The sequence below is a fragment of the Gossypium raimondii genome, chromosome 8, assembly GCF_025698545.1.
Source record: "Gossypium raimondii isolate GPD5lz chromosome 8, ASM2569854v1, whole genome shotgun sequence".
NCBI classification, from domain to species: domain Eukaryota; kingdom Viridiplantae; phylum Streptophyta; class Magnoliopsida; order Malvales; family Malvaceae; genus Gossypium; species Gossypium raimondii.
This window is the reverse complement of record NC_068572.1, coordinates 56,678,322-56,813,582: the sequence shown is the minus strand read 5'-3', so window position 1 is coordinate 56,813,582 and position 135,261 is coordinate 56,678,322. Positions and strand designations below refer to the sequence as shown.

General features: G+C 32.6%; 7 protein-coding genes, 1 non-coding gene and 1 pseudogene across 9 annotated transcripts; 5 read left to right on the top strand and 4 right to left on the bottom strand.

Annotated features, from left to right (window-relative positions):
• Nucleotides 1-8,545: 8,545 nt before the first annotated feature.
• LOC128032292 (small nucleolar RNA R71) lies at nucleotides 8,546-8,652 on the bottom strand. Its single transcript, XR_008188420.1, has one exon. It is a non-coding gene; the product is annotated as a small nucleolar RNA R71 (small nucleolar RNA).
• A 32,369-nt stretch (nucleotides 8,653-41,021) lies between these two features.
• On the top strand, nucleotides 41,022-44,239 carry LOC105792396 (CASP-like protein 5A2). Its single transcript, XM_012620953.2, has 3 exons — nucleotides 41,022-41,694; nucleotides 42,840-42,972; nucleotides 43,873-44,239. The coding sequence occupies exons 1-3, from the start codon at nucleotides 41,453-41,455 to the stop codon at nucleotides 44,062-44,064; spliced, it is 567 nt and encodes a 188-aa protein (XP_012476407.1). The 5' UTR covers nucleotides 41,022-41,452; the 3' UTR covers nucleotides 44,065-44,239.
• A 2,334-nt stretch (nucleotides 44,240-46,573) lies between these two features.
• On the bottom strand, nucleotides 46,574-52,536 carry LOC105792395 (homeobox-leucine zipper protein REVOLUTA). The gene is made up of 18 exons (XM_012620952.2): nucleotides 51,619-52,536; nucleotides 51,366-51,531; nucleotides 50,877-50,956; nucleotides 50,696-50,786; nucleotides 50,515-50,610; nucleotides 50,300-50,413; nucleotides 50,121-50,204; nucleotides 49,840-49,995; nucleotides 49,675-49,749; nucleotides 49,304-49,410; nucleotides 49,022-49,205; nucleotides 48,692-48,880; nucleotides 48,486-48,566; nucleotides 47,986-48,120; nucleotides 47,491-47,825; nucleotides 47,244-47,349; nucleotides 47,020-47,169; nucleotides 46,574-46,905 (listed from the first exon to the last, which is right to left on the bottom strand). The coding sequence occupies exons 1-18, from the start codon at nucleotides 51,849-51,851 to the stop codon at nucleotides 46,756-46,758; spliced, it is 2,532 nt and encodes an 843-aa protein (XP_012476406.1). The 5' UTR covers nucleotides 51,852-52,536; the 3' UTR covers nucleotides 46,574-46,755.
• Nucleotides 52,537-67,267: 14,731 nt separating this feature from the next.
• On the bottom strand, nucleotides 67,268-70,617 carry LOC105792394 (double-stranded RNA-binding protein 2). The gene is made up of 3 exons (XM_012620951.2): nucleotides 70,077-70,617; nucleotides 68,430-68,649; nucleotides 67,268-68,308 (listed from the first exon to the last, which is right to left on the bottom strand). The coding sequence occupies exons 1-3, from the start codon at nucleotides 70,320-70,322 to the stop codon at nucleotides 67,509-67,511; spliced, it is 1,266 nt and encodes a 421-aa protein (XP_012476405.1). The 5' UTR covers nucleotides 70,323-70,617; the 3' UTR covers nucleotides 67,268-67,508.
• Nucleotides 70,618-71,920: 1,303 nt separating this feature from the next.
• LOC105792392 (vacuolar fusion protein MON1 homolog) lies at nucleotides 71,921-78,464 on the bottom strand. Of its 2 annotated transcripts, XM_052635410.1 has the most exons (15): nucleotides 77,873-78,464; nucleotides 77,526-77,605; nucleotides 77,340-77,411; nucleotides 77,163-77,202; nucleotides 76,399-76,500; nucleotides 76,074-76,195; nucleotides 75,165-75,297; nucleotides 74,931-75,022; nucleotides 74,256-74,337; nucleotides 74,106-74,170; nucleotides 73,588-73,887; nucleotides 73,385-73,476; nucleotides 72,877-72,941; nucleotides 72,656-72,772; nucleotides 71,921-72,195 (listed from the first exon to the last, which is right to left on the bottom strand). In XM_052635410.1, exons 1-14 carry the CDS (start codon nucleotides 78,308-78,310, stop codon nucleotides 72,659-72,661), a joined length of 1,797 nt encoding a protein of 598 aa, XP_052491370.1. In that variant the 5' UTR covers nucleotides 78,311-78,464; the 3' UTR covers nucleotides 71,921-72,195; nucleotides 72,656-72,658. The 2 variants fall into 2 exon arrangements, with proteins under 2 accessions (XP_052491370.1, XP_012476404.2); XM_012620950.2 differs by lacking the exon at nucleotides 71,921-72,195 and having other exon boundaries at nucleotides 72,367-72,772.
• A 5,253-nt stretch (nucleotides 78,465-83,717) lies between these two features.
• LOC105792391 (60S ribosomal protein L12-3) lies at nucleotides 83,718-84,661 on the top strand. Its single transcript, XM_012620945.2, has one exon. It carries the CDS (start codon nucleotides 83,926-83,928, stop codon nucleotides 84,424-84,426), a length of 501 nt encoding a protein of 166 aa, XP_012476399.1. The 5' UTR covers nucleotides 83,718-83,925; the 3' UTR covers nucleotides 84,427-84,661.
• A 6,907-nt stretch (nucleotides 84,662-91,568) lies between these two features.
• On the top strand, nucleotides 91,569-93,051 carry LOC105792390 (probable aquaporin PIP2-2). The gene is made up of 4 exons (XM_012620944.2): nucleotides 91,569-92,059; nucleotides 92,136-92,431; nucleotides 92,525-92,665; nucleotides 92,755-93,051. The coding sequence occupies exons 1-4, from the start codon at nucleotides 91,762-91,764 to the stop codon at nucleotides 92,866-92,868; spliced, it is 849 nt and encodes a 282-aa protein (XP_012476398.1). The 5' UTR covers nucleotides 91,569-91,761; the 3' UTR covers nucleotides 92,869-93,051.
• Nucleotides 93,052-95,618: 2,567 nt separating this feature from the next.
• LOC105792388 (uncharacterized) lies at nucleotides 95,619-96,038 on the top strand. Its single transcript, XM_012620942.2, has one exon. The coding sequence runs from the start codon at nucleotides 95,619-95,621 to the stop codon at nucleotides 96,036-96,038; it is 420 nt and encodes a 139-aa protein (XP_012476396.2).
• Nucleotides 96,039-110,989: 14,951 nt separating this feature from the next.
• LOC128043137 (uncharacterized) lies at nucleotides 110,990-113,812 on the top strand (annotated as a pseudogene).
• The last annotated feature ends 21,449 nt before the right edge of the window (nucleotides 113,813-135,261 follow it).

Here is a 135,261-nt window from a genome sequence, read left to right as displayed (position 1 = left end):
CATTTTGCAAGTCAAATAATCAGTCAATAAAGCTGATTGGGTTAGCATGTGGGACGGTTTTGGGCTACCCAGTGCTCGGTTGGTTCGGTTTTCTCGGTTCAGCTCAACTGGGCCCCTTTTATAATTAATTAATAATAATTTATTTAACCCAAATTAAATTGGATTAAAATTAAAATTAGTTATATTATGAATTAATACACATAATTTGGACCGTCTTATGCTAAAAAATTAATTCGCCTTGATGCTTTAAAATTGCTTCCCAGTTTTGCGCTTCTAGTAGTGTCTACCGAGCCGTTTTTCTCCCTTTGTGCGAATCTATCGAAAATGATAAAAATTAATCAAAATTTATTATAAAATTAAGTAAAATTCAACATGTTAATAATTTGTACAATTTAATCATTTTATAATTATTATATATTTTTCGACACGAATTTTACTGAAACTGCATGAATTTGTGTTAAAATGGGCATGAAAAAGTGTGTATATTTTCGTGTTTCCACTTAGCCGCAAATATAGTGGAAGCTTATAATAAACAATTCGACCAACATATACCATGTCAACATGGATATGTAGATCAACCGAATGCTTCCATCTTGTTAATTGAACTATTCCAAGTTGACGAATGTTAGCGTTAGGGATTGTATGCAATTGGCTATCTGATCTTCTTCGTGGTGCAACATTAGCAGAAGATAAATTATTGCAACATCTCTTTTCAACCAACGGTTAGCTCACCCTTTACACAATTTGGCTATTCAGATAGCAAAAAAAGTTGTCATACTTAGTCTAGGTGGCGTACTTATCATCTCTCTATTAGTTTTGTCATAACATTAAAATATTTACCAAATTTATAAGAAAAAAATATATAGCACATTATTACAATTTTTAGTTAACAATTTACACACTTAAATACTAAATACTCTAACATGGTAATTATATAGTGATACATGCCATTTATGTATTATAATGTTATTTTTTACCTTTCTTAATTTTCCAAAATAACTATTTTTTTCAAAATTAAGTTTTTTTTTTGTTTTATATACTTTATTACCATTAATAACTAAAATTGACATGGTGTACATACATGTATGGTATGTTTGAACATTTGCCTTTTATATATCTATGTATGTGTTATTTTTATCCGGCATTACCATTTATAGATTAATATACAAAATATCTATGATTTTTTTTAAATATGGATAAAATATGCTATTAGTCCCTGTACTTCTATAATTTAAGATTTAGCCTCATACTTTAAAAGCTAAAAATTCAATCATTTTACCTTTTCAATTTAAAAATCTTAGTCCCATCATTATCATGGTTGGTAGTTCGATTGAAATTTATTAACTTAGCATGACTATTTTTCGTCAATCATATAACATTTCATATGATGACGACTTAATCAACTTGTCAAATTGATAAATTTTGATGGAAAATAGTTATGATTTTAATTATTGAACTGATATTTTAAATAAAAGTTGGAGGACTTAATTTTTACTATAAGTACAGACTAAGTCTCATATTTTGTTCATACAAGGACTAGCACTATTATAAGTCTCATATTTAATGTTATTTGTATAAATACATGATGAAAGTAATTTTTTTTGTTTTATAACTAACCGATTTATTTGATATTATAAGATTCGTATAAATACGTAATAATTTTTGTTGTAATACTTATGACGTCACTTTATGACTAAGTAAAATATACATCTACATGAAACATTAATCATGGAAAAATAAAAAAATTAAAACCTAACCCATCCAATTGAATTCTTTGTAATGCATTGCAATGATATCTTTTATATACTAAAATTATTGGTTATTATTTTCATTTAATTTGAGAACATTTTCACTCCCTTCCCCTCTATATAAAGCATCCAATTTCTGTTTGGGAAAAAAATACATAAGAAAAAGAAAAAGAAAAAGCCATTCCAATATCCCCTTTTGCTTTGAGAGCCATGACGAGGAAGAAGGTTAAGCTTGCTTATATCACCGATGATTCAGCAAGGAAAGCCACCTACAAGAAAAGAACAAAGGGTTTGATAAAAAACTGAGTGAGTTGAGTACCCTTTGTGATATCGACGCTTGTTCTATCATGTACAGTCCTTATGAGTCCCAACTTGAGGTTTGGCCTTCCCCCATGGGAGTCCAACAGGTGCTTTCCAAGCTTGAGACGATCCCGGAGATGGAGAGAAGCAAGAATATGTTGAACCAAGAGAGTTTCCTCTCCCAAAAAAAACCATTAAAGCAGCTGAGCAACTAAAGAAGCATTGCAAGGAAAACTGGGAAAATGAGATGACCTAGGTCATGTTTAATACGATTAGCAGCAAAGGGATGGTCCATGGTTTGAACTTTAAGGCCTTGAGTGAAATCAACTTGTTGCTCGGTAAAAAAATGAGTGATATTGACAAGAGGATTGATACACTTTCTAAGACACCCTTTAATCCTCAAGGAGTGTCATCATCATCGTCCTCATCCCTGGTTGCACTGCCACTGATGAAGATGGTAATGCCGAAGCGATACTGAGGACAGGTACAAAGGATATTGTGCAAGCATATGTGAACAAAATGGATCCAATGCAGAGGCATCAATGGATCATGGAATTGATGAGCAACAACAACAACAACCCACAAACTCATGTGGGAGGCAATGGGATGATGTTCCAATCTGGTGAAAACATCAACCCCAACAATGACCTTTAGTCAAATGTTGTTTTCCCTTGGGGAAATGAGAGTTCATTTGATTTATCTATTTGCTTCTATTATGGCCTTTGATCGAAAGGTATTTTATCATTTTACGTTAGGATGGTGTTGGGTTTGTTCAACTTTGCTCACAGGTCACAATTTTTTCCCTTTAAGTAAAGCATCATTTTACTTTTTACGATTAAAAAATTATGTTAATTATTTGAATTTAGAGTTGTTATGTTATTCTCATAATTTGGATTTTTTATCTTATCTTTTAAATTTTTCTATGCTTCAATCTTAATTACTTTAATGAAGAAATATTTAAGATCATAAGTTAGATTAGATATTATTTGATAATTTTGAAAATGAAAGTTCCTATAAAAATATATAGAAGCTATCTTGAATGCATCCTATAAAGTTATTTTGGGTGTCCTTGAAGGCTGTAAATCTACTTTTCAAAAATTAAAATATTTCATTCCTTTTCCTCATTGAGTACTTGCATACTAAGATTTCAAAACCCTTTCCTATATCTTTTGAAATGACTTTGAGGCTTCAACAAATAATAAATATATTTCTTTCTTTACTTTATATCAGTGGTGCACACCTAAAGGTATTCCCCTGTCACTTTTTATGATCCTAAGATACAGATTCCATTCTAGGATTTACTTCTACAAATAATAAATACGTATCCTTCAACGCATACGTTCCAAGCTTACCTTTGCATAAAGAAGAAAATCCATCTCGGACAATGTTTTTCTTAACAAGTTTGTACTTTTGAATTTACTTCTATGAATAATAAATACATATCCTTCACCACATATGTTTCAAGCTTACCGATGCACATAGGACAAACACCATCTCACACGAAGTTTCTCTTAACAAGTTCAACCTTTCTAAGGAGGCAATCATTGCAAATTTTCCAAAAAAATAGGATGAGTTTAAAAGATAATGTAGGCTTCTAGTGAACAATGATCCATTAATGTATGTTTGCATATCTCCCTTATTATGTTGATATTTCCAAAGAAAGAAAATGAGCTTCTTTAACCGAGAGTTTGCCCCCAAGGTCATCAGTCCGAACAATCCGGTCTTCCCCCTAAAAATAGAAATAGGTTTACCCAGAAGATCCTTAATACCTACTATGTTCAATTGGTTCCCAACTTTGTTTAGGTCCTCTCCACTTCCATTAACCTTGCACCATTTTTGGATCCAGTAAAAAAAGTTTGGTGTTCTCTTTGTGTCAAGACAGATGCTTTCTTGAAGAGACATTAACCAACAATTATTTTTCCCCATAATTTGGATATCTTTCACTTTATTACAAATATACCTCCTTGTCAATAACCCTTTCCAAATCCATGTGTCATAAGGTTATGCTTCAAGCTTGTTTGCAAATTTCAATTAATTATCAAGCAAGCTTAAATTAAATTTTAAATTTTATTTAAAAAATAATAAATAAATTTCCTTATTTGCCTTGGATAAGTGTTACACCCGCAAAGGTATATTACTTTTTGGGATCCAAAAAAAGAGACTCCACTTTTGCATTTATATATAAAAATAATAAATACATTTCGTTCATTGCATACGTTTCAATCTTGCCTTTGCACATAAGACAAAAAGCCATCTAGGACAATGTTTCTCTTAATAAGTTCAACTTTTGAAAGGAGGCAATCATTACAAATTTTCCACGACAACAAGATATGGTTAAAAGGTAATTTGAGTTTTTAGGGAACCTTTCATGATGTACTAGCGTCCAGTTGCACATTTCTCCTATTATGTTTGTAACGACTAAATTTTCGATAGTGTTAAAAAATACGGTGTCAGGACTTTATTACTATAGGTTTTTAATTAGGTAAATGTTTGGGATATAGATAGCAATTATCCAAAGGAATAAAATAGCTAATAAATCAATTTTAAATAGACGATAGTGGGATGCAATGTTAAATGTAATTGGATTAAGTTAATTATAGCTTAATGCTTAATTAATCATGATTAAGTAAATTAATTAAGTTTAATAATAAATTAATCATGCTATATAAAGTGAAATTAAGTAGAGAAAGCCATCATCTTCTCCATTTCATGACCGTACACCATAGCCAAGAAAAAAAAAAGAAAGCTTTGAAACCTAATTGATATTCGCCCACTTATTTCAATTAACATCGACGTGGAACCATTAAGAGGGAAAGGAAAACCAAAGCTGTCAATGAGTGATGCGAGACCTTGATTTGTACTCTTATAATTTGAGGTTGATTTATTGGTTTGCATATACTCATTAATTGAAAATTTGAATATTAAAGTGAGCATATAATGATCGTAAGAATTGAATTGGTTTGATTTATATTGAATATCGAATAGTGAATTGAATTGAATTGCATTGGATTGAGTTGTGTGACGGTATTGAATTTCAAACTGTAAATTGATCTGAGTATAGTAAAAATGAGTACAAAATGAATTTCCAAATGATATGTGATGTATGAAATGAATTAATGATGAGATTGAAATGTGATATGTAGTTATAATGGATATTGATTTAGTGTTACCCTAATAACGGTATCGAGTATTGTCGAATTAGTTTGCATGCCCTAGGTTGAAAATCATCATTGCTAGGCCATCCAGGACTGTAGAATGTTTAGATAATGAATGCCATCCTTTTTGGGCTATCCAGGATGGTAGAATAAGCAAATTATGAGAACCATCGTTGCCAAGTCACCCAGGATGGTAAAATGTAAGAATAATGAAAGTCATCATTTTCGAGCCATCCAGGATGGTAGAATATTGAAATAGTGCAAAACACCATTTCCAGGCCATCCAGGATAATAAAATATTGAATAGTGTAAACCATCATTGTCGAGCCATCCGAGATGGTAAAATGTGTATATGGTAAAAGTCATCATTGTCGGGCAACCCAGGATGACAAGAGTAGAATAAGAGTTATGGAACGATGACATGTGTGGTTCATGATAGATAAGGCATACAAACTATCATGTGAATCAGTTGAAAACGAGTCCTGAGGACTGAAACATATACGAATGAGTCAATAGACTCCAGAAAGAGATTTGAATGATAAGTTAAATGGTTTATTGATGTTGATTGAATATGGAATAGAATGACATAATTTCAAGGATATAAATGTCTGATTCATAAATGGCATTAAATGATTGGATGGCTTTAAGATAGATATTTGGCAAAGGACTTAAATTGGTTTTACCATTTTTTACTTGTATGCTCACATGTGCATATGTTAATAGAATTGTTTGACATTATAGGGTATGATGGGATAGTCATTGATACTATATGCTTTGTGAAAAATTTCTAATGTTTATGTTATATTATCTTGAATCATGAAAGTATCACGGAACTTTATTGCTTAGCATATTGTATGTTTATTTCGTGCACAGATATAAGTAATTCTAAAAGCCCAATAGGTAAATCTAACATCAATACCGTAGCCTCCGACTCAGGAAATTTTGTAAAGTTCCCTTTCATTTTGTCAAATGGCATGTACCTAGGATTATCTAGCTTAATTATTAACCCTAAGCTTAATTATTGAGTCAAGCTCAAGCTTGAGTAAAAAAATTTGTAAACATTTTAATCGAGCTTGAGCTGCTCGATTATATCTCCAACCAAGCTGAAGCTTAAAAATAGATGTTCGATCGAACTCGAGCCAAGTATTGAGCTCCAAATTCTGAGTCACGCTTAAGCTCGAGTTTAACAGTATTCGAGCTCAGCTTGGCTCGATTACACCTCTAGCTTGGTTTGTTTAGATTGATTGCAACTTATCCTCCAGATGGAATGATTTCACTATGCCTTAAATTTCTGATAACACTCTAGAATAACATATTTTTATGTATTAATTATGTATTTATTCTGAGTATGATCCTGCTAATTTGAGCTATTTATGATTGTTTATCTCATAGGGACTAAATTTGAGGCAAAAGCAAAATTAAGGGCCAAAAGCGTGAATTTAGAGATAAAATGGGCCAAAAGCGTGAATTTAGAGATAAAATGTGCGACACAAGGAAAAGTTGGTGCCAAAAGTGCAAGCATGGAGGAACAAGGGTTGAAATACAAAAAGAATAGATTTTATTCTATCAGACTCTATTTTAATTATATTAGGATAATTAATATTAAGATAATTATTAAGGATTATTTAATTTTAGAATTTTATTTTATTTATCTTTATTTATCTTCAATTAAATGTATTTATCTTTTGGGAGTTTAAGTAGGATTAGACTATTTCCCCTAGCACTATAAATAGGGGGTGAAGTGACTCAAAAGGCATCCATCTTTTTCTGTAAACACTCTTTCCCTAAAAGTATAGGCTTTTGTTCTTCTCATATTTCCTTTCAATAAAATCTCTATTTTTATTTTATTTATTTTCTTTTCCACCACAACCATGAGCCACTGAACCCATCTAGCCGAAGGTTGTCGATATTCCTCAAAAACGGTTCTTGAGGCTTAGAGTCTGTACTTAGCCTCCTCGCTGAGTATTCATCATTTCTCCGCACTACGGGGCTGACGCTTCCGTCTATGTCTCTTAATAAGTAAGCTTTTCAATGTATGCAAAGGCGGCCGCTTTGTATATTTTAGGAAGGTTGCACAGTCGGTTCGTTAGCTTATTGCGTCAGAGGTTGGCGGGCCCAAGAGACAAAATGGAGCGGGATTCGCTATTAAGAAGTGTTGATCTAGCATAAGGCGATCCCACAGAAGTGATTGTTGGCTAAAGTCAGGTTCCACTAAATCGTAAGTCTAAAACCTTAGAGCTAGTGGTCGTAGGCGTCCAATTCCACTATAACTGGCTTATTCCGTCAAGGAAGGATCATCTAAAGCCGAGAATTGAACCCAAGGCAGAACGAGACAACTGGAGGCTGGAACCTCCCATAAGAATTTCCTTTCTCTCAACTCTATTTTTAATTTCTCAAATTTTTGATTTAATATTCTTAATTCTGTTTTTATTTTATTTTTTGTTTCTAGATCCAAACCTTTAATTCTGTTATTTTCTTATTTTTTTCCCAGGAACGCAGGTTTTCTTGGGCAAGATTCTGCTTGGGATTTCACGGAACAAGATATTGTGCAAATCCAGTCCATGAGGGTTTGACCTTACTTCCCTTTTACAATTCTTTTTCATTATTTATTAGGGATAGGATATTTTTGGTGCTTTCAACTACCGCATCAAATTTTTGCGCCGTTACCGGGGACTGGCAACGTACTAATCTTGTTTTTTGTTTCTTATGACCAGATCTACTCTAGGTACTCTTGCATTCGATTCTGAAATTAAGAAGTCTGCTAGAGCTAATCGCAAGGAGACAAAGTTACAGAAAAAGCAGTCGGCAGTGGTTGGAACTCAAAGTAACCCACCGCCAGAAATCGAAGTCGACGACGATGCTGAGTCCAGGGTTAACGAAAACCCTACTCAAACACTTGAAAACAAAAAAGTAAAAGTTGACTCACCAGAAGAAGTGCTTAACGCTAGGTTTAACGAAAACCCGAATCTAGCACACCAACTAAAGGCTCAAATGATTCGGCAACTGGCCGAAGCTCCAACAGAACAACTGCCATTGTGCATCGCGTATCCTACTGTGGATATCGATTTTAAGTTGAAGTCAGGTCTAATCCAGTTACTACCAACTTTTCGTGGGTTGCAAAATGAAAATCCCCATAAGCATCTGAAAGAGTTTCATATGGTTTGTCTTAGCATGAAACCTCAAGGGGTAACTAAGGATCAGATTAAATTGTGTGCTTTCCCTTTCTCCCTAATAGATTCCGTTAAGGAATGGTTATTTTATTTATCCCCTGGATCTATTACAACTTGGGCTGATCTATCTCATTCATTTTTTAACAGGTTTTTTCCAGCGTCTCGAACAGCTGAGCTAAGAAGAGAGATATTTGGAATAAGGCAAAAAGAAGCTGAGTCCCTTTACGATTATTGGGAGCGGTTTAAAAAGTTGTGTGCAAGCTGCCCACAACATGGTATAATGGAGCAATCTCTCCTCTAATACTTTTATGAAGGTTTAAAGCCCATGGAGATGAATATGGTAGACGCCGCTAGTGGAGGAGCATTGGTCAACATGACTCCCCAACAAGCGAGAGACTTGTTCTCCACTATGGCTACAAATTCTCAGCAGTTCCGAGCAATTTTGAACCCTCTAGAAGGGTTCACCAGCTAAGTAATTCAACCTTAGAGGATAAAGTTGATAGACTTACTAATATGATAAACTCTCTTATTACAGAAAAAACGAAGATAGCCTGGTTATGCGAAATATGTGCTACATCTGATCATGCAACTGATGCATGTCCCAGTTTGTATGATGATACCATGACCCATCTAGATGCTGTGGGAAATTTTCCTGGGTGGTCACAAAAGCGATATGACCCCTACGCTAATACCTACAACCCAGGGTGGAGGGACCATTCTAACTTAAGTTATAGAGCCAATCCATGAAATAATCAGCCATACCAAAATCGGTTTTTGCAACAGCCGCAAGGTTCAGGTAATTCTCTAGAAACCATGGTCAATAAGTTAGCAACTAATGTTCTTGATTTTCAACAGTGAATCCAACAACAAACTCTTAATTTCCAAAAATAGACGAAAGATTTCCGATAGAAAACCAAGACGTCCATCAGAGAGTTGACCACATTGATCGAGAAATTGACCTCTCAAGAGAAGCTTCCGTCAAAAATAGAACCAAACCCTAGACAAAATGCGAATGCAGTGACATTGCAAAGCGGAAAGGTACTAAAACCGATTCTTGACAGGAATTTTGCCCAAGAAATCGCCCAGGAAAAACCCAAGAAAGACGAACAAGTCCGATCGAAGCCTCTATTGCCTAAAATTTAACCTCCATTTCCAGAACGATTCAACCAGTGTCAAAGAGGTAAAGAGGATAAGAAAATCCTCGAAACATTTAAGAATGTCGAAATCAATATTCTGTTGTTGGACGCTATCAAGCAAATACGGCGGTATGCTAAATTTCTTAAAGAGCTTTGCACCAAAAAGCGATATTAACTGGTAATGAAAGGGTGAATGTTGGTGAGAATGTATCCTCAGTGTTACAGCGAAAAATGCCAGCAAAATGCAAAGATAGGGGCATGTTTGTAATACCATGCAAAATAGGTCATCTGGGAATTAAGAAGGATATGTGTGATCTAGGGGCTTTTATAAATGTAATGCATATTCTATTTATGACTCACTTAACGCGGGTTTTTTGACAAAAATAAGTGTTATCATTCAATTTGCGGAAAGGACTGTTGTGCATCCAGAAAGAGTCCTTGAGGATGTTCTGGTAAAAGTCAACGAGCTTATTTTCCCTGTAGATTTTTATGTGATCAAAATGGAGGAGGATAGCACTCTTGGATCTTCAGATCTCCTGCTAGGTCGACCATTCCTTAGTTTAGCTAGTACCAAAATCGATGTTCGAAGTGGAACTCCCACGATAGAGTTTGGTGGGGAGATCATAAAGTTTAATGTCTATGACGCCATTAGCCATCCAAGAGAAATCTTGAGCGTAAATTGTATCGACATAATTGACTCTTCAGTGGAAGAGAATTTTGAGTCAATTTATAGAGATAATTATGAACTTGATAAATTTGAATTTTTTAATGAGTTATTATCTCCAAATACTAAATTGTTACCTTCTGTTATACAGACACCAGAGTTGGAGTTGAAACCACTTCCTAAGCATCTGAAATATGTATTTTTGGGGAAGGGTAATACCCTACCAGTCATAGTCTCCAATAGACTCTCCACACATGAAGAAGAAAGTTTGGTTCATGTACTAAAAAGTCATAAGGAGGCGATTGGATGGACCATTGCAAACTTAAAAGGGATAAACCCTTTGACGTACACACACAAGATCTACTTGGAGAAAGACACGAAATCGAGGCGAGAGGAGCAAAGATAGCTAAATCTAAATATGATAGAGGTAGTAAAAAAAGAAATAATCAATCTTCTAGATACTGACGTAATTTACCCTATTTCTGACAGTAGGTGGGTAAGTTCGGTACAAATCGTGCCCAAAAAAAGGGGGTGACAGTAAAGAAAAATGCTGAAGGTGACTTCGTACCTACCCGAGTACAAAATGGGTGGCGCTTCTGCATTGATTACAGGAATCTGAACTCATACACTTGAAAAGACCATTTCCCTCTTCCTTTTATAGATCAGATGCTCGAAAGATTAGCCGAAAAAACTCACTTTTGTTGACTTGATGGATACTCAAGTTTCTTTCAAATTCTAGACGTACCGGAGGACTAGGAAAAAACCACTTTTACATGCCTATTCGGTACATTTGCGTACAAAAGGATGCCATTCGGTCTTTGCAATGCGCCGACCACCTTCCAGAGATGCATGATGAGTATATTTTCTGAGTATGTGGAAAAAATTATCAAAATTTTTATGGATGATTTTACTGTATATGGAAATTGTTTTGATGAATGCCTTAAAAACCTAACGATAATTTTGAGTAGGTGCATAAAATTTAATCTTGTCTTGAATTATGAAAAGTGTCTTTTATGGTAGACAAGGGTTTAATTCTGGGTCATGTTTCATTTAAAGAAATTGAGGTCTATAAGGCCAAAATTTATATTATAAATTCTTTGCCTTATCCCTCCACTGTGAGGGAAATTCGTTCTTTCCTTGGCCATGCAGGGTTCTACAGGCGTTTCATAGAGAACTTCTCGAAGGTAACTGAACTACTATGTGAGTTGTTGCAAAAGGATAAGAAATTTGAGTTTGAAAAATGTAAGGAGGCATTTTGATACACTCAAGTAAAAGTTAGTCTCCGCTCCAATAGTACAACCGCCAGATTGGAAATACCCATTTGAAATTATGTGAGATGCCAGCGAGCGCGGTGTAGGAGCCGTGTTGGGGCAAAGGATAGACAGAGAACCACATATCATATGTTATGCCTCGAAAACCCTAGATGCTACGCAGAGCAACTACACCACTACGGAAAAAGAACTCTTAGCCGTTGCATTTACTTTAGATAAATTTCAACCTTATTTATTGAGATCTAAAGTAATTATTTTTTCTGATCATGCAGCCTTCAGGTACTTGATCGCGAAGAAGGAAGCAAAATTGAGGCTTATTAGGTGGATTTTGCTGCTCCAAGAATTTGACATCGAGATTTGAGATAAAAAGGGATGCGAGAATTTTGTGGCTGACCACTTAAGCAGAATAAAAGTACCTTTTGATGACATCCCTATTAAGGAAGAATTTCCCGATAAGAGCCTATTCTTGACCAAGGCACGTCTCCCATGGTATACAGATATAGTAAACTTTCTAGCCATAGGATCGTTACCCACTGAGTTAGCGCGTTCTGTGAGGGACAAGCTTAGACGCAACGCTCGATATTACATTTAGGATGACCCATACTTGTGGAAACACTATTCAGACCAGATAATATGAAGATGTGTTCCAGAAACCGAGGTAACTTCTATCCTTAATTTTTGTCTTGCTGAAGCTTGTGGAGGTCACTTTGGCCCTAAGCGGACCGTTTATAAGGTGTTAGAATGTGGGATATATTGGCCCACAATTTTTTGAGATGTATATAACTTCTGAAAGTCTTGCGATAGGTGCCAACATACAAGTAACATCACTAAACGAAATCAAATGCCCCTTTCCCCGATTTATGTATGCAAAATCTTTGATGTATGGGGCATCGATTTCATGTGCCCATTTATTTCTTCATTTAGCAATGTATATATAATTCTTGCAATAGACTATGTTTCTAAGTGGATCGAAGCAAAGCATACTCACAATGATAATGTCAAAACTGCTGTGGAGTTTCTAAAACGAAATGTTTTTTCTAGGTTTGGCACACCTCGAGCCCTAATCAGTGATCATGGCACCCACTTTTGCAATAAGGTCATGGAGGCACTGTTGGCAAAATACAAAGTCCACCACCATATAGCTACGACTTACCATCCCCAAACGAATGATCAAGCTGAGGTCTCAAACAGGGAAATCAAGACTATTTTAGAGAAAACAGTTTGTCCCAACCGAAAGGATTGGAGCTTTCGGCTAAATGACGCACTTTGGGCCTATCGAACTGCGTATAAGGGACCGATTAGCATGACCCCGTATCGACTTGTTTTTGGCAAAGCTTGCCACCTTTCGGTCAAATTGGAACATAAAGCCTATTTGATCATTCGCCAATATAACATGGAGTTAGAACCCAAAGGAAAGGCAAGGAAATTAGAAATCCAAGAGTTAGAAGAAATTCGCAATGATGCCTATGAGAATGCTCACATTTATAAAGACAAGACAAAGTTGTTTCACGATAAGAGAATAGCTCAGAAGCATTTTTCGATAAAACAAAGCGAAAATGCAAAGAAAAAGGAAAAAGCTAGAAAAATAGAACCACACAGCCCTATCCATGGTACCAAACAGCCTCTATTCTAGATACTATTCCAGCCCAGAATACCTGCAGCCAAACTACCCTATTCCTGCAGCCAACCACCCTTATCCTTGCACCCAAGCACCACCCCTCAGCATAAATTAACCCCCCAGCCCTAAAATTTTAAAACGTTTTTTTTTCTTTTTCCTACAAAACCACCATAGCCGTCCCTCTTCCCTCCACCATTCTCTCTCACCATTGATCGCCACCACCATGGTTTGGACCCGTAGCCACGCCACCGCTGAGCCTTCCTTCACTATGAACCCATGACGGTGTCGTTTCTTCGCACCCCAGCCATCATATGCTATCGACAGTAACAACATGAGAAGTTTTTCTAAACTTTTCTACCTATTTATTTCTTTATGTCCATATTGAGGACAATGTGCTTTCAGTAGAGGGAGGTACTCTTCGTTATTACTGTCATTTTCTGCTGTGATTTTGGTTGTTGTTGCTGTGATTATTTTTGGCTGGGGTTGCTGCTTGAGGCTTCATTTTGTCCTTATTAATTTATTTATTTTTAGAATCTCTTGCCTCTTTTCATGCCCAAGATTTTTACCAAGAATTGCCTACTGTTTGACCTACAAGCATGATTCTTGTTTTCTAAGGAAATTATGGATTTTCCATAATTGATGTCATCTCTACTGTTTTATTCTTATTAGGCTAAAAATAATTGTGATTCATAGAGTTAACTTTATCTTGCTTTTTGTAAAATTAATCAAGTTTAATACAAAGTGGACACTTAATATGTTTGCATGCTAAAATATGTTCATGACTATTAAGGTAATTACTGAAACTTATTTTTGACACTTGATTATTTTTTTCTCTAAAGTTCTCATAAAAAAGAGTTATTATTAAAATGTCGTTTAATGTTTCCGTGGTTATGAGTGCAGCTTAAAAACGTGACTGACTAAGTAACCGGGGTAGGGTGCTTGAGTTGTCATCCTATTTCGCTTCAAAACGTTGTGTGACGTGTTAGGTAAAACTCCGCTAACCGAAATTAATTTTTAAGAACATGTTGGGCTGAGTAACCGGGGTGAGGTGCTTGGCTACCATCTCTCTTCGCGTCAAAAGGTTTGATGTGTTCTTAAGAAAAAATTATAATAAATTAGGAGTCTGCTGGGCTGAGTAACCGGGGTGGGGTGCTTGGTTGTCATCTCTCTTCGCGTCAAAAGGTTCAGTATATTCCTAAAGCATAAAAAATATAAATAATAAATAAATCAAAATCAAAATAAAAAAATATATAATTTGGAGACTAAAGGAGGAAACAAATAGGGTGCCTTGGTAGGTTTGGTAATTTACCTAATTTTCATTAAATAATTCGAGTCGATTCTAATTTTTGTGTGTATTAATTGGAAAGCTTTTTCTGTTTTACTTAAAGCAAGCTTAGGGTTCTCTTTATTTTTCATATGCATTTTTTATTGGCTTTTATAAAACTTTGGAGTGGTATTTCTTTTATGGCATAATCAAACTTTCACAGTAGATAGGAACCATACTTGAGGGCAAGCATGGGCTAAGTAGGGGGAATTTGATAACACTCTAGAATAACGTATTTTTATGTATTAATTATGTATTTATTCTGAGTATGATCCTACTAATTTGAGCTATTTATGATCTTTTATCTCATAGGGACTAAATTTGAGGTGAAAGCAAAATTAACGGCCAAACGCGTGAATTTAGAGATAAAATGGGCCAATGTGTGACACAAGGAAAAGTTGGTGCCAAAAGTGCAAGCATGGAGGAAACAAGGGTTGAAATGCAAAAAGAAGAGATTTTATTCTATCAGACTCTATTTTAATTATATTAGGATAATTAATATTAAGATAATTATTACGGATTATTTAATTTTAGGATTTTATTTTATTTATCTTTATTTATATTCAATTAAATGTATTTATCTTTTGGGAGTTTAAGTAGGATTAGAAAATCTCCCCTAGCACTATAAATAGGGGGTAAAGTAACTCAAAAGGCATCCATCTTTTTCTGTAAACACTCTCTCCCCAAAAGTCTAGGCTTTTGTTCTTCTCATATTTCCTTTTAATAAAATCTCCATTTTTATTTTATTTATTTTCTTTTCCACCATAACCATGAGCCACTAAACTTATCTTGCCGAAGGTTGTCGATATTCCCCAAAAAGGGTTCTTGAGGCGTAGAGTCCGTACTTAGCCTCCTCACCGAGTATTTATCATTTCTTTGTACTACGAGGTTGACGCTTCCGTTTATGTCCCTTAAGAAGTAAGCTTTTCAACGTATGTAAAGGCGGCCGCTTTGTATACTTTAGGAAGGTTGCACAGTCGGTTCGTTAGCTTACTGCGTCAGACGTTGGTGAGTCCAATAGACAAAATGGCGCGGGATTCGTCATTGAGAAGCGTTGATCTAGCATAAGACGATCCCACAGAAGGATTGTTGGCTAGAGTCAGGTTCCACTAAATCGTAAGTCTAAATCCTTGGAGCTGGTGGTCGTAGGCGTCTTCTTCCACTATAACTGGCTTATTTGGTTTGGGAAGGATCATCTAAAGCCGAGGATTGAACTGAAGGCAGAACGAGACAACTGGAAGCTGGAACCTCCCATAAGAATTTATTTTCTCTCAACTCTATTTTTAATTTCTTGAATTTTTAATTCAATATTCTTAATTCTGTTTTTATTTTATTTTTCGTTTCCAGATCCAAACCTTTAATCCTGTTATTTTCTTACTTTTTTCCAAGAGTGCAGGTTTTCTTGGGTAAGATTCTGCCTGGGATTTCACAAAACAAGATATTGTGCAAATCCAGTCTGTGAGTATTTGACCTTACTTCCCTTTTACTATTCTTTTTCATTATTTATTAGGGATAGGATATTTTTGGTGCTTTCAACGACCGCATCAATTTCTAACTAGATCCAATAACAAATTAAGGTACAAGAATTATAAAGTATAGAGAGACAATTATGGAAACATTGAAATAATAGTTTTTAAGGGTGAAGAGACTAATCCCATATAGGTCGTTCATCATGAGCATCATTTAGCTATAAATATAGTGCAAGCTTATAATAAACAATTCAACCAACATACGTCAACATGGATATGTGGATCAACATATGCTTTCATCTCAATAATTGCAAGTATGTCAAGTAGATGAATGTTAGGATTAGGTATTGAATTTAATCGGAGATTTGAGCTTCTCGATGGTATGACATTAGCGAAATATAAACGATTGTGGCATCTCATTTTAGCTAATGGTTGGCTCACCCTTTACGCAATCTGGCTATTCAAATAATAATGGAAGTCGTTTATAATTAGTCTAGTGGCATTCTTATCATATGTTTTTTTTTTCATACCATTAAACTATTTATCAAATTTAAAAGAAAAAATTACAGCACATTATTTCATTTCTTAGTTAACAATTTACACTAATTAAACAACAAACATTCTTATATGGTAATTATATAACTATCAGATACTATTTATGTATTACAATGTTATTATTTTCCTTTTTAATTTTCCAAAATAATTTTATTCAACCTTTTGTTTTGAACAAATAAATATTTGTTGTTTTTATATATTTTATTATCATTAATAAATTTTTGAAGAGCAATTACCATTAATAACAAAACATTGTCATGGTGTAGATACATGTATTGTATGTGTGAACACTTCAAATTTATTTCTTTATATATACACATTATTTTTATTTGGCATTACCATTTATAAATTAATATATAAAAATTTTATGGCTTTTTTGAAATATGGATAAAATATGCTATTAGTCCCTGTACTTCTTTCGAACTTAAGATGTAACAGCCAATTTTCAGTTGAATTGAAACAGTGGTTTCGAGACCACAAATTCGAGTCCAAAAGAAAATTTATTTTAATATTATTTCATGGCCTACATTATGATAGAAATATTGTATGAAAATTACGTAAAGAAATTTTACCTGTTACATGTCTAATTTGATGTAAATGACCAAAAATGCATAAAGTGCAAAAGTTGAATTCTAGTAGCTAAAGGGATCAAATAGCTATAAAATTCAAAATTCGAGGTCCTTATATGGCAAATAGATCATTTAGAGGAGTTAGTAGATAAAGATGATTAGTCATCAATGGAATTTAGCAAATTGTTAAAGTTAATTTTGGAAATTAGGTATCAAAGTAATATTAAATAAAAGAAAAAATCTAATATCATCATTTTCACTATCTTTCCTAAATTAAAGACATGGAAACCCTAGTTATGGGTGTTGAGTTCAAGCAAGTTATTTTGGCTTAATTAGGTATGAATTCTTGTTTGATAACATGTTAATTTGCATGACATTTTGTGTTTAATTTGGTTTATTTCTAAATTGATCCCTACTAAATTAGTACTATTTATGTTTTGATCTTGTCGGGGATGCAATTGGGACGCTAAGAGACAAAAATGAGCTTTAATGTTCTTATTTTATTATTTATTTATTTATTTATTTTTATGTTGAAGTGCTTAAAGTCAAAATTAATAAACAACATGTGTATAAATAGGGCTTTAATGTTCTTAGGAAAGACAGATTCTAATTTTATATTTTAATTTCAATTTGGAATTAAAGAGAAATTACTCTTTTTCTTCCAATTTGGGCGTGAGCATTCTATTGCTTCAATTTCCATTTCTTTGCTCTTTCAAAATTCATTTAATTGTCTTTCAAGTCCTTTCCTTTCCTAATTTCCTCTATTATCATCAAATCACCTTTCATAAAGCTACAAAGCATGACTAAATCCATGTTTCACTAAATTCTATCTTAACTTTAGGCCGGTGTTCTTTCCGGTCGGGAATCGTGAGATAGGTATTTGTGCTAAAAAATCTTCCAATCGGTTTTCACATTTTTCCTAAGTATCGGGATTGACAACTCATCCCTTAAAGTTAACTCGATTTTAAGTCAAAAAGTGCACTTTGGGTTGGAGTCGTGTTTGCTGATAGTTGGAGAAACGAGTCAGTCATGCTGTATCGGATCTCTGAGAACAAATTAAGGAAGAAGTGATTGGGTTTAATCGACCCACGCGGTTGAGGCCGTTAACTCGAGTTGGGTTCTTCAGTGCACAAGACTGCCCGAATCTTGAATCGGGAACATGTGTATCTCGATTAGATAATCTGTAAGGGTTGGTTTGCAGGTCGTACCAGGACCAACTAGGAGAGGAAGAATTAGTGGTTAGGACGTTCTTAAATGCTATAACCAGCTTATCATTTGGAGGAGAAGATTAATTTTCGAGGATCGATTCTTAATCTGCAATCTACCAAGTCTAGGGCTAAGGCTTATTATCTCTGTTTACAAAAATCTAAATTTATTCCCCAATTTAAATTTATTTCTAATATTAATTAATTCTTTATTTATGTTGATTCGATTATTTACTTTCTAAACATTTTCAGAACCCCCTGATTTATTTTTTATTATTTTTGCAGGTCCGTTTGGAGTCGTGGGCACGACTTTTGCCACGAATTTCAGCACGACAAACATTTTGTTCACAAGTTAAATGCAAAAGTTGATTATAACATCTAATCCCTGTGGACTCAACCCTACTACCACTATTTACTACGATTTAGTAAAAACCACCAAAAATAATTCCTACAAAAATAACTCTAAATATTAGTAAAGTCTGGTAGTAGGGTCGAGTCCACAAGGATTGGATGGTATAATCAAATTTTGCGTTTAACTTGTGAACATAACGTTTGTTGTGTCGAAAGTCATGGCAAAAGTCGTGCCCACAACTCCAAACGGACCTACAAAAAAATAAACAAATAAATCAGGGGGTTTTGAAAATGTTTAGAAAGTAAATAATCGAATCAACGTAAGTAAACAATTAATTAATATTAGAAATAAATTTAAATTGGGAAATAAATTTAAATTTTTGTAAACAGAGATAATAAGCCTTAGCCCTAGACTCGGTAGATTCCAGATTAAGAATCGATCCTCGAAAATTAATCTTCTCCTCTAAACGATAAGTTGGTTATAGCAGTTAAGAACGTCCTAACCATCAATTCTTTCTCTCATAGCTGGACCTGGTACGACTTTTAAACCAACACTTACCAATTATCTAACCGAGATACACGTGTTCCTGATTCAAGATTTCGGCATCCTTACGCTCTGAAAAACCCAACTCAAATTAACGGCCTCAACCGCATGGGTCGTTTAAACCCGATCACTTCTTCCTTGATTTTTTCTCAGAGATCCGAATACAGCACGGCTGACTCATTTCTCCAACTGTCACCAAACACGACTCCAACCCAACGTGCACATTTTGACTTGAAATCGAGTTAACTTTAAGGGATGAGTTGTCAATCCCGATACTTAGGAAAAATGTGAATACCGATTGGAAGGATTTTTAGGACAAATACGTATCTCACGATTCCCGACCAGAAAAAACATCAGCCTAAAGCTAAGATGGAATTTAGTGAAACACGGATTTAGTCATGCTTTGTAGGTTTATGAAAGGTGATTTGATGATAATGGAGGAAATTGGGAAAGGAAAAGACTTGAAAGGCAATTAAACGAATTTTGAAAGAACAAAGAAATGGAAATGGAAGCAACAAAATGCTCACGCCCAAATTGGAAGAAAAAGAGTAATTTCTCTTTAATTCCAAATTGAAATTAAAATGTAAAATTAGAATTTGTCTTTCCTAAGAACATTAAAGCCCTATTTATACACATGGTGTTCACTAATTCTGGCTTTACCCATTTCAACATAAAATTAAATAAATAAATAAATAATAAAATAAGACTTCTTTCTATTTTTGGCTTTTACAAATTCAAAAAATCTGATGAGTCCATGGCTTTCTCTACATTTTTTATTCGGCCTCATTTCATTGATTGTGTTTCAATTTGGTCATTTTCTGCTCGTTTTTGTCTCTTAGCGTCCCAATTGCATCCCTGACAAGATTAAAACAAAACAGCACTAATTTAGCAGTGATCAACTTAGAAATAAATCGAATTAAATACAAAATGTCATGCATGTTATCAAATCCCCCTACTTAGTTCATGCTTGTCCTCAAGCATATTGTTCCTTCAAACATTAGAAATTATTAAACAATTCATTAAAAATCAAACCCCTTTTTCTCATCCATAATCAATGCAAACAACATAGGCAAAAATAAATAAATGCTCAGAATATATAGTTTGACCGACAAGCGTCATAAAAATGAAATATGTGAACTAAATCATTTCACTAAATTGAGTTTGAATCCAATAATTTGTAAGGTATTGTTAATTAATCACGCATTAATAAAAAACATTTAGACACAGTCAAACCTTTTTACAAGAACTAGGATGACAACCCAAGCACCCTATCCCGGTTACTCAGTTCAAACAGTCTTTTTTTAAGCTCGGTCAACAAAGTGTTTGTAAGTTCTCGATCTATCACTCGAACCTTTTTAGGTGAGATGAAATGACAACCCAAGCACCTCACCTCGGATACTAAATTCAGTCACGTTTTCAAAACTTTCACTGATAACTTAAGCCTTTATTTATTTATTTTTCATTTTATTTATTTATTTTTGTACAAGTAAATATTTTTCTTCCAAACAATCAATTTATATGAAAAATCTAGTTACATATATTAACTTTAAGACACACATGTCAATTAATCTAGATATTTGAACACTTTAATTCAAAAATTACCCAATTGTCCAGATTGACTAAGTAATGAGATTAGAGGCACAATGTCAAATAAGTTATCAAATAAATCTAGCATAAGATTGAACATATGCAAAAGAGATACATGCAGTAAAAATCATGCATATTTACCATCTTACCAACTCAAACCCCTCCCCACTTAATCTATACTTGTCCTCAAGCATGCTTTAAGTGAAATAAAAGACAGAGTCCAAATAACAAGCAAAAAGAAAAGTTAAGAATACTCCTCATGTGTCTTTTAACGATGTTGTCAGTGTTCGGGGTAACGACTTTGCAGGATGTCGAGGATTGTGGAGGCTTGGGTTTCTATTGTTCCAAGTCGAGCTTCGATCTGTCTTAAACGTACCTCTAGAGATAGAGGCAGCTCCTCTTGTTCCCTAGTAGTGAAGTGTGGACGTTGGCAAAAGACCATATTGCTGCGAGTTGTTCATGTACCTGGAGGCACAAAATAACAAACAGGAAGGGTACCGATAAGTAAACCCATAGAATCCAAACAATATTTATCTAGGCTATCCATACTATATGCACATGTTAAGGACGAAAAATCAACTTCAGAGGAAAAAAGTCGAGAGGTTAAATTCATAATATATGACCCAAGTATTAGTGGACGATTACATCGCAAAACAGCATGAAAGTTTCGTACAAACAAATATCCAAAATTAACTTCAAATCCAGAATGGATACACCACAAAAAAAATTAGTTTTAGTTAGAACAGATGACGAATCATTTCATCTTGAAAAACTAAAGGCTAAAAATCGATGAATATATCTCAAAGCGGGTTCATGCACCAATAAGTCTTTTGTGGCCTTCGGATTATAAAGTTGATTAGAATGAGTTAAAGCACAATAAATATCTTGAGCATCAAAGTTACTTGGAATATCTAACAAAACAGTCGGATTGAATATTGTTAGGGTCGACGAAACCCATGGCAATGTTAACCTCAGAAATCGACATCCTAAAGTCCTTACCAAGTAACTGAAAATAGATAACGCTTTGTGTTTCAACAGTTCGTAATGCATTAATATTGAAGCTCAATGTGGTTTAAAATTCATAAATCAACTCATAATATGCACTACATGAAATATTTACAAGGGAATTCCAACCAATATCATCAAAATAGCAAATCACAGCATCGCGAATATTTAACATATCAAGAGTGGAAAGTTTGATTTGCTTACAGATCAAGAGTGAACGTTGTCGGATGTCGTCATATCTTACGTAATGCTCTGAAGTTGAAAAGTTTAGAAACCCTCGTAATCATCCTTCGATAGGAATAGTGTTTTAACGACCTTGTATATTATGTTAACCGTCTCGTGATGGTCAAACATATTTATTAGGCGAGTCAGATGGTGAACTTGTATTTCCACCAGCTTCAGTTATACTGTGTAGGGGTATCGCTGACTCATGTATCGATTGTCAACGGGCTCGAGTGGTGGACGATCGTGTTCGGCGTTTAGAGACACGCTCGTTTGTATTTGAGGGACCTTCGACATGGTCATTGGAAGTCCCAACCTCCTCTGAGTAACCTGCATAATACGTTAGTAAAGGTAAGACAGCTTGAGGATTAGGAATCAACCTTTTGGGAGTACTGGGTTGTTGTTTGAGTGTTCTATTTCGACTGGAGTTGGACTCCGTCGGCGACGAGTCCTCATTAATGCAGTCGTCTGTCTTGTAAGAGGTGGAGAAGGTTCTGAGTTATCGTCATCTAAATCAACGACTGGAGGTGTTAAAAATCGATGTCGACTTCGATTAAGTGAAGCTGGAATATTGTCAGTCATTTGGTTCCGAGTTCGAACCATGGTTTTCGTACAAGCTTTACGAATAAACAGATTTGTTTGATACAGCGGTGGCAGACGGTGGCGAATGGCGGTGATAGTGGCAGACGGTGGACGACGTGGATTTGGTTAATTTTGTTAAGGGTGACGGTGAGATGTTTCAGGGAGGACGGAGCACCGACGCGTGGGCTAAGGGTTTCGATCGACAATGGCACGGTGTTGATATGGTGAAGAAGGCCACCAAACGGTGTTTTCGAGTGGAGGGGGAAAAGGAAAAGAAAACGGAGGGTTGGTGATGCTTTTGACTTGTCGACGGCGCTGAAGGAAGGGGTCACGGTGATTGGTCGGGGCGACGATGGGTGCGGCAACGTAGCGATGACGAGTCGGTGATAAGGGAAATGATGGCTGCGTGGGTTTAGTGTGGGGTTAGGGTTTTTTTATTTTGAAGAACATGGAGAAGATGAAGAGAAAAAGGGTTTCAGGATTTAGAGATTTGGGTGTTTTATTTTTTTCTTTTTTTTCTTTTTTCTCTATTTTTCCCTTGTGGCCAGTTGGGCCTTCTTGTCCAATTCTATTTTTTTCTTTTAGGCCAGCTAGGCCATTCGGCCCAATTTTCTTTTCATCATTTTTTTCTTTTTTCTCCTCTTAGGCTTCTTTGGGTATTGGGCTTATTTTGGGTTTATTGTGTGGTTAGGTTGGTATTTGGGTATGGGGTAGTTGGGTTAAATGGGTTGGTGTATGGGTATTTAATTTGGGTTTTGGGGTTTTTTATCAAGTTTAGGGATATTGGTTTTTTTTTGTAGGTAAATAGTAGTCATCATTTTGCATACCGTGCCCACACCACTATCATTATCTATTTTTGGAACAATTCATAACCTCCATTACATTCCTCGAAACATCAAATTAACTGGATTAAAATGAAAATTTACTTATTTAAAACCTAAATCTTACTAAAACTCAAAATTAAACAAATGAAAATAAATTTGGGTTGCCTTCCAAAAAGCACTTTTGTTTAACGCCGTTAGCTCGACGATCTGGAAATTTATTTAACCGGTTCTTCGTGGACTAATTCCTCAACCATGTAGATTTGAAATTTTCATAGAAAGGCTTTAATAGCTATCCATTGACCTTGAAAACTTTTTCGGATTCTTCGCTTTTAACCTCGACTGCACTATGTGGAAACACATGAGTAATAACAAAAGGCCCTAACCACTTAGTTCGAAGCTTACCTACAAAAATTCTTAATGTAGGGTCATAAAGTAATACTTTCTGTCCTACCATAAATTATTTACGTGTTATCTTTTGGTCATGGTATGCTTTGACCTTTTCCTTAAAAATTTGGGCACTTCCATACGCTTCTCGTCAAATTTTCTCATGTTCCTAAATATGTAACTTACGATGCTTACCTATAGCTTCCAACTCCATGTTGCATTGCTTGACTGCCCAAAATGCTTTATGTTCTAAGTCAACAGAAAAATGACACGATATACCAAAAATTAGTCGATAATAAGACATACCTATGGGTCCTTTATAAGTTGTATTGTACGCCCACAGTGTATCATTTAGTCACAAACTCCAACCTTTTCTATCTGGCTTAACAGTCTTCTCCAAAATCAACTTGATTTCTCGATTCGACACTTTCACTTGACTGTTTGATTGAGGGTGATAAGTCGTAGCGACTCGTTGCACTACCTCGTATTTTTTCAAAAGTGTGTCAATTACCTTATTACAAAAATGAGTTCTTGATCGCTGATCAATGCACGCGGTGCGCCAAATTTGGAAAAAATATAACTCTTTAGAAAATCGACTACCGTTTTTGCATCAACATGACGAGTGGCTTTTGCTTCCACCCACTTTGCCACATAGTCAACAGCAAGCAAAATATAAACGTTACCGTATGATGAGAAAAAAGGTCTCATAAAATCAATGCCCCATATATCAAATATTTCACAAACATGTACAAGGGTTAGAGGCATTTCATTTTTCTGACTCTAGTTTCCTACCCTTTGGAACTTTTCGCACGTTTTACAGAACAAATATGCATCTCGAAAAATATGTGGTCTATATAGTCCACATTCAAGTACTTTATGCGCAGTTCATTTAGGCCAAAATGTCCACCACATGCATAAGAATGACACAAAGATAGAATCAATTTTACCTTAGTTTCTGCAACGCATCGTGGAATTACCTGATCGGAACAATACTTCCAAAGGTAGGGGCCGTCCCAAATATAGTACCCTGATTCACGTTTGATCTTATCTTTTTCAAATTGCGATAAGTTATAAGAGACTATACTTGTAGCAAGGTAATTCACCATGTTTGCGTACCAAGGGAAAACTATCTGAGTAGCAAGCAGGCTTTCATCTGGAAAATCATCTTTAAGTGGTGTGACATCCTAGGACGGAGGTATTTGGCTCAGATGGTCACCTACCAAATTTTTGCGCCTTTTTTTATTCTTTATTTCGAGATTGAACTCTTGTAAAAGTAATATCCACCTTATAAGCCTCGGTTTTGCTTCATTTTTCCCAATCAGATATTTAAGAGTTGCATGATCAGAGAAAACAACAATCTTAGTCCCTAATAAATACTAACAATTTTTTTCCAAAGCAAATACTATAGCTAGAAACTTTTTTTTAGTAGTCGAGTAATTGCTTTGGGCAACATCCAAAGTCTTAGACATATAGGAGATAACATGTGGTTCTTTCTCGATTATTTGCCCAATGACTGCTCCTACACTATGGTCACTTGCGTCACACATTATTTCGAAAGGATAATTCCAATTTGGTGGTTGAACAATGGGTGCCGAAATGACCTTATGTTTGAGCATGTCAAACACATCTCTGCATGATTGGTCAAACTCGAACTCTTTGTCCTTCTGTAAGAGATTACAAAGTGGTTACGCAATTTTTGAAAAGTCTTTAATGAACCGCCTATAGAAACCTGCATGACCAAGGAAAGAACAAATCTCTCTCACAGTTGTGGGGTATAGTAGTAAGTTAATTATGTCAATTTTTACTTTATCGACAGAAATTCCCTCAACAGAAATGATATGACCTAGAACTAATCCTTTGTCTACCATAAAATGGAATTTCTCATAATTTAGAACAAGATTAAATACTAAGCATCTTTCCAAAATTTTTGCAAGATTTGACAACCACACCTCAAAAGACTCACCATACATAGTAAAGTCGTTCCTGAACACCTTAATTATTTTCTCGACGTAGTCAAAAAATATATTTACCATACATCTCTGAAACGTGGCTGGTACGCTGCAAAGTCCGAACGGCATCCATCTGTAAGCAAACGTGCCAAACGGACATGTAAATGTCGTCTTCCCTCGATCCTATGGTGCTACTGGAATATGGAAAAATCCTGAGTAACCATCAAGACAACAATAATGAGACTTCCCAACTAAACGTTCTAACAGCTAGTCAATAAAAGGAATGAAAAATTATCTTTCTAAGTTAAGGAATTTAACTTTCTATAATCGATGCAGACTTTCCACCCATTTTGGACTCGGGTGGGAACCATCTCACCTACCAAATTCTCAATTACGGTCACGTCAATTTTTTTCGGTACTACATGGACTGGGCTGACCCAATTACTGTCAGAAATGGGATAGATCATCCCAGCATCAAGTAACTTTTGAACCTCTTTCCTTACCACTTCCATCATGGGCGAATTTAGACGCCTTTGAGCCTCTCTTTTGGGAATAGCATTATTTACAACTTGAATTTTGTGCATATAAGTCGAAGGGCTCAACCCCTTAATCTTGGCTATCATCCATCCAATTACCTCTTTATAGTCTCTAAGAACTCGTACCAAGTTTTCCTCTTCTACCTTCGAGAGTTTACTCGAGATTATTATCGGTAAGGTATTTCTTTTACCGAGAAAAGTGTACTTCAAATGGTCCGAAAATGGTTTTCGTTCCAACTCCGGAGCCTGCAACACAAATGGTATGTAACATCCTGAAAATCGAGGGTTAGTAGAATTAGGTTTAGGAATCGAGAGAGAGTGGCCATGCCTTAATTTTTAAGATTATCTATGCATTTTTAGGAAATAAATGAGGTATTGGTTTGTTGGTTAAATATTAGTGAAACGTTCCTTGAAACCCAAGTTCAAATCCATTCTCTCTCACCATTTTTATTATTTTGCAAATTTTACCTTAAACCCTAGCATATGACATGCCTTATTTTTAAAATAAATATTGAAAAATTATTTCAAAAATGAGGAAAAATCCTAATGGTTAAAAGAAATATGAGAAAGCATGGAAATTAAATGAGGTCCCAAGTTCAAATCCATTCCCTTGCGAAATAATTAAATTTTACAAAATCCCTTGTTTTTTTAATGTGTGTGCCATCCATACCCTTGAACCCTAAGTATAAATATAAATTTTTATTGTATTTTTCAGCCTTTAATTGAACTTTTACCTACCCAAGCCGTTCACCCTCTTCCTCTCCTCTTTTCTCTTCAATTTTCTTTCTTTCTCCCATTGTTGTCGTAGCCTACACCTAGTTTTACCATATTACTGTTATTTTTTTCTCATTAAAATCAACCCCAAATATGAAATCTTGAACTCCAAGATCGATCCTGAACATTGCAAAGAAAGTGTCATTATCATTTCTCTCGACTAGCTTGGGTAAGATCTCTTCTCTCTTCAATTTCATAATTAATCCTGTCCATTAAAAACCTAAATTTCCAGATCTGGAATTTGGTGGATTGTAAATGATTTCAAAGTAATTTTTCCAGATTCTAATGAAATCTTAAACTGTTTTAAAATTAAGCCCCAATTTTGGCCACCGCGAGTGGTGGTGCGTGCACCTATGGGAAAGAAATGGGGTTGTTTTGTTTCTTGGTTATTGCCTATATTTTTCCAGAATTAATTTGAGTTATTGAACCCTCCTAATCAGCTTTTAAACCCATTTCAATTAGGGAAAAACGTTCTTGATCGATTGGTCATTCGGATCCCACAAATCGTGAAGCGTAAGTGCAATTAAGTGTAACTAGTTTGTTATTTCGACATAGTTGTTAGGTAAAGGTTATGATTTGATTAAATGAATAAATTTAATCATTAATTAGCTACTGATTTTCTAGTATATTATTTAATTAGGTGCTGACCCAAACGCCCCAAACCATCCGTAAAGGCGAAGAATGATTGTACGTACGGTTCGCATCTATATAGTGTAATGAATCTAACTAGTTTGGATTCATAAAATAGTTATATTTTCAACGATTGGTTTGAAATCATAAGTGGGTGTTTGGGGGATGGTTTAATGGTAAATTGATTGAATTCATACTGAATTTTTGTTTAGGTTTGTTTAAGGAATTATTAAGGAAAATTGGAAGATTCGCTAGTGTGATGCGATGAAGCAAAAAATAAGGTATGGGTTCTAAACTCATAAAATTGTTTGAAAATGTTAAATATAATGTTATATATGATAAATTAGCTTGTTGATTGGATTGTCTTAATAGCAAAATTATTTATTTTGTGAGTGGCCGAACCAGGTATGTTTCGAGCGTTAAAAGATTGACATGTTGGCAAAATTGCTAGTTTGATAGTATGGATGTTTGATTGAGTTTCTAATTGCATATTTGAGTTATGAGATATGAGAATGTTTGACTAAATGATATTTATGATTTAAACGCATGAAATATTTGTTATATTGTGTATTGAAAATGGTGTTATTTATGCACAATGAAAATCTGTAAAGTATGTGAAATTTAACGATATTGATTGATACGAACTCAATGGTAATTTGAAAGATTGGAACACTGTTTCCATTTACTGAAAGTATGTGATTATTGAGGACATGTTGAGCATGTCAAATGAATGTGAAAAGTATTGAGATATGATTAGGTATGAGATTGTGTGACATATTGCATATGCTTTGGATTGGGATTTTGCGGTAGATAGAGGATTTAGTGGTTTTACCACATCGAGCTATGCTCATAATGTTTTGGATTTTGGAAGAGGGGTTCTAGGGAACTCGTGGTGTGTAGCGGATGGTATGGGTAGGAACCTTTTTGCATTGCATCATGTGCACGACATATTCGAATGTTATTGATTTATGCTACACATTGTATTTTGTTGTATTGAATGGTATCGAAATTAATGATTATTACTCGAATGGATGATGACCTATGCTCATACACCGTTTGATATCAATTTGATAATGGCTATGTAATGATATGAAATTCCTATGATGCTTTTATTTTCCTCTATTAAAGCTAATATGTTTCACTGTATTCGATATTTATGTTTTTTTAAATAATTATTTGACTCACACTGAGCTTTTCATAAGCTCACCCCCCAATAGTGTTTAACTTTTTAGGTAAACCTCAAAATTAGGATCAAACTCAGCATTCAGAGAGTCAACTTGGTCCTCGGATTGTTATTTTTTTAATTAAGTATTATTAAGTCTTTATTAGTTTTGGCTTGTAATTTTTAATTATTTCTGGTCTGTGGCCTGGTAACTTTTCCTCTGGGAATTTTTGCATTCATTAATTACTCAAGCATAATAATCGGATAATGCATTATATCGGGCTTAAGTAAAATTTGATATTGTTCCCTAGTTTCACTATATTGCAAATGAACTGTTTTTGAAAAACAAATCGATAAGGCAACTAATTTTCCAAAATGACTTGAAAATGGTTTTTCCGCTGCAATAGTTTAACATCGAGTCTTTTTTAAAAGAAGAGCGACAAGCAAACGATTTTTCTAAAACAACTCTATCAACAATAAAATGAATCCTAAGCATACACGACCTAATGAATGAATGATTTTAAGCTAACTCAAGGTACAACTACAGTTTTCCCTAAAATGAGTTTATTTAAAGTCTTCAAAAGTAACGTAAGTTAGCTTAGCCATTTCGGTTGCTAATGTAGCCTTTTCAATCTAGCCTTTTCAATCTAGGCATAACGTCTAGATTGGGTTTGGGAGGTTACATGGTACAAGCTTAATTTGTGAAAAAGATAATTCAAGAATTTTACCTGTATATTTCTGTAATTGTGGTGCATCCATATGAGCCACTGTTTCACGAACAGCCTCTTCAAAGGTTATCCACTCCTCTAGTTCCTCTATGGCATCAAAGTCTAGACTTGTGCAAAGAATAGTTCGTAATTCATCCTCATCATGACATTCTAAATGTAATTCAGATAAAGGATCAATTATATCAACATTAGAAACATTAGAAATCATGTTAGGGCGGTTCATGGCCTCATAGACATTGAATTTCACCACTTCCCTATCGAACTCCATAATGAGTATCCCACTTCGTACGTCAATCTTTGTTTATGCGGTACTCAAGAATGGCATCTCAAGAAGTATGTTAGACGAATTAGCCGAATTGTCATCCTTCTTGTCGATAATGTAGAAGTCTGCAGGAAATATTAGCTCACTTACCTTGACAAGAACGTTTTCCAACACTCCCTCCGGATGCACCACAGATCTATCTGTAAGCTGAATACTTAAGCCTATTTCCTTCAAAGGCCCTGCTTTAAGTAGTTTATAAATTAACAAAGGCATAACATTAATTGATGCGCCTAAGTTACACATGGGTTTTTTAATACCGACACTGCCTATTTTGCAAGATATGGAAAACATACCTTGGTCCTTACATTTAGGTGGTATTTTTCTTTGTAAAACGGCGAAGACATTTTCACCGACGCTCACCTTTTCATTGCCCATGAGCTTCCTCTTACTTGTGCATAACTCTTTTAAGAAATTTGCATACCGTGGAATTTGCTTAATTGCATCGAGAAAAGGTATGTTGATTTCTACCTTTTGAAAGGTGTCGAGGATCTTATTCTTTTCTCACTCCTTCTTACACTTGACAAGTCTTCCAGGAAATGGAGGAGGTATTGCAAATAATTTTTGTGGTGCTAACTCTACTAGAGCCTTTGTGTCAAGTTTCTTATTATCTCGACTAGTGTTGTGGGCACAAATCATGCCACGTACAGGCTCCAAAACCTTCCCACTCCTCAATGCCATAGCACTTGCATTGTGTCAAGGGTTTAGCTCAGTTTAGAATGGCAGCTTACCTTGGGACTCAAATTGGCTAACCGTGAACGCAAGCTTACTTACTTGCTTATCCAACTCCTGCAAATGCATGTCAGTTTTTTGTCAAAAATTCTCAGTATATTGGTTAGCCTTTCCACTATGGCTTCCAAAGATCACTTTGGGGCTCGTAACTGTTGATTCGGAGGTGGCCTTTATTGGTACAGTTGATTGAACCGAGTATTTGACCCATACCTTAGATTCAGGTGATCTTTCCACCCCATATTATACGAGTTTGAGTTGGGGTCATATCATATTTGGGGTGATCCTGGAAAGCTTCCGACGACAACATTTACTTGTTCTATCGAATCCTCATGTAAAATCAGACATGAGTCAGTCAGATGATCTGGTTTAGCACAAATTCTTCACAATCGTGCTAGGCCCGTTTTATCTGTAAGCAAAGTTTGAACAATGTTAGTCAGCTTATCAATTTTATCTTCTAGAGATAGAGAATTTAACCCATGAACCCGTCTTTTGGGTTCTATGGCTAGTCTAAATTGTTGAGAGTTGGCAGCCATTGTTGAAATCAACTCTCATGCTCTCTGAGGAGTCATATTAACTAGTGCCCCTCCACTTGCCACTTCTATCATTTTCATTTCCATCAAGAGCAATCCCTCATAGAAATACTACTAGAGTGATTGTTCAGTCAATCCATGTTGTGGGCAACTTGCACACAACTTTTTGTATCGCTCCCAATAATCATAGAGCAATTCAGTTTATTTCTGATAGACTCTCATGATGTCTCTCCTTAGTTCGACTACTCGAGCTGCAGGGAAGAACCTGTCAAGAAGCAAATGAGACATGTCAGACCATGTGTTGACAAATCCTAGAGGTAAACAAAATATCCACTCTCTAGCAGAGTTGGCTAATGAGAAAGGAAAAGCACAAAGTTTGATTTGGTCTTCAGTTACTCCTTGAGGCTTCATGCTTCTGCATACCATATGGAACTCATTACGGTGGGTGTACGGATTTTCCTTCTGTAATCCACGAAAAGTGGGTAGTAAATGAATCAAACCTGACTTTAACTCGAACAGCATTCCTCCTGCCGAATAGGTTATACATAAGGGTTGTTGTTCATCCGGTGCCGCTGCGAGCTGGCGTTTAATCTATTTGGCCATCTCGTTTGGTTCATCAAACGAGAAAATTTCCTCGGTGTAAGATATGGTTTTGAATCCTGGATTTGGTCGTTTACCATGTCAAATGTCTTCTCTTCGTAATTGTCGGGCCAATTTCTTAATTTTTGGTTTAAACTCTAATGTTCCCAGTTCTAATCTGGTCATATGGTAAATAAACAAAAATTAGAAAAATATCTCCAATCCCCGGCAACGCGCCAAAATTTGATGGGTGTCGAAACCACCAAAAATAATTCGTACAAAAATAACTCTAAATAGTAGTAAAGAGTGGTAGTAGGGTCGAGTCCACAGGGATTGGATGTTATAATCAACTTCTTTGTTTAACTTGTGAACAGAACGTTTGTCGTATCGAAAGTCATGGCTCATGCCCACGACTCCAAACGGACCTGCAAAAAAATAAACAAATAAATCAGGGTGTTCTGGAAATGTTTAGAAAGTAAATAATCGAATCAACGTAAAAAAACAATTAATTAACATTAGAAATAAATTTAAATCGGGACATAAATTTAGATTTTTGTAAACAAAGATAATAAGCCTTGGCCCTAGACTCGGTAGATTCTGGATTAAAAATCGATCCTCGAAAATTAATCTTCTCCTTCAAACGATAAGTTGGTTGTAGCAGTTAAGAACGTCCTAACCACCAATTATTCCTCTCATAGCTGGTCCCGGTACGACCTGTAAACCAACCCTTACCGATTATCTAACCAAGATACACGAGTTCCCGATTCAAGATTTCGGCAACCTTGCACTTTAAAGAACCCAACTCGAATTAACGGCCTCAACCGCGTGGGTCGTTTAAACCCGATCACTTCTTCCTTGATTTGTTCTCGGAGATCCGAATACAGCACGACTGACTTATTTCTCCAACTGTCAACAAACACGACTCCAACCCAACTTGCACTTTTTGACTTGAAATCGAGTTAACTTTAAGGGATGAAACATGGATTTAGTGATGCTTTGTACATTTATGAAAGGTGATTTGATGATAATGGAGGAAATTGGGAAAGGAAAATACTTGAAAGGCAATTAAGCGAATTTTGAAAGAATAAGGAAATGGAAATGGAAGCAACAGAATGCTCACGCCTAAACTGGAAGAAAATGAGTAATTTCTCTTTAATTCCAAATTGAAATTAAAATGTAAAATTAGAATGCATCTTTCCTAAGAACATTAGAGCCTTATTTATACACATGGTGTTTATTAATTTTGGCTTTAACCACTTCAACATAAAATTAAATAAATAAATAAATAAATAATAAAATAAGATTTTTTTCTATTTTTGGCTTAATTAGGTATGAACTCTTGTCTCGTTTTTAATAATTTTTATGTTTCCGAGATCGTAATAGCTTAATCTAGCTATCTCAGGGATTAAATTGCAAAGTTATTAAAGTATCAAAGTTTTTCCATGGATGAATGTAGTTGAATTATGAAGTTTTATGGTAGAAAGTGAAAGGTTGTTGATAGATAAACAACTTTTGTAAAGTAAATTTTGATGAAATTGTGATTTAGGGAATAAATTGTAAAGATGGAAAATTCATGAAAAAATTCTGAATTTTATGAAATACGTGGGCTGCTATTGTGATATATGAAAATTGGATTAAATTGTATGAATTTCATTTTCCGAGCCTAGGGACAAAATCGTAATTAATTAAAAGTATAGAGACAAAATAGTAATTTTGCCAAAGATGTGTATTGGATTGAATTGAGTATGAATTGTATTAAATTGAGTTAAATTCATTCATATAGATCTGGATAGACCAAATACGGAGTTAGATCGAGGAAAAAAGAAAGCATCGAATTAGTAGCTTTTGTGTACACGAATACTTGTCGAGGTAAGGTCATGTAACTAATTTGTATATTTACATGTTTAAATTGGATGATATGTATGTGAAATGTATAATTTACATGTATAAGTATTGATCACATATCTGACAAGTAATAAGTCTTGTTTGAACCTAAGAAATTCGTTGCATACAAATGACATTGTCATTAAGGGTTCCCAATTGGTTGTAGTCATGCATGTGTTGCAGACACACCACAGCTCGCAAGAGCGTCCTGTTATTTAGCTCTTATGAGCATCCTATTATATGGCTCTCACGAGCATCCCGATTAATGGCTCTCTTGAGCTTCCCGTTTATTGCTCATATGAGCTTCCTCATAATTGGCTCTCCGGAGCTTCCTAATAATTGGCTCTCATGAGCTTCTTGATTAATGGCTCTCTGGAGCTTCCCGATATTGGCTCGCATGAGCTTTCTGGTTACGGCTCTTATAAGCTTTCTGTCACATGAGCTTCCCGTTATTTCGAAAAAGCTTCTCGATTACATGCTCTTGTGGGTATAAATAAATATGAATTGATGAAATTACAGTTTTGTACACTTCGTGTGTACTACTTGTGTATCCAACGATATTTAAATGGTTCAATGGGAAAAGTTCTGATATGAGATAATCTGTATTCGATACGAATTATTATGGAATTATACTTGAAATACATGGATATGATTGTACTTGTTACAAGGACACATGATGAGGAAAGTGTATGAATATAGAGATTTGATTATTGTGAGCTCATACATGTTTCTTGATATTCATGTGAAATACATGAAACATGATTGTTGAGGATATGTGTTTAGGCTTTTGGCCAAGTTGTTTGGAATATGTTTTGTATGCTTACCTTATATTGGAAATAATGGTAAATTAAATTCCATGTTATACGAACTTACTAAGCTTTAAAGCTTACTCTATTTTATTTCCCTGTTTTATAGTAATTCGAAAGCTCTTTGGGTTGGAAGCTTGGCGGAGATATCTCACACTATCCATCAACTCATTTTGGTATAAATAGTAAATTAATTTTTAATGGCATGTATAGATTAATTAGCCAATGTTGGCATGTAAATGTTTTGGTTGTAACTAGCCATTGGAATGGCTTGTGATGGACATGTTTTGATGTGTATATAAGATGCTACATCATGTTTGATGTGAGTGTTTGATATGGTTAATTGATAGAAATCTTATAGGTATGTTAAAATTTAATATAAGTATGCCTATATGTATTTTTGGTCAAAAAGGTAAGTTGGTTATTTGGATTTATAAAGTGATATTACATGTATAAAACTTGATTTTGACTTGGTTGAATTTCATATTATTTTTTATTGATGTCCAAAAATGTTTGGTTAGGTTGATTCCAAATTTGGGTAAGAAATGTGGCTTGGAAATGACCTATTTTCGTCCACACAGGCAGAGACACGGGTGTGTCTTACACACGGCCTACCACACGGGCATGTGGTTTGGCCGTGTGTCCCCTGCATCTTATAAATTATAAAACAGAATGTGCAAATTGTTCACACGGCCTAGCACACGGGCGTGTGGCTTGGCCGTGTAACCCCTGTACCTATTTATTGCAAGTTAGTATGCTCACACGGCCTAGAACACGGGCGTGTGGCTTGGCCGTGTGACCTAAGTCAAAGAGCTCCCAAGTTTGGACACAGGATGGGACACGGCTGTGTGTCCCTATTTCGAATGCCCACATGACCTCAGACACGGGCGTGTCTCTAGACCTTGTGAGACACACGACCTGGCCACACGGCCGTGTGTCCCTTGTAACTTTGAAAAAAAATTTGATTTTTTTTGAAAAATTTTCTGAGTTCCCGATTTACTCCCGACTTGTTTCTAATGTGTATTTTGGGCCTCGAGGGCCCATATAAAGGACTTTATCAATGGTTTTTGATATGAATGTTAAATAAATTCAAATGTCTGTGTTTGATCTGTACATTCTGGTAATGCTCCGTAACCCTGTTTCGGTGACAGATATGGGTTAGAGGTGTTACATAAGATTTAGTTAAGGTACTTTAAAAGCAAAAAAATTAATTCTCTTACTTTTTCAATTTAAAAACCCTAGTCCCATAATCATCATCGTTGGTAGTTTCCATTAAAATTTATCAACTTAACAATATAATTTTTCATCAATCTTATGCCATGTCACATTAGGACAACTTAATCAACTTGTCAAATTGAAAATTTTGGATGAAAAATACTTATGATTTTAATTATTGACTGAGATTTTAAATAAAAACTTGAGGTTGACATTAAGATCTTCCTTCGCTAGACTTATATATACATTATATATTTTCCGCTACTTTATATACATGTATATATAATACTTATTTTCAATATAAATATATAATGAAAGTCATTTTTATCGTTTATAACTAACCAAATTATTTGACATTATTATATTTGTATAAATATGTAATAAAAATTTTGTAATACAAATGACGTCACTTTATGACTAAACAAAATATATATCTACGTGAAACTTTAATCATGATAAAAAATAAAAAAATAAAACCTAACCCATCCAATTGAATTTGTTGTATTGTTTTACAAGTGATATCTTCTATATACTAAAATTATTGGCTATTATTGTTAATTAATTGGAGAATATTTTCACTCCCTTCACCTCTATATAAAGCATCCATTTGTTGCTTGGGTAAGTAATACATTAGAAAAAAGAAAAAAAACCATTACAATATTCCCATTTGATTTGCAAGCCATGACGAGGAAGAAGATTAATTTGCTTATATCACCAATGATTCAACGAGGAAAGCCGCCTACAAGAAAAGAAAAGAAGATTAATTTGCTTATATCACCAATGATTCAACGAGGAAAGCCGCCTACAAGAAAAGAAAGAAGGTTTTGATGAAAAAAGTGAGCGAGTTGAGTACCCTTTGTGAGATTGACGCTTGTGCTATCATGTACAATCCGTATGAGACCCAACTCGAGGTTTGGCCATCCCCCATGGGAGTCCAACAAGTGCTCTCCAAGTTCAACAATATCCCCAAGATGGAACAAAGTAAGAAGATGGAGAACCAAGAGAGTTTCCTCTCCAAAAGGATCACTAAAGTAGCTAAACAACTCAAGAAGCATTGCAAGGAAATTTGGGAAAAGGAGATGACACAATGTTCAACAACATTTGTTGCAAAGGGGTCATCTGTGGTTTGAACTTGGGGGACTTAAACGATCTCAATGGGTTGCTTGATGAAAAATGAGGGATATCACATGAGGATCAATGAACTTTCTAAGACACCTCTTAATCCTCAAAGTGCGTCATCATCATTGTCCTCATCCGTGGTTACACTGGCACCAATGATGATGGTAATGCCTGAAGCAATGTTAAGGACAAGTACAGAGGAGATCAGGCAAACGGAGGTGGACAACATGGAGATGATGAACAACAACAACCCTCAAACTCACGTGGAAGGCAATGAAATGATGCTCTAGTTTGGTGACATCTGCACCCCCAACAACGACCTATGGTCTAATGCTTTTTTTCCTTGGAAAAAATAAGAGTTCATTTGGATGATCTGTTTTCGTTTATTATGGCCTTTGATCCAGAGGTATTTATCAGATTATGTTATGATAATGTTGTGCTTGTTCAACTTTGCTCATGGATCACAATTTTTTCTTGAAACTAAAGCACCTAAATCATGTTCCTTTTGTAACACCCTAAACCCGACCTAAATGTCCAGTCCAAGTTTAGAGAGTTACCTCATCGATACTCAAATACCACACCAATAACACAATAATGTTAAACCATGCTTCGCATAATATTCATCACAAAGATTTTTTAAGTATATAATCCTCCATATTCATACTATCATAGTTTACTGAAACTCCTAACGTAATACTTAAAAGAAAGATAAACGCTTGACCGAGCTCCCACAGTGCCCCCCCGATCAAGACTGAGAACCACTTGAAATCCAATCAATAACAAAATGAGTTGTGAACTCAGTACGTAAAAGAAGTTTGTTAAACTAATGCTCACTTATAAAATCATTCCAAATTCAAAGATTGGGTTCGGTACAGAAGTAATTTTAGTTCAGATTTAGAGCAGATTAGTTACATATATATATATGCAATTTCAGTTTCTTATAAGATACAGATCAGATTCAGATGCAATATTCCTACCCCCATCCGCTACACACCGTCTTCCGCCATCCCAACACACCGTTAAGGACATTCAATGTGCAACCAACCTTGCACACCTTAGAGTGTTTGTTTGACACTTTTAAAGAGACGTAGCTTAGCTGCTAGATCGAAATGCGACAAAGCGCCAGAATCAGATTTATACTCATGATGGCTTAGCCGCTAATTCAGAACAGATTACTTATTCCTTCACAATATCCCAACCCATGTAAATGTAGAGCACAAATACCCATATCATGTATTCAGTCATTCTAATTTATTTCACAAATAGATAAGACAGTTCAACATCAGAATAAGTATCATGGTATACATACAACTATTTTATGCACACATCAGTCTCAGAGTATCTGACAGTTCTCATATAATCAAATTTAATCATTCCTACATTGAGGAGGCTAGTATCAGTGTTAAGCAACATTTACAGCCTTAAAAACAAGTTTCAGGCCCCAATAACATGCCACACAGCCTGAACACATGTCCATGTCCTCTACCCGTGTGGTTCTGAAGTATAAACAGTGAGTTACACGGCCAGGACACACGCTCGTGTCCCTGCACGTGTGACTCTCACAGCCTAGGCACATGCTCGTGTCCCTGGATGTATGGTCTTTTACCACAAATAGTGAGTTACACGGCTAGGAAACGCCCATGTCTGCTGCTCATGTGAACCCTACACTAATATGGCCATACACGGCCTAAACACACGCCCGTGTGCCTTACCCGTGTGACCTCAAATTAATAAATAGTGAGTTACATGACCAACCACACAGCCTACCACACGGCCATGTTGCTCACACGGCCTGGACACATGCTTATGTGTCTGGCCATGTGGTGTCGACAGCCACCATTTTCGGCGACTGAACTTGCAAAAATTAAGATTTCCGGTACGCACATGGTTCCGTTTTGACGGAAAAACAATGCAAGGACTACCCGAAACCTAATTAACCATCCAATAATCAATTACACCAAACCTAATTAACCATCCAATAATCAATTACACCATCGTTTTCAATATTTTACTAAAATCAACCTGTCGTCAAGATCATGTCGAAAGTTTCGACGCAACCCCAACTCAATTCGCATACTTACCTCGCACGAAACAAAGAAAACCCGGCTAACGCGAAAGAGGAAGTCTCTTGTAAAATCCTTGTCTAAAAAGTAACCAATCGAGTGTTTAAACAGAACATTCAAGTAAACGAGCAAAATCCCATTTCGACAAAATAATGTTAACAAGACGGAACTCGCAGAACGAAAGAAGATAACAACGAAACTTCACAATAATCACACAACTGGCCTCACAGACAACGAAGAATTCCCAATTAACGCAGAATCAAATACAGTAAAAAGCAAAAAGAAAAGAAAAGAAGAAAATGAAAGGAGAACTAAGAACTTAGCAAAATGAAAAGAAGAAACGATAGAATTTCTTCAGAATATCTTAAGTTAACCACCATCCCACCTTCCGGCATTTGCAAAAAGAAAATATTTCCTAACGCATATGATGGGTTTTGAACTCGGAACTAGACAGAATACAAACAGATACTTAACTAATGAACCAATAGGCTCACTCTTAACACTGATTTACCCAGAATTGCACTTAACTACATAACACATGGACAAAGGTTGTTTTAAAAATAATAAAACTCTTAACGATGCAACTCAAACCCCAAACCTTAAACGCAAAAGCAGAGTGCAGGACCACAGATACAGAAATTTAATTACTGCAGATTCTCACAATTAAATTCTTAAAATTTTGGGGCGTTACACCTTTTAAGATTGAAACATTATGTTTGTTATTTGAATTCGGAGTTGTTATGTTATTCTCCTAATTTGGGGTTTTTTATTTATATTTTAATTTTTTTTGTTGCTGAATCTTAATTACTTAAATGAAAAAAACTATTAAGTTCTTAAGTTAGATCAAATCTAATTTGATAATTTTGAGAATGAGAATTCCTATAACAATTCATAAAAGCTATCTCTAATGCATGCTATAACTCAATCTAGGAAGATACTTTATTATTTTTAGACAAATTGGTGGAGGGATTAAAAGTGATGAGGGATAACTAGAGAATGATAAAACTAGATTTGATGTGGTTTTTATAATTCTATAGGGATCAAAACTATATGTTTGATGTGTGTTTGGTTGGTATCCTTATTTTCTTAATTCAACATAATATAAATTTATATCAATTGTTATTAGTACATTTTAGTCTTTATGATATACATGTGTTTTTCAACATATATTTCTATTGTGTTATTTTTCTTTATGTTCGAAAGTTTATAAATATGCATTGACAACTTGTATAAATATTAAAAATATTATATTAAATTAGACGGTATTGAACAAGTCGAATTTGTTTTGATTGGGTTAATTTTGATTGATTAATTCAAGTTACAAAACCTTTTTTTTCATTTGGTTTTAAGAGTTAAGGTTGGATTATTATGTGTTTGGATTATTTCGAATTTAGATAATTAAAGTTACTTTTCGATCAATTTAGGTTAGGATTGGACAAGTTTGGATTGTTGACCTTTTAAGACCAAATCAAGTTAGGTTCTATTTCTGTTCAGATTGATTGGGTTGGTTTTCGAGTTCAGATTAGAATTTATAAGCCTATATAAAATGATATGAATATATAAATAATTTAAAACTTATATAATAAAAATTATTAAAATTCTAAAAATAATTTAGGATAAATTATAAAATTATACATTAACATTCATTCAATGTACATTGATATGTGAATTTTATGCAATTGTATAAATGAATTTTTCCTTTTAATTTATTGTACAAACCATTAGCATTATGATTAGGGGTAAGCAAAACCCTATTAGATTCAAAAAAATAAAAAAAATTGAATTTTGAGTTAATTGAGTTAACTCGAATAAGTAATTCGAGTCTTGAGTTCGAATCGAGTTTAATTTTACAATTCGAATAATTCGAATAGCAGATTTGTGTAAGTACGGTTCCTATCAATTTTAAAAATGAACAAATTTAGTTGTCTCTCAACAAAAATCACAAAAAAAAAATTCAAAATAATTTTCAAATTTTAAAATAATTTTAAAATTCAAAATATTTATAAAAATAATAAAATTTATGTTTTTAAAAATTTATATATTTTAAAAAATCTAAAGAATAATAAGGAAAGTTAAAATTTTTCTAAAATAATAATTATGGAAAAGTTAATTTTATATTTTGAAGATTAAAATGAGAACCCCTTAGAATAAATTTACCGTGTAATCGGGTGGACCTTGAAAATGTTGACCATTCTGTGACAAAAACAAAGCAGAAGAGTTAAAAGTTGACGTTTTATTACTCTATAATCTGTAATCTCTCTTTTATTTTTTCTGTTTAATTTAATCCACACAACTATTTTTCAACTTTTACTTTCTTAAACCTGAAGGCAATTAAAAAGGCATCACCAACATTCACTTTCTTAATCCCAGATTTTATTTTTTTTAATTATTTTAGTTTGACGAATCTCTGTTTTTATTTGGTAACTGTGAAAGTTTGTTGTTATTTCCTTTTACTCGATCTGTTAGTAGCAAACAAGATTCGATTATAATTTTTTTTTTACCTTTTAAGGAATGGTTACTTGATTAGAGAAGAGTTGTTTGATTATCTCATTTGTTGATAAGTTACATGAGCTGATTTTCAATGGCGATGTTTTAGCGGTTTTGAAATCTCTCTTTTTTTTCCTTTTTTTTTTAAATTTCCGTTTGATTACAGTGTAAATCAGTGAAAAAGAAAAAACGCGTTTGGTTATATGATAAGTTTCTGGAGCTGTGAGTATGAACTGAAGGAGATTTAGTGGCAGAGATGAATGTAAGCCATGCTTCGGTTCACCCAGCGGAGTATCCACCGACCACGGACGCAGGCGAAGGCGGAGGCGGTGGCGGTGGCGGAAACATCGAGGTGCCGAGAGTAAGGATGAAGGATTTTCAGGGGATGCCCGGTACCCAAGGGGGGCTTGCGTTGCGGATATGTCAGTTTGTTTTTGCCGCTGTGGGACTTTGTATTATGGCAACAACTAGTGATTTTCCATCCGTTACCGCCTTTTGGTAATTCTTTTGATTACATTATAAGGGTTTGTTCTCTGCTTAATATTTGTTTGGATTTGCTAGTGATGATGAGGATCTCCAAAATTTGTATGGTGATGCTGATGCTATAAATGAAATGTCAGAACCTTGCTTGTGCTTATATAGATAGGATTTTAGAATTTAAGAATTTGAATATATGAAGCTGTGTGGGTATATATAATGAGGAGGGAATAGGGAAATTGGGTCATCCAGATTTGAAGCTCAAATCCTGAACCAAATGTCAACCAAGACTTTAAATCAATGGAACTCTTTTGCCGCTTATTGAGTGGCTTGGTTGACATGAAGCTGGTAATTGGTTACTATAGTCATTGCCATCATTCAATCCAAGCATTCTGGTTTTTCTTTTGGTTACATCTCTAGTTATGAGTCAATTTACATATAGTTCAGTCATAGTATGTCTTGTAAAAGCACCAATATCTTAGTTTAAATATACTTAAATTGTAATTAGTATCTTTAGTTAACGGGAATTTAAATTTTTATTGAATTAATTGTTGAAAGTTAAAACTACACTTTGATATCGTGTAATTTAGTTCTTACTATGTCAGTGAGCTTTTTGGATAACGAACGGAAAGAAACCAATTTCGCATATGTTGTTCATGTGAAGATTAGCATCTTTCCCTTAATTCATCTTTGATTGCTTTCTGTTTATGGGTTTGTTTCAAGCCTAATTCCAGTGGGTGCTAAAATTTTAGTGTAATTTGCTAACTTGACATGTTTTACATGCCTAGTATCATTCTAATGCGATGCCAAAGAACTAGAGTGGGAGTTCTTAGAAAATGGCAAATACTGATAATAGGATGTCTCATGTTGCACTCTCTAGGTGCGCTACTATCTGGGCTTGTTAACAATCTTAAAATGCGGTGTGCAAGGAGGAGAACCTAAATTGATTTCTCTTAATGGATTCTTTACAGGAATGTTTATTGTTCAGCATGGTTCTTTCATGCATTGCTATTTGAACCTTTTTCCATATTCTGGATCTTTTGTTTGCAAGCTTTTAGCTTTTTTGGAATTCATATATGATTAAAAAAGTGAAGCTGCTAGTGTTCTTGTATAGTCTCAACTGTATATTGATCTAACATGGAATTTTTTATTATTTTCTACATCAGCTACCTTGTTGCTGCTACTGGCTTGCAGAGTTTATGGAGCTTATCACTAGCTATTATTGACATTTATGCTCTTCTAGTGATGCGTTCACTGCAGAATTATCGAGTTGTTACTTTCTTTACCATTGGTGATGGGGTAAGACATTTACCTTTTGCAGTTACGAATGAAGCTAGAAGGCTGAAGAACATGTGATGTCCTATCAATTTCTGTTGAAGCACATATATGTCTCTAGCTTGCATGTCTGCCTTTCTCATAATCGTGTAGTATATCTACCTTTGTTATTGTACATTTGGCACATACTTATATGGCCTCAACTATGACTAGTTTCTAGGATGTCTACCTTGTGCCTCCTTTTGGAGAAAAGCTTCGGTCTTCTTTTTGAAATATGCAGTAAATCATTACTCATTCCAGTATTCTTCAACTTTCTTTCCTCATTAACAAATTTGGCTTTGAAGCAACAAAATTGTATTGACAGTCTTCATTTCAATGTGAATATTCCAATCAAACTCATTGACTTGCCATGGGATCTGATCTTAGCTGCTATAAGACATTGGTATTTGCAATGGCTAACAACTAGTAGAAGACTAGTAGTCCCTAATAACTCTTTAAGTTATGCTGGTTTGATTTTCAGCTGGCACTTTGGTATGTTTTTTACTCAACTGAAAATTATTGTCCATACTTTATACCTGCCTCTGTTTGAAGAAGCCTCAGGGTTGCCATGATTTTCTCTTATTACTTATATAGCTATTCCTTAGACTCCTCCAGAATCAATTGCTAATTACCCATTAGAACAAAGAACTTCACAATAGTTCCTGCATATGCATTACAAGCTTAATCATGTAGAGTACTTTGATCAGAGTGACATTTGTGAATTATGTGGAACCTTCTGCCATGTCTTCTCGACTTGCATTAGTTGAGAGCTCAAACTGTTCCGAGTATTTTCCACCTCCTGTTTTACATTAAACACCTCTCCATTATCTTAATACTAGTTTTCTGTAATTTATTTGTCCTGATGATATGTTTTCTGCACTGCAGATCGCATCCACTTTGACATTTGCCGCAGCTTGTTCTTCTGCTGGCATAACCGTTCTTATTGACAATGATCTTGATATCTGTTCGCAGAACCATTGTGTGCAGTTTGAAACTGCTACTGCAATGGCCTTCATTAGCTGGTTTACTACATTACCTTCATTTCTCTTCAACCTTTGGTCACTGGCATCCCGATAGAAGGTTACACAGAAAAAATGGGTGTAAATGATGCATTTTATTATGCCAAGTACCATTTTCTTGTAACATTCTCGGGTGCTTGAAAACAAAAACTTGTTTGTATGATTTTAAAAGTTGTATAGTTTGGTCTATAACTATTATCAAATTGAATCAACAGCATCCCCTATTAAAAACATACTGTATTGTAATTATCACAATTCGATGAGCCCCAATATTGCAGGCCATTAATGATGTTTAATCGGTTAATTTACCTAAATAATATAAAAAAAATTAAATACTAAAATAGGTTGTCAGCTAGATTATATACGAAAATAGTGCCTATCTAACAGGCGCAACTATTTTTTTATATTAAAATATTTTTTTTACTTTAAATAAAATATTATTAATTTATTTTTATTAAAAATGTTAAATATATATACAGGTTAAAATGCAGTTAACGGGTCAAAATACAGGTTAAAAGTATTTGAAACCAGTCGCGCTTGTCAGATAGGCGCCATTGGTCGCGCTTGACAGGTAGGTGCCAGTGCCTCCTTTGCGCTTGACACAAAAAAAAAATTTTGTTATTAATTATTATTTATAAATTATTTATGTTTATGGTTTATGGTTTTGGGTTAATATTTTGTATGAATGTAATTTTTTTGTTTTTTATAATTATTTTAAAAGTAATTTGTTAGTAATTTAGGATTATGTTGTAAATTGTTGTGTTTGTAATTATTTTAAAATTAATTTATTAGTAATTTAGGATTATGTTATAAATTATTGTGTTTAGTTTAGTATTTGGTGAGTTTTTAGTAATGTAAAATTATTTTGTTAAATATTTTGTTAGTAATTTATTATAAATTGTTGTGTTTTGTGAGTTTTTAGTAATGTAAATTTTTTTTAAAAAATAATTTTATAGTTATTTTGTTCGACTAGTCGTTCCTGTCAAATAGGCTCCACCAGTCGCGCCTACCAGATAGGCGTTACCTTTTCCATACCATTTTCGTATCTCTACACAGGTCGTATACTGATCCAGGAAATAAAATACAAGCAGTGACGCCTATGAGAAAGGCGCCAACAACAAAACAATATTTAAAAAAATAAAAAATATATATTTTAATATAAAAGAAGTGATTGACCTGTCAGATAGGCGCGACCCAAAAAAAATACCATTTTTATATATAATTCAGTTGACAACCTATTTTAGTATTTAATTATTGTTTTTAATTATTTAGGTAAATTAAACCTGTTTAATCCTTTTCTGATTCTTCGTTAATTAGCCAATGTCAGGTTTGTAGCCAAGAGCCCAAGACTCTGATGGAGATTGAATTGCCAGGAAACGTATACATGGTTTAAACTAAAGTTCGGTTCACCACACCAGGAAGGAAATTTTGAATTAAATTAACAAAAAATTGCAAACCAGAGCTGGATTGGGTGTTTGAATATTACAGAAGGCTCAACTGGGCATTGAAGGATACTTATTTTTTTATTTTAATATTTTATCTTATATTCAATCATAAAGCACCATGTGGTGTCTTTATGTAAAAAAACAAATATATTCTGCATTAAATGTATATACATATTTAAAAATATAAATATATAAAATTTTTAAAAAATTATAAAAATTGAGAAAAGTAAAATCTTCAAGAAAATACAATAATTGAAAATAAATTAGTAATATTATAGTTTAAAAGAAAATTGTACTTTTTAAATAGTTTAAAAATATTTTTTAAAATTCTAAAGTATATAGTTATAAGTTTTAAAAAATCAAAATAATACATAAAAATTAAAAATATTATAAAAATTAAAAAATAAAAAAACGCATGTATTGTAATAGATGTGGTAGGTCAACATCGATCAACGCACGGTCAATATTGGCCAACTCCAAGCAACTAAAATATTTTTTACTTTAACCGATTGTTGACCCAAAGTTAGACCAAAGCGTGAACCGGCCACGTGGCATTTAGAATTCAACACGTCTTTTTTTAGTTTTTTTTTATACTATATATACTATATTGATTAAAATGTTATATAAAAATTAAAAATATGTTAAATATAATTTTTATAAAATTTCAAAATATATAATTATAAATTTTAAAATTTTAAGATAATATATAAAAATTGAAAATGTTATAAAAATTAAAAAGATAATCAAATTTCAAGTAATTGCAAAAAACCCTCGAAATTTAAATTCTTTTAGAATTTTATAATTATATATTTTATAATTTTATAAAAAAAGGTAATATCTTTTTTAATTACAATTTTATTATTTTTACAATTATTTTAATTTTTAATAATATTATTAATTTCAACTAATTTACTTTCAATTATCATATTTTTGTAAGTTTTATTTTTAATTTTATAATTTATATTTTTCTAAATTTTATATTTTTATGAATTTTATGTATTTATTTCTATTTTTAATATTTGTATATTTAATAAAAACAAAGACGCTTTGTTATTGACTATAAGATCTTTTTTAACATCCATCATAAAAAAGACCAAAAAATATAATGAAAGCATACACACATTGAGAAGTGATTGATACTTGAGATACCAAATTGAGACAAAAAAAGAAATTAGGTACAAAGAAAGAAAATAGGTATACTTCAGGGCCAAATCGTGAATTAAGCCATTACAAAACTTCTTTTTTTTTCTTCTCCACTGGGGAAAGCCTGAGGTGTAGAACATATAAATTACAGTCAAATGTTCTCACACAAAAGACCAGTTTACAAAAGAGAAAGCCAAGCAATGGACAGTGCTTTCATCAGCTTCAAGGACTTTCCAAGCAACTGCTTGTTCATATGAGACATGGCGTCCCATTGTTGACATGCAGATTCCGGCTGGTAAGTATGCCAATCCCTGTTAAGAGAAGGTTCGAAATTTTAGCCAATATTTACGAATCGAAAACTTGGTTGAAACAAAACAATGCCATTTTAACAGTAGGGAGTATGGTGGTGTTGTTTAGTTTCAAACCTCCTGCATCAACTTGGCAAAATCGGAGCATAACGTCTTGCGTCCAGTCTCATCAAATATTTTATCCAATGTGATGTCTTGTAGAGCCATTAGAGTTGTCTCGAGCATGTCAAGTCCGGCTTGATTTGCGAAGATCATAACTGGTAGCGACTGCAAAGTCCGAACAGAAACATTAATAAAAAAAATGCAGTGTTCTAGATTTTTTGATAACATTGTAGCCGTACCTTCAATGAACAACACAATATGGCATCCTGATGTTGCCAGAGATTCTTCAATAACGAGTCACCCACAGCTGGTTCAGGTCGCAACAGTTCTGCCCCTAAATGGTAACTGAGGAAATGAGAAATGAAAAATATATATTAGCACTACAAGGATCATAGAGGATGGAAAGAGCTGATTCTGCATAAAATCGAAACTTCCAGGATAGCATGTTAGCAAAATCTAGTGATTTTTGAAACGTTGAAGACTCACCTATAACTCCGGCAGATCCAGTGAGCCAGTGTAAGTGCTTCCGGAGAGCTAGGAGATTGCTTTGGTCCAACAGCTGGGATCAATCCCGATGGAGATATGGCAATGGCAATCCTCTGGACAGAAGATATGACGCTACGGACATACTGGTGTGCCATGTTTGCTACATTATCCTCAAGATTGCTATCAAAAGGGAACTGGAAGGCAATGGTTAACACTGATCGGATGTTTGGACATGATGGGGCATCTACTGCAATATGGTTTGTTGCAGGCCCCGGTTCAAGACTAGAAGTAAGATCCAAAGTTCGATTTGTTGCCAATGAATCCTGTGTATCGGACTGTAAAACAATACATTAGCACTAACAAAAAAATATTTGAGTCCGATTATGGCACTTATTATGTCGTATTTCAATGGCATTAGCATTTTTATAGGACTTTCATCTCATTGTCTCAAAACACCAAGGAAAAAAGATCGAGTGAAGAGCGGTGAAACCTAACTGATTTTGTATCCAATGGTATAACACGGAATCCCGAAGGTAACAAAGGAGCATCATCCGGGAACATCTCATTAATTGGAGCAAACAAAAGCTCAGAACAGCCCCCCACAGCATTCTCATCAATTCCGCTGCATAGCTGCGAAGATGATAATGCAGATATATTGAATTTATATATACATATGCAAAGTCAAATTCAATCAACACATTTGGGCATTCCATACAACTTTAAAATATGAAGGCAATTTAAAAGAACTGAGATCATATTAAAACAGCAGTGAGTATAGATTAACGCAATTAATCAGAATACAATTTATCATAAACATCAAAGGCGGTTAAATGAAAGACCTCTGCAAATGCAATCACGGATGGTTTCAAGTAATATGAAAATATTGATTTCATGTTAAAAATATTATAAAACCGGTAAGATGACAAAAAGTGTGAAGTTCAATATTCTGATTTAACATGTAATTATGTAAATAAACATCAAAATTCAATATGTACCTGCAATAGATGAATGTCCCTTGACAAGAAGGCATTGTCTTCTGCAAAAGAATGGCCTTCGAGTCTTACAACTTCAAGTAACTGATGCACAATAATTACAGAATTAGCAAACCTTATTGGAAAAAGCTACAAAGTGCTTAATACTCACATATCTTAAATTTTTAAAATCGCCTGGGAGGAATAGAATGATCAAATAAGAGATGTACCTCTTCGTGCTCAATGGTGTGGCCAAGTGGCATTATGATCTGACTCCCAGTAAACCTTGTAGGCCTCATTCCAGGATAAGCATATGATCCGGCCTTCAATGATACAGCAGAATAAGCATCAACGTTGAAATCAGCCCACTCTGAACGATGCTCCCTAAGGAAGCGAACAAGCACAGCAGGAGAAACATTCTGACAAGAAAAAGAAGCTTTAGAGCCAAAGGCATGGTCCGGAAGCCTTAATTACTAAACATGCAATTTCATTAATTTAATATAGTTGTTTCTATAGATAACGGGATTGGGTTCAGTTTTCAGCGCCTTTTTAGAACTCACTTGGATCAGCATTGATGCCTTTGCACAAAGAACACCCCCAAGTAGCGGAAGAGCATTGACAGCATTCGGAGTGCTGTTCAAGCTCTTGTTTGAATTAATTGCAATTATCACATCCTCGGCACCATCACAATTCATTATTGACCATCCATCATCATTGAACCCATTTATTGCATCGTTGAAGCCTCTAAAAAGTATATGATAGACAACACAACATTTCAATGAAACAACAAACGTATAGAAACAGGGATTTTATATTCAATATTTAACATAATATTCAGCTACCGGCTTAATCTTTGGCTAAAAGTTCTCAGGACAGCTGGCTGCCTGCCTGGACCATAAACCACCTCGCCACTTGTCTCCTGAGCAATCTGCCTAATGTAATGTAGTGCCTATGCATTGATCAATTAATCAGTACTTCCAGAAAATGCCTTTCAAGGCAATAAAAGATAAAACCAAATAACTTTTCTTTATATGTTGGAGTTGTTTTTGTGTTTAGACTACCAAACTCGATACAATACATGCCAAAAAAGAGAATTAGCACCAACTGTAAAACATGAATCTGCATTTAGGTCCTGCGGTTTAAATGTTAAATGATCCATGTTTTACAGTTGCACTAAATTATTATTTCACCTTTAACTAAGGATTTTACTCACCGCAATTGTCATTTTCTGAGCAACCACTTTTGATGATTCGTAAAGTGGGCGTAGCACCTCTGGCACACTCCATGCCTGGAATAAGGAGTTTAGTAATTTAGCCTTACCACAAAAGAGGCATCTGATGAATACCGAAAAGAAGCACCTACTTATTAGAAGTCCTACCTCGAGATTTAGATGGTCAACAATATGGACTATTGATCCTCCACCCTCACAGCTTCTGATCAAGTAGCCACTAGGAAGCATTTCAGCTCTCACAAACTGAGCTGCAGCAGCTGCATTTGGGCCGGCACCAGAACCAGAAAGAGACCTCTCACAGACCTTGGAAAAGAGAGCATAAAGAGAAAATCCCGTCAGCACCTCTAATCATGTTACTCTCACAATGAATGCATATCAAATTACATGGACCTTCAAGGAGGAAAATAAGAAGTGCAAGATATGCATACCACGAGACTGCCATTCTCTAAAGTCGTAGTGTATCTTAAAGTCCAAAAGTCCCTTGCAGGAGCCAGTGTAGTTGGTGCAAACATCTAAACAAATCTCATTTTAGTCACCCCTCATGTCAAGAGGATTAACATTGATAAATATAAAAAAGAAATAAATCAAAGAATGGTTCTTCTTTGACCTGTGTGTATATAAGCTCAATTGTTCCACCATTGCCAGCTCGAAACATGGTGAAAACTTCAACGTTCCGGCAGTCCCGGAACCAAGATGGCCGATCTTTAAGAATTTCCGCAATCTATTAACAATGACTTAAGGGTTTTGCTCAACTCAAATAGTTCATGTGCAATAACGAAAATAAAATGCTTCAGGTATTTATAGTGACACTGTAACTCATACCTTAGTAGGTTCTAAACTTACAAGACCACAGGCTCGGGCTGCCACTCCACTACAACTTTGGGAAATCGCAAATATCCCAACCGAATCCGGACCAGGCTGAGAACAGATTTAAATAAATGAGCATAGAAACATTTCCAATGTGTGACACGAGAAAAATAGCATACTAGATGCATACACAAACCTTCATCCCAGGCATTTGGACCCAATCTACAGCAGTTCCTGTAGCCTTAGAAAGGAACTCTTTTAAGGTCCCCTCTGCAATGGACAAGAGTCTACCAAGAGCATAATGAAATCAAAACATGTATTATGTCTACATATAGAGAGGGGGGAGGGGGTTCATTGTAGCTAATAATGGAACTTACCCAGCAGGGTTATTGGCATCTTTCAGTGAATGCGGCGGAGTGGTAACCACAGAGTCACAGCTTGCATCATTTGTTGATGCCTGCAAAGCAATCCCAAAATAAGCAGCGATTAAGTTAAAACACCTAAAAATGGAACAGGCAGAAAATGCATAATCTTTGTTCATAGCAAAAGGCCCAAGTAACCCTCTAAGACAAAGAAAGCAGCAAAAAGAACAAAGCCACAAAAATGCACAATCTGAGGCAAACATCACAGGGAAGCATAGGACACAATATTCGCATATAACCATGAAGACAAATTAAAGACAAAATTCTCAAAAAAAGCCAACACCAAAAGAAGTATAAAACAAACTAAGTTACTATATACAGTACCATGATTCAACTGAAAATGCAAATAGAGGACATAAATTATCACATGATACATTTTGAAACAGTACATTAGACTACAGTGCAATGGAGAAGATGAAAGAGCAAGAGACTAAAAGAATATACATTTACAGTATGCAGTTGTTGCTTCATATACCCATTCTCGTTCACCAGCTGAGACACCTGTTTTTGCAACCGATCATTCTCCTCCATCAACAGCTTGTTCATGGCATTTAATTTCCTATTCACCGTCTGCAGCCTTGAAGCCTCTGTTTTTTGCTTATCTCTACATCTGCACGCCCCCAATGACAACAACCCCATTACTGAAATGTTCTAAAAAAATAACTTTTTTCAATAGAAGACGAAAACCAAGTCCTACCGGCGATTCTGAAACCAAACTTTGATCTGTTTAGGTTCAATGTTGGAGAGAATGGGGCACTCCCTTATCAACTGTTGCCGACGCAAAGAACTTGGCTTGGGGCACTCAGCATACACTCGTTCTAAAGCTTCAACTTGCTCAGCTGTGTACCTAACATACTTGCCATTATCAAGATGCTTGTTGATGTTACTGCCACTACTGCTCTCCCTGTGTTGGGCCACCGCCATAGCCATTTCTTGCTAAAACTCAATCTTTCTTATATACGAACAACTAACATATATATATATATAGAGAGAGAGAGAGAGAGAGCTGAAGCTGTGAGCTGAGTGATAAAAGAGCTGCTTGTTTTGAAGGAATTTTGCTTTAGAACTAAGGTTCTTTTTTTCTTAGTAAAGTCCGCCCCTTTTATATATGATGTACGCAACAAAAGGGCATATAAAGAAGGGGGGGAAGCTAAAATGAGGAGTTTCAATTTGAGACAACCTCCTCGAGTGAAAGCCAAATGGGGGAGGGGGGGGTTGTTTGCCTTTTTTATGTTTCTAGCTGATGATGATCATCAGTCAAGCTGCTAGTGAAATGAAATGAAATGAAAACAAAATGGGTCCCAAAATCTGAACTAAAAGATCCAACTTTGATGACAAAATTTTTTAATCTTTGATCCCAATATCTAGCAAGCTCGATTTCACTGAAAAACAGAAGGTCTTTGAGAAAGGCTATATCTCAAGAATATGAGAGCCTGTAAATAGTATTAGTAGCATTCAAAAAGAGGCTGGTCTTTTGCAAAAACCAACCACGCAAATGTGAAGAGAAACTGAATTGCAAACCATTTTGAAGAAGAAGATGAGTCTCGAAAACACACAAAATATTTGAACTCTCACTAAAAGGAGTTTTTTTTTTTTCAGAAAAATAAAAACACACAGACAAAATATAATGTTAGAGAGAGAGAATGGGAAGAAAAAAAGTGGGAGGGGTTGAAACAGTAGTAAGAAAAAAGAGAGCTTGATTTGCAGGCAAACCGACAAAGTTAACAGAGATTATTATTATTTTGCTTTTTGCTTTGCTTTTTTTATATTTCAGTTCACCAGCTCACCTCATTTACTTTACTGCCTCTCTTGTCTATATGAAATGACATGTTATGTTATCCCTAAATCTTCTGACAGTAAATAAAATCTCACCATTAATTAACAATTAAATGAAATTAGTAAAAGAAATAAAAGTTAGGGCCGAAACCGAGAGACTAATGATGCCCCCAATTTTTATTTTTTATAAATTTTAGGTAAATTACATCAATCACTCATTTTTATGCAGTTGATAAAATAATCACTTTAATTTTAATTTAGTTAAATAATTTTAAAAATAGACTAATGATGCCCCAATTTTTATTTTTTATAAATTTTTATAATTTTTAGGTAAATTACATCAATCACTCATTTTTTATGCAGTTGATAAAATAATCACTTTAATTTTAATTTAGTTAAATAATTTTTAAAAAATAATAAATCAGTTATATTAACCATTTTTTGTTACAGACGTAACGTAAAAGTGACATGGCATCCTATTATGTAAACGAACCTAATTTAAAACCCTAGTTGGGTTGGGCAATAAAAGAAAAAAAAAGCAAGGAAGAAGAATAAAAATAAGAAGAGGAGGAGGAAAATAAGAATATGAGAAAAATTCTAGAGTGGTTCAACAGTAGCATGAGGTTATGGATCGCGGCGACAACAGTGGGGCAAGCTTTACAAATAACAGTTTCAGTAACAAGTAACGAGAAACGTCAAGAGCTTTTCTTCACCGTATCCGGCCCAATGCACCATTTCATCTCATCTTAGGTCATGTCTTCTTCTTCTGTTAACTAGCCACGTCAATAGCTCGGATCGTAGAGTATTTGTACCAGATGCTTTGGACGTAGAATTTATCATGGTCTAGGGATAAAATGGTAAGATTGTTACTGTCACAGTCGAGTTCAAACAGATGGTTGTCGTATTTGGGATGTTGGGTTGGTAATCGAAAATGGTAGCTTATTGTGACATTTCCACAAATACGTGGGTTGCAATATTTGTTTCTGGTTTTAGTGACATAAGATTAGAAGCTATGGTTTGGCAACATAACAATGGCAACCACAAGGGCATAGATTGGAAGTTGTAGTTTGGGCTTTGGCATGACAGAATTTGGATGAGGAAAGATTGGAAGGTAGAAAACGAGACATTGATGGTAGAGTGAAGCAAAGTACTATATTTGAAAATAGAGATTGTTGGGATGGAGAAAAATAAGTATAAACATATTGGGCCATTTACGTAAAAAGTAAAAATATTGGGTCATTTATTAAAAATAAAAAAGGACGAAAAAAAGTCACTCAACTTGTCTCGTCCAACGTGGCAAGTTAACTGGCCACATCAACTAGTTAACTGGCCACGTCAATGGTTCCGTTAAGCCTCTAACTGAAAATGTTAATAGGTGACTGATTTGTCACTTTTCGATAACGTTAGTGATTGATTTATTATTTTTTGAAAGTTGAGTGACTGAATTGAAATCAGAGTGATTGTTTTGTCAGTTGCATCAAAGTTAAGTGGTTGTTGTAGTTTACCCTAATTTTTATGTCAAATGAATTTTTTAGAAATTTTATATTTTTAAAAGCTTTTTTGGAATTTTTAGAATCATCATCAATTTGATATAATGTGTAAAGTTGATGGTCAAATTTTTAAATTTTGGACTAACGTTACACAAGTTGGCCACACGCTTGTGTAACTTATTATTGGTATGTTCATTGGTTTCACACGGCACCAGTTAGTTACACAGCTAGCAACATGACCGTGTGATTATTGTTGATAAATTGCATTTTTGACCCACACGACTACAATAAGTTACACAGTCTATTTGCACGGCCATGTGACTCCAGCTCCACATAGGCTTAGTTTATTACAGCATTCATCCACACGACCATGTGACTCTAGCCACACACAACTTCAGCTTTTCACATAGCCAGGGGACACAACCGTGTGATCCCTGTTTTTCAAATTTGCCTACTTTTTTGCAATAGTTTCAAAATGATTCTTCATTAATACTAGGTTAATTTTAAAGCCTTCATAAGTTTGATTTAAATCAGATTTTGATTGTATTACATGATTTACATGTTTATACGTGATTATTTAATATAGATTTGAAATTTGACTTATGAATTGTGCGTAACTATTCTGTAATCGACTGTAGCATATCATCACTCGACTCCAGCAACTAAATCGGGTGAGGGGAGTTACAATTTCACCCTCAACGGCCATAAATGTCCACAAACACATTTCTTGGTATAAATACAAGTCAAAGCCACATCAAGAGACAATAGATGAACATTTAAGCTTAAATCTCAAGAGAAAAACCTTCAATTCATTATTCTCTTTATTTTCTCTTGTACATATCTCTATGAGCTTATTTTTATATCTTTTATCATTATCATTTTCCTTTGTTTAGAGTTCAAACTTGTAAATATCCACCTTTTTAGACGTTGTTATTATTTATTTTTCAGTTCACCAATTGTAAATTGGGTTTGAATTGAGTCATAAAATTAGGAAGGATTTTAATTTAGCTATAAAAATTAGAGGGAAGAGTTCTATCTAAGCCTTAAAGAAAAAAATAGTGCTATAAAGGTTATACCTTCTCGTTGGAAGGTATAATTAAAAGTAGTAAATTGAGAAATCTTTAGCATGGAAAACTAATGTATGGAGGTGACAATTATAAATTAAAGTGTCCAAGATTTTCTTCCATTTCCTTATATAGAATCAAATCTAGTCGTGTCTGATGAAGTTGATAGTAATGTTCTTGCTTCCGATTAGGGAGATGCCCAAAGTTTGCCTGCTCTGCAAGGGCCTAGGAATGAGGTAAGAGATGTTTTTTTTTTTCCAGATGATGAACCAATGGTTCACTCGGTTTATGAGAGCTACCCCTTTAGCTCCACAACTTCAAATCCACCATCCACCCTTGACTATGCCTCCTATGGCACCTTCTCATCCTCAAAACCTAAAATAGTAACTGTTAATCGACCCCCGATCAATAAAATCCGTAAATATGGAGGATTATATCAAATGATGATTTAGAGGTACCCAAGGATGAATATGAGTAGAAGTTGACAAAAAGAAGGCTCAACTCAATGTCAAGGTCATACACACTCTCTTTTGTGTATTAAGGCCAAATGAGTAAATAGAGTGTTCTAATGTCAAAATGGCAATGAGATTTGGGACAAGCTTACCACTACTCAATAAAGAACAAGCCAAATTAAAGATTGGTCTATTCACTATTGACTATGAGCTTTTCAAGATGAAGTTAGAAAAGAGCATCAAAGTTATGTCAAATTAACTCATCCACATCATTAATGGATTGAAGACGCTTGGAATATTTATTTTAACAAGGAATTGGTGAAAAAATATTCGATAGTCTACCAAGTGATTGAGAAGCTAAAGTAACAATTGAGCTATCCAAGGATTTGAATAACCTTTCACAAACAAGATTAATATTTAATATTTTAAAATATTATTAAAATTTCAAATTTTATTATTAATCCATTAAGATTTAGCTTTATTCAAGTTAAATTTTATATAAAAATCAAGTTACTTCTAAGTAAAATTGATCATGAGGCTGACCTACCCACCCACCCAAGTCCGATGGTCCGCTCGAAAAGTGGAACGGTTTAGACAAAAATATAAGCCTGAAAAATGGGCTTGGATAGAAAATAAAGCCCATTTTCTAAAAGGGTCAATCCTCGGGTAGGATCTTTTTACCTAGTCCCAACTTGCATAAGTTGTTTTGTTGTCATTTCGTTATTATATTGCTACTATTTTGTTTCTTTTTGCTTTTATATTGTTACTATTTTGTTGTTAATGTTTGGATATTGTATAACTCTTGTTTTATTGTTAATTTTGGTACTATTTTAGAGGCACTTGCTTGCTAAGTTGCTACTATTTTAATGTTTTTAGTGTATTTGATGTATTATATTTTTTTTAAATATGTTTTTCTATAAAAAATAATCTAAAAAATTAAAAAGGTTGGGTCAAGTTTGGGTAGAATTTTAGGATAATTTTTCGAGCCGAGTCCAAGCATAAAAAATGAGTCTAAAATTTTACATCGATCCGACTCGTGATTAGGTCTACTTATAAGAAACTATTTTCTATAAGATAACTTGTGGTTTTCAAAATAAGAAGCCATTTTTCAAAAAATATTTTTTTTATTTGACCACTAAATTATTTTACTTCGAAACAAATATAAAAAAAATACATAAATATTTTCACAAGTCATTTTGGCTAAATTTTATAAAAAAAGTTTATTTTTTTAAAAAAATTAAGGTTTAGGCCATTTTTTTGGGGATATTTAAGGAAATAGGCTGATTTTGAAGAGAAAAAGTGAAAATGCGTCCTACTGGATGTGCTTTCGTCTGATATGGCGGGAAAGGGCACATTTTCGCAATAGTAAAATTTCAACAATCACAAAAATCCAACTGTAACACCCCTAACCCGAATTTGTCACCGGAACAGGGTTATAGAGCATTACCAGAGTTTACAGAACAAATAGACAAAAATTTCACATCAAATAATATTCACATCAAAAACAAAGCAAAATCAAATATATTGTCCCTTATGTGAGCCATTAAGGCCCAAAATACACTTTAGAAATAGTCAGGACTAAACCGGGTACTCAAAGAATTTTTCGAAAAACATTAAAATTTTTCAAAGGTGTAGGGGACACACGCCCGTGTGGCCAGACCGTGTGTCTCACACAGTCAAAAGACACGTTCGTGTCTCAGGCCGTGTGGACATTCGAACTAGGGACACACGGCTGTGTCCCAGCCCGTATCCAAACTTATGAACTCTCTGACTTGGGTCACACGGCCAAGCTACACGCCCGTGTGCTAGGTACTGTGAGCATTCTGTTTTGCAATTTAATTAGATATAGGGGACACATGGCCGTGTCATTTGGCCGTGTGTGACACACGGCTGAGACACACGCCATTGTCTCTGCTCGTGTGGACAAAAATAGGTCATTTTGAAGCCACATTTCTCACCCAACTTGTCATCAACCTATCTCAACATTTTTGGACATCAACAAACCATAACAAGGCATTCAAATCAAGTCAAAAAATCAAGTTTTATACATGACATATCACTACTACATATATCCAAGTATCCAAACTTACCAAATTGACTTAATACACACATATGCATATTTGTATCAAACATATTATCTCAAACCAATCTTCAATATGCCTATAAATTATTCATCATTCAACCATACAGAGCACATATCAATCATGATAAGGCCATATATATACATATCAAAATATACCAATCACAAGCCATTCAAATAGCTAGTTCCAACAAAACATTTATATGTCATCAATGACCAAATTAACCTATACATGCCATTATAACTAAAATTAATTTACTAATTATACCGAAAAGAGTCAGTAGATAGTGTGATATATCTCCGTCAAGCTTCCAATCCCACTCGAGCTTCCGAATTACTATAAGACACGAAAAACAACACAAAGTAAGCATTTAAGCTTAGTAAGTTCGTATAACATGGAATTTAATTTACCATTTAATAACATTTAAGGTAAGCATAACATACATGACATGTCCAAATCAATTTGGCCAAAAGCCTAAACACATATCCTCATCATGTTAGGTACGTAAACACATATAATAGCCCATAAATATGGATGAACATAGTCATCAAGTAAGTTCCATTCATGTATCAATCGAATCATGTTTCAATATATCAAGTAATATCATTTCCATGTATATATAGGTAATAGTTTGTACCAAACTCATTTTGTCTCATAACAGAACATTGCCCGTTGAACTGTTTAAAATATCATTGGATACACGGGTAGTACGCACGAAATGTACAAAACTGTAATCCGCCAATTCATGTACATGTATGCTTATATGAGCATGTAAACGGGAAGCTTTTCTGAGCTATATAACATGAAGCTCATGTGAGTTGTATATCGAGAAGCTTTTGCGAGCCAAATATCGTGAAGCTTATGAGAGCCAAATATCTAAAAGCTCATGAGAGCCAAGTATTGGGAAGCTCAAGAGAGCTCTGGTGTGTCCGCAACACATCCAGGATCACAACCATATCGAGAACCCTAATGACATGTCATTTATATCCTTTGAATTTTTAAGGTTCAAACGGGACTCTGTACTTGTCAGATATGTGATCAATAATTATGCATGGTAATTATACAATTCACACATAACAACATTCAAGTTTAAAACATATAAATATACAATTTAGTTACACGAACTTACCTCGACAAATGTATGTAAATTCGTAGGCTACTAATCCGATACTTTCTCTTTTCCTCAATCTAACTTCGGATTAGGTCTATTCGAATCTATACAAATGAATTTAACTCAATTTAACTCAATTTAATATAATTCATATTCAATTCAGTCCAATACACATATTTGGCAAAATTACTATTTTACCCTTATACTTTTAATTAATTATGATTTTGTCCCTAAGCTCGGAAAATGAAATTCATACAATTTAATCCTTATTTCAAGCCTAAACAATTTTATACATATCCATAACAGCCCATGTATTTCACAAAATTTAGAATTTTTCCATAAAATTTTCATCTTTTCAATTTAGTCCTTAAATCATAATTTCATCAAAATTCTCTTTACAAAAGTTGTCTATCTATCAACAACCTTTCATTTTCTACCATAAAACTTTATAATTTAACTATACTCATCCATGGAAAACCCTAACACTTTAATATTTTTACAAATTAATCCCGAGATAGCTAGATTAAACTATTACGATCTCGAAAACATAAAAATCATTAAAAAGCGAGACAAGAATACTCACCTAATTAAGAAAAATAAGCTTGTCTATCTTCAAGCTTCCATGGCTAGGGTTTCCATATTTTTATTTTAAGAAAGATGATGAAAATGATAATAATTTAATTATTTAATTCATTTATCATCATTTTATCATTTACTTTCCAAAATTAACCTTACTAATTTACTAAAATTCAATGATGAATAATCATTCTTATCTACTAACTACACTAAATGGTTTATTTTCCATATAAGGACCTCCAATTTTAAATTCCATAACTATTTGGTACCTTTAGCTACTAGAATTCAACTTCTACACTTTATGCAACTTGGTTCTTTTCATCAAATTAGACATGTAAACAATAAAATTTCTTAACGAAAATTTCATACGATATTTCTATCGAACTATAAACCATAAAATAATATTAAAATAAATTTTCTTCTGACCTCAGATTTGTGGTCCCGAAATCACTGTTCCAATTTAACTGGAAACGGGCTGTTACACCAACGGCTAAAAAACAACTAGTTTATTTGCTATACAAACCCTAACCATTTTCTTCATTTTTCATTCAAATCTAATTCTCTCAATTCATCCATTCTCTCAAGTTTTTAGTTCTCATTTTTTTCCATTAAATTTCTTTAAAATTCTTATTGTTTTAATTTTCTATTTCTTATTTTATTCATTTTAATTGATTTTTATAATGACAAATACTCTTATTCGTTTCAATGATAACCACATTTTCGGTGTCCAATTGCAAATGGTAAGAAAATATTTTAATATTTTTAATTTTAATTAAGTTTATTATTAAGTTGTTAGCATTATTAAATTTATTAATTTTTTTTATATTCAGGCTGAATTATTAAATTTATATTTTTTTTTATATTCAGGCCGAATATCGGATTTTGGAAACGTACATACACAATCTATCATCAAGGGCATTGCGTGTAATTGAACAATACTTGCAAGAGGCGGGATTTTTACACGTGTCCCGTATGTTAGGGGTGTAGATTGGATCGCACACTTATTCGCGCGTTGGTGAAAAAATGGAGATCCGGGACACATACATTCCATCTTTTATGCAGTGAGAGTACAATCATACTCGAGGACGTAGCTTTACAATTTGATTTACTGGTGGATGGGTCTATTGTTATGGGATCAATAGTCGTTGGCAGTTGGAGCGGCATTTGCGAGCAACTATTAGGCAAAGTGTCGAACAAGTTTTTTGGTAGCTAGATAGAGATAAAATGATTGCAAGATAATTTTGGTTACCTCAACGACACCTCGAGTGCCCTTGAAAGAGAACAACATGCCCGATAAATCTTAAAATCTAGTACATTTAAGGTGGCTACTACAACTCGTCAACTTAAAAGAAGCGGGCTAAATTAGTTGGAGATTAGACGTGTTGGTCACGTTGTACCGAGAGATATATTGGGCGACACAACCACAAAAAATTAAAATCGATAATCGATGGTTGCATACTCCTTCTACGGTCATGGGCATGGTACCGACTACCATTTTTACGTCCCCGAGTCAACGCCCCTTATACTTTCCCACTCGTAACAAGGTAAAATTCATTTGATAATATAGTTATCATATTATTATTATTATTATTATTATTATTATTATTATTATTATTATTATTATTATTATTATTATATTTTGAAATAACATATTATTTGAATAGTTGAAACAATGCACAAGTCATGTGTAAAGGTGATCATAGGTTGGGCTACCCGGCCCAGCCCGATGGCTCGCCCAAAAAATAGGAGGGTTTGGGTAAAAATATAGGTCCGAAATATGGGTTTGAGCAAAAAAATAAGGCCCGTTTAGAAAACGGGTCGAGCCTCGAGTAAGACTTTTTGGCCCGACCCAGCCCAAATTATATATTAAATATATATTATTTTAATCAAATATACTTTTTATTAAATATATATATTTTGGACTTTTAATCTGAATTATATATTAAATATATATTTTTTATTTTTAATCAAATATGGGCCAGGCCGGGCCGGGCCGGGCTTAGCAATTTTCTTTCGGGTTAGGCTTGGACAAATTTTTAGGCCTATATTACGGGCCGGGCTTGGGCCTAGAAAACGGGCCTAAAATTTTATCTAGGCTCGACCAATGATCACCTCTAGTCATGTGAGATTAATGGGGGATCTCAAAGATAACCAACTATTGTTAGATCAATGACCAAAAGCCGATGTTAGTTTTTAAAATTTTCAATTATATAATATTTATCTAAGGATTTGAAATTTAATATTATGTAGATAATAAAATTTATTATTTTGTACTATAGTTTGATTGAATGTCATACGCCGATTCGAGAATTCAAGCATGCATCTTCGCCATATTTTTGGTCAATCCAAATATCTGGCACGTGAAGGTGTCATTGATAGTTTATGTGACGGTGGAGATGCACGAATCCAATCGAATGATACGGTAGTTCAGGTTTAGGCAAACTATTCTACCATCACCCCAAGACATCGAAGCACTGCACAAGGTCGACTTGTGGGGGAGAACCGATGAATATTGGTCTAAATTCCACAAGCAATATATCAACATTTGGGAGCATAGGTACGATTTCATACCTAGTCGCGAACCATTTCTCACTCTGAAATTGACAACCTCTTCTGACTATAGGCCATGGTTTAGACATCATGACAAGTCATATATTCTTGATGAGGTAAGGACTAAGAAACGTCATACTAGGAGGCCAAGACAACCCCACATCAATCCTAGGTCAGGAGTGCATGCCTTATGGAGTCATTATCAGCTTTAACTCAACACGAGGCACCAAGGGTTAGGGGTGTGCAAAATTCGGGTAAAACAGAAAAAATTCGGTTAACCGACCGAATTCGGTTAATCGGTCGGTTAACCGAATTTTTTCGGTCGGGGTCGGTTAATTATTTTTTGATTTTTCGATTAACGGTTAATACGGTTCGAAACCGGTCTTCGGTTAATCGAAAAAATTAAAAAATAAAATTATAATATATAAATAGGCCCACTATTCACCTAAACCCAATCTAAACTCAAGTATTCAACCCAACCCAATTACCCAACCCAACCCAATCATAAAATTAAATTACAAATAATTTAATAAATAAAAATAAAATTTTAAAACTAAGACTAAAACTAAAGTCTAAAAGTCTAAAAATAATTTAATTATGTAGTGATTCAATTTGATTAATTCGGTTAATTCGGGTAATCTGGTTAATTCGGGTAATTCGGGTAATTCGGTTAATTCAGTTAATTTTTAACCAAAAATAAAAAAACATATAATTTTCGGTTAATTTGGTTAACCGACCGAATTAACCGAAAAAATTCGGTTCAGTTAATTTTTTTGAAAAAAATTTCGGTTCGGTTAACGGTTAAAGATTTTGAAAGGTCGGTTAATTCGGTTAATGTTATTTCGGGTCGGTTAACCGAATGAACACCCCTACCAAGGGTTGCACCACCTCCCGGTCAATATGGTTCATATTATTCTAGTGTTGCTTTCACTAACCCCGTTATTTTTACACAAGCACCACACTAGACACCACTGTACCTTGCTTCAACACCTTTTACAGGTACATTTTTTTGCACTACCTCAATCCCCAACACCATATTACATGACAATGCCGACAACAACACTGACGTATCTGTCACCTTCGAAAATTTTAACAGTTTATATGCATTTGGGTTATGCAATACCATACCATACACTTATTCATCGATAATGTCACAAACACCCCCATCGTCAGTGTTCTACCGAGGTGGCTTATCTTCGCAATGACCTGTTAGTGGAACGGAGGACATACGATCGCAACGTGGGAGCACACCGCACTCAACCACAGAGGAATGAGATGAAGATGAAGATGGAGCTCGAGGTGAAGACGAAGACGATAAAGATGAAGAGTCGAAACCCCAACTTGTACGAAGAAATTCATTTCGTAATCAATACCCACCGAGTTGTGGTACACTTTCGGCCCGATGACGCCGATGATTTTTTTTCCGCAAAAATTATCATGTAAATCATCCTTTAGTTTGTTAACTTTTAATTTATATTATAATAATTTTTTTCCATCCATAATGTAGTTGATATCAATAATGCATACTTTTTTTTTTGTAATCTACGGAAAAATAAAAAAAAATTGCTTATGTTGTATCTCATTGTATTTTACATCAATAATATATTAATATTCACAATTTATCAAAAAATGAGAAGTAATGAAAGAAAATGAACAAACTGCCCATCAAAGGAATGAATAAATGTGTTCATGAGGTATTGTCCTCAACATTCATCGAAGTGTGGACATGGTGGCCTCGTATGCCCTGAGTTCCTACAATAATTGCATAACCTCGGTTGATCTGTCCTCTCCCGAATATCCACATTGTCGCGTATCCAAGTAGAAGTCGACCGACCTTTTAGTTTGCGATGCAACGAAATATTCGATATCAACTCAAACAAAATGCTCGATATAGACGGCCACATAATTTCATATAGGACCAATGAGAATTCAAATTTCCATATGTTATACATACGTTCTAATTTGTACACCTCGTCAACATAGCTTATACAATCTAGTCGTGTCGAGGCACGTGCAACAATTGTTTTAGAAAATGGCTAAAAACCCTAAACCTTAAAAAACCTTAAACCCTTAAAACCCCCAAAATCTTAAAAATACCGAGGAGAGAAAAAGTGAAAACGCGCGTTTTCACTTTCTCTATTCAAAAGCAACATATCTCCTTAAATGTTTTAGAAAATGGCCTAAACCCTATTTTTTTTTAAAATTAACTTTTTTTCAAATTTAGCCAGTCATTTTTCATAGAAAAAGACGTAATGATTTTTTTGGCCCTTCAATTTTATAAAAAAAAGTTATTTTAGTTATTCATTTAAAATTTTTTTTTATCTTTTTTAGCCCTTAAACTTGCGTTATTTGTCAAATCACACAAAAATGGATGAAAAAAATTAATGTTTGATAATTTTGCTGACACGTTAAAAATGTGGATTGCCATGTGGATGTCACTTCAACAATGAATTATTTTTTTTAAAATTAAAATTTTTAATTAAATTATTAAAAATTATATTGTTAATTTTTTAAAATTAATTAATTGCTAGCATGACATATACGTGACAATTAACGTGTATGTCATGTCAATAAAGTTAACAAATATTAACATTTTTATTCATTAGAGAATGATTTGACAAACAACATAAATTTAAAACCTAAATGAGAAATTAAATTAACTTATTTTTTTATAAAGGTGGAGTGAAAAAAATAATTATGCCAAACAAAAACATAGGAACAAACATAAGTTTTGTTTGGAAGACAGGTAAAAGCATTTTGTAGTAGAATGAAATGGCAAAGTCAAAAGGGTATTGGCGATGGGATTAATATTCTTCCACTTTGTCCCCGATCCCCACAATTTCTGTTCATCTTATTTTAGCTTTTTTCTTAGGTGGAGGAGGAGGGTTAGTATTTCATTTTGCCTGTGCTTTTGGGCCCATTTTAGTTGAATTTTAAAAGCCCACTTCCATCTCACTATTTAGCTTCAAAATCCGATTTCAAGAAAAAAAAATTAGGAATTCAATTTTTATCATTCAAAGTTTGAATTTTGACCCATTTTTAATATTGAAACATATTATTTTATTTTTATATATTATATATTACATAAAACTTAAATTTTTAGTAATATATTTATATTAAAATTTAAATATTAAATATTAAATATATTTAGAATATTAATAAAAAATATAAAAATATTAAAAGTGACAAAATACATATTTTTAAAAAAGCGCAAATCTAAAAGGAATTCAAAATATCTATCTGTAAGTATAGATGAAGTAAGAGAAGATTATAAATCCAATGGTACTTGAAGGAGTACAAATTATATTAGTACTTGACCTAACACATAAATCCCTCTAATCTGAAAAAAATAAAAAGAGAACAGTGACGTGGCATTACCTTGAAAGGTTGTCTTAGTTGAAGTGGAAATTTGGTCCCACACTTGATCACACTCTCAATTTGGACCATTCAAAATAAAATTGTTGTGACAAGCTGGCTGCTTATTGTTTCCATCTGATTTTCTGTTCTTTTTGACATGAAACTTCACCTTACAATTTCATGAAATCTAATTAAAAATATTGTAAGTGCTAAATTATGTTGATATGACTACAAACATTATGATTAATGTTTATGAATGAATATGCTGAAATGAGATATCATGGGTCACCCACTCTACATTTACACAACCTTTTTGAAGTGAAATAATAAATATTTCAATTTATCTTTCATTCTCATTATTTTTTAATAATAATTTATTTACTCCATCAAAATATATTTTAGCCCTTAATTTAATTTATTATTTTTTAATCACCATAAAATGAATGGAAAAATTAACGTCTATTAATTTTTTTGGTGTGGCATACACGTAGATGCTAACACATCCATGTGATAAACCATATGAATATCACATTAACAAAATTACTAGACATAAACTTTTTCATTTGGTTTTAGATAACTTGACAAATAATGTAAATTTGATGACTAAAAAATAGAAAAATTAAACAAGAAGCTAAAATTATTTTTTTAAATTAGAAGAGCAAATAAATCATGATATATTTTTTTGTTATTCATGTCTATTTTGCAATGTATTCTTATTATTACATCCATATTACAATCCTGTTGAGATCATAAACCAGTGTGAGTGTGTGTCAACGTATAGAGAGAAAAATGGACGGAGAGGGTTGGGTCAACATGTTTGTAAGAACATCAAAAGAGTCTTGTGGTTTAGTGCAGGGAATCAATGAAGATAGCTAAGGCTAAGGCTAAGGTACCCCACTTGCTTTATATTTCACAGTTTTCTTTTCCCCACAGGACCTTTGATTAATTACCTCCCACTAAATTAGATAGTGCACTCACATACCCCACGTCCAATTGCCATTCTGTGTTTTACTTTATCACCTATTGCCTGCCTGCTGCTGAAATATGCATTACTTACTTTCACAGCAAACTTTGACTTTTTTGTTTCGTTGTTTAAATGCCTTTTTTTGCGAATATATTCATTCATATGTTAAAACCATTTTGGCTGTGAAGGAAGGAGAAAGACAGGAGGGCAGCCAAAGGGACTGTTAGAACTGCTACTCAGGCTCAGCCTGTGTTAGGGGCCTTTATGATTTTGTCCTTTCTTGCTTCTCTAAACCAACAAAAAGAGGCATTTAAAAAACAAAGGCCATCACATCATCTGTTTTGTTTTCGTTTAGATCCAATAGTCAAGAACCAATGACAAAGACATTGCATTTGGGTCAGTAAAGATGTCTGTGGGAGGGGGGGGGGGGTTCCTATCTTTTCAACTGTGTGTAACAATAAAGAAAGTCTGCTTTGTTTTTCTGGTTTACAGACCAGTTAAAAGGGTTTTCCTTTTTTCTTTTTCAGATGATTGAAAACAACCTATTTTGTTTGGTTAGGCAAAATTCTCAACTTTGGTGCTGTCAACCCCAGATAGAAAAGAAAAAGATCGGTGCTTTTAGCGAAGCCCTTTTTTTTTTAACAAGCCAGTAAACCCTTTTGAAGTTTGAACTGATTGATTTTAACATTGTCCTCTCGCAAGGGGGGCCACTTTCCAGGGAATTAAGGGCTTTCGAGGTCCCATTGGGACCGACCATCTCATCTACAATATTTTGCTATTCCCTTCTGGATAGTTTCATACCCTTATTTTCAGCTTAAAATGTCAACTTTCTAATTTCTTTTTTGGTATCCTTTAGTCAACTACACTCCAAATCTTCTCTATTCATAAGCTTGAATAAGAATGGCCCTGGATGATAAAAATAAGCTAAATAAGAAATCAATCTAAAGATAGTATTAACTTTAATTGTAATTATATATGACTGCTGATACTAACTTAACCTGCAGAAAGTTTAGTTTCTAAGAAAACAAAAAAAGGATAGTGAAGGGGTGGAAAAAACACAAAGAATAAAGATAAAAAAGCACTCATATGATGAGGTGACAGAGTAACAAAACAAGCTCGATTTCAACACAACCATGGCTCCTGTCTTAATGCCTCCTTCACTACCATCAGATTTTGAGTTGTTCTAAACTCCGTACTGTCTCAGATTCTTGCAGGTCCTTTGTTTTTGTGTTTGCATCTTCCTCTACTTGAGCATGTGATTTAGTGGCAGTTGTGGTGTCTTCGTTTATAACTGGTGGAGTATCTTGTTTTCGTACTGGTGGAGAAGCAAATACTGGAATTGCTTGCCTAATGGTGACAGGTGGAGGGATACGTAGCAATTGGGGTGGAACTGTAGATGGTGGCTGCAGAGGAGAAGCTGCACATTGTGGTGGCTGGGAGGAAAGACCGGACTGTCCTTGCTGAGTAGGAACTGCAGATGCTGGTGGCTGAGGGGATACAGCAGATGGTGCTGGACGCGGAGGCGCAGAGAAAACAGGCACAGCGGTTCTTATTGTCACTGGAGGAGCAATGCCATGGCAAGGTGTCCTGAACTGTTGGATGGGAACATATGGAGCTGCTCCAGCCACAGGGAATTTCTGCATACGAGGCCCACGGCTTTCAGGTGCTTGCAACGACAGCAGTATGGGCTTGTCACTTGCTGTTGCTGACATAGATCTGTTTCGAGGAACCACCTTCCGGCAAATAAACGGAAGGATTTTTGAGGTGGTAGCAGGAGGCTGTGGACTTGTTGGTCTTGGATTCTGAATCGGAAACTTCTTTGTAAATGGTATTGGGGCAGTGGAGGAGTTCGCCATAGCCATTTTTTCCTTTATGCGGTAATTCAACAATGCTCGAGCTATTGTGATCTGTTCAAGCTCATCATTGTTCTCCGGCTCTGATGAAAAACTTGCAGTTTCTTTCGCCACTGACAAAAAGAAGACAATATTATTCAGTATTAGGGTTACACTACTAACTACATACAGCATTTTTAGGTCAGCTCAAACATGAGGAGATTGATAATTCTTCTAACCACAAAATGGACTCACATTGTTTCAGAGAAGTCCAAGCGGCCATGGCAGCATTCTTTTCCGCTTGTTTCTTGTTCTTAGCAGATTCCCCAGTGAATGTGATTCCAGCCAATTCAACTGTTCCCGTAAAAACGGGTAGATGCCCAAGGCCTGATCTAAATGTTGTATACTGAGGCAATGGAGCTCCAACTCTCTGTGCGATTTCCTGTAAGAGGTTCTTATAAACCCCTGTCTCGTCCTAACATCATGAAGCAATATCAGTATCAAGCCCCACAAAAGAATCTCCATAATCTACCATTCTTTTAAATTTGAAAGTTTTCTTATAGAAAAGGTATTAACCTCTACGAACTGAATGAGGTGACAACAAATTACCAATGTCCAAGTTCATCCACGTTTTCTTATAAAAAAGGTATTAACCTCTACAAACTGAATGAGATGACAACAATTTACCAATATCCAAGTTCATCCACGGACTGGACACCATAAGCTGAACACAATTTAAAGTACACAAACTACTTCTACCGGGAGGTGAAAATCGAACAAATGTGCAAGCAACTTAGCAAGATAGAACAAGACCAGAAAGGTATCAGCCAATAAACATAAGTAGCAACAACCATCATAGATGATGTATGAGATGAACATCTAAAATGTCTCTCATACATACTTTGTAGTCCTACGTAAACATACTTTCCGATCAGCTTTGATCATAACTATATACTCCTCTTTCACTACATCTATAGTTCACATTACAAATGCACTAAAATTCAAGTCTCGACAAGGCCGAGTCCAACGGTATATTAACTTAATCTCATATCAACATTTGCTAGATTAAGCCTCTAAATTATCTCTAAAAAATGACATCTTTAGTTTTTGGAAGATTCAAATTTTACACATCTGCTTAAAGCAAAACTTTTTTTTATCCATGGAAGAAAATCAGACCCCCCCCCCCCAAAAAAAAAATCAACAAAGCATTTCATTTGCATTTTACATTTATTTTTCTTTATGGGGTTTTTTTTGGGTTGCACCGACAAGTGCTCATACAGCTACTCGAATTAATTGAGTCTGCAGGAAATTAAAACGCCTTTTTTTTTTTAAATTTTGAAACATTAATTTTTGCCCTCTCTACGGTTATTTCTCCAGACAGTCAACTGAGACGGCCGGAAATAAAATATTTTTTAATGACCGGAATACCCGTGATTAAGCCATTAATTACACCAATAAAACCCAGATTATTGAAGTACAGCTGTTTCCCAAAATATGAGAATTATTTTTTAAAGGAAGTCACAGTTGTAATTAATTATGGAATTCAATACCATGAAGAGAGAAACTTCCCCAGTTCCCATTGTTCATCTCCACGGAAATTAATTAAAATTTCGCTTTCATCACCTAAAAAGTCAAGAAAACCCCCCACTGCCTTCTGTTAATTCATTAACCCCGAAGGACTTTCCGGTAATTTCCACTCCTCTATCCTCCCCCACCCCAACCACCTGAATTGAACCTCCGGTGAACGTGGTTTAACGCCGATCACCCTCAATGGCTCAACTTAACAAACAAAAGAAAAAGGGCTTCGTAAAAGAAAAATCCCCCCCCACAAATTTAAGCCTTAAATTAAGAGACGCATATTAGCAAAAAAAAAAAAGAAAAACAAAGCTTTGAGAAACTTACTAGGATTCTAGCGGCTAGAGAGTGAGAGGGTCCACGACTAGAGAGGGATTGAAGGGCGACCTCGGCGGCGGAGTGTTCTGCTAGACGGAGAGTAGAACAATAGTGAGGACTCTCAAAGGTTTCGCCGTTAAAGTTGACGGTGGCCTTGAACCTCGGTGCGTGGTCTGGACCTTCCCTAATGCACGTGTAGGAAGGAAGATTAAAGCAGCTCCTCTGAGCTAGCTCTTGAAGCTGATTTTTATACATTTCTCTAAAAAAATCTTTTCTTATTTTCACTCTTCTAATTTTTAAAAAAAATTATCACTCTTCTTCTTCCTTGGGTTTATCTACTTCGGGTAGAAGAGGAAGGCGAAATGGGATAGGACCCAGATCGGGTCGGGTTGACATAGGAAATGGGTTGTATGAAGATCAAGGTTTTTAGGGTTTTTGCATTGGAGAAGAAGAAAGGTGGAGAAAAAAAAAACAAAGAAAAAAAACAGAAAAGGTGAATTTTTTTTTTCTGAAAAACTGAAATCAGAAAGGAAGGGCTTTGCTTTCTAGGAGATAGTGTATTTTAATGGGATATTATGTATTTATTATATTGCTCTTTAATTATTTATTTATTATATTGCTCTTTAATTGCTGGGGTCAACTGAGCATTAGGCTGCAATTGCATGCATGCATGGATGATGTATGTGAGTTATGTATCTTTGTTTGCTGGATTTTCTATATTGCTTTCCTCCTCCATCCATCTTTTTTTCATTTTAATTGATTCAATGGGTTTTGTTGATTCAATTAGTATCATTTAATTTTTTATTTGCTGATTCAATGGGTTTATTGATTTAATGAGTAGTATCACTTGATTTATTTGCTTAGTGATTCTTCTCTCATTTTGACCCAACAAAAATTGTCTTCGTGGATGAAAAAAATGGGATAACTTTGCTCGCATTAGGGGTTGACAGGACGAAATTTCAAGTTTAATAGGAGCCAAAACTATCATGGAAGAATTAAAATTAAAAAAAAAATTGAGATTATTTTGAATTATCAGAAGAACCATGGGGAGAGATTGAAAAGTAGAAAAGGAGTTTCATGGATGTGATGACTAGAATTGAATGTGTGAAAGTTACAGCTCAAAATTAAAGATAAACAGAAAACTAGTATTGAGGCTATTTAAACCTCGCCATGCTAGGTCTGGCTAGACAGTCCAAACCCAATTAATGACTGTAGGACATTATTATTATTCCCACTATAAATTATCCAACTACACTTCGTGTAAAAAGACGAAACACAAAAAATCTAGATAAAAAAAAGGTTTTCTTCACAAATAAAAAGGATTTAGCTATATTAGCAAGGTTAACTAAAATTATCTAAAAGAAAATTAAAATGATTTTTTTACAATAATTGAAAAGTAATAAGAAAAGATGATTATTATTATCTCATAATAATTGTCAAAAAAAGTAATAATGGTTCAAACAAAATAAAAATAATAAATAAATAATGGGGGTGATCACGTGAGCCAATGAATTAAAGTATTATTGGGTTTGGTTTTTTTCCATGATGAATATGAAAAAGAGGTGGCCTAGGCCTGGCCTCCATGACCACACCATATATAGTAGTATAGTGCACTCTTTTTATAAAAATAAAATGATGATGCCCCCCAGTCAGAGTCAGAGCACCCGGTCCATGCACAATCACCAATATACCCTGCACCTTGTATTTCTACTTTATTAATTTAATTTTCCTTTTACATTTAAAATATTATTTTTTATTAAGTAAAATTTTTTATCATATTTTCATATAATATAGTTTTTCATACCATTTTTTAGTTATGGTTTTAAAAGTACTCGAGTTCATGAAGGAGTTAATGGTCATTCCACCAAAATAAAACAACATACTAAGATTTCATTATCGTGGACTAAGTGGGGAGCAAACAAACTTTAATGATAATGATAATTATAATCTCCAGAATTGAATCCATGAACTTTGACCAACTTGAAATGACGAAATTGTCACTAACGAATTTCAAAGACGAGTTTTAATATTCAGTGGGATCAACTATTTACGTTTTTGTGTTTTATAGCAAAAACCCCATCAAGACCTCATTTTGTAAGGTTAGATCAGTTTCTTAAATATGAGCTTCCTGCAAAACCAAAGCTTTCACTTAGTTCATGCAATAACCTTAAATGATGTCATACGGATCTCGAATTCAAACCTTAACATCTGCAACCCCTTTCTCTTCAACTTTCCAATAATCTTCTTTGTCCCCCCCCCCCCAAGAAAATAGTTCAGCTAAAGTCATACTAGGAAAATATGCACATAATGAGCTATTTTTCTCACCTCTATTTATCATCCAAACCAATACGAAACAAGGCCTCAGTTTGAAAGAACGAAAGAGTACCGCTAATTTTAAATTTTCTCTAGCACCTTAGGACTTATTATGTTACTGATGAAAAAGAGGCAAATCTTTAGGAAGATGAATCGTACAAATGGCCAGCTAGCTAACTATGAGTAGAAATTCTAAAGTGTATGACCGGGGGGCGGGGGGGGGGGGGTAGATTACTATGAAGAGCAAATTGAAAAGGAAAAACTAGAGTACATACTGTCTAACCGGATTGACTTATCACCATGAAAAAGGGCTTTGCTCCATGCAAAAATATCTCATTTTCCACATCTTTTAACCATTGACAAACCCGGTTGCATGTCTTTATGGCTTCTGCCTGCACATAATGTAAAAAAAAATGGAACTTTAAAGCTTTTTCCACGGAGATGTATTCAGTATGTACTTAAGACATCATTTCAATTTTGAACACGCTAAGCAAACCTTGTCTGCAAGGGGATCAAATGCCGCATAGAGTTCAAAATCCTGCGTGACCCAGCATAGTAAAACTGACAAATAAAATTAATCACATTAATTCTATGAAGGCTGTAAAATAGAAACTGCAAACTGATAACTTGTAATAAGCAATTGCTGTCAATTAACCAGAGAACATTAAGGAGAACTATAGTGAGAGACACTCAAACTGCAAACCAAAAAGTGTTTTTTTTTTTGTCTGAGACCCCCAAGTGTCCTGTAGTCACATTGGGCTCCGACTAAATCCAAGTCAAGTTGGGCTGGACCCTTAAACGGGGAAAGCTCTCTCAACGTTGTTTTCTCCATCCACAAGACTCAAACCCAAGAATTTGCTTAAAGGGCATCGAGCCCCTTACCACTTGTCTCAATAGACATTGGTACATCAAACCAAAAAATTAACTTTTATCTAGTTAGTTATAGTTTATAATAGACGTCAGCAAAATTTGTGTGTGTGTGTGTGAGAGAGAGAGAGAGTTACCATAGTTTTCATCCCTTTTGAACTGAGTTTTGTATGGCCCAATTCCTTTATCATGCATGGAAGTATACAGTCTTAGGTAAGCTCTATACAATCTGGACCGGAAAAAACCAGTTACCCTACCAACTATCATAAAGCAAAATATACTATACTGATTCAACATGACATAAGTACAAATTGAACTGGTACAAGTTCAACAGTTTTACCTTTTCTGTTGCTGATGATTGTTCAGTGGTGCTGAGAACTCTGTGGATACATATTGATCTAGATATATACTGCGATAAATGAAATGCCAAAGTCCAGCAGGACCACCAATGCCAACAAATGGTTCCCTAGGCCTCTCAGGAGAATCTGTTTGAAGTATTTGCTGGACTTGATGAGGAGATGGTCCAGATCGAGGCAATGGGGCAACATGCAAATCCTCAACTTGAATCCCACCATCTAGCAGTGATCTCTGAACTTCACTAAGAATATTGGACTTTAAGAGGACTGTTTCTATGCGTATCCTATAAAATTTCAGTCAAATTTCTCAATTGCCGAGAGGAACAAAATAAACATTTTATATTTCTATACAGAAGGCATAGAGACAAGTAAATCTGGCTATATTTCCATTTTGTCAGATGGACATAAGTCAGCCTCAAGATATACAGTCAACTGTCGTAAATAGTAGGAAGGTTATACCCTAAGTTCACTAATATCATATTCAAACAAACATACAGTTTACCTGCAATCTTTAAGATGATAGAAGGCATCTGAACTAGTAGTAAGCAACATCAAGTATGTATCGACCTGACACAAGAAAGTAGAAGTTACCACAGCATTGCATGTAGAAGTTGCATAAAATTTAACATATTGCAAACCAAGTGTCACTCACATCAAGAAAATGCACATAAGCATGCAAAAATGCCAAAGGATTATATCTAGGCAAGCAAATTGGAGAAAATGATTCTGATGTCCTGCATAAAGCACGAAGAGATCATTCATAAAAAAGCCCACAAAATCATTAGCATCAATGTAACATTAAATCTGCTAGATATAGAAGGAAAAGAGGAGATAAATAAAAAATGCAAAGACTACACAAACTCAGGACTCAATTGTTTAAGTTCTGGATTATAAAGAAATTGTTTTCTGCCAACCAAATGTAGTTTTGGGCTGTTAAGAACTATTTTTTATGTAATAAAAATTGTCACCAAAACAATAAAAGTGCTAGTAAGCATGTTAATTGCTTAAAATATGCAAAAAAATTCTGAACTGGAATTTCAATTTAGAATTCAATTGGCACATGAGGAATACTTGTAAGATAAGATAATGAAATCGAGGTTGTTTATTGAACAAAAAATGTTTAGCTAGAAATCTGCATAAAGCTCACCTCCTATCCAAGTCAAAAGGATCAACATTACTGATCCACACTCCCTACTAAGGAGGATTATCTAAGAGATGGTTCTGAAACATCACAAGTAATGTGTTTCTGAGGGCAAGTGCATTCAGACTCTCAGGAGTTGACTGATAGAAGGGGATTAAAGACCAGTTAAAAGTTTATTCGACTTACCTAAATGACTCTGATGACATCACAAAGTTTGAAAGTAGCAATATATCATCAGGATGAAGAGAGGCTTTTTGTGCACCAACAAGACTGATAACCTGAAATTGACCTTCGGGTCATTAAAATGTTCTAAACAGTAAAATACTTCTTATGAAGTAACAGGGAAAGAAACAAGAACAAATACAATGCTGAAGCTTATTTTCAGGGTAAAATAAGAAAAAAGAGATGCCAGAGTTTTACCTTGTGTTTACACATTAGTATTGCAAATAACACCCCTGAATCAGCAACATCTTGCAATATGGCACCGGCAGCCTGCCTTGTTGCATAAGCAAGGGGAAGGCAGGTGTATGCATGAAGAAATGTAGCTGGGTTCCTAAGAAAAAGAAAAAGAAAAGGTTAGAACGTACCATTCAGGTACTGTGGAGGAAAATGAAAGCAACACAAACGTGTAAATACAAACACATATTATCCTTGTTCTGAATGCATAATCAATATTTTCAACCAGGGATAGAATAGGACAAATTTTTAAACAACCAGAACTAATAGTCACGCAATTGACTTGGGGTCTAGAAGAGATTAGAATAGTGCTTGTGCCGAAATTATTTACGATAATCGTGAGACTGGAGTTGCAGTGCAAACTGCAAAGATATGTTTAGATAGCAAAAAACCTGTAACTATTAGTGATAATAGGAATTGAGCATTAAGGACACTGATATTGCTACATTATTTTATGTGTTTATTTTCCTATTTTCATTATTTTTGTACTTATTATATAATTATATAATTTTTTTCATTAAATTAAATGAATATATAATTTGAAAAGAATATAGTTTAGAAACTTTTAAGTAAAAAAAATAGTAAAAATTGGAAGGAAAATTGCAACCAGAGGGGAGAATTTTCACTGGACCCATGAGGGTCCAATCTTCAACTGAAGGTGCAACACGGTGAGAATATTCCCGCCATGCTACCCATGAGTTGTGTGGTATGATTGAAGACCCAATTATGTGCACCAATGTAATCCAAATGCGGCCTTAAAATAAGTCAAAGTAGGTTTAAGCAAGAAAGCAAACGAGGGGGGTAGCAGGGTGGGATGGAGGCAGAAAGGGGAGCTCCAATATTTATCTGCAGGAAAAACCCAAAGAAACGCACCAACTGAAGGAGTGAATAAGGGAAGAAAAAACATCATCTGTTCCTCCAAGCAAATGTGTCATATCAAACTTAGGATTCTTCTCGAAGCTCCTATTTATGGACTTTGTTAAGATAAGTATCATCTGCATCCATTTGATAACCAATCAACAGTGACTGAGAGAAGTTCTTTTGCGTGACTGTCATTAACAAATAATATAATGGTGACCAAATAATAATGCGTGAGAAATAAAAGGATCAAGGGAAATTCACAAGCCTTGAATAGGCAGCAGCAACCGAATTCATCAGTCAGGAACTAGAGATTTGCAAGGGTTATTGTAAGAACTACCTGACCATAAATAAGCTCCAACTGTCCCTTTAGTGATTCAAAGGGCTCCTCGTTGCAGCTGATGCAAACTAAATAAATCGGTCCCTTTACAACGAAGACTACCTGAATGAAAATAATACATCACCCCATATTTTATTCAATTGATCAAACAAAAATGTTTGAATATATAAGCTTTAAGTTTGGCCAGTGTTTAGGCATTCTATTCCAAAAGAATAAGAAAAAAGTAAGAGTTTTGTCTGCTTTCTTGATGAAATCAACAGACAATTTTCATGTAAATGTGCCTATTTTCAACAACAATATTGTTTAGAATTTTTGCTTTCTTTTGCAGTCTTCGTGTGTAATAGAATTATTAGATTATTGAATATTTAGCTGCTTGTGAAATGCAATTTCAGTTGTCATAAGTTTCAAAAAAAAAAAAAAAACTTTCTGCCATCACGCCACGACATTCACTTTTCTTGCCGAAAACAATAACTCTCCAATAAATGTCTTGAAAATAATTATTTTAGAGGATTAAAGTTCAACTATAAGGAAACTATCAATAAAATAATAAGATTAAGGTGAAATAGAAATTAAATTGAAGCTTTTCACTATTTTTTTCCTATAGTATTTGATATGTGAAAGGAACTCCAAAAGGTGCACTTAAAAACCTGAACTACTAAGCGAATGAGAAAGTAGTTTGAATGCAAGTAATCTATAATAACTGATTCTAAAGCTAAAAAGCATAAATATCATCTCCAGAAATAGAAAATTTAGCCATGCAATACCTGGTGTTTTCCAGCCTTCACCAATTTGACACGGTCTCCCCTGAGAATCAATCAACGATACATTAAAACTCCTTCAAAGAACTGTCATACAAAGGGAGAAAGTAGCTGAAAATTTTGCATTTGATTAAGCAAAAGAATCATTACTAAAATCTAAGTAAGCTAGATCCAGCCAAGTACCCATTCTCCATGAAGGAAATAATGGCTTGTAGTGTAGCAGAAAAACCAGCTAATTTGTGTTCATCTCCATATCTACAAGTTAAGTATACAAAAGAAACTGAAATAGGAATTATAAGCAAGCAGCCGCTAGTAATTGGCACATCATGCACCTTCCAGTGCTAGCATATTTAGGAACTAAGAACAAACCTGGAATATATTGGTTTGCCAGAGTTACTCAAGATAAAGAAGTGTTTCTTCCTCTTTCTCCATGATATCGAAGCATCATCCTGCACTTATAAATCAGACATGGTTTATTATAGAAATAACACTTGAAAATAGCTTCTTCTTTTTTTAACTAAATGCTGACAATGAACGGCAAACAATGAAATCGTTGTTGATTAATTCAAAGCTTCCTATCTGTTTTCAATTCCAAAATCCAGTTCATAAATATGAACGGCAATGATTAGTGAATTTGGTTAAGAAAAAGCTAAACCAAAAAGTTTTCTCCACATTAACAAAGCCAACAAAAACAAAATGTTAATGAAATGGCTCACCTCGTCGATGCGGTGTTGACCGGGCACCCCAGAGGAGGGCTGAGAATCCGAGATACCTTCGAATGAGCTCTCGTTCCTCACTCCCTGAATCTCAATATCGTCAATATCACTCGCAGCATCAATCCTCGACACGCTGGTGGCGCTGGCGCTCCCTCTCTCACCGGCGTAACTGCAACTGTTTGGACTCGAAGGCCCTTCATCGGCAACCAATTCCTGATCCTCCACTAATTGATCCTCGTCTTCGTCGCCGGTGCTTCTCTCCGGATTCAAGGATCCATTGGTGAATCCATCGCCATTTCCTCGATGACTGGGTTCGGATTGGATCGGTTCATCAGTCACTGATAATAAATCAAACCGTTGGTCCACTGCTTTGGGATCAGAATTAGGGCTTAGTTGGGTGGAGTCATCTAGAGATGAAGAAGATGAGACAGAATCCATTGATATTTAGCTTTACACACCCAGGAAATAAAATCAAAATAACTAGAAGCACTCTTTCAGCTACGATGCCTGCCTAAAATTACTTGTTTTGATTGCGCGGTTTTTTGTTGGTTGGTTGGTTTCTCCCCGACTGTTTTCCGCTTTGATCATGAAAACCCATACGTCTAATAATTATAATTAGGATAAACTATTTAAACTATCAAATATTCATTTTTGTTTATTTAAAGTTAGATTTTAGTCATTTATGCTTAAAATATTATATTTTAATCACTTATATTAACGGGTTATCATATTTTAGTTATTGAGCCATTATTTGCTATTAACGGTATAATAATATCGACACATTAAATCATCATTTCAAATAAAAATTTTAGGTTAAATTATACAATTTGTCCCATATTTTTTGTTTTGAACAATTTAATTTTTCTTTTATATTCTTTTAACTTTCTTTTTTATACTTTATTTTCATTCTCTTCGCTTCTCACTCTATTTTTCTCCCTTCTCCATCTCTTTTAACATAAAAAGAAAAGAAATTAAATTGCTCAAAATAAAAAATATATAGGGACCAATTGTATAATTTAACCTTAAATTTTCATTTGAAATAGATGTTAGGTTAGCTTACCGTTACATCATTGACGACAATTAACACTCAATGACTAAAATGTTACAACACGATAACGTAAGTGACTAAAACGTAATATTTCAGACATACTAAAATGTAACCTGAGACAAATTAAAGTGATTATTTTGATAGTTTACCCATTATATTAAGGTTTTGTTTTATAATTAGAAAGAATTATAATTTTCTTTAGTTTTATAATTACCAATTATAATTTTTAGAGGTGTTTAGTTGATAGAGTGTAATTATATAATAATTTTTATATCATGTTTAATAGTACAATTTGTAATTATACTATTACATAATTTATATATATTTTAAATATTAATTACTATAAAAACTTGTTAGTATGAAAATAATATCTAAGCAAATAACAAAAATTAAAATCAAGTCATCGATACATTATGATGGTCTAAAAAGTAATTGATAATACAATTACTAGTAAAAATAACAAGAAAAATAAATCTCATATGCAATTTTATCTAATTGTTTTAGTGCATATTTATTATGTTATTTCCTCTTTGATATTTAACGATACTCTTTATTATCATCGGTTGGTCCTTAATCAAGTTCACCATCATCCGAATTTGAATCTACATAATTAAGATTATCAAGATATCATTCTTCCATGTACTATTCAAGTATGAATCATCTCAATTCAACTTATGGTTGAATATATGAAATATACAATATACTAGTACAATTTAACATTATTTTTCATGCTATACTAAGTTGATGTTAATATAAGAAATATTTTTTAGAACAACAAATGTCTTCTCAACCATATTTCAAAGCTTTGAATATCAAATTAAAGAGTTCGCGAACTGTCTATGGTGCTTGTGTCTGCATATTTAGCATCAAACTTATAATATTTGGGTTCACAATCTAAATAGTCTGTAGCTTTAGTTATAAAAACTTATATAAATTTAATTTGGAGAAAGACTTATACTAGATTATATTCATTTTTTATAATATGTAAATTAATTAAAAATATATATAAAATTTATACTATATAACTTTTATAAGTTGTCCAATAATTTTCATAATAATTCTTATAAATAATATAATTTTGTCATGACTTTAAAAATTAATTTTTATAAATAATTTATGATTAAAAACTATAACATTTATGAATAATAATAATATTATTATAATATATAGCATGAATGCATAAATAATTTATGTTTGTACTTCTTGACCATAAATTTTATAAATCAATATACTAAACGTTTTTACAACTTGTAAATTATTTTTATAAGAAACTTTTTTATCAAAATTTAGAAAATTTTTAAGATTTGATAATATAATTTTTTGTTGTAATTTTATAAAATACACAATTTAATTTTATAATATAATTTTTCAGGATTCATAATATAATAATTTTTTATCATAACCATCCCAAACACTCATACATTTTCATGCTTATAATATAATTTTTATAAATTGTATAAAAATACAATTTTAAACTTGGATTCGTGTGTAATTACCTGTGTAATTGCTTCAATTCTCACCCTCCCCTTACAAATTGAAAAGTGTAATTAGGGTACTCCGATTACAACTAATCTGGTGAGACCCATCAATTACAATGGTTACACAAACATGTCATCATTGTGTAATTACAAGCAATTACACTCAAATATAATTACTAAATGACTTTTCAAACACTACCTATAATTTTTTTTATAATTGTATTAGACAAAAACTTTTATATTAATCACTACTAACATGTCGCATTAATATTAAACTAGAAATTCCATCTTACGAAAGTAAAACAATTTGTATTATAAAAATAAGGATAGTATCAAAATTATACATTAATTTTAATTCAATGTGCAATGTCATACATGAACTTTGATTTTGTGCATTTTATACTAAAATTTTGATTTGATTTAATTTTCACAAATTACTAATAACATTATCGAATTAGCATTATTTTACATCAATATATTGTACACAAATAATTATATTAATATAATATGAAAATAAATGTTTGTATTCATTTTTTAAATGTGTACAATTGAATCAAAATAGAAGTTTTATGTATACATATAAACCATAATTCAAGTTTCATGCATATAATTGCATCCAATGAAAGTTCATGTATCGGATTGCACATTGGACCAAAGTACAAGTATAAATTTGATATTTATCCCGTAAAAATATTGAAATAAAGTTTTGATTGGAGTAGAAAATAGTAAGTGTCAATCCTAAAGTACGCTTAATGTCCAAGGTAAATGAATGTGCTTTATACCGCGTTCAATTGGAGATTAATTGATAAGTTGCTACACTTGCTTATGTGAAATTGTATGATGTCATGATATGAGTCGTAATGTTAACATTATGGATATTGAGAAGATATATACACATGTATATGTGTATGAGATTAATATAATGGTTTGTCATAAACTATGATGTTATTGTGATATCTCCTAGATTGAAATGCATAGTGATGAGATTTGATAATAAAGATTTGTCTTATTAACAATATGGGGTAGAATTCAGGTATAGTTGGCATGCTATAAGATTTATGTGTTTATCGATGGGAGCATTCTGGCACATCGACGCAATTTATTTTGACACATTGATGCAATTCATTTTTGCACTTCAATGCATATTTTGGCACTATGATGGATATTGTGGAGTGTTAAGGGATGTTGATGTATTAATGCTCAACCAACACTTATATGATTATTGTGGAGTGTTAGGTGATTAATCCATATACATGTCCTTTATTTTATATTAAGTTAATAGAGGCTAATTATGAATGTGATACGCGATCTCGCTATGAATATGATATAAAATCATTTATACATATGAAATGTGATTGCAATGAGAACAAGAAAGATAATTATGACATGAAACAATTAATAAGGTATAAGAAACATTGTATGAAATATGATATTTAGATTGGTAATGAAAATTTTACCAGTAACATAATGATTCATGGATATGAAATGCATATAGGTATACAAGGTATTATGAAAAGAGACTACATTGGTATATATATATATATGATACATTGTATAAGAGACCATTGTAAAGTTAAATTAATAATTCAAAGCAACATGGTGTAATGTAATTGCATGATATGTTAAGTGTTGAATTGGAATTAGTGTACTAGTATTAAAGGTTATCAAAATGTTTAATTTTTAATGATTTAATGTTTTTATTTCGATTTATGTTAGTACGACTGAGCTTCCAATGCTCAGCATGTGAATTTGTTTGATTCTGTGTGCAGGTGATGCATAAGTTTTGTTGAGCTCGTGTTATATTAACAGCATACAAGACTCTTATCTCAGCTTAATCACAATCTGTAATACTCCTTTTGGTTTTAGTTCTGCAGTGGCATGTACCTAAGTTAACAAGGATTAATAATTGGAGTATTATATGTTATCTTTAATTTGTTGGCTCTTGGTAACTTTGTAACCTAAGTTTAGTATGTTTTGATCAGGGTTGTATATGTTTATGTATATATATCATGCCATGTTTGATGTATGAAATAGTTATACGATGGATGAACATTAGAATGATCAATATATTGGGTGTTAAGTAAGCTAACATGATGGTTGAACTTGGTAATTCTTGTGACATGTTTATGCTCACTAGGTTTATAGGTGTTCTATTGAAAATTTTGGATGTTTTGAACTTGGTTTTGAGTCCCATGAGTCAATATTTTGATAATATATTGTCACAGGTAAAAATTGATGAATTATGAGATTATTTTTAGGCTTAGTCATAATTGTATCGGTACATGGAGCCAGTTGCATTGCAACAACTCTGGTAGAATCTAAACATCTGCAATACCAAGGATTTGTATCGTTACAAGTCCTTACTTGTATCGATACATCTACGCCAAATAAGAGTTCCTCCCATGTATTACATTGTTTTAACCCCCAAAGACTCGTACTTTGTCCCAAATGCCTTTGGACACTTGCAAATAGTTTGAAAATGTTTTCAACTTGATTTTAAAGTATTAAAATTGAAATTGATTAATATGAAATGATTTTATAAAAAAAATATTTTTAACTTGATTTTCTAGTGAGTACCTTGCATGATTATATTTGAAGTTTCTTCGACAATGAATGAAACATCTTGCATTCGGGTTTACCATTTGGATCGATATGAAGTAAAACATAATTCATAAAATTAAATGAAAGAGAGATGAAATTAGTTATTACTCAATTGCTACAAATTATGTATATATTTTTGAATCTATAACAATGCTTATACATATAAAGTTTATACTCCTCGCAAAGAATTAATTGTAAATTATCATTTTAACATTTCATCTCAATATTACACTTATATAATCATGTTAAATTACATAAAATATGCCGCGAGAATATTAAAATTCAGCACGTGCCATAAAAGATTACAAGAAAATGATTTTACTTTCCAATATAATGTTTAATATGGGCATTGTAACTTTTTATAACAATGCTAAATATTCAGAAATTAACAAACTATATTTTTCACAACACTTCTTTCTAATAATTTTAAAAATATATTTTTCGGGAATGCAACCATTTAAAAGCTTCTGCACTGCAACAATAATACCAAATTAGCCCTAACTATTTCGATTGAAAAGAAAATGATATAGTATGAAATTAAATAAATATTTAAAATTATATTAAATTGTTTATGTTTAAAATATTTTTAAAAAATAATATAAACCAACCAACCTAAACAATTTTGGATGTCTACTTCTCGAAATCAAAATCTCTCTATATGGTGTTGATATTTCGACAAGAAAACTAGTCCAAGCCTTATACATAAAGTGCAACCCAATTGAGGATTAGCCCAAACATCGGAGTCTCACCTGAAATTACATACATACCCATCGGATTTCGATTTTCCCGAGTTCACTGAAGGTTAAATCGGGCAATAAATCAAAGAAACTGAAAAACCCTAGCTTTATTACTCCACCCTTTTATACTCTTCCATTTCTGAAAACCCTAATCCTCCTTTTCTCCTCCATCAAAGAGTAAGCCCAACAATGCCGCCCAAGTTTGACCCAACACAAGTCGTCGATGTGTTCGTCCGCGTCACCGGCGGCGAAGTCGGAGCTGCTAGTTCCCTCGCTCCGAAGATCGGTCCACTCGGTCTATCTCCCAAAAAGATCGGTGAAGATATTGCCAAGGAAACCGCAAAGGAATGGAAGGGTCTCCGCGTGACCGTCAAGCTCACCGTCCAGAACCGTCAGGCGAAAGTCACGGTTGTCCCGTCGGCGGCTGCGCTGGTGATCAAGGCTTTGAAGGAGCCTGAGAGGGATAGGAAGAAGACCAAAAACATCAAGCATAATGGGAACATCGGCCTTGATGACGTCATCGAGATTGCTAAAGTAATGAGGCCGAGGTCGATGGCTAAGGACTTAAGAGGTACGGTGAAGGAGATTCTGGGCACCTGCGTCTCCGTGGGATGTACGGTTGATGGCAAAGACCCCAAGGATTTGCAGCAGGAAATCGACGATGGCGATGTCGATGTTCCCCTGGAGTGAGAATGCTTGTTTTCTTTTTTTCTTTTATTATCGATATTATTCTCCCGTTTTTACTTTCCTTTTTTTTTTTTAATTTTTGTTTAGTTTTAATGTTTTGGACAATTTGCCGATTTTTGTTCACCAGAGGTTGTTTTTGAGGTCAAGTTAGACGATTTTAACATTTATGGATCCTCAAATCGCTCTAGATGTGATGTTTATTTACTTTGTTTCGTTAAAGATCCCTTTTTGCATCTTATATTGCCTGTTTAAATGAAAATCTTGGTAGTGCTTCTGCTTGGATGGTAAGAAATGAGTGGAAAATGCAGGTCTTGGTAGTGCCCTGTTTGGTAAGTCGGAAATGAATGGGAAATGCAAGTTTTATCAGTCATTCTGCTTGAGAAATGAATGAAATATTTTCATGTTAGTTGAGTATAATTTTTAGGAAGTCAATCACATCCTTCTGCTGGTTATCAATGTGTAATCTTTTTGAGATTATGCTTCAAGATTGAGAAATCTTCAAATGGTTGTTTTTGTGAAGGATGTTAAATATTTTCAGCTTTAATTCTATTGATTTATTGCTGTTTTCTCCCTAAACTACCCACCAATTGCCTGCCAACGAGGTTGTGTTGTAGGATTGGGGGTTACTTCTTCATAGAAGGTTGAGAAAAGCTCCTTTTTAGATCTTATTCTTGTAAGCAATTAGCACTTGTTGACATGTTTGCATCTCCTTTATTATTTTATCCGTTGTGCTAATGGTTTGATTCGAGATCATGAACTCTTGTTTTTAGGCTTTATTCCTTGAATTCAAATGCGTAAACCGTGTTTTTTCTTGATTCATGTTGCAACCACAGGGAAGTTTTTCTGTGTATCATTTGCTAAACTGAGATGGTGTTGTCATTAAGTTAATTCATCTGTGCTTTCTGTTTGTTCCCTCGCATCTGAAATTATATACAGCACAATGTGTAAGGTGTATACTTCCCTAAACTCTAATCTAGCTACTTAGAAGTACTGCTTACGAATACATATTCTAGAGTTATGATTGACTTCACAGTTTAAGTTAGTTTGCACTGGTCATGAATGTGTCTGATACTCTGCTTAAAACAGAAGCAGACAGCTCTCCTAGGAGATGTTGAGTGACCAAAAAAGACCATTCATGTTTTGTGTGCAAATTAGGGGTTAGGTAGAGGAACAACCTGGGTTTTTACAGATGCTATAGGATCTCTTGTTGAATTATGCCACTCCATGACCGTCTCTTGAGACAGTATAGTATTGTAGTGCTTTCCTTTTTTTTAGTCTGGATTGGAAAACCGCTGCAAAAGTGTGTTTAAATAACATTTCATTAATATTACGATGTTATGATATATAAAATATAAATTAAATAGAAGTAGAAATGGGTTGGAACAAAAGTTTTTTTTATTTGAATGAAATTGATTATTTAATTTTATTCCTCCTTTTCAACCTTAACCTCTCGCGATTATTATAACGAGGATGGAGTTGGACCTAAGCTGAGCCAGTGATAAAAGCAAAGAATTATATCAAGAAAATTTCCCAGACCTTTGGAATTCAGCCAAGTATGTGTTTTCTTGTTCAACAGAAAGTTCAATTTATAAATCAAAATTATTAACAGCAATCTTCATTAGAAAATAAATTTCAAAATTATAATTATTGGTAAATTAACAAAATGATAAGGAAAAAAAGTACTAAAAAGTGTGGGAGTGCTTTTTAAAATGACCACAAATAATAGACTTTGAGTCTCTAGTTAATTATTTTTTCTTTTGGAGAAAATGAAGAGAAACATAAAGTAATCCGAGTAGCGGGAAAGAGTTCTTTTTTACGTAGGATTCTTTTTCACTCAACTCACAAATCATGCAATATATATTATAAAAGATTGCATTTATATGAAATTTTGAAGTTTTAAACATGATTTTCTTGTCATAAATAATAATGTTTTCAATAAAAGATCTTTAAATATGATTACTAAATTATAATTATAATTTAAAATTAAAATCTCAAATAATCACAAAATAATATAATTGCATGCTATATAATAACATTTTTTCTTTTTAAATTCTTATAAAACATCTTTTAAATATAAAGATTTTTTATATATTTAAATCACATTTAAAAACAACCAATCAAACCTTAAAATGAAATCAACTTATAAAAAAATAATTATTTTATAACTTTTATGAAAAATAAAAAATTGAATTCTTTTTATTATCGAGAAACGATTTTTGCTAACACCATATAAACTTTCTAATATTAGAAACTACATAATTATTGGGGACCTATGATATTTTCAATATTGAAAACTAGAAACATTTAAATTTTCCTGTATCGAAATAAAACCCAACCTAAATATATATATATATTTATATATATAGCAAGGAAAAATAAAGAAGGAACTCTTTTTTTTCATTTTTTTATTTTATTTGTCAACTATCCTAGTATACTAAAAAAAAAGAAAACTAAATCATCAAATTGGAGCTCAATCTTTTAAGGGTTGCTCACGTAAGGGTTAAACCTTTAAAAATATTCATATAAGGGCTTAATGTTTAAAAAGCAATTAAATGAAAGGAAAATCTTTCAAAATACTAAATAAAGGCCAAAACTTTTTAATAGTGCTCAAATAAGAGTCAAATCTTTTATAGTGCTTAAATAATGGTTTCTCAAATGTTGTATATCTTGTTTCAAATTATGTTATTTTTATTTTTATTTTCAAATAATATCTAATTCAACGGTGGAAGGAGGAGAGAATGAGATTAAGGTTTTTCTCTCCCATTATCAAAGCATATATATAGAGATAATTAACTCATTAATTAAGTTAATTAAGTCACTAATAATGATTTAATTAATTTAATATTCACTTAGTGGAAAATGATGACACTCCACTTAATTAAGCACTAACATGAAACTAAAATGGTTTAATTGCTAATATAACTTTTGTTTATTTGTCATTTAAGGCACTTGCTAATTTGAAAATCGCTTTCCTTTCAATTTTGTCACTAATCAACTTAGTCCTTGTGCTATTTTTATTAATCGATTTAATTCAATAACACTTAATTACTTAATCTCTCCGACCTATATGTGACTTGTAATTATTCTATTTTAAATTATTTACTAGCTCAACTCAATTAATCCGATCCAAAACCCGAGTTTTACGACACTATTGAAAATCAGGTTGTTACATGCAACCGCTTGATTAGTCAAAGCAACATTCTCATATTTCAAACACTTGTTTTCTTGAGACAGTTGAGTGTTGATCTCACACACCATTGCGCATTTACCAAACATCTCTTTATAAGTCTTCGGAAAGTCTTCATCATTTTCACCACAAAACTTTATATCAGAATCCTCTTTGTCAACATTAGCAGTAAAAGCAATAAAGTTTTGATGATCATTTTCTAAGTCAGAACCACTAGAGGAATCCTCATCACTCCATGTCACACAAAGAGACTTTTTCTTCTTTTTAGGGTGTTAGCACACTCAGATTGAATGTGGCCAAACCCTTAACATTCATAGCATTGTACACATTTCTTTTTGTCCTTCTTAGGTTCTTCTTTGATCTCGACTCTCTTTGACTTGTTTTTGGGAAAACTGGTATTGGCTTCAAATTTCTTGAATCTCCTTGATTGTTGTTTGAATGCATTATTAAAATTCCGAGTAAGCAAGGCCATCTCTTCTTGTAAGTCCTCTAATGTAGTATTTCAAGAAGTGGGTACTTCCTTATTGACTTGAAAAGAAATATTTTTATCCTCTTTTCCTTTGATTCGTTTTGCTTCATCTAGATTTATCTCAAAGGTTTGTAGAGAACCAATGAGTTTATCTTGGCTAGTTGTTCAAGGTTCTTGGCCTCTTCAATGGCAGTGACCTTGATGGAAAATCTTTCAGGGAGAGATCTTAGCGCCTTTCTTAGAAGCTTGGCTTTCAAATGCAATTTTTCATAAAATTCACCAATTGTCTTTGACTCCTGCATCCTCAAACTTTCAAATCTCGAAGTTAGCATTTACATTTTTGATTGCTTGACTGTGGAGGTTCCTTCATGTGTTGTTTCTAAGATATCCAAAGCATTTTTTGCCACAATACATCTGACAATTCTTTTGGATTCTTGCATATCCACTTTATAGAAAATTGCATATAATGCCTTTGAATTAACATTTGTCAACTTCTCTTCCTCTATGGTCCATTTTTTACTTTGTTATTCTCTCATTGTCACTATCCATTTTAGGTGCCTCCAATTCAGTTAACATAGCATGCCAAGCTTTCTCATCAATTGACTTTAAATAGGCCTTCATGTGTGCTTTTTAGTAGGCATAATTGCCAACTTCAAGCATAGGGGGTCTTGACGTGGATGAACCTTCCATATTTAGATCTTAGCAACACTTTGAATTTCTACTAGCTACTCTAAGTGTTAGGCTCTGATACCAATTATTAGCTAAAATACGTTGCTAAGAACAAAAACTTCATGATCAAATTGGTGCTTGAGATGGTAGGTGCTTCTCTAGGGACTAAACTAAAAATAATAAACACACAAGACACAAGAAGATGATTACGTAGTTTGGTTTCCCTACATTTGTGAAGCTCAGCTCAGTGAGAAGTATGCACTCTCTTCAACAATTATAAAGCGAGCCTACACACTGTGATTGTTTCCCTTACCGTTGCACTTTAAAGATACAATACTCTCACCACTATGATCACAGCAAGTAAAACCACAACCAAAGAATTTACTAACAAAAAACACTCTTACAAATTATCCTCACAAGAATAAATTAAGTGCCTAACTCTCAATACATTATCCTAGGCAAGTCTCTCAAATATGTAGACATTGATTTCAAGACTTGCTTACAATAAAAGATCTAATACAACCCCAATAAAACATTAATACTATAAAAGTAATACAATATAATAATATATGAAGTAAATGTGAACTCTATGTAGCTCATTAGCAGAATCATGATCCAATCCAAAATCCATAATCTAAGGGATTGCTTTGGGGAATTTTGATCCAAATTATCTACCAATGTTAGTATTCCCAAGCAAAATGATCTTTCATAATGAGTCAGATATTCACCATGTAATTATTATAGCCCAAAAATAAGGTTCAATAAATTGCAAACACCTAAATATAGAAACTGTCTCAACACAAATTTGGTCGGTAGGGGAGTGGGCACTCTCTCTGGCATCAAATTGCCAGTTTCATATTTTTCAACACTTTCCTAACTTTTATTGTAAATAAAACTATGACCTTAGTTTTGTCTCACATTAAATCATTTTGTTTAAAATATGTTTACATTTTTATTAAAATATTTATAAAAAGAAAATATACATCTCGAGTAAAATAGTTTTAATACTATTTAAATTTTAATATTTTTTCATAAAATTTATGCTTGTAATATATTTGAAATACTACAATATTACAAGCACATTATATTTCAAATAATCTATATAAAAAGTAAACCCATGCTTTGCACGGATAAAGAAACTAGTGGGTATATAAATTATACCATTCTTCTCATTTTAGTATTTTTTTTGTCGCAAATACTCAAGCTATTTTTCATTACTCATTTTGTGTCAAAATTTTATAACTTTAGTTGATAACAACAATTTTTAATTCTTTTATTTTAATTTTTTTATACACTCTCTCTCTTGTTCTTTATTCTTCCTTTATAATACCTGGTAATGTCAACAATGCTCAAAATTTTCCCTCTAAGGTCGAGACGCTAGCGATTTATTTTGTTTTTGAACTTTATCACCTACTTGCTCAACCTGATAGGATTTAAATTTTTTTTTCATCAATCAAAACTAGCGGACCAACTAATTGATGAATGTGAAACTAGCCGAGATACTACTTTAAAGATGACAAATTGAACCAAGTTAAAAAATTAGTTGAATTGTTATTTTTTTTATTTTTTTATTTCAAATAAATTAATAAAACAAAAGACGGGGAATTAAATTAATTGAGGAAAAGAAAAATGGTCAGAGTAACGAGAACCGCATCCAGCCTTGAGTGATGAATAAAAGAACGAGGGTTGGTAATCCATCACTAACAAACAACATGACATAGTCCCATACCAAGGAAGAAAAAGGCCACCGCCCAGCCTACACACTATATTAGATTTTGAATATTTCGGAATCAGGATAATACGTGGCCACCAGAATAACCCCAAATCCAAACAAAAGCAACGCACAGAGTTTATATAAAAATTTGGAATTTAGAAGATGGTAGATGATCATACTATGAGGTTAACGTTTGAGAACAAATATATATATGTGATAAACGTCCATTTGGCATGAATCATGTATTTTATGGCATTTTTTTTATAAATATTTGAAATTTAAGTTTTTATTTCAGTTTTTCATACTTTTAAAAACTTAGAAATTAGACAAGTGGGTAAGAGTGTTGAATTATTATAAAGTAGAAAAATTAAAATAAAGGGACCAATCATAAGATAGAGGGATGGAGTTCTAATTAGACCATTTATAAATTACATTTTATAACTTTATTGCGAAAAAGTTGATGAGGTTCGGTGGAAGCTTTGCAATTTGCATGTAGGTTTTAATGTCAAGGACCGACTTTTTTAAATGCTTTTATTAATTATGATTTTTTTCCATGACTTGTCAAATGGAAAGTTACCAAATTCCCAAAACCAAAAAAATTTAAAATTGTGTTCCAATATGTAAAAATTATGGTTGTTAATGCTATGTTGAAATGATGAATATGTAAAAAAGAATAGATATAATTAAAAGTATTAAATTTAATTTAATGATGTGGAATAATGTAGCAAATTGTTGAATTAGGTTTTAGGTAAGGGCAAACGGTGTTGCCTAATTTACTAATTACAGTGGAAACCCTACCTATTTATATGTTTTTTTCTCTTTCTATGAGTTTTCGATAATCTTAAAATGACCTAATTTAATTTCTATTTTGTTTTGCAGGCAATGATTTGATTATGATAAGCTTTTAAATTATAAACTAATAGAATGAGATTAAGGAACATTATAATTCAATTTTAATCTCTATTTTTTTACTTCCCTTTTTGTTTTGTTTCTTAGAATTCAGTATCTCTTTTTATCTGCTATGTTGCATTTGCATTTTTTTTGGTTATATATATATATATATATATATTTGTATTGGTTCTTTCGTGTTAGTAATCATTAAACAATGGAAAATCAAAGGTGGATTGGACAGCTAAAAATGAATCATAAAATGATCATTAATTTAAACTTAAACATAATTACTTTGTTTAATCAGTAGAATCCTCCCTCCTTTATATACCCTTCTTCTCCCACTCAACTCTCTTCATCTCTTCAGCTTTTGCTTTAGACCCACAAATTCCAAGCCAAAACAAGCAAAATATGGTTAAGGATGTAGAGACGGCAGCGGGAAGAGACTACCATGACCCACCACCGGCGCCATTGATAAATGCTGAAGAGCTCACCCAATGGTCATTTTATAGGGCTTTGATTGCTGAGTTCATTGCTACCCTTCTCTTCTTGTATGTCACAGTATTGACTGTGATTGGCTACAAGGTCCAAACCGACCCTTTAAAGAACACCGTCGATCCTGATTGTGGTGGTGTTGGCATCCTTGGTATTGCTTGGGCTTTTGGTGGCATGATCTTTATTCTTGTTTACTGCACCGCCGGTATCTCCGGTGAGTACTATATATATGTTTTCCTGCTAACCAAACAAAAGTTAACAACGAATATAATGTAATTAGACACTTGCAGGAGGACATATCAACCCGGCTGTGACCTTTGGGTTGTTCTTAGGACGAAAGGTGTCACTGGTTCGAGCCGTGATGTACATGGTGGCTCAGTGCTTGGGTGCCATTTGTGGTTGTGGGTTAGTCAAGTGGTTCCAAAAGAGTTACTACAATACCTATGGTGGTGGAGCCAATGAGCTACAAGATGGTTTCAATAAGGGAACTGGTTTGGGTGCTGAGATCATTGGGACTTTTGTTCTTGTTTACACTGTCTTCTCTGCAACTGATCCCAAGAGGAATGCAAGGGATTCTCACGTTCCTGTATGTGCTTTTATAATCTTACACTCTTTAATATAAAATCATTTTTTTGTGTGTGTGTGAAATAGTGATTAATTAAACCCAAAAAATGGAAAGGTACTGGCACCACTTCCCATTGGGTTTGCTGTGTTCATGGTTCACCTAGCCACAATTCCAATCACTGGCACTGGGATCAACCCTGCTAGGAGCTTTGGTGCTGCTGTTATTTACAACAAAGACAAGGCCTGGGATGACCAAGTAATTTCTCTCTCTCTATATATTTCATTTGAATATTTGTGTTGTAATGTATGTATTTAACATTGATAAATGTGTTATTGTATGGGTAGTGGATGTTCTGGGTTGGGCCTTTCATTGGAGCTGCCATTGCTGCAAACTACCACCAATACATCCTAAGAGCAGGAGCAATGAAGGCACTTGGATCTTTCAGGAGCAATGCTTAATTAAAATCGATCGGCTTTTATTTTTCACATAAAATTCAAGGAGTCATCATGAATTAGAGATGAAGAAAAAGATGAGTTCCCTTTTGCATTTTGTTTCTGCAATGTGTTTGGAGGAGAAAAATGCTTGAGAAGAGCCATTGAACTGTAAATATAATATATTTTAACTTGTGTTTTCTTTCTTAATAGTCTAACCATATTTATCGGTTGCATATTTTTTAAATACTTATATATATACAAGGTATAATTATCTACAGACTAAATTTGAAGACGTATGTCAATTTAAGATTTCAACACAATTTTAGCAGGTTGAATCCACATTCTCAATCACCATACTTTTTATTCATACTTCTACTACCATATAACATAGTCAACTTCAAAAATTCGAATTTAAATCCACACTAATGGATTGATTTCACTTTTGTTTGTTTGAGCTCTAACAAATTATGTATAATATAATTGAAGGTCATTAATAATTTTTTTACAAGGTATATTTAAAAAAATTAATTATTTGATTTAGAAATTTTAGTGATGATTCTTTGGATTTGTCTAAGATTTTTGAATTTCATTTATTTCTTTCAGGAGTGACTTGCTTTGGTTTTGACACATTTCATGTAACAGAATTGTATGGTCCTAAAACATGCGTGCCTGACCCTTATGGACTAATTGACAAGATCCAACCTGTAAATCCAGCATAGGGTGCGGAAGGTTTTGATTTTTTTGTTTTAGGAGGAATAGCCTCTCATCATATTGCAGCAGGGGCATTGGGCATATTGAAATTGTTGGTAGAGTTTTTTAGATTTCACAAGTGAGACGAAAATGTGACAAATATCATATTTATTTATATTATTAATTTTTTTTATTTTCTTTACTACACTTTATAATCACTTATCAAATTTTAATCGCTTGTGGAGTCTAAAAAACTCCACTAACATATCAATAATTTTCCTTAAAAAAAAAAAAGAAGAAGGAATAGAAGGTGACATGTTTTTTATCTCTTTGTATAGTCCCCGGGTTGAGCCTTTGAGGAAAACCATTGGTGTCCCGATTGTTGTTCTTAAGAGTAGCCCATCAAACCACTAAATCAACCCTTTTCTCCTCAACACACTATCTAAAACGCCCATTAACGAACAAACACCAAAGCATCATTGTAGAAAATGTTTAAATGGGCCACACTGCAAGGGTAAGAAATAAACATATTTACTTGTAAGAACATCAAAAAAATTTGACATGATTTTTAACTGTTCATGTGGGGGGAAGTTGGCTGCTGCAATTGATTTCAATTGTTGGGGCTTGTAGGCCATGCTTATCCCCTTCCCCTACAATAATATTCAAAGGCCAGGTGTCACAGCCTAGCCATTATAATTACTCACATCAAATTATGTTTTTTTTTTTGGCCCTTTATTGATCCTTCAACTTCAAGCTAACTAAAGTGTAACCCCATATGCTTCCATTTCTTTCTTCTTCTTCTTTCCATCATATACAATATATATGCATAGAAAATCATTCACAGCATAGTTTCCAATCCATTTTTTTTCCCTTTCGTTGATTTTAATTATTTCTATGTACATGATGAGATCAGAGTTTGATTTTTCTTCTCATTTGAATTAAAATAATAATTAAGTTAAAAATAATATCTTTTGCTATTAGTCCCTAGTCCAATAAAGTGTTAGGGAAGGCACCCAATCAAAATGATAAGTCAATGGAGATTGAAAAGAAAAGAAAAGAAAAGTTAACTAGAACTCTACTAAACATTGCCATGTTGAGCCATTATTAGCTTTATTCTACAATGATGAGAGAAGGGGCTCAAAATTAATAGCACGAGACATTTTAGTTTAGAAGAACAATTTGCTATATTGGGCACTTAGGGCTACAACAAACACCCTTTTTACCTACTTTAGATCAATTATTTATGGGGTAGTTTTTTAAAGATGATAACATGCTTGAAATAAGTTTTTCTAACAAATTTTTCGGTTCTCTTTCAATTTTGATATTAAGTAAATCGAATATTTTAAAAAAAATCGAAGCAATTTAATCTATGCTAATTTTGAAAGCGAGCAACTAAAGACAATTAATAACAATGATAATGTTTTCAGTCAATTGTACATATTTTTATTGGTATAATAATAAAATTAGTGCTTAAAGTTTTTTATTCTATCAATTTGACTCTAATTTAACAAACTTAGCCCACAACATTTGGGTAAATTTTGAGACTACATTTGTTGAATTTCTTAGAATCAAGACCTTGACAAAATATGTAAGCATTGAAGATTGAATTTGTTATTATACCAATCAAAATTATGTACAATTGACAAAAGACATTAACATTACGATTAATTGCTTTTGTTGCTCAAATTTAAGCAAATTTAATCAAAATTCTTGTTGCTCAAATTTAAGAGAGATCAATTTGCTCAAGAGTGATCGGAGAAATTTTTTACCTAATATTTTCTTTTATTGTTAAATTATCATCTCTTCTTTTATGATTAGCATGCACCTTAATTATGTGCATATTGTAAACTGATATTCCAAGACTGAAATCAAGGGGAAATTTGGGAGACCAAACAATTTAGAAAGAATCATTCTCATCATTTTGTTCCCCTCTTTTGTACCATCATTTGCCTTACCAAAATTAAATGCTAAGCAACCACCACTATAAAACGCCCCTTCCAAAAGCCATTGTAAAGCACGCCCAAAATTTTAACTCCAAAGCCTGCTGCTCTTCTGGCCTCTCCTCAATCAAAGGAAAACAACAAATGAATCCATTTGCTTCTTTCTTGCTTCTCTTATCTTCTCTAGCTTTTCTCGTCTCCATTGGTAATGGTCAAGACAGAGCTCCCCATGGCATTGCTCACGAGAATCCAATGGCCTTCTCCCCATCGGCTTACGAATTCTTCCACCCCAAAACCCAAAATCCAGACACCAAAAACCCATGTGCAACTTCCAAATGCTCACCATTGCCTGTAGCAGCTGAAGTGGACTCTAACAAAGCACTTGAAACCAAAGCATTACCACAACAGAAACCAGGGCATCCACTCGGTGCTGGTGGAGTTGTTGCCATTGTTTTCGGTTTGGCATTTGTGGTGCTTTCGGCAATGGGTGTTTTCTATGTGATTAAAACCCGCCGAGTTACCGCTACAAATAATCAACCAAACACCGTTCAACTCGAAGCCTGATAGTGTACTCTTCAAGCACCAATTCTCCATTGTATAAATACATATAGGCGAATGCTCTATTAGAATTAAGCTTTTCTTCGATCTTTTTTTTTCTTATTTCTCTTTGGGGCTTTTCTGCTTTCATGGAGTGTATTTGCTTTATGATTCAATTTGTTATATAATTGGGATGATAGTGTTTTTCACAAATTTAGACTATTTCAGTGTCTGAGAAATAAGCAAAGTTCATATAACACAATCATTGGAGGCAATGGCAGACACAAAAACTGTTTAAAAGTACTGAAAGTCAATGAAAGATGATTGAGATTATCATTTATGCCCCATAATCATTGGAAACAGTTCCAGTTCCTGGTAAGAACGTTACAGCACAAGTAAAAGCTACACCATAGGACTTTAATTCTCTCATTTTATACTCATAATTGCATCATTGGTCACCAAGGGTTTTCGTAACCAAATCGGAGGTTGAATCGATTAGACCATTGGTTCAAATAAATAAATAAATTATTATTTTAAAAAACGATTCATACCTATTCACAGATCAACTGGTCTAATGCCACTCTCTAGACCGATACTGTGACTAGTTTCCTATCCGAATGACCAATCTGGTTCAAACAACCATATTGGTCGCTAAAATAACCATTAGAATAAACTAAATTTTCATCCTTCATGTATAGTAGATCCTAAGAGCTTATTTTACCAATACGGGAACTTTTGATAAAAAAAAGTCCAATAACATGTATATTTTGATTTTAGGAACTAAACCATGATGCACTATAGGGATTATATTAGTAACTAGAGAATGAATTTGGATAATAAGAGCAAAACCACTAATCTTACGCTCAGAATATGAACTTAAGAGAAGGAGTTAGTATATAAATTTTCTGTGTAAATTCTGAGCGTAATTGCAAATAGTATTATTACCCAAGTTAATAAAAAGTTAACTAAGATTCACAATTTATACCATTAAAAAAGAAACAATGGAGAAGAAATGAAATATGTCATGAAACTGAATTTACCATTTTTACAAGTTGCGTATTACAAACAAGTAAGCATTCCCCCTTTTGGTTCAAAGAGATTTGAGAGATAAAATTAACAGCAAGCAATTGTACGCATGCAATGATCTGAAGTAAGAGCCACACCAATAGTTGACAGTAAAAATTACCCCAAATCTTCTACCATCGACGGGAACTAATGGCTTCAATTACTGGGACAAATATCTGGTCCACCGTTTTGTTCCATAGAAGGGCAAACTCTGAGCGAGATTTCTTTCCAAATATAGGTTCTTTCATCTGGGAAAAGTCAAAGTCAAACTATGAGAGCTTAATTAATCTACATGCACTGCAGATGGCCAAAACCAAATTCAACTTATGAATGCGTAATCTTCTTGAATAGCTTTCAAATTAATACATTGCTAGAAAACTAAAGAGCCCTTACATTTTCTAAGTTTATTAGCCCTATCCTTTTATTTTATATCCAATAAACCTTTAAAGCATTATTTGCATCCAATTGAGCCCTTGAAGTGCTATTTTATCTAATTATACCCTAAAAGTACTGTTTCTGCTTGACTAAAACCGCTATTCTTCTGATTATATTTAGAGGTTTCCATGCAAAAAGGGGCATAATAAAACAAAAGTAACACTTTAAGAGCTTAGTTGGATCAAATGGAAGGATCAAAGACAATTAAAAAAAATCCCCAAAAAACACACAACTATATATTCCTTGGAAGTTTTCACCTGATCAACCTCAATTCCTATAGATAACCAGATTAACGAGAAAGCAGAATATCGAGAAGAAAACCATTTTGTCTTGTTGCTTCGTAGAACCAAATATAAAACTAAAACTCTACATTTCTCATTACACATTTCATTTTCACATCTTCACTCCTTTCCTTCCCCCAATCAAATCCCCAACTTTTACCACTTGAGCTAAAGCACAAGGGTCTAAAGTTCGTCTAGGAAAACTTTACACCACATTAACTGGGTCTAGGACATACTTGTTCTAATGACGCATTAGCTTAAACGATAAAAAGCGAGACAAGATTGGAGTAGGCATTAATATTGACTCTAGCAATAGCAATAGCCTTATCCAATATAACTTCATTTGTAATAATTCCTCAAAACATCCAAATCTTCAAATAAAAAGCATCTCATTTCCTTTCATCTAAAATATAGATAATGGCACAACAAAGTAATCCAGAAAAATCCTCTTCAATTAAAAAAACAACAACAAATAATGAAAAGAAGCAAATATGAAATAACTTTAATCTATTGCTTGCTTTTTCTAGGGTTTGATATGAACAAATATCGCTAGAAAATTGAAGAAAAAAAACCTCAGATTGATAACTTGAAACGGAATCATATATGCGTTTCCGTTGCTCGAATACAACGATCCCCGTCAATGCGCATCCTAATGTTGCACCAAGCAAACGCTCCTGCATTTTCATCAAATACCATATAGTTAAAAGGAAAGAAGAAGAATTAGGGGGAAAAAAGAGATCAAGCGTTTTAGGATTTGATTCAAGTGGAAACCTGAGCGAGAATGCTGATCATAGTCACAATCTCTGAATTTTGGCCTCGGATTTGGGGGGGAATTTCTTTAGGGTTTATTTTTTTTTAGTTCTGCTTTAAAATTTAAAAAAGAAGAATTGAGGAAGAAAACATATAGCGCTCCGCGTAAGTAGGTTTGCCCATACATGTCCATGGCCCGAAATAGAATAGCATTGGGGGATTGAGGCCCATTTTCCGATTCACATCCCAAAAGCTACGAATTTTGATGTTTATTTTTCATTTTTTAATTTTAGAAATTTAAAAAGCACTTTTTAAATGGGAATTAAAAAAAAACTAAAAGCAGGAAAAACATATTTATATTTATTTTTTCAAAGAAAAAATATATACATTTATATCAACTTGAACTAAGTTTTATGTATTTGTTAAACCCTGAACCCTTTTGCTAGAAAAATATGTGCTAAGCCTAAAACGCATCGTTGACTTTGTACTGATCTTCTAAGCATAATAATCTAGCCCACTTCAAATGGAACTTACCATTTGTGTTCATAGGAGAATGTTATCCTAATGTGAACGCCCTTCCAAGACACTAAGGAGTCTATTTAAATTTAATTACTTTATACCAATAGGATCTCATAATATGTGCCCATGATTATCCATTATGCATTTAACGAAATTAAATGCTTATCTAACCAATATCATACCAATGGACAAGGGGACTTTTTCCTAGAAATATATTGGAAAACCATGGGCAAGGGGTCGACTCTTTTTATACCCTATAGTTACTTTGAGCATTTATCTTTTTAATCAGCCTGCCCTCGTGTCTTGGTTTTGGCTCTCAACTTCTATAGGTGAATACATCACTTTGATCTCCTCTTTGTTCCACTTTATCTTCCTCCATTGTTATACTTTGCATCAACAATTGGTGCGGTAGGCGTGGACTGAATAAAATGTCTTAGAATCAGAATGATGCTACCCACAACTCCATTAACAAAAACATCGACACCAATCCTGCCAATTCTTCCGCACCTAAGAATGGCGACAATGTCACAAGCACTGAACTTCCTTCAACCAAACCAATACATCGATTCACCCAAGCATGACTACTATGAAAACCCTAACACAACTCTTAAATACTCCTTCAATTAATCCTGCCATCATGGTCTTCCTTCAACTCCCAACACGTTATCCTCTCTTGCCACCCCATAAGACCCTAGAGATGATCTTTTAAAAAAAATCCTGTCTTGTTTAGCCTCGCAATCTCAACCTACTACTGTGGTTATTCCCCCATATCAAACTTCCCAACAGTAGCATCTATCGGCTTCCCTACACCATGTTGTTTAGATACAAGGAAAGAAGTGTCTCATGGAAGCGTCAATTTCAAGAACAATAGGAATGCCAATGCCTGCTAGATCAATGAAATGCCCGTAATGAGTGACTAATCACGGAGTTGTACGTAACAAAAGACGTTGTCAAAGAGGGTGAATTACCCTTTCCGGCAGAATCGAAAGATACAACATAATCAACTATCTATACAGATAAGAAAATGGTGTAATTACTATAAGATTTTATAAGACCCTCAACTTGGTCAAGAACCCCGAAACAAAATCATTCTTGTTGAGGAACAAATTGCAGCGCTTCAATTAGCATTTTTACAAGAGGCTAAAGGTTCTAAATCTGATGAAGTTTTTTGGAGCTTGCTAACAAACTTTTAGCCCCTTCCATGTTGACTCATAACTTTTCTACCTTTTTCAAGTTTCCCAAGTTAACTTACGTTGAAATTAGAGACCCAAAAAATCACCGAGCCCACTAAAATAACCACATGAACATTCTTGGAGCCTCAGACGCTGTGAAATACTGAATAGCACAACCCAACAATTGTACTTATCACTTCTTCCAGGATCTATATATATAATTTTGATTAGTTGGTTGGGTTAATTATGATAAGATTATTAGCCAAAAAAACCCCACAACAATCCTCAGCCTACCTCATATCCTTCTAGTAGAAAGAAAAACCCCACAACAATCTAGAGGTGCTCATGGGCTGGGTCGGGCCGGGTTCAGGCCGGGCCCATAAAAAATTTTGACCCGACCCGAAATATGGGCCTGAAATTTTGCCCAGTTCAGGCCAGAAAAAATCATAATAAGCCGGCCCGCCCATTTTTTTAATAAATACCAAAATTTTATTTTAAAAATTAAAAAAAGTATTTTTAAAATATTTTTAAAATATTTTAAAATATTTTAAAATTTAAAAAATTTAAAAGTATTTTAAAAATATTTTAAAATTAAAAAATAATAAAAAAGTATTTTAAAATATTTTAAAATTAAAAATTAAAAAATAAATATATTTATTATATCGGTAGGTAGCCCGCCAAAAAGTGGTGCGAGGTCTGAATTGCTTTCTAAACAGCCTTGTTTTTTGCCCAAGCCCATATTTCGGCTTATATTTTACCCAAACCCTCCCATATTTCAAGGGTCATTTGGGTCGGGTGGCCATTGCTTTCTACCATGAGCACCTCAACAACAATCCCTAGCTTACCTCATGTCCTTCCGGTAGAAAGAAAATAAACCCCTCCGTGATTTCATGAAAAGATTTAATGTCGTAACTATGATAACCAATGGTGTTTCCAATGCTCTAGCCATCCAAGCTTTCTTGGAAAGAACCACTCACAAATTCCTCCGATTTCACCTTTTTAATAACCCCCCAAAAAATCTATCTCAACTATATGAAATGGTTCATCGCTTCATAGAAGGTGATCATATAGACCTTGATCAAGCTAAGTCGACGACCTAAGTAAACTAAACATACCTTTTTTTTTAAATGATCCCCTTCAACATAATCATTCAGTGAAAACTTACCAACATCAACCACAACAAAGAACTCTCCCTCCGATAGGTAAAAGCTAGTTCCAGCAAAATAACCCACCGTAACAAAGGGATAGACGGATGGTTAAAATAATAAGTCCACCACGTCACCCATGACCCATGAGAGACAATCGTCCCAACCAACATTAGCGAAAGCGAGTCCCATATAACCAACATTGCACATACCATTAACTTAATTTCTCTCCCGCTACCATATTTGAGCAAATTGAGTATAAAAAAAAATTCTACCAAATCCACCAACCATGCCTTTCAACCTTCGCTGAGATGATTCACCTTTTCACTACCATTACCACAATGTTGTTACCCCATCGTAACTTGCCTTTTCCTCTAAGGTATACATGTACTTGAACAAATGCATGAAAGGCCAAATCCTCCTCTGACTACATTTGATCATAAATCTAATTATTAGCCACCAGGAACTCCTAACAGTTGCTTAGGTGCCAAACAGTAGGAACACAACAATTCCATTACAAATTGGCAAGTCGACAGATGAAACCCCGCTTCCAACAAGAATAACAATAAGTAAAATCCTAATCTCCCTTCGCCAAAACGTGGCCCTAACATAGAGCTTAAACTATGCTTTCCTGTGGGGACACTAAACTCATACTTAGGATGCCTGGTAAGAAGGCCCCTACATCTTTGTGCCATTCTCATCTCTTACTCTATTGTCATACACTTACATTCAACAATAGCCACTGGCTTATTGTAATCCCTCAAATGTTTTGAGAATTTTCCCTTTTGGCTCTCGTTCGTTGAAAGCCTCCTAGAATTGACTATAGTTGGCCTATTACTTATTGTTGCCATCCTATTGTCAACGGTAAAAGACTTTCCCCTACTTTTCTATGACGAATACCTGTTAGTCCTCTCCATTGTTTTCACAAATTTGACCATTTTTCGATGGAATAACACAAGATTGACAAACAAAATAAAATTTCAAAATAGCCATAAAACTGAATATGAATCTCAGAATAAAAGATTTTGAAATGAAAAAATAATCTCAAGCACAAAAAGAAAAATCTATAGACTTTTCAATTATCCCTAAAAAATTCGTCATTTTGGGGACTTGAGACCATGACCAATAACACTTGGTTACCTAAACAATGACAGATACTCTACATCATGACTGCTACTTGTAGTACCCCTAGCCCGATCTGGTCATTAGACCTGAGCTACAGGATGTTACCATGCGAGATTCACATGACATACACATACAACATACATGTCGGATCATGCCGCAAACTAAAATGTGGCGGATTGATCCTACGAGTTGTCCAACTGTGGTATTTCCTACGGACACAACTACTGCAAAAAGTAAGATGGACACCTCATTTTGTAATTTCATGCGGATATCTAAAATGATGAACTGTTTCACGAATACCCCACATTGAGGTAAGTTCTGCAAAACTTAACAAACGGAACATAACAGAACCTGAAATCATTTTATTTACATACATCAAGATAGCCCAAAATAAACATCTTCAAAATTTAAGATTTTTGCTTACAAAATGATCATATACTTAAATACATGCCACTTAAACAATTAAGTCAAAACCAAATGTCTACCGTAGTTCTTAGCGGATAGTATGAACTTCTTGCTGATTCGTTCAACACGCTCTGAACTTTCGAAATCTACAACATAAAAGCAACCTAAGCGTAAGTATTAAGAACACTTAGGAAGCTCATACAAATTTAATAATTAACTTATCGCACATAATAATTATGTAATAACTTAATACTCAAACATAGTTTACTTATCATCCAACACAATTTGTCAACAAGGTAAATGCGTATATTGTATCACATGCCGCATATTAGAGGTGTGCATGGGCCGGGCGGCCCGGCCCGACCCTACGGTCTGTCCGAAATATGGGAGGGTTTGGGTAAAAATATAGGCCCGAAATATGGGTTTGGGCAAAAAATGAGGCCCGTTTAGAAAATGGGTCTGCCCTGCATCGCTTTTTGGCGGGCTTGGCTTACCTACCAATATAATAAAAATATATATATTAAATTTTTTTATTTTTAAAATAAATGTTTGGTGTTTATTAAAAAAATGGGCCGGGCAGGGGTCGGGCTTATGAATTTTTTCCTGAGCCGGGCCTGGACAAAATTTTAGGCCCATATTTCGAGCCGGGCCCAGGCCTAGGACACGGGCCGAAAATTTTTTTGGGCCCGGCCCAACCCATGGACACCTCTACTGCATATCTAGTATGCAGCATGGTGCTTTAGCACACTTCATATATGATTCATTCCTATACTAATCATAGGTGTAGACTCTAATTTTTCATAGTCGAGTGTTCCAATATCCCTTATTTCTTAATTTTCCAACTTTACAATCTCACATGTTTTATACTACTGGATGAACATCGTAAAAGAACTCAAAACACAGGTACGTTTCACATCAGAGGCTCGCTCGAGCTAGTCATGTATAGAGGTGTTAGGTTACCCGTTCGGGCTAAACATTTATTGACACATTGAAAGCCTGGATAGGGCTTTATGTACATGTAAGGTTACTAGTTGAGTCTAAACCTTTAAAACATCATTAGATTTAGCCTGAACGAGAAACGAAAAAAGTTAATGATATTAACTATTTAGACTAATTAATAACATAATAAAATATAAGGAACAGTTTACGTTAAAAATTAAATTATAGAAATTAAATCTCAAATTTAGACATTTTAGAGGGACCAAAATTAAAATTTAACCATTTTGGCAAAATGCAAAAAGAGAAAGAGAAATGGAGCACGATTTAGATGTGCCATTTGTAAGTAGAAAAGGACCTTAGACATATTAGAGGGACCAAAACTGAAAATTAATCATTTTGATAAAATACAAAAAAAAAAAAAAGAGAACATGATTTTGTTGCCATGTGTAGGTAGGATTACCTTTCTTTTATATATATAGTTATATAAAAAGTTAGTTGAAATGGAATTTAAAGGCTTTCAGCTTCTCGTCGTCTCTTATTCTTTCTTCTTAAAAAAATTATATATATATCAAATAAAAAATTTACATATATAGAATATTTTAAATGCATATAAAAATTATTTGAATTTTCTGAGTGAGTCTTAGCTTGATTGGCATGTACATTGTTAACAATGTAGGAGGACGTGGGTTCGAGTGCGCTGAAGCGTATTATCCTCCTATTTATGAGTTGTGGATAGGCTATAGATAGTTCTAGGTATTGTCTCACATAGTGCAGATATAATCAAAACTATAATAAAATTATTCAAAAGAAGATTTGAAATTTAAGAAAAAGTAAAAAGGAGGTTGACTTCATCATCTATCCTCAAGTCGAAGATGATGCAAGAACGCCACGTTGGATCGAACTGTGCATCACCTATTAAAGGAATGTGAGCGTTGCGCGCTTGGTAAGGTCTAAACCCTTGCCCTTATATTTGTATCTAAGGGCATATACATTGCCACTTAATCAAGTGGTACTATGTTTCCCCTCTAAAGACCTATATGATATAGGTTCAGGGTTTCATACTCTACCACATACAAATGACCACTATTTCCTTTAGTAAGTGACCATGAGCAACATATAGTCCAATTCAATGAGGCACTTCCGTTGTCTCTTCAAGTAGTTTCAAGCGCTCAAGTTTGTCGTAGAGTTGGGAGACAAAACACTGGGTTGATCCAAAGACAATAGCGACCTGTTGAGGGGTTTGTTTGGTTCAAACACTTAGGTGCCATATAAAGAGGAGGGGTTCAAACCATACTAAGCACACAACGCACAACCCAATCCAACAAGGTGCTTCTACTTTATGAATCTTGTCTTCGATTCAAGCTCCCACCAGTGTTAGAAGTTTTTTGAAGTAAATTTTATCATGTTAGATATGACATGATTACACAATATAAATATAACCTGACATAAAAAAGAACATAAACATAACACAAATACATTTTTTGTATTTGAATTTGAAGCATGATTTTAACTATTAGCTTACATCTATTTTTCAAGATCGATAAAGTCGTTTTTAATATAATAAAGACAATTTTATTCTCTCAACACCTTTATCTATTCATTCATTTTATGAACCAATTTTTTAGTACAAATTATTGAAATGCTTAAATTCGAAGTGCTTTGAATGAAAAATAATATATTTTTCAAGCACTACAATAGCATAAGCAAAAGCAATGAAAACATTTAGCTGTGCAATTTGGTGGACAAGCATCCTTGCAATCGTCATCCGTGCTGCATTTAGCATTCGCCATCGGTACACCATCAAAGGGTAATGGCTTAGACACCGGCAAGCAACTACATTTATTGGTTTTTAAGTCACAAAGACCAAGATGATCACAGTTCAATTGACACTCCGAGTCATGAGTACATGCTTCCGAGTTTGATAGACCTGCAAATTAAACAACAAATTTTCATCATTTATTTGTTTTATTTAATTTTTTAATTAGATATTGATGCATATATATACTATGAATCTAAGACAAATGAGATTTGAATCTCAACAATTGCAGTCTCTCATTTTATCTTAAGATCGCAATATCTTTTGTACAAAAAAAAAAGATATGTATATGTATATTATGATTAAATATCGAAGTAAATAAAGATTATATACACTAACCAAATGCCATGATCAAAACAATGAAAAAACAAGCAACACCAAAAGAAGCCATTGTTTGAAAGATGTTGAGAGATGAAATTTAGAGTCGATTATATTATGAAAATGAGTCGGTGATGCACAATTTATGAGATATATTGGACATTTTATAGCTGAATTTTTGGACCCTTTTGAACCTAATATTAAATGATGCAATATCTAGTTGATGATATACTTGCCAATTATGTAGCACAATAAAAAATCTCAAATAGGAAAATAATAAATTTACAACTTAATTTACACATAACTTATGGTATAATAAGGATAAGAACAAAAGTAAGAGATAGAGTTGCCATATATAACAATTTTTTTGGAAGTTTCACTATTATAAATAAAGATAAATACCAAAACTATACATGATTTATGATTTAATGTGTAATTGTATACATGAAATTTGATTTTGTGCAATTTTACACTTGAATTTTGATTTGACATAATTATTGATATATCATCATTTTATGTTTATATATTGCATACATAAAATAATTATATTTATCTAATATAAAAATAATTGATGTATTTATTTTTAAAATGTGCATGATTTAAATCAAAATTAAAGGTTCAAGTGTACATTTGAACCACAATAAGAGTTTCACGTGTATAATTGCACCAAATTAAAGTTAATGTATATTAATGCACATTAAATCAAAGTTCATGTATAAATTTTAGATTTATCCCTTATAATAAATGCAATACTTTCACAAATATAATATAAGTACAAATGTATGTTTAACCAACTATAATGTAAAATCAAACTAGTACAAAGCATAATAGATGAAGAATCTAAAAAAAGAATTGAACAAAATTTACACATATTATACACACATGGTACAATTGAAGACACATATTTCAATAATTTATCGTGAAACTCGAATCTGTGTACTCAAAGCATTTACCATATTAATATTTTTTATAAATTGCAATAAATTGAAAATATTTTTCTAAACAAAGATAATAATTGTTTTTAAAATTTAAGTCAAATTATTAAGTTAGGATTTATAACTTGGTGATTATATCTTACATCCAAAAATCATTGATGTTTCATTTTGGGTAAACTTCTAAAATAGTAACTTTTATTTACCTCATGTTACATTTTAGCCATTTATAATAACTTCAAAATTTAAATTTGACCATTATTATATAATTTATAAAAACTTAAAAATTTATTCAAACTCATCATGCCAAAATAATATTTTTATTAGTAATATATTTTCTTTTAAAATCTATGTAAAAATTTAATCAGAGTAGTCAACAATATTAACAATTTGGACTAAACATTATAAAAGTAGGAACAAATTATTGTAGAATTCAAGTATAAAGATTAAGTCTTAATTTTAAGAATAGTAGAGGGACCAAAAGTGATATTTTTCCATTATTGTATGAATGGCGTAGAAGACGGAAGGGCCAGACACGTGTCAAGGTAAAGGACCTTCCTTTATAAAAAGATCAAATATTAATTTTAGGGATAGTAGAGGGACCAAAAATGGTATTTGACCATTTTCTTATTATAAATTTTATTGATGTGACATTTTGAAATTAAACAAAAAATCATTTGTTAATCATGTAACAATAAAATAGTATAGAAAATGTTTATATGGATTTTTCTTAAAACATTCGTTCGAATGCATCATGATAAAATAAATTTTTTGTTGAAATATTGTTCCTAAGAAAATTGATGTCAACATTTTTATTGAAATAAATAATATTAAATATTTAAACTAACTAAAGATATTATAAAAGTAAAAGTCTAAAGTGAAGTTTGATCATTGTCTAATAATGTACAAAATATTAAAAACAAAGCAACAACACAAACCTAAAAGAAATAAAAAACACTATGTATCTGTGTTCAAGACCGTCTGAAATTATATATAACCATGTAATATTTTAATCAAAAACTTAATGATATGAACTATTTGTACTAATTAATAACGCTATAAAAATACAATGACCAAATTGCATTAGAAATTAAAGTGTACAAGTTAAATATCAAATTTAGGTATGATAGAGAGACCAAAATTAAAATTTAATTATTGATTTATGATTTAATGTGTAATTGTATACATGAAATTTGATTTTGTGTAATTTTATACATAAAATTTTGATTTGATCCAATTCTTGTAAATTATTAACATAATTATTGATTGACATTATTTTATATTTATATATTGCATACATAAAATAATTATTTTTTAAAAAAAAATGTGTTATATCTTTTCGTTACATAGATACGTGTAAGCATGGCAGAAAACATTGGTTTCCCATTTGACTCTACTTGAGATAGTATTTTGGTCCAAATTTGGGGAGTGGTAGTAGCACCCTTTCGTTATCAATATCACCCACTTTTAAGTGCGAACACTTGTGAACATGCTCTCAATACAATAAGGAGCCTGTTTAGGCGTAATTACCTCATTCTGATTGAGCACATAATAGAATGGGCTCCATGGTCACCCTTTGCACCCATAAATATCCTTTACGCATTTTGTGAGACTAAGTATTTATCCCTCCACATAAACTTGTGGATAAGATCACCTTCCTTATAAATGCACTTACAACGACGAAGAAATAATCGACCTTTTGAAACCCTAAAGTTACTCTAGTTAGCCTATCCTCTTGTTCTTTTTTGACTCTCCACCTCTCTAGGTGAATTGGTCTCCACCAATCCACCACTATCTCCTCCCTTGTTGTGTCTTGTATTAACAATTGGTGCGGTGAACATAGATAGACAATATATAAGTTCCAAAAAATACAACTCTCACTTCCTTTAATCTCGTCAACTTCGTTAACCCTGCCAACTCCTCTTAGGGGAATGACAAACTTCCTACTAACACTGAGCTTCCTTCGAACCAAAATCTTCATCCTAGCACCTAGAGAACAAAGAACCCAACCATTACCCCTCTTGAAGCCTTTATGCAACTCATGGCCACTTTCTATATCCCTTTTTGCACTCCTATGGCTGATCCTACTACAGCCATAGTCATGCCACCAACTACTCTAAGCATTCAAATCTCGCCCGACACTTCCATGTCAAATTCTAGATATCAAATCATGTGCCAGATTTTTTTCAATCTAACTACTCTCTAGTCTCAACCCACTATTGGTGGATCCTCAAATTAGGTCTCTCAATTGCAAGTCAATGAGATGTAAGAGAAAATGCGCCTCATGCAAGAACAACTCTTGGCTCAACAATGCTAGTTTCAGGTGTAGTTAGAGTGCCAACGCTTGTTGGATTTGCAAAATCATAATGAGCAATTGATTGCGAAGCTCTGGGTAGCCAATGCTGTTGTTAAGAAGAATAACTTGGTTGACCCCATTCATCTAGAATATTCTGCGAAAATAATTATATTATTTGAAAGTATTTTAATTTTAATTTTTATAATTTTATATAAAAATAATTAATTGTAAACTTAAAACATAATCTTTAAGAAAAATTTAAAAATTGTTGTTGTAAAAAAAGTTGATATTATTGATTGCAACCAATGTTTTTGGAATTAAATCAATGGTCAAACAAGTCAAACCTTCGGTTCGAGTGGTCCAAAGAAAATAAATTAATAAAAATATAAAAACCGACTCAACTGTAAGTTCAAATTGACTTTTTAATTTTGTTCAACTTGTTTGTACCAATTCATGGGTCAATTGATTTTATACTTTTCATCGAACCGATACTCTTAACGATTTCCAATCTGACTAATTGATCAGTCCAATTCGATTCAAACAATATTGATAGCATATTATTAATTTTTAAAAGAAGAAGAAGAAGAAGAAGAGAGGGTTATAAAATTAAGAATCCAACTAACCAATTTAATAGACGCATTTATGGATCTGTCAATAAATTAGGGCGGCATCCATGCTTCCCCATAAATATTGTTTACATCATCCATACTTTATTTTTCTTCTTTTATAGATGATAAATATTCTGGTTTTATTCTTCATTCTATAAGGTTTAAAGTTTATATAATAAGCATTCAAATGCAACTCTTCGTGTTGCTACCTTTCTTATTTATGGAATAGTTTGAGCCAGAAAAGCTACATCTTTCTCATTCAATAAATTGTAGTTAATACCAAATCAGTTTAAAATTCAATATTTCTTTCTTTTTATAATATATTTTCTATTAAAATAATTTGTCTTATATATAAACCTCTCAAAAGCCATGAACAGCACGTAACATTGACCCACTGCTTTTAAAAGAAGTAAGAAGAAAAGGAAATGAATAATGGGTTACCAGATTTCCTTTATGTTTTATTGAAATCATGAAGAACAACCATTGGTTTATCGTTTACAAGCATTCATGGCGGTGAAAGCAGACCAAGTGATTGAAGTGAAAGTTAAAAACTGGTTTTCCACTGCAGTGTCGTGTACCAAAGAGAGAGAGAAAGAAGTGTCAGTAGGCCATGTTTTCCACCATATCTTGCCTTAAATGACAAATATTGTTCATCTCCCACTCTTTTCAACAGAAACCCAACAACCCTTTTTCTTTCTTTAAGATTGTTGATTTAGTGAGATTTCTTCGATTTTGTTGATGAAAAAAGATGAAGACTGAAGAAAAACAGTGACAGAGGAACATGATGTTGGTGATGTTGCAAGACGAGGAACAGTTTCTGTTCCTATTCAACAGGTATTTTCCAGTTTCCTTGTTACTGGAATGCTTAATTTGTATTTTTCACTGAATATTCAATATTACTTCATAACATTTACAGCTAGAATCCATAGATTGAAATTTGCATGTTTACTCGATGTAAAGATTATGGTTTTAGGCTGTTTTAATGGCACTTTGTACTTATGAGGGAAATAAATCACAAATTAATTAGCTTCACTCTGGTGGATTTAAATTTTAAACTGTTACTGATCTTTTTTATATTTTAAGATAGTTAAATACATCGGTTAAATCACCGGTTTCATTGGAACATTGTCGGTAGGACCCTAGCTACTCATTGTGAAGTTATATGTTTGCCCCATCTTTGCATTAATATGCTGAGAGCAGCTCTCAAGTGTAGTTCATTATTGTATGTTTGGTTGCATAATGATGAATTGTTCTTGTTTCAGGTGGAAGATTCTGCCGGAATAACCGAGGAAACGGCGGATGCTCGTAATTGGAAGCGAACCAACCTCTTTCTCGAGATCCCTCGAGAAGTTTGGATGATTCTTCTCAAGAGTCTGTCACAGTTAAGATGCCCCAAACACCTAGTTTGACTCCCAGGAAAGTGAATTTTCACTTGACACCGAGTCCTTCCGATGCAAGGATTAATGGATCCTCCTCAGGTCCTTCGTCGTCGAAAGGTAAATCGTTGAGGAGTCTCTTGCCGAAACTAAGCTTCAAGGCCAGAAGTATAAGTTCGGATATTGAAAAGGCTGCAAACTTGGCTCCCGAATCTTCGATTACTTCTCTAAAAGAGAAGCCTTCCATGTCGAGGACATTGTCACTTACCAAGATATTTACTCCCATGATAAACAGAACATCTTCCTTGCCTGTAACTCAAACTGCAAACTCGAACCCGGAATCTGCAAGCGGGGGAAGCCTTGGTGGCTCTGTAAGTTTTGTTATGTTCTTACTTGACATTGTGACTATAATTTTATTGGATTTAGATCGTCTTTTCTATCAACTAGACGGTGAATATTTGTAGTTTATCATGTTGGATTATCGTAGTCAGTTTTCGATTCACGAATAGGGGAATGTTAATTAGCTGCTAGAATTATTGCATGTTTGCAATCTATTGACCTGACCAAGTGATGTCTTAATGTTAAATGAAGAACATTTGAAAGAAGTCATTTTCATACAAGGATTTAAGTGTTGGTTCCTTTGCAGAGTAAGGGAAGCATGCTGAAGATATCTCGCTCGTTTTCAGTTCCGTAAACGAAAAGAAGGAAAATTAAGGAGAATGGATTCATTCTTTAGAGTGGTTCCCTCAACTCCGCTAACAAAGGAAGGAGAAATAAGTTCAAACCCAAACCCTTCTATCAGGCCCGATTCAGGCATCCATTCTATGCATTCATCTATGTTTATGCTTATGTTCAAAATTTTGCAAAGTGCCTTTCATCTAAATAGATCCGACATGAAGTTCAAAGCATATAAAGGTATTCGGCCTCGAACTTTTGTCAGCAATGTCTTATGAAAATCTCATTTTTTTTTTCAGAAAACAGAGACCCTGATGGTGAGGACATACTGGAAGAAGAGGCTGTTTGTAGAATTTGTATGGTTGAACTATGCGAAGGAGGCGAAACATTTAAGATGGAATGCAGCTGCAAAGGCGAGCTTGCGTTGGCTCACAAAGACTGTGCCGTTAAATGGTTTACCATCAAAGGCAACAAGACATGCGATGTGTGCAAGCAAGAGGTTCAGAACCTACCCGTCACCCTTTTACGAATCCAAAGTGTTCGAGCTCGCCATGGTGGAACAAGTAGAGGTTTTCCGGATGAAGCTCGTGGATACAGGTAAATTACAGTTTCTTACCAACTCTCCTATAGGATTCAGGTGCGAATATCAGATACGGATATGTTTCTGTCACTAGTGTGTTCGGTTTTGTATGTTATACCTTAAGCATTCCTCATACCTTCTAAACATTAAGTAAAAAACAAATTACCAGACTGCTCTATTGTGTACATTCCGAGCACTTATCCGTTTGATGATTGCAGGGTTTGGCAGGAGGTCCCGGTTCTTGTAATCATCAGCATGCTTGCATATTTTTGTTTTCTCGAGCAGCTTCTCGTAGGATAAGTTGTTTTCCATTCAGAACTTCCCTTCTCTGCTATTGTATATATATATATCCTTGATATATACATGGATATCTCCATTTACCTGCAGGTTGGAAAAATGGGTACCGGAGCCATTGCTATATCGCTTCCATTTTCTTGCGTGCTAGGCCTGCTTGCATCGATGACTTCTTCAACTATGGGTAGGCTTGGCGAACATCCTCAAGCTTTTTGATTAATTTAAGAGGAAATTCAAATGTTGATTAGAAAAAATCCTTTTGAATGTTTGGTATTCAGTGAAGCGAAGATTCATCTGGGTTTACGCATCGATTCAATTTGCCTTGGTGGTCTTCTTTGCCCATATGTTTTATTCATTGGTAAGTGATTTCTCTATCTTGCTTAGCACCCGCTGAACTCGATTTTTTGATATACTTGTATGATCCAACACTCACCTCTCCGAGAAATATCAATGCAATGGTCATTAAACTACACAGTTTTGGTACTTTTAAACATTAAATTTTGTGTAAAACATGGTTTGATTAAAATCAATTAACTTTTTAATCGTTCTTGGACATGCAGGTGAAAGTACAAGCAGTACTATCAATTCTCCTTGCAACTTTTTCTGGTTTCGGCGTTGCAATGAGCGGGAGTTCTATCATTGTCGAGATCATGCGTTGGAGAAGAAGATGGCAGGCTTGGTCCGACCAGCAGCACCATAATTCCCAAGTTCCGACACCACCGCCGGTCCAACCTCCACGAGCTGTTAATTCACCTCGGAGAGGTCCGGATGGAAACCAGCAAAGAGCAGAAACTTTCAGTGGGAGTTGAACGGATCTACCTTTCGCCTCTTCGGTAGCACTTATCGAGTTCCTACCATATCCGCTTCGCTCATTCATTGACATGCGTTGAAATTGAAGCTTTGATTGTTTCTTACATTGGTAAGCCCAACATTGAGGCCCCCGCAATACAGTATGTATAATCTAGTTTATCTGCAGGTGAAGCATCGTTTGCTTTTTTTATATACAATGAAATAGTTTGCAATGTGCTTGCAAAAGGGCATATATAATATAATATAGTAGGCTTAATACATATTTGACGTTTTTTTTTAAATATATGATATTTATGTTAATTTTTTATTATTATCTAATATGACAAAAGTTATACATTTTAGTACTCGGAGATAATATTATTATCTTTTGTGCGTTTAATTTTATTAACAATAATAACCTTTTCCTAAATCAAGAACCAAATAAATTATAGTCTTTAATCTTTTCCTAAATCGCATATTCAAATATTAATTCAACTTATATTTATAGCATAAATTTAAAGGTTTCTATCAGTATTTTCAAATATTTATTAATCGATACACCAAATTAATATTTTAAATCTTTAAAATTTTAAAACAAATTGAAACCCTAAAAAATGTAACATAAATCCAAAAGATTTGGCATGTATGATAAAAAAAAACACCGAATCCAAATGTCAAATCCATAAAATTTGAAAAACGAATAGACCCAAAAATAATAGAGAATCAATTCGTTCTCAATAATTCAACATGACAAGACTCCGATCTCACTTGTTATTATTGTTAAAAAGAAAGAAGAAGTCAAAGCTTGAGGATGAAAGAGCAAATGAAATATATATTGAGCAAAATCCGATTCGATTTGAAAAGCTCGGTAAAAAATTCAAATTTTGAATTAAATAGTTTGAGTTATTTGGATTAACTCAAATAAACGAATATGAATTATACAATTCGAGTTATCCAAAAATATGAATAAGAAAAGGCAAAACTGCGTCGTTTTGATAAATGTTTACCTTTTCTAAAATTAACAGTCAAAACCATTAGGTTAAAAGGCAAAGAAACTACATCGTTTTGATAAATGTTTACCTATTAAGTTAAAAGACAAAACCATTAGATTATCTATATAGTTAAATAATCTTGTACTTCGTCTACTAATTAAATAATCGGTCCATGTAAACACAACATTGAGTATAAATAATAGAATTAGTTAACTTGACTCGACTTAACTCAATTTTTTACTCGATTCAACTCGACTCGACTAATGCTCACCCTAGTTTAATTTGAGTTTTAAATTTGATTTGATGAAATATTAGCAATTAACTTTTACCAAATTAATCAAAACCTGAATTAAATTATATCCATTTAATTGTATTTGATAAATCAAACGCAAAATTAAACAAATTTACAATTAATACTTAATTTATTTTATTAATAAAATTATGAAAAACTCATATTAATAATAGTAACAATTAATTTTTTTCAAAGTAACACTAATTAAACACTAAAAATTAAGAGTAGGAAAATATATAACATTTGTGAAAATAAATTAAAAATAAGATAGATAAAATGTCTTTAAATAATATATTAAGCAAATATAATATGAAAAATTGAATCCATATTTTAATTGAGTTTGTTGTTTTCAAAGTCTGCCAAGATGCAAGTCATAGGTGAATAATTTTAAAAAAGAAAATTACTGATGAATTAAACTAAAATTGAAAATATAAAATACCCTTGTTAGGTAGATGGAATGAAATTATGGTAATAATGCCTTATTGCCTCAAATTGGGAAGAAAAACATGAAATGAAACATCGACCCCTAAGGCCCAAGGGACAAAACCATGTGAAACATGTTTTATGTAATGGGTGACTTGCAAATGCTATGCATCCCTTGAACCAAAATGATCTTCATTTTGCATACTCACTTATGTTTAAAATGTTACGTTTTAGTCATCGAGTTAATTATCGTTAACGGTATAATGGTAAGTGACGTTACACGCCAAACCATCATTTTAAACGAAAATCTTAGGTTAAATTCTACAATTGGTCAATATATTTTATTCAATTTATGCTAATTTAAATTTTTTATGTTCTTTTAATTTTCTCCTTCTTTTTTTCATTCTCTTGTGATTCTCCCTTGTTTTCCTCCTTCTTCATTTAATATGTAAAATAATTTAAAAAGAAAAAAAATCAGAATGCTCATATTTGAAAGGTTAAATTATGTTGTTTTCATTTTGATCATCTAAAAAGTCTTTTCAATTCCATCACTCAATTTTTAAGGTGTTTTCATTTTACTCTCTCAAACATTAAATTATTAATGGCATATGACTGTATACGCCAATTGATCATTTTCATTTTCGTCACCAACTTTTTAAGTTTTGATCCGTAAATTAAAATTAAGGATTAAAGTGAAAAGCGGTAGAAACTAAAATAATGTATTAAAAAATAATCATAGTGTACTTGTTTACCCCATTGCCAAAAGTTTTAATTTTTTTCAAAATTGAAACTTTAAATTTCAAACATCAAAATCAATTAAATAAATTGTTGAAATTTTTTTATCTATAGTGTCAATCGATTTGTTACAATAATACTGAAATTAATTTATTTATTTAATTTAATCTCCTTCTAAAGTTTAAAAGTTCATTTTATGTTTCCAAAGTAAAATCAAATCAAATAACTATTTTTAACAATTGTCTATAAAACCTAAATTTCTTTTGATTATATAATCTTGAATCTTCCATGCTAAGCTAAAACAAACAAAAATAGGTTGATTAGGCAAAATATCATTTTGAAAGTTAATGAGGAATTAGGCCGTTTTCTCAAATTTAGGAAAATAGGCCAATTTTGAAAAAAAAGAAAAACAACTTGGAGACATTTTCGTCCAAGATCATTTTATCCATCTGTCAAAACATATAAAACGGTCAATTTTTTCAACAGTTAAAATTTCAAATGGCTAATTATATTTTTACCCCCCAATGGCTATTTCATTTTTTATATAAACCCTACTTATTTTCAAATTTAATCTCTATTTTTCAAATTTAAAATCCAGATCTAATTGGTCACACAAATAAATTTTTTTGCTAAATTCACTGGAGTGGCATTTTGAAATTTCAAAAAAAAAAAATCACACAGTAACCATGTAATTGAAAATTTCACAAATAATTTTGATGATGTTAACAACTCTTAAAAATAACATCATCATTTTAATTGAAATATAGTTTTTCGCTAACCAATGACATTGAAAAGTTGAGGTGCCAAATTATGTCAAAACTTGAAATATAAAGATTAAATCTTAAATTTGAGTGTAGTGTAGGAACCAAAATTTAAATTTGACCATTATTATATAATTTATAAAAACTTAAAAATTTATTCAAACTCATCATGCCAAAATAATATTTTTATTAGTAACATATTTTCTTTTAAAATTTATGTAAAATTTTAATCAAGTAGTCAACAATATTAACAATTTGGACTAAACATTATAAAAGTAGGAACAAATTATTGTAGAATTCAAGTATAAATATTAAATCTTAATTTTAAGTATAGTAGAGGGACCAAAAGTGATATTTTTCCATTATTGTATGTATGGCGTAGAAGAGGAAGGGCCAGACACGTGTCAAGGTAAAGGACCTTCCTTTATAAAAAGATCAAATATTAATTTTAGGGATAGTAGAGGGACCAAAATGGTATTTGACCATTTTCTTATTATAAATTTTATTGATGTGACATTTTGAAATTAAACAAAAAATCATTTGTTAATCATGTAACAATAAAATAGTATAGAAAATGTTTATATGGATTTTTCTTAAAACATTCGTTCGAATGCATCATGATAAAATAAATTTTTTGTTGAAATATTGTTCCTAAGAAAATTGATGTCAACATTTTTATTGAAATAAATAATATTAAATATTTAAACTAACTAAAGATATTATAAAAGTAAAAGTCTAAAGTGAAGTTTGATCATTGTCTAATAATGTACAAAATATTAAAAACAAAGCAACAACACAAACCTAAAAGAAATAAAAAACAAGTATGTATCTGTGTCAAGACCTGTCTCGAAATTATATATAACCATTTAATATTTTAATCAAAAACTTAATGATATGAACTATTTGTACTAATTAATAACGCTATAAAAATACAATGACCAAATTGCATTAGAAATTAAAGTGTACAAGTTAAATATCAAATTTAGGTATGATAGAGAGACCAAAATTAAAATTTAATTATTTTTCTCGAACAGTAAAAAAAGAAAAGAAAAAGGTAAGACTAATGCAAACATAAAGGAAATAGAAAATAATGTGCCGTCTCTAAGACTCTCACGTAATATTTTAACAAAAAAAGTTAATGATACTAACTATTTCGACTAATTAATAACATAATAAAAATATAAGGATCAATTTACGTTAAAAATTAAATTATAGAAATTAAATCTTAAATTTCAACATTTTAGAGGTACCAAAATAGAAATTTAACCATTTTGGTACAAAGAGAAAAGAAAGGAGCACGGTTTGGGTGGGCCATTTGTAAGGAGAAGATTAGAGGGATCAAAACTGAAATTTAAACATTTTGGTAAAACCCAAAAAAGAGAGAGCATGATTTGGCTGCCACGTGTAATACGATTACCTTCCTTTTGTATATATATTTATATAAAAAGTTAGTCGAAATGGAATTTAAAAGCTTTCAACTTCTCGCCGTCTCTTCTTCTTTCTTCTTAAAAAAAATTATATATATCAAATAAGAAAATTTACATATATTAAATATTTGAAATGCATGTAAAAATGATTTCAAATTTGCTGAGCAAGTCTCAGCTTGATTGGCATGTGCGTTGTTGATAATGTAGGAGGACGTGGGTTCGAGTGCGTTGAAGCGCATTATCCTTCTATTTATGAGTTGGGGAGGGGTTATAGATAGTTCTAGGTATTGTCTCACATAGAGCAGATATAATCAAAACCTATAATAAAATTGTTCAAAAAAAATTTGAAATATAAGAAAAAGTAAAGAGGAGGTTGACTTCATCATCCATCCTCAAGTCGAATATGACGCTTATAAAGTAAGAACACCACGTTGGACCAGACCGTGAATCACCTATTAAAGGAATGTGAGCATTGTGTGCTTGGTAAGGTTTAAACCCTTGCCCTTATATTTGCATTAGGGCACATACATTGCCACTTAATCAGGTGACCTATATGATATAGGTTCAGGTTTTCATACTCTACCACGGCAAATGAGGCACTTCTGCTTTATGAATCCATTGTCTCTTCAAGTAGTCTCAGGCGCTCAAGTTTGCCGTAGAGTTGGGACACAAAACATGGGTTGATCCAAAGACAATAGCGACTTGTTGAGGTGTTTGTTTGGTTCAAATCCTTAGGTGCCATATAAAGGGGAGGGGTTCAAACCTTACTAAGCATGCGACGCACGACCCAATCCAACAAGGTGCTCCTACTTTGTGAATCTCGCCTTCGATTCAGGTTCCCATCAGTGTTAGAAGTCTTTTTAAAGTAAATTTTATCATGCTAGATATGACATGATTACACAATATAAATATAACCTAACATAAAAAAGAACATAAATATAACACAAATACATCATTTATATTTCAATTAGAAGCATGATTTTAACTATTAGCTTACATCTATTTTTTCAAGATCGATAAAGTCGTTTTTAGTATAATAAAGACTATTAATTCTCTCAACACCTTTATCTATTCATTCATTTTATGTACCAATTTTTTAGTACAAATTATTAAAAGGCTTAAATTCGAGGTCCTTTGAATGAAAAACAATATAATTTTCAAGCACTACAATAGCATAAGCAAAAGCAATGAAAACATTTAGCTGTGCAATTTGGTGGACAAGCATCCTTGCAATCGTCATCCGTGCTGCATTTAGCATTCGCCATCGGTACACCATCAAAGGGTAATGGCTTAGACACCGGCAAGCAACTACATTTATTGGTTTTTAAGTCACAAAGACCAAGATGATCACAGTTCAATTGACACTCCGAGTCATGAGTACATGCTTCCGAGTTTGATACACCTGCAAATTAAACAATAAATTTTCATCATTTATTTGTTTTATTTAATTTTTTAACTAGATATTGATGCATATATATACTATGAATATAAGACAAATGAGATTTGAATCTCAACAATTGCAGTATCTCCTTTTATCTTAAGATTGCAATATCTTTTGTACAAAAAAAAATCATATGTATATGTATATAATGATTAAATATCGAAGTAAATAAATATTATATACACTAACCAAATGCCACGATCAAAACAATGAAAAAACAAGCAACACCAAAAGAAGCCATTGTTTGAAAGATGTTGAGAGATGAAATTTAGAGTCGATTATATTATGAAAATGAGTCAGTGATGCACAATTTATGAGATATATTGGACATTTTATAGCTGAATTTGTGGACCCTTTTGAACCTAATATTAAATGATGCAATATCTAGTTGATGATATACTTGCCAATTATGTAGCACAATAAAAATCTCAAATAGGAAAATACTAAATTTACAATTTAATTTACACAACTTATGGTATAATAAGAATAAGAACAAAAGTAAGACAGAGAGAGTTGCCATATATAATAATTTTTTTGGAAGTTTCACTATTATAAATAAAAATAAATACCAAAACTATACATGATTTATGATTTAATGTGTAATTGTATACATGAAATTTGATTTTGTGCAATTTTATACATAAAATTTTGATTTAATCTAATTCTTGTAAATTATTAACATAATTATTGATATAACATCATTTTATGTTTATATATTGCATGCATAAAATAATTATATTTATCCAATATAAAAATAATTGATGTATTTTTTTAAATGTGTATGATTCAAATCAAAATTAAAGTTTCAAGTGTACATTTGAACCACAATAAGAGTTTCACGTGTATAATTGCACCAAATTAAAGTTAATGGGTATTAATACACATTAAATCAAAGTTCATATATACTTTTAGATTTATCCCTAATAATAAATGCAATACTTTCACAAATATACTATAAGTACAAATGTATGTTTAACCAACTATAATGTAAAATCAAACTAGTACAAAGCATAATAGATGAAGAATCGAAAAAAAGAATTGAACAAAATTTACACATATTATACACACATGATACAATTGAAGACACATATTTCAATAATTTATCGTGGAACTCAAATCTGTACTCAAACCATTTACCATATTAATATTTTTTATAATTTGCAATGAATTTAAAATAATTTTCTAAACAAACACAATAATTGTTTTTAAAATTTAAGTCAAATTATTAAGTTAGGATTTATAACTTAGTGAATATATCTTATATCCAAAAATCATTGATGTTTCATTTTGGGTAAACTTTTAAAATAGTCACTTTTATTTACCTCAAGTTACATTTTAGTTATTTATGTTTGAAATGTTACATTTTAGTCACTTACGTTATCGTAAGTCTAAAACTGAAGTTTGATCATTGTCTAATAATGTACAAATAATAATAATAATAATAATAATAAAAACAAAGCAACAATGCAAACCTAAAAGAAATAGAAAACTACGTATCATCTCTAAGACTGTTTTCAAATTATATATAACCATGTAATATTTTACTCGAAAAATTAATTATATGAACTATTTGTACTAATTAATAATGCTATAAAAATACAGTGACCAAATTGCATTAGAAATTAAAGTGTAGAAGTTAAACCTCAAATTTAGGACCAAAATTGAAATTTAATTATTTTTCTAAAATTGCAAAAAGAAAAGAAAAAGAAAATGTAAGACTGACGCAAAATTAAAAGAAATAGAAAACAATGTGTCAATGTGTCGGTCTCTAAGACCATTACGGTATTCAAATTTTATATAGTCACGTAATATTTTAACAAAAAAAGTTAATGATATTAACTATTTCACCAATTAATAACATAATAAAATATAATAACCAATTTACGTTAAAATTAAATTATAGAAATTAAATCTTAAATTTAGAAATTTTAAAGGACCAAAACTGAAATTTAACCATTTTGGTAAAATGCAAAAAAAATAATAAGGAGCACGGTTTGACTGTGCTGCTTGTAAGTAGAAGAGGACCTTAGGTATATTAAAGGGACAAAACTGAAATTAACCATTTCGGTAAAACGCAAAAAAGAGAGAACATGATTTGGTTGCCACGTGTAAGTAGGAGTATGTTCCTTTTATATATATAGTTATATAAAAAGTTAGTCGAAATGGAATTTAAAGGCTTTCATTTCTCACCATTTCTTCTTCTTTGTTCTTAAAGAAAATTATATCTATCAAATAAGAAAATTTACATATATTAAATATTTTAAAGGCATGTAACAATTATTTGAAATTTCTTGATTGAGTCTTAACTTAATTGGTATGAACATTATTGACAATGTAGGAGGACGTGCGTTCGAGTCCGTTGAAGCACATTATCTTCTTATTTATGAGTTAGGAAAGGGCTATGGATAGTTGTGGGCATTATGTTACAAAGAGCATATATAATCAAAACCTATAATAAAATTGTTCAAAAAAAAGATTTGAAATTTAGGAAAAAGTAAAAAAAGAGGTTAACTTCATCATGCATCCTCAAGTCGAAGATGATGCTTATAAAGCAAGAACGCCATGTTGGATCAGACTGTGCATCACCTATTAAAGGAATGTGAACGTTGCACGCTTGGTAAGGTTTAAACCCTTGCCCCTTATATTTGCATCTAAAGGCATATACATTGCCACTTAATCAAGTGGTATTATGGCTCCCCTCTAATGACCTATATGATATAGGTGTAGGGTTTAATACTCTACCATAGGTAAATGACCACTGTTTCCTTTGGTAGGTGATCATGCACCACATATAGTTCGATTTAATGAGGCACTTCCACTTTATGAATCCATTGAATCTTCAAGTAGCCTCAGACATTCAAGTTTTCTATAGAGTTGGGAGACAAAACATTGGGTTGATCCAAAGACAATAACGACTTGTTGAGGGGTTTGTTTGGTTCAAACCCTTAGGTGCCATATAAAGGGGAGGGGTTCAAACCTTACTAAGCACGCGACGCACGATCCAATCCAACAAGGTGCTCCTACTTTGTGAATCCCACCATCGATTCAAGCTCCCATCAGTGTCAGAAGACTAAATCCCCGCTAGTTCAATCTAACATTTTATTTGGGTTTTTTTTCCGTTAGTTCAATTTCAATAGTTGAAAAGATAATAATAAATCTTAAAGTACTCAAACATGTCTTTTTTTAACAAAACATAGATAATTTGCAATAATGGTTCTAGCAGAGAAATAATGAAGTTATGCAACAATCAATAAGTTCTTTAGAAGTAAATGTTGTCATGTTAGATATGACATGATTACACAATATAAATATAACTTGACATAGAAAAGAACTTAAACATAACACAATACATTATTTATATTTGAATTGGAAGCATGATTTTAACTATTAGCTTACATCTATTTTTCAAGATCAATGAAGTTGTTTTTAGTATATAAAGACAACTGAATTCTCCCAACACCTTTATCTATTCATTCATTTTATGTACCAATTTATTAATACAATTTATTGAAAGGCTTAAATTTGAAGTCTTTTGAATGAAAACAATATATTTTTCAAGCATTACAATAGCATAAGCAAAAGCAATGAAAGCATTTAGGTGTGCAAGTTGGTGGACAAGCATCCTTGCAATCATCATCCGTGCTGCATTTAGCATTCGCCATCGGTACACCATCAAAGGGTAATGGCTCAGACACTGGCAAGCAACTACATTTATTGGTTTTTAAGTCACAAAGGCCGAGATGATCACAGTTCAATTGACACTCTGAGTCATGAGTACATGCTTCCAAGTTTGATACACCTGCAAATTAAACAATAAATTTTCATCATTTATTTGTTTTATTTAATTTTTTTAATTAAATATTGATGCATATATATATAATATAAATCTAAAACAAATGAGATTTGAATCTCAACAATTACAGCCTCTCCTTTTATCTTAAGATCGCAATATCTTTTGTACAAAAAAATCATATATATATGTATGTAATGATTAACTATCGAAGTAAAGAAATATGATATACACTAACCAAATGCCACGACCAAAACGATGAAAAAAGAAGCAACACCAAAAGAAGCCATTGTTTGAAAGATGTTGAGAGATTAAATTTAGAGTCGATTATATTATGAAAATGAGTCGGTGATGCACAATTTACGAGATATATTGGACATTTTATAGCTGAATTTGTGGACCTTTTGAACCTAATATTAAATGATGCAATAAATAGTTGAGGATATACTTGCCAATTATGTAGCACAATAAAAATCTCAAATAGGAAAATACTAAATTTACAATTTAATTTACACAACTTATGGTATAATAAGGATAAGAACAAAAGTAAGATAGATAGAGTTACCATATATAATAATTTTTTGGAAGTTTCATTATTATAAATAAGGATAAATACCAAAATTATACATGACATATAATTTAATTTGCAATTGTATATGTGAAATTTGATGTTGTGCAATTTTAGATATGAAATTTTAATTTGATCCAATTCTTGTAAATTATTAATATAATTATTGATATAACATCATTTTATGTTGATATATTGCATGCATGAAATAATTATATTTATCCAATATAAAAATAATTGATGTATTTATTTTTAAAATGTGTATGATTTAAATCAAAATTAAAGTTTCAAGTGTACATTTGAACCACAATAAGAGTTTCACGTGTATAATTGCACCAAATTAAAGTTTATATATATTAATGCAGATTAAATCAAAGTTCATGTATAATTTTAGATTTATCCCTTATAATAAATGCAATACTTTCACAAATATAATATAAGTACAAATGTATGTTTAACCAACTATAATGTAAAATCAAACTAGTACAAAGCATAATAGATGAAGAATCGAAAAGAAAAGAATTGAACAAAAGTTACACATATTATACACACATGGTACAATTGAAGACACATATTTCAATTATTTATCGTGAAACTCAAATCTGTGTTCTCAAAGCATCCATCATTTTAATATTTTTTATAAATTGCAATAAATTGAAAATATTTTTCTAAACAAAGACAATAATTTTTTTAAAATTTCAATCAAATTATTAAGTTAGGATTTATAATTTAGTGAATACATCTTATATCCAAAAAATCATTGATGTTTCATTTTTAGGGAAACTACTAAAATAGTAATTCTTGTTTATCTCATGTTACATTTTAGTCATTTATATTTGAAATGTTAGGTTTTAGTCACTTACGTTATTGTGTTGTAACATTTTAGTCACTGAGCTGTTAGCTGACATGGCACGTTAAATCATCATTTTGAAAGAAAATCTTAGGTTAAATTCTAAAATTGGTCCCTATATTTTTTTCATTTTGGACTATTTATTTATTTTATGTTCTTTTAACTTTCTTTTTTTTTCTTTATTTTTCATTCTCTTTTGCTTATCCCTCTGTTTTCCTCCCTTCTTCATTTATTTTAACGTAGTTTTTTTTATGTTTTCTATTGTTAAAACTAGTCCACAAGCTTGCCTCACTCGAAAAAAATTAAATTGTACAAAAAATAAAAGTATAAGGAGTAGTTTTAACAAATGAAAAATATATAAAATTATGTTAAAAGAAATAGGAAGGAGGAAAATAGAAGGAGAAGTAAAAGAGAATGGAAAATAAAGATAAAAAAAAGAAAGCTAAAAAAATAAAAGAAAAAACATTAAATTGCTTGAAATAAAAATAATATGGGGACCGATTATATGAATTAACCTAAAATTGTTAGAAATGATGATTTAAAGTTCCATGTCAGCTTACCGTTATACCGTTAACGGCAATTAATGGCTCAGTGACTAAAATGTTACAACGCGATAACGTAAGTAACAAAAACGTAACATTTCAAACATAAGTGACTAAAATATAACCTGAAGTAAATAAAAATTATTATTTTAATAGTTTACCCAATTTAAAATTAATTTATTGTTAATTGTAATGACCCATTCTCAAGAAATTGAAATAGTGGTTTCAGTAACCACAAATCCAAGCTAGAAATAAAATTTATTTTAATATTGTGGTATGGTCTATATTATGATAGGAAGGTTGCATGGAAATTTTGATAATAAAATTTTATTGATTATATGATAAATTTTATTTAAATGGATTAAATAAAAATACATTTCGGGACTCCGTTCGGTAAATCGGATTAGTAAATATTTATTATAAATATTTATGAAGTTAGTCGTGTGTCTAATTATGTTTTGACTAGGTGAATTTGATTTAATTAGAAGTAATTAGGAAAAAGGATTAGATTGAAATAATTGTGAAAGTTTAATTATAAATTAAAGAAAGTAAAAGGACTAAATAGATAAATATACCATTGTTATAAATTTAGGCTGTTTAACATTGAAAAATCTAAGATATTTTTAATTTAAAATATATATTATATTATATTTACTTAATTAATAAGTATGTTATTTTATTATATAATATAATATTATTATATATATAAAACAAAAGAAAGAATAGAAAGAATAAAGAAACAGAGGAGAAACAGGGAGAAAGAAAGAAAGAAAAGTAAAGAAGAAATTTAGGGTTTTAAGGTTCAATTTCAAATTGGTAAGTCAAATTAAGTTATTTTCTTGAAATTTTTGAGTTTTATGATTCTAGAACAAAATACTATTAGGTATATGTTGAAATTTTGAAAGTTAGTAGAATTTTTTTATGTAGTTTATATTGAATTAGTGGATGAATTAGAGATTGAATTGATGGAAATTCAAACTAGAATTGGGAAAAGGATTAAATTGTGAAATAAGTTATAAGTTTAATGTAATGAGGACTAAATTGTAAGAAATTCGAAATTAGGGTTTATTAGTGAAAATTTGAGAGTTAAGTTAAGTTATAAGTAGAATTTAAGTAAAAATAAGGTATAGATTGTGATAGAAATAGAAATAATTTTAGTTATGAATTAAATTGAAATATGAGCTAAGGTAAGAAATTATGAAATTATTATATCATATATGTTTATTTTATTGAATAATATAGAAAAGTCATTTGATTGTTTTTTTCTTTCTAATATATAAATGTTATATGTTTTATATGAAATTGAAGAGAAAGAAAAGAAAGGAGAGGACCTAATTGAAGAGAAAGGAAAAGAGAAGGCTAAGGAGTGAAGGAAGACATCATCTCAACCTTTTGTTGTAAGTACTATAAGATTATTTTTAAAATTATTTTATTTAAATGCCTATATTATAGTATAGAATTATTTAGAAATAAAATAAAATAAAGTAAAATAAAATATTATGGAACTATGAAATTTGTAAAGAAAATTATAGATGGAAAATATAAGATGGTATATTGTTTAAACATTAAGTAAATATTGTGACAAAAGTATATATATGTGAAAATGGTGTGATAATTGTGAATTGTGAAATGTGCACTAAATTGTAATGATGGAGAAATGAGAAATCTTTTTCGAAATAATTCTATAAAGTATTTAAATGAATGAGATTCAGTTTTAATGCCTAAGTAGATGGAATTTAAAAATACCAGGATATTAGTGGCATGCCATTAAGAAACTTTAGCGCGCTTTCTGATTATTAGCACATCTGTGCTCTCTGTATAGCACTTTTGTGCTCTCGTTCATTAGTGCATAATAATGCACCTCTCTATTTGTTCCGTATATCCGATGTGTTCTATAAAATCTACTTTGGGCTAAGATTATGATTTGTGGACAAAAGCGAATCATTAATGTGTTAAGGTAAGTTTTATGAAGTTTATATGTATGTAAATATGTAATAACAAAATGAGTTTGAAATATTTTATTTTTATATGTTTATTCTTGTAGTGCTTACTAAGCCTTCACCTGCTTAACGCGTTTAATTTTAACGCGTAGGTACAGTTTGACTCGAAGAGGTAAAGTCAGATTAGAAGATCTCTCATCTCATCACATCCTCAAGAGCTTCAAAAGTAGGTACCATATTTTAAATTAAAATGACATGTACATAGGCAGTCAGTTATGTTCCCATGTATTAGGAACTAAAATGTAAACTCTTGAACTTCTATCTATTTTGAGGTACTTGAAATATTTTGGTATATGTATGAAATGAATTAATGAAACTATACGTATGTTTGCAAATATGGTTGGTAAGTTAAAATACTATGTATAAATGTTTTAATTAAACAATAACTAGCTATAACCGTTTTGACACCAAATGTAATAGTCTTATACCGGGTCTGTACGATTAAACCAAGTATAGGGTTGTTACATTAATTCATTATAGGAATGCTCCTCCTTATTATTTTAACATCTAAATAAGTTTTAGAGATGAGATTGCATGAAACTGTAATTTCACGTCATCTCTATCTTTTCCAATGGGAGAATGACAAGACAGATTTTACCTCCTGATTTTCAGCCTTTTCCTCCTGAAAAAATTCAAATCCAACTAAAAATGCTAAAAATCAAGAGGAAAAATCTGATTTGTCATTCTCCTATTGAAAAAGGAAAGAGATGACGTGAAATTACAGTTTCATACAACCCTTTCAAATAAATTTTATAATAACTTAATATATGAAGTTGCATACAGTTAGTGATGTTAGTTTATTGTCTAATTTCGGGTGAGTTTGGATGGGCGGTGCGTTTACCTGCGGTTAGTATAAAAACAGCGATGGCGGTGAGATTAGATACTGTAGCGATACTGTAGGGTGAGACAAAAAGTAAGCTAAACGCACCGCATCGCACCCAATCGCCCATCCAAACCCACTCTTCATTAGTTAATGGTGACATGGATAGTTGGAAAAGTGGCATGTGCTCAAAAAGTTTAATATGTAAAATAATTTAAAAATTATAAAATTAGAATGCTCAAACTTTAAAGGGTAAATTACTCCGTTTTTATTTTCATCTATGTAATAATATTTTTCAATTTTATCACTCAACTTTTAAGGTGTTTTCATTTTAGTCACCTAAATATTAAATTATTAACCGCATATGATTGTATTGGTCATTTTCATTTTCGCACCAATTTATTTTAAGTCTTGATCCGGGTAAAAAAATATTAAGGATTAAATTGAAAAAGCGGTAGAAACTAAAATAATTTATTAAAAACTTATCATATTGTATTTGTTTACCCCATTGCGAAAGTTTTAAATTTTTTCAAGATTGAAACTTTAAATTTCAAAACATCAAAATCAATTAAATAAATTGTTAAAATTTTTTATCTCTTGATAGTGTCAACCGACTTGTTATTATAATACTGAAATTAATTCATTTAATTAATTTAATCTCCTTCTAAAGTTTAAAATTTTATTTTATGTTTCCAAATTAAAATCAAATCAAATAACTATCTTTAATAATTGTCTACGAAACCCATTTTTCTTTTGATTATATGATCTTGAATCTTCCATGTTTAGCTAAAAACAAAGAAAAATGGGTTAATTAGGCAAAAATGCCATTTTTGAAAGTTAAAGAAGGAATTAGACCATTTTTTTTTCTCAAATTTAGGGAAATAGACTAATTTTGAAAAAGAAACAGAAAAGGCCTCCTAGAAGCTTTTTCGTCCAATGGTCATTTTATCCAACTGTCAAAAAATATAAAACAGTCAATTTTTTCAACAGTTAAGATTTCAAATGGCTAATTATATTTTTACCCTCCAATGGCTATTTCATTTTTTATATAAACCTTACTTATTTTCAAATTCAATCCCTCTAATTTTTTAAATTTAAAAATCTAGATTCAATTGTTCACACCATTAAATTCTTTTGCTCCATTCGTTGGAGTGACATTTTGAAAGTTCAAAAAAAAAAAGCCCACACAGTAACCATGTAACAAAAAAAAATACTGCAATGAATGTGAATTTAACAGAATTTTGACGATGTTAACAACTTTTAAAAATTACATCGTCATTTTAATTGAAATATAGTTTTGGGATAATCAATGACATTGAAAAAGTTGAGGTACCAAATTATGTCAAAAACTTAAAATATAAAAATTAAATCTTAAATGTGAGTGCAATATAAGAATCAAAATTGAAATTTGACCATTATTATATAATTTATAAAAACTTAAAAAATTTATCCAAACTCATCATGCCAAAATATTTTTTGTTAGTAGAATATTTTAAAAAAATCTACGTCAAAAATTTAGTCAGAGTAGTCAACAATATTAACAATTTGGACTAAACATTATAAAAATAGGGATAAAATATTGTAGAATTTAAGTATAAAGATTAAATCTTAATTTTAAGTATAGTAGAGGAATCAAAAGTGATATTTGACCATTTTTGTATGTATAGCGTAGACCTAGACACGTGTCAAGGCAAAGGACCTTCCTTTATAAAGATCAAATATTAATTTTAGGCACAGTAGAGGGTCCAAAAAATGGTATTTGACCTATGAAAAGGAAAAAAAAAAGAAAAAAAGGAAGGCCAAACACGTGTCAAAGTTTGGATCATTCTCTTGCTTCAGATTGTGTTGATTATTTATTTTTGTCAAATTATGAAGTGCAATTTAAATGGTAAATCATACTCTAATATTATTTTTATAAATTTATTATTTTTATTTTTTAATTTAAAAAGTTAGGTCCAATTATTACTATGGTTAAAATTTTTTATAAGTTTTATTGATGTGATATTTTGAAATTAAAAAAATAATATTAAAAATATTTATATGGATTTCTTTTTAAAACATTCATTCGAATGCATCATGATAAAATAATGTTTTGTTAGAATATTGTTTCTAAGAAAATTGATGTCAACATTTTATTGAAATAAATAACAATAATAAATATTTAAACTAACTAATGATATTATGGCTCTTGGTAAGGTTTAAACCCTTACCCCTTATATTTGCATCTAAAGGTATATACACTGCCACTTAATCAAGTGGTATTATGGCTCCCCTCTAATGACCTATATGATATAGGTGTAGGGTTTAATACTCTAGCATAGGTAAATGACCATTGTTTCCTTTGGTAGGTGATCATGCACGATATATAGTTCGATTTAACGAGGCATTTCTAATTTATGAATCCATTGAATCTTCAAGTAGCCTTAGACATTCAAGTTTTTCATAGAGTTGTGAGATAAAATATTGGGTTGATCCAAAGACAATAACAATCTGTTGAGGGGTTTGGTTGGTTCAAACCTTTAGGTGTCATATAAAGGGGAGGGGTTCAAACCTTACTAAGCATGCGATGCACAATCCAATCCAACAAGGTGCTCCTACTTTGTAAATTCCACCATCAGTGTCAAAAGACTAAATCCCCACTAGTTCAATCTAACATTTTATTTAGATTTTTGTTTTCCCGCTAGTTCAATTTCAATAGTTGAAAAATAATAATAAATCTTTAAGTACTCAAACATGTCTCTTTTAACAAAACATAGATAATTTGCAATAATGGTTCTAGTAGAGAATTAATAAAGTTATGCAACAATCAAGAAGTTTTTAGAAGTAAATTTTATCATGTTAGATACGACATGGTTACACAATATAAATATAACTTGACATAACAAAGAACATAAACATAACACAAATACATTATTATATTTGGATTAGAAGCATGATTTTAACTATTAGCTTACATCTATTTTTTCAAGATCAATAAAGTCGCTTTTAATATAATAAAGACAATTTAATTCTCTCAACATCTTTATCTATTCATTCATTTTATGTACCAATCTTTTAGTACAAATTATTGAAAGGCTAAATCTGAAGTCCTTTGAACCAAAACAATATATTTTTCAAGCACTACAATAGCATACACAAAAGAAATGTAAACAGTAAGGTCTGCAAGTTGGTGGACAAGCCTTTATGCAATCTGTATCCGTGTAGCATTTAGCATTCACCATCGGTACACCTTCAAAGGGTAATGGCTCAGACACCGGCAAGCAACTACATTTATTGGTTTTTAAGTCACAAAAACCGAGATGATCACAGTTCAGTTGACACTCCGAGTCATGAGTACATGCTTTCGAGTTTGATACACCTACAAATTAAACAATAAATTTTCATCATTTATTGGTTTTATTTAATTTTTTTAATTAGATATTGATGCATATATATAATATGAATCTAAGACAAATGAGATTTGAATCTCAACAATTGTAGCCTCTCATTTTATCTTAAGATTGCAATATCTTTTGTACAACAAAAATCATATATATATGTATGTAATGATTAAATATTGAAGTAAAGAAATATTATATACACTAACCAAATGCCACGATCAAAACAATGAAAAAAGAAGCAACACCAAAAGAAGCCATTGTTTGAAAGCTATTGAGAGATGAAATTTAGAGTCGATTATATTATAAAAATGAACCGGTGATGCACAATTTATGAGATATATTGGACATTTTATAGCTGAATTTGTGGACCCTTTTGAACCTAATATCAAATGATGCAATAACTAGTTGATGATATACTTGCTAATTATGTAACACAATAAAATCTCAAATAGGAAAATAATAAATTTACAATTTAATTTACACATAACTTATGGTATAATAAGGATAAGAACAAAAGTAAGATAAATAGAGTTACCATATATAATAATTTTTTGGAAGTTTCATTATTATAAATAAGGATAAATACCAAAATTATACATGACATATGATTTAATTTGCAATTGTATACATGAAATTTGATTTTGTGCAATTTTATACATGAAATTTTGATTTGATCCAATTCTTGTAAATTATTAGCATAATTATTGATATAACATCATTTTATGTTTATATATTGCATGCATGAAATACTTATATTTATCCAATATAAAAATAATTGATGTATTTATTTTTTAAAATGTGTATGATTTAAATCAAAATTAGAGTTTCAAGTAAGCATTTGAACCACAATTAGAGTTTTATGTATAATTGCATCAAATTAAAGTTCATGTATATAATTGCACATTAAATCAAAGTTCATGTATAATTTTGAGATTTATCCTTATGATAAATACAATACTTTTACATATATAATATAAGTACAAATATATGTTTAACCAACTATAATGTAAAATCAAACTAGTACAAAGCACAACAGATGAAGAATCGAAAAGAACTGTACAAAATTTACACATATTATACACACATGGTGCAATTGAAGAGACATATTTCAACAATTTCCTTTGGAACTCGAATTTGAGTACTCAAAGCATCCACCATATTAATAATTTTTTATAATTTACAATAAATTGAAAATAATTTTCTAAACAAAGACAATATATATTTTTAATTTAAGTCAAATTATTAAGTTAGGATTTATAACTTAGTGAATATATCTTATTTCTAAAAAATCATTGATGTTTCATTTTTGGGTAAACTACTAAAGCAGTCACTTTTGTTTACCTCATGTTACATTTTAGTCGCTTATGTTTGATACATTTTAGTCACTTACGTTATCACGTTGTAATATTCTAGTCATTGAGTCATTAATTTCCGTTAACAGTGTAACGGTAAGCTGACGTGGCATGTTAAATCATCATTTCAAACAAAAAATTTAGATTATTTTATACAATTGGTCCCCATATTTTTTCGTTTTAAGCAATTTTATTTTTTGTTCTTTTAACTTTTCTTTTCTTTTTTTTTATTTTCTATTCTCTTTTGCTTCTCCCTCTATTTTCCTTCCTTCTCCATTCATTTTAACGTAGTTTTTCTATGTTTGTCATTTGTTAAAACTAATCCCTATATTTTTTTGAACAATTTAATTTTTTGAGTGAGACAAGCTTGTGAACTAGTTTTAATAAATGAAAACATAAAAAAATTACGTTAAAAGAAATGAAGAAGGGAGGAAAACAGAAAAAGAAACAGAAGAGAATGGAAAATAAAGAAAAAAAGTTAAAGGAATATAAAAGAAAAAAATTAAATTGCTCAAAATAAAATATATATAGGGAGCAATTATAGAATTTAACTTATAATTTTCATTTAAAATGATGATTTAACGTGCCACGTCAGCTTACTGTTATACCGTTAACGGTAATTAACGGCTCAGTGACTAAAATGTTACAACACGATAACATAAGTGACCAAAATGTAATCTGAGTCAAACAAAAGTAACTATTTTGACAATTTATCATTATTTTCTATAAATTAAAAATGTTTAATTAAGATTTTCTTTTGAAAATAAAAGAAGAGACGAGTAGAAGCTGAATGCCTTGGAATTTTTTTTCTATTTTACGGGTTTATTTTTCATTCTTTGAATTTTATGTACTCCTAAAAAGTTATTTTATTATGATTTTCATTTTTTAAAAATTATTTTATATAATACACTTTTTGTGCCACACCACATACATCAGTCAATGGACTACAATTTATATTTTCAATAAGCATAATATTATTGTCGCAAAGAGAACGGTAGTATAAATGCATGGATAATTGAAGGGTCAACCACTTGAGATTCACGTGTTTGGGATCGTGAATTTCGTGGTGGGATGGAACCAACTTGTTTTTTTCTTTGGGTTTAATTTTAATTTTCATCTCTCTACTTTTTTTAAAAATAAAAATAAAAATTAACGAAAAATAATTGTTAAAACTTGTTTAATTTTTATAATATAGGGCGAATAAATTTTAATAAATTAAACTAAAAATAATATAAAATTTACAATCGTAAATTATATCATTAGTCATCAAATTATGGGTAAGTTTTTGTTTTAATCATTAAACTATTCAAAAATTTTCATTTAAGTCATTGAGTTGTTGAAATCAATACTATATGACTTTCTCTATTCGCATTATCTGCGCTAATCGAAAGCTTACTTTCATTCTTTTCTACAGTTTAGTTTTTTTTTTTTATGAAATAGATTTAAACGTCAGAAATCTGCAAACCAAAATTTAAACAACTTTTTTCTCTGATCTCTGATATTGATTGTCAGATCAATTTGAATATAAGATATGTTCTTTTACTCGTCGATGGGTACTAATCCACCGTACCGATCGTCGAATTATCGCTTGGAACTCATTAGTGGAACATTTAAAATAAAACTTTAACAGTCCAGTGACTCAAATAAAAACTTTTGAATATTTCAGTGACTTAAAAAATTTTCAATAATTCAATAACTAAATTATTATTTTAATTAAATAAGCAAAACGAATACATACTCGTAATTTAATTTAATGATTAATGATATAGATTAACCCTTTGTTAATATCTTTAAAAAAAAAAGAGGAAAGGAAATTTAAGAGTTAAGGCCTTCCTAGATGTGCCAATCTGAGAGAGACACGTGTGAATTAAATAGGTATTGAGAGCCGGAATATCTTTAAACCAACGATAATAGATTCCTAATATATGTAGTTGTCTTGTGCCGTGACCGTGCCATTTGTAACTTTGAAGTTAAGCCCTTCTACTATGTCCTAATTCAAAAGTTGGACTCCTTATATTTGAATGTTTATCTTTTGCTCTTTATTTATTTTGGTGAATTATAAGAGAAGGGTAAAATCTTAATAGTAAGGTAATTCGAATTCAAGCCACACTTGGAATGTTGAACACCCTAAACATCACGCCAACATATAAAATTCCTTTTTTTTTCTTTTCTCTTCTCTTTAATGTCAAATTTTCAAAATTTTGGGCGAAATAAGGAAATAAATCTAATTCTAGTACAACTTTCCATGAAAACCAAATTTTACTTTAAGATGGAATTCAAGTGATTTTTTTTCTCTTTTACCCCTTAATTTTAGGTTTTATTTCATTAAGAAACCTACCCCAATTATTTTACAAAAC

Bases quoted from the DNA above. Each gene is read 5' to 3' on its own strand.
- LOC105792396 (XM_012620953.2), top strand. From the start codon at position 41,453: ATGAATGTAAGCCATGCTTCGGTTCACCCAGCGGAGTATCCACCGACC. The intron at 41,695-42,839 runs GTAATTCTTTTG...TTTCTACATCAG, and splicing joins CCATCCGTTACCGCCTTTTG to CTACCTTGTTGCTGCTACTG. The intron at 42,973-43,872 runs GTAAGACATTTA...TCTGCACTGCAG, and splicing joins TCTTTACCATTGGTGATGGG to ATCGCATCCACTTTGACATT.
- LOC105792392 (XM_052635410.1), bottom strand. From the start codon at position 78,310: ATGGATTCTGTCTCATCTTCTTCATCTCTAGATGACTCCACCCAACTA. The intron at 75,023-75,164 runs GTAAAACTCTGG...GGTCAATTTCAG, and splicing joins TACTAATGTGTAAACACAAG to GTTATCAGTCTTGTTGGTGC. The intron at 74,338-74,930 runs GTAAGTCGAATA...TGCTTTATGCAG, and splicing joins ATGTCATCAGAGTCATTTAG to GACATCAGAATCATTTTCTC.
- LOC105792391 (XM_012620945.2), top strand. From the start codon at position 83,926: ATGCCGCCCAAGTTTGACCCAACACAAGTCGTCGATGTGTTCGTCCGC.
- LOC105792390 (XM_012620944.2), top strand. From the start codon at position 91,762: ATGGTTAAGGATGTAGAGACGGCAGCGGGAAGAGACTACCATGACCCA. The intron at 92,432-92,524 runs GTATGTGCTTTT...AAAAATGGAAAG, and splicing joins CAAGGGATTCTCACGTTCCT to GTACTGGCACCACTTCCCAT. The intron at 92,666-92,754 runs GTAATTTCTCTC...TTGTATGGGTAG, and splicing joins ACAAGGCCTGGGATGACCAA to TGGATGTTCTGGGTTGGGCC.
- LOC105792394 (XM_012620951.2), bottom strand. From the start codon at position 70,322: ATGTATAAAAATCAGCTTCAAGAGCTAGCTCAGAGGAGCTGCTTTAAT. The intron at 68,650-70,076 runs GTAAGTTTCTCA...TCATGATGTTAG, and splicing joins CTCTAGCCGCTAGAATCCTA to GACGAGACAGGGGTTTATAA. The intron at 68,309-68,429 runs GTGAGTCCATTT...TCTTTTTGTCAG, and splicing joins TTGGACTTCTCTGAAACAAT to TGGCGAAAGAAACTGCAAGT.
- LOC105792395 (XM_012620952.2), bottom strand. From the start codon at position 51,851: ATGGCTATGGCGGTGGCCCAACACAGGGAGAGCAGTAGTGGCAGTAAC. The intron at 48,121-48,485 runs GTACATATTGAA...TCATCTTCGCAG, and splicing joins GGGACATTCATCTATTGCAG to CTATGCAGCGGAATTGATGA. The intron at 46,906-47,019 runs GTTTGAAACTAA...TTCTCTTAACAG, and splicing joins TTGCCAAGTTGATGCAGGAG to GGATTGGCATACTTACCAGC.
- LOC105792388 (XM_012620942.2), top strand. From the start codon at position 95,619: ATGAATCCATTTGCTTCTTTCTTGCTTCTCTTATCTTCTCTAGCTTTT.